At 37.7% G+C, this 144,179-nt stretch overlaps 6 protein-coding genes across 14 annotated transcripts; 2 read left to right on the top strand and 4 right to left on the bottom strand.

Moving 5' to 3' along the window:
* Positions 1-11,345: 11,345 nt before the first annotated feature.
* On the bottom strand, positions 11,346-27,484 carry ddhd2 (DDHD domain containing 2). Its single transcript, XM_083568629.1, has 17 exons — positions 27,208-27,484; positions 24,037-24,187; positions 22,478-22,665; positions 21,919-22,008; positions 20,946-21,060; positions 20,554-20,643; positions 19,662-19,803; positions 19,328-19,536; positions 18,594-18,661; positions 18,285-18,437; positions 17,167-17,253; positions 16,632-16,772; positions 16,349-16,504; positions 15,656-15,761; positions 15,154-15,300; positions 14,010-14,154; positions 11,346-13,863 (listed from the first exon to the last, which is right to left on the bottom strand). The coding sequence occupies exons 2-17, from the start codon at positions 24,167-24,169 to the stop codon at positions 13,788-13,790; spliced, it is 2,046 nt and encodes a 681-aa protein (XP_083424755.1). The 5' UTR covers positions 24,170-24,187; positions 27,208-27,484; the 3' UTR covers positions 11,346-13,787.
* Positions 27,485-33,246: 5,762 nt separating this feature from the next.
* LOC310740715 (STE20-like serine/threonine-protein kinase) lies at positions 33,247-49,665 on the bottom strand. 2 transcript variants are annotated; one of them, XM_083567687.1, is made up of 17 exons: positions 49,300-49,665; positions 45,753-45,917; positions 44,894-44,942; positions 44,548-44,697; positions 44,361-44,433; positions 43,965-44,159; positions 42,524-42,698; positions 40,343-41,938; positions 39,325-39,455; positions 39,006-39,129; positions 38,677-38,844; positions 37,900-38,029; positions 37,449-37,573; positions 37,175-37,360; positions 35,333-35,458; positions 34,804-34,917; positions 33,247-33,589 (listed from the first exon to the last, which is right to left on the bottom strand). In XM_083567687.1, exons 1-17 carry the CDS (start codon positions 49,447-49,449, stop codon positions 33,470-33,472), a joined length of 3,777 nt encoding a protein of 1,258 aa, XP_083423813.1. In that variant the 5' UTR covers positions 49,450-49,665; the 3' UTR covers positions 33,247-33,469. The 2 variants fall into 2 exon arrangements, with proteins under 2 accessions (XP_083423813.1, XP_083423814.1); XM_083567688.1 differs by lacking the exons at positions 33,247-33,589; positions 34,804-34,917; positions 35,333-35,458 and adding an exon at positions 35,716-35,849 and having other exon boundaries at positions 49,300-49,654.
* A 4,548-nt stretch (positions 49,666-54,213) lies between these two features.
* antxr1b (ANTXR cell adhesion molecule 1b) lies at positions 54,214-84,459 on the top strand. Of its 2 annotated transcripts, none has more exons than XM_083568631.1 (18): positions 54,214-54,455; positions 62,236-62,307; positions 63,733-63,804; positions 63,993-64,074; positions 64,173-64,206; positions 65,194-65,273; positions 65,438-65,506; positions 65,749-65,829; positions 66,351-66,411; positions 67,057-67,155; positions 69,633-69,702; positions 72,369-72,543; positions 72,679-72,774; positions 73,457-73,498; positions 75,491-75,589; positions 75,716-75,886; positions 78,714-78,794; positions 81,213-84,459. In XM_083568631.1, the coding sequence occupies exons 1-18, from the start codon at positions 54,337-54,339 to the stop codon at positions 81,675-81,677; spliced, it is 1,968 nt and encodes a 655-aa protein (XP_083424757.1). In that variant the 5' UTR covers positions 54,214-54,336; the 3' UTR covers positions 81,678-84,459. The 2 variants fall into 2 exon arrangements, with proteins under 2 accessions (XP_083424757.1, XP_083424756.1); XM_083568630.1 differs by having other exon boundaries at positions 54,229-54,455; positions 72,369-72,534.
* Positions 82,926-111,831, bottom strand: aak1b (AP2 associated kinase 1b). 7 transcript variants are annotated; one of them, XR_014537848.1, is made up of 22 exons: positions 110,819-111,831; positions 107,395-107,513; positions 107,160-107,268; positions 103,407-103,549; positions 103,142-103,263; positions 102,581-102,662; positions 102,160-102,292; positions 101,405-101,508; positions 100,876-100,964; positions 100,174-100,319; positions 99,936-100,018; positions 99,548-99,835; positions 99,291-99,463; positions 98,736-99,031; positions 97,692-97,772; positions 96,619-96,678; positions 94,890-94,994; positions 94,671-94,757; positions 93,861-93,971; positions 93,609-93,710; positions 84,898-85,899; positions 82,926-83,710 (listed from the first exon to the last, which is right to left on the bottom strand). XR_014537848.1 is itself a non-coding variant. In XM_083568622.1 (21 exons), the coding sequence occupies exons 1-21, from the start codon at positions 110,970-110,972 to the stop codon at positions 85,358-85,360; spliced, it is 3,129 nt and encodes a 1,042-aa protein (XP_083424748.1). In that variant the 5' UTR covers positions 110,973-111,831; the 3' UTR covers positions 82,926-85,357. The 7 variants fall into 7 exon arrangements, 3 of the variants coding, with proteins under 3 accessions (XP_083424748.1, XP_083424749.1, XP_083424750.1); XR_014537849.1 differs by lacking the exons at positions 82,926-83,710; positions 84,898-85,899 and adding exons at positions 88,669-90,305; positions 90,346-93,085; XR_014537850.1 differs by lacking the exons at positions 82,926-83,710; positions 84,898-85,899 and adding exons at positions 88,669-92,603; positions 92,691-93,085.
* A 3,055-nt stretch (positions 111,832-114,886) lies between these two features.
* Positions 114,887-130,414, top strand: anxa4 (annexin A4). The gene is made up of 13 exons (XM_083568648.1): positions 114,887-115,064; positions 119,165-119,213; positions 120,768-120,855; positions 121,825-121,919; positions 125,534-125,647; positions 126,452-126,542; positions 126,968-127,047; positions 128,039-128,095; positions 128,190-128,283; positions 128,688-128,783; positions 129,153-129,211; positions 129,335-129,457; positions 130,151-130,414. Exons 2-13 carry the CDS (start codon positions 119,205-119,207, stop codon positions 130,208-130,210), a joined length of 966 nt encoding a protein of 321 aa, XP_083424774.1. The 5' UTR covers positions 114,887-115,064; positions 119,165-119,204; the 3' UTR covers positions 130,211-130,414.
* Positions 130,415-133,189: 2,775 nt separating this feature from the next.
* On the bottom strand, positions 133,190-142,193 carry trim69 (tripartite motif containing 69). Its single transcript, XM_083568621.1, has 6 exons — positions 140,844-142,193; positions 136,481-136,576; positions 136,107-136,340; positions 134,683-134,705; positions 134,058-134,173; positions 133,190-133,782 (listed from the first exon to the last, which is right to left on the bottom strand). The coding sequence occupies exons 1-6, from the start codon at positions 141,336-141,338 to the stop codon at positions 133,238-133,240; spliced, it is 1,509 nt and encodes a 502-aa protein (XP_083424747.1). The 5' UTR covers positions 141,339-142,193; the 3' UTR covers positions 133,190-133,237.
* Between the last annotated feature and the right edge of the window lie 1,986 nt (positions 142,194-144,179).

The raw sequence follows: 144,179 nt of genomic DNA, 5'->3' as shown, positions 1-144,179 counted from the left end.
TGCTATTCTATATCATGGTCTGTTTGAATAGTGGATTTTAATTGGCTAGAAGGTGTGACTTCAAACCATTAATTGCCAAAAAAATTCCAGTCAGTTTATATATAAATAGCTGTATTTACGGTAGTTCTGTGTATATCGGTAGTTACTATAGTAACATATGGTTATGATTGCATAAATGGCACAAGGGATTAACACCAACAGCAAACACTGCATTCAAAATGTGCATCTCTTACATGTATTATTACCCCCAACCCATTATACGCTTTTTTATTTTTTTATCATACTATACATTTTATATTTACAAAATTTGGCATCTCAAATTAGAAATCCAACATTTTATCCACAGAGCTACCACTACCTCACTGTTCTGCTGTATACAATACTTTATTGCTCTTCTTTTTTTTTTTTTTATTGATTAAAATGCATTCCCTACTCTATTATCCTGCCTAAAAAAGGAAAACTGTTTTCAAATAAGTAAAAAAAAAGAAGAAGAAATATTCATGGTTTGTCTGAGAGCTCAGCTCAACACATAAAAGCACACAGTTTATCTGTGTCCATCTGTATTATGTATAGTCTTGTTGCTTCAGTGACTTCAGATAAGACTTCTCTGGATTAACCTGTCTGATGAGACTTTCTGGGTGTGGATCATAAACTTTGATTATTGTTAATATACCAACACAATTTTCTTTTAACATTCATCTAAGGAATTGGGATGTTTCGCAAAGGGGTTAGGGTTAGGGTTTTTTTGCCTCGATCTAAACGCAGTACCACTTTTCATGTATTTCACAAAAGCCCTTTTAGAATTAAAATCTAAGAGCACAAGAGCAAGAATATTATAATCTTCTAATAACAGGACATGCCTAGGCATCAAACAATAACAAGAAAAGACAACAAAAGGAACAAGACTTGAAATATGCCAAACATTAGCAATCATAACACTCACACTGAATAATTCACTGTTGAATTCTGGCATAATTCACCTATTATGAAATGCTCTATCATCCTAAACTTGTTTTTCCAGAAATAATTGGATTGGTTCCCTAAAAGGCACTCATTTTTCTAACTACTCAGCTCACTCAAAGTTGAGTTTTATATGATAGTGGTAGGGAAGTGGTATCTCAGTGGCTAAGATGTTGGACTTCTGATAAGAAGGTTGTGATTTAAAATCCCACCTCAGTTAAGCTGCCAGTGCTGAGGTCTTGAGCAAGGCCCTTAACCCACGACTGCTCAGTTGTATGAATGAAATAATTGTAAGTCACCTTGGATGAGGTTGTCTGCCATATGCATAATCATGAATGTAAATAAGTTCATCCAGGAAAAAGAGATGTCAGCAACAAAGTAAATCTTTGTCTCTTTGAAGCAGAGAGAAGCCATAAGCCTTATATTCAGTGACCCTAGTGATTTAGCATAAAAAACAAGAATTGGCCAACAACTGATCCCTGAGGGACTCCTGTAGGGAGATTGTGTGACTGTGGCCAAGCATCGGCTGATGGGAGATGAGTCAGGTTAAAGGTGTGATGCTAGTCCTGTGTGAGATCATTCCGGTGTTTACTTAGATGTGTTTTGTTTGTTGGTCAAAGAAAGATGGAATACACTATAGGCTCTGCTTGTGGAAGACAGAATAGGCAAGAAAAATAAAGTAGCATGCCTGCTGGGTCCTTCTACTTTCCATGTCCATGTCTTTATCTAAATCACATGAAATAAACCTAGTTCTGAGATGAATTCAGAGTTTAGTCCTCCATGTCAGTTTGTTCGAATAATTGATTTAATAACAGAACCATAACCTGTCATTCTGAATATGGTTTTAAAGGCAAATCTTAGTCCTAGACAGCCGAAAGTGAGAACAATTAACAGATTGTCCTCTCAACTTTCAAGATGGCTAAGCAAAAATTTCATAAATGAAAGTTAGCCAGCTACCAAACTAGCAATGCCACTGCAGATTTTAGGAGACGGGTCTTTGTGTAAACAGAGGTTCAGCCAATAAGTAAACAAATCACTTCAATGTTGTTTTTTTGCAGTTGACCCTGTAACAACAAGATCCTGTTACACTTTTATAATAAGGCGTAAGGTTTATTTTACACAATCATTCCCTTCCCACTGTCATGACTTTGATTATCATAGAGATTATTACTAAATATTTTTAATGATGTAGTGTATTATTTTTAAATATCAGAACCCAAAGACCCTAAACTTCATTCAGCACAGTATTGAAGGAACATATTCTGCAATGTGACACTGCATTAAAGAAAGACAAGAATGCTGAATAAGAGCTATCTGTATCATAAGAGACAAAAAAAGACATTGGAGAGAGAATGAAAAAGAAAGTGAGAGAAAGAGAGAGAGAAAGACAGAGAGAACTTCTCACATGGTTGTCACATTTTAACCTGCAGCACATGCAATTTGTGTACACTATGTTTTGTCTGATACACTGTACAGTATTCAGAACTGTATTCGCTCCCTCTATTTCTCTCTCTCTCTCTCTCTCTCTCTCTCTCTCTCAGTACTTATATCCTTACACCCTGCACTATGCTCACCATTTTTTTTTTTCATTAAAAATCTATTATAAAAAGTTTAAGATTGATGGTATTTATAGTCTGTGTTCTAATAAATCAGTATTAGAATATATTTATTGATGGAGACTTCAAAGCAGTTTGTAAGTCACTTTGGATAAGGGCGTCTGCCTAAATGCCATAAATGTTTGTGTGTGTGTGTGTGTGTGTGTGTGTGTGTGTGTGTGTGTGTGTGTGTGTGTGTGTGTGTGTGTGTGTAGGCTGACCTCTAGTGCTGAAAGAGTGGATAGTGTATTAAAGCTCTTATACACTAGCCAATACACATTTTTACAGAAATATTCATTTTGACGGAATTCTAAAGCCTCCCTAATTCTGGGATCATAAGAAGTGTTCAGAAAGCAGCTGTGGATAGAAAGAGTGGTTTGAATGGAAGTGTATCATATCAGTAGTCTTTCAGAGTTTGTAACTGTTCACCAGAGGCTTATATTTATTCAATTCAATTTATATAGGAATGATCACTAATCAACTTTTGAAATGATAAATCCTATACATTTAAAATTCACAGATTTTTCTCTACAAGTTTATTCCAACTATTTATTATAGGTTACAGAAATGTTCTGGGAATTTTTGGTTCCTGAAGAAATTGGATTCCCAGGATTTGAATTAGATTCACCTGGTTTTCCACATGCAACATTGAAATTAATTGAACCTCTCAGAAACGTTTCATAGACCTATTTTGATGTATGTATGTATTTATGTAAGTTTGTATGTACAAGGGGTGTTTATTTACACTTATCCCTGCATTAACTAATGTCTGGAAAGATTCAACATAGAAAGATTTGTCAGTATGCCTGAACCATCCTAGAACAGCCTGCTTTTCTTTCTTTGCTGATAATCCAGAATCAGGCGTTCTATGCACTGAATGTTCACAGGAATGACTGCTGTAGTTTGGGAATCACCACGACTGGGATCGTCACTGACTGCTGCCTTTGAAACTTTTACACTATTTAAATATCTTACTACGGCTAAGCATCTCATCACTGTACTGTGCTTAAAGTCTTCTGTGGATATCTGTGAGTTTTACGCCTTCGCTCACAACAAACTTCACTGTTCCATGCACATACTAACACTGTTGTCTGCCATTTTGATAAACGCTCTATGGACTGGCCCACAACATGTGCACCACCTATTAGTGATGGAACACACTAGCTACTTACTACTGTGTGTTTTGCCGCCATGCTAGCATCCATTTTTATACCTCTACAATTAAAAGTCCAGGTTTGACTTCAACATCCCTTGTATATGTATTTATTTTATTAATAATATATTCCAAAACTAGCACCCAGGCAAACAAGCTAAATTATTAATGCACTGTTTTAAGCAATTTACCAAAAAATGCTATAAAATGCAACATGAAATATGTTTATAACTTTGATGTAAATTTCGAAAATCTCCGAGTTAGATTTCTCTTTTTGTTCTTGCATCAAAAACCACAGGGCAGGACTCGAAGTGCACCATATAAAATAATAATAATAATAATAATAAAAATAGAAAATGGAAGGAACACAGTCTCAGAAGTAAAGAGCTTTCAGGAATTCCAAACTTAGCCACCCAGAGAATCACTAATGGCTGTAAAGTGTCCCTGTAGTGTCACATCTACAGAGTAGTATACTAAAATAATTTGATTAAAATAGATATACTAAGGCATTTTAAATGAACTGCACTTTCTTAAATTAGCACCATGATAAGTACACATTTAAAAAAACTCCATAGCCATAGGCCACCTTTAAGTATTTTTATACAAGAGGAAGTCTCGATGTAGGAGGTAGAAGAGACTCAGTGTCTCTCTGCCGTAATAAAAATAAAATTGGGTGTAAGAAAGGCCAAAACCACAAACTCACCACGTCCAACATTGTCAGATTTCAAAGTCCAGCTGTTCAGCTACAAGTTCAGAACTGACTCACGTAGAAAGTTGTTGATAAATGCTGCAAACTAAAGCAAACGCACCAGAGGTTTTTCATTTAGGCCTGAAACTGGACCAACAGTAAATTCTGGTTCTCATCAGGGTGGAGTCACAGCTGTGTTCACTGAGGTCACTACGGTTACTCCAAAGCGGTATGTGGTCCAGATGACAGTGGGAAATGGAGGCTGTCACTTAATGCTAACTGAACTGACTGAAAGTATCCCTGTGCTGTTTCAAGCAACGTCAAATCTATATTCACGCTACCTTGCATGTCCTAATATACAAAACTAATTTAGAAACACAAATAGAGATTATGGACAAATGTGAGTGGACACCTGACTACATAATAACTAGATTTTAAAGTGTGCTGTTAGAGATTGTGGTCATTTAAGGGCATGATTAAAGTCAGGTACTGATGTAGTGTGTAGAGGCCTGGGGTGCAGTCAGCATTCCAATTTATTCCAAAGTTGTTCAATACAGTTGAAATCAGAGATCTATAGTAGGCCACTAAAAATCTTCCACTCCAACCCATGTAAACCATATCTTCATGGCACTGGCTTTGTGCACAAGGGCATTTCCATGCGTGGGTCTCCTATTTCAAGTGAAGGAAAAATGTACTATTAATGCTGGCAAAGACATCCTATAGAATTGTGTGCCTCCAACCTTGTGTAAACAGTTTGGAGAAGAATCACATGTGGATGGAAAAGTCAGCTGTCCTAATAATTTTGTGCAAATTCAACTAATCCAACAGAGCACTAACAAAGAATAAGCAGACATAGAGTAACTTTGGTGTTAGATATCATTGTTTTGACTGGACAACCTGTAGCCTACAACAAATCCGAACAAGCAGTTACAACAGTTTTGTTCACCAATTGCACAAAAAAGAACAACACAACAGACACAGTGATTTCCAATGTATCATCGGCCAGAACACAGAGCTTCTATGAAGGAAAGTGCACAAATATTGTCCATATAATAAATGCTGTATATGTAAACAAAATATAGTGTAATGCCTGATAGTGATAGCCAGTTTGTGATTTCAGATACGTTTTCAAATGCAAATGTCTAATTAACAAGGTTAATGAGAGCAAGAACTAAGGAGAATGACCAGACCGGATAGTCAAGTCAAGAAGTCAAGAAGCTTTTCAACCATATATAGCTGACGCAGTACACAGTGAAATGAAACAACGTTCCTCCAGAACCCTGATGCTACATACAACAATAATCACAGAAACAGAAAACACAGGGCTAAGGACTAGTAAGTGTCTCGCCACATAAAATGCATGTGTGCAACCTGGTGCAAACAGTGCAAAAACAACACAAGAATACACAAGGATAAACACAAGGATAAAGATGATAGGTAGGAAAAATAAATACTCACTATGTACAACCATGTTGAGCAGAAAAGCATCTCAACATGAATACACCATGTGTCAAAACTTCAAGTAAATAAAAAAATACACATCAGGTTTGAATTCTGTTAGAGAGAAACAGGAATCCAAACCTCATAACATGTGATTAAATAGTGTTCCTATTAAAGTGGCCAAGTGAGTGTATATGTTAGAAACAAAATCATAACATATCCTATCCTAAATGCAGTGCACTTACATCATACCCCAGTTCAATAGAACTTTCGATACTGACACATTGAGTATATCTGAATGTGATTTGAAACATGTGGACTGATGATGTACACTGAATTAAGAACAGCCAGATCCCTTGTGCACTCCTACTTATAGAGCAGTTTATAGTAAAAGGGACCTGAATAGAGAGTAGGGAGCCGGTACAAACCTTCTGAACACAATGTCCTAGCAATGGGCAAGTCCTAGCAAACAACAGGGGGAAAAAAAAGAAATGATGCAATGCACATGCAAGATTTTACACTCAGATTTCTAAGGAATTTGTTGGAACTTGGATGAGCGTTCAATAGCTTCTGTGTTTGAGGGTGTTAAGGGAGGAAGCCGTGTCAAAAAGAACGTTCAGAGTGACAACGTACAGCGAAGGCCTTTGAGAAAGCTTAAAGATCAAAAATGGCTCTTAAACTCAGGGGAATTTTGAACAAATACACATGCACAAGAACAGTGTGTGTGTGTGTGTGTGTGTGTGTGTGTGTGTGTGTGTGTGTGTGTGTGTGTGTGTGTGTGTTTGTGTGTGTGTGTGTGTGTGTTGTTTTAATGGGCTTTTTGTTAAGTCAAATCAGCAGTTATGACAAATATTAGGAAATAAATCTGTATCTTTAACACAAATAAAACATAGACAATGACAGGATGCTAGCTAACATTTGAGGCTAATGGTGTTGCTAGCTAGCACACACCCAATAAGACTTTTACTCTTACAAGGTAGAAGGTAGACTTACAGTGAAAACAACACCCAGTGATATGGAATATGAATGTTTTCCTCAGATGTGTTGATAAAATTATAAAGACGCTACAGGATTTGAAAATGACACCCAGCAGAGGCTGCTAACCTGCAATTAGTGGTAGTGGCATTTTAGTGGTTAAGACGCTGAGTTACTGATCTGAAGGTCATCGCCAAGCTGCCACTTGAGCAAGGCCCTAAACCTTTGTGCTTTGAAGCGCTGTATTACAGCTGACCCTGGGTTCTGACCCCAGATTCCAAACCAGCTGGGATATGCCAAGACAATAATAATAAATAATTAACAAATAAAGGCTATTGTATAATAATTAATGCTGAAATATTAAGTCCTGGACCAGGAGTGAACCAGTAAAGTGAAATCTTGTTGTGATTTCATAAACACATTCACACCGCTTAGCACGAAAGAGGAAACTCGTGGTGATGTTTACCTCACCTAGACTTTCTTGAACTCTGAACAGCATGTGGAATAATTATTACAAGAATGTTTCTCACTCCCTCAGGGGAGGATTTAAGAAATTAGCGCAATAAAGCTTGTACGCTCGCAGATGTTTACCTCAGCATAATTAGTATAATCTCTCAATTAGGGAGAAAACACAAGACAAGTGTTTTTCTGAATTTAATTTTTGTCCTCTGCTACATTTAAAAGTACATGAAAATATGTGTCAAGACTTCTCAGTCAATGAAATCCCCAAAACAAGGCAGGACAAAAGGCCTGATAAGGCTATATGATGTGTAACTTGTTGAAAAAATATGTCACAGGTGTGTTTATCATTTAAACAAATCTTCTATGTTGAAATTATGTGTTATCTGTAAGTATGTGAAAATTCCATACGTTATTACACATTCCTCATTTTAGGGTACAGTTTAAAGTTTTAAAATCAAAATCCATGCACATTATTAACTAAGTTACCACACTGCATAAAACACACCACACAATAGAAACCCTTGTGGAATTTGTAATGGTTATTTTTATAAGCTATAATTGGAATTTGTATTGGATTTTAATGGTCCCTGTGGATCTCTACTGGCAATTTGTTATCATTTAGTGGTCGCATTTTATGTCTAATATTATTAAGAAGCAACCGAACACCTTTGTGAAGTTGTAGCTCTCATGTTGGTATCTAGTGGACATCATTAGGGACCATTGGGATGTCATTAAACATCCAGATTTTAATACATTTCTACAATGGTTTGATAATAATGATTCGATGATGTACACAACACACAATATGAACTGAAAACTTTGGTATTGGTGTTATTGGTTAACAAATGATGTTTTGTAATTGCACAATTAGTTATAACTATAACATTTTCTGTGATTGTTTCTATTGTTCTTACTTTCTTTTTTTTTTATCAGAAGGGTAGGCACAAGATGGGTAAATTAAATACACAAGACTCTTTAATTTTTCTATACTACATCTAGTCTGTCACCAAGACAAATGACATTTGTGTGAGTACACCTGGAGGTCAAAACCATCCTGATTCCAATTTATTTTTCATTCACATTCACCCACCATTGAACATAAAAATTCAATCTTCAACTCCTACACACGTACCCAAAATAAAGCATTTTTTGTGTGAGTCGTCCCACGATAAAAGTATTGTAACAATGCTTGTTGAATATTGTTGTGTATGGTATGACCGAATATTGGCACATCAGCCTCTGTACTGGGGTTTTCCTCTCGGCTAAAAAAGAACATGATGTAAACTCCGTGTCTGGGTTACTGTGAGTTTATACAAACTGAACCGTTCCCACACAGATCTCTCTCAGACAAGGACGTGCACATTCATTTTTTCCTCAAAAGGCAAAAGCATTTCATAAATTACAGTGGCTACGTCTCGAGCTTTCTGACAAGAAGAACAGAAGCCATGTCAAACACAGCATACAAACCAGGAAATGAATCAGAGCAGGGAAGAACTGAACTACAATAACCTAGTTTTAATTTAGTAAAGCTAGTTCAATACTAGTTCAGCTCATACAGTACTTTTGTTTCTTGTCACTGCTGCAGGTATTTTATAAGAAATTACAGACTGCCTCATCCCAGAGTCCAACCCTAGCTCTATGTCAGAATGAGCTCATCCAAAAAATGGCTTTAATATCATAGAGGTCGTTATGTGTGTAGAAAATCAGCTAAATAACATTTAATCATTGTAAGTATATGAGCTCCAACAGGACATCAAGGACCATCTCTGACTAAAGGTGTATGCGACCATGATTACCATTTAAACAACCGTATCACCCGACAGTCTGGATGATAACGCTTATAAGAATACTAAGCAAAGGTGTAAGTGATCATGATGACCATTTACAGACCTCTGGCTAGACAACAGTATCCAGCTATTTGGGCCATTACTCCATTCTTACATCACAACATTCTTATACAAAGTACTAACACTTAAGACCATTAGCATGCCATTAAACATCCCAATTTTTTACCGAATTTTAAAATGGTTTAATGGGTAACAGATGATGGTTTGTAATGTACTGGTAGGTTTTAGTCAGCAGGATAGATTTACACCAGGTAAATAAAATAAAGTTGTTAGAATGATAAAAATGTCCCCTGGTGGTCTAGTGGTTAAGATGCAGCGCTCCCACCGCTGCGACCCGGGTTCGATTCCCGGTCAGGGAACCATCCCCAGCCTCTCTCAGTGCCGGTCCCAAGCCCGGATAAATTGGGGAGGGTTGCGTTAGGAAGGGCATCCAGCGTAAAACATGTGCCAAATCAAACGTGCGGAGGATCCGCTGTGGCGACCCCTAACGGGAGAAGCCGAAAGAAACTATATAGAATGATAAAAATTGAAAAATAAGTAGTACATGGGACATTAAAAGGGCATGGGATACGCTGTATCGTGCATTTGGTGTTTACAACTGACATCAAGTTAAACCAGCAGCTAATATCAACTTAGTTCATTGATATTTATTTAAAAAATCACAAAAATCACTTTTTTTAATAATTTTTTTTCTGCAGAAGCTCAGATCATGCTGATTTTAAGTTTATTTTTTATTATCTAATCTGAAAAAACTCTTTTGTAATATTTTTGGACATGATTATATTCAGAGTATCTAATAAAACTTGACATATGAGCATAATTGCTTATCCTATCATTTTACAAAACCTTTTCGAATCACAGGATTAGAAAAAGAAGCATTATCATATCCCCCCCCCCCCCCCCCCCCCCCCCCCCAGATGAACAGGGTTACTCTGTAACGCAGGTGAGCTTTAATCCGTAGAAACATTCACGGACAACAGAAACCGAGTTAATACGTTTTTCAGTCTTATTATATCGGAAATCGTGATATTGGTATCGCGGTTTTCAAGTACCGTTTCAATCATTAAGTCTATTTAAACTGCATTAAGTGGACAAACCAAGAATATAAAGACTGATTAAAAACGATTCCTTTTTTACTAGTTAAATGTCTGAAAGTGTGATTAGATAACAGAGGATGTTCAATGGGAACATCTGGAATAGTTTTATTCACTCACCTCTGATCGGTCACAGCTGTGTTTGTGGATTTATCCCAAAATATAAATAATGTAAAAGACTTTATTCCAGCTGTTTAAATGTCCGGTTTGGGATGGAGTGAGTGAGTGAGAAACTTTTAGGGAGTTCAGGAGGAGGGCAGATGGAGAAAAGGAAAAGGAGGGCTTTAAACCTACACGCTGTAACTGCGCCATCACTCTATATCAAATGAATGAATGAATGAACGAATATCTGATCTCAAAAATCTGATCCGCGCTCCGAAATGTTATCTGATTACCTTCTACGTTTTAATTGCTTGTAAAAAAGTATGTATATATTTTTCCGAAAATGACAGAAATATTATAAATTGCAATTCGTTTGTGAATTTCTAGGCACTGCGCTAGACGTTTCAACCAATCAGATCTCACCGCCTCATCCGGGTATAAAAAAATAAAAATAAAAAAAAGAAATCTGACGTTAAATTCATCTTCAATTAACTAAAAAACTTCATCTATTTTGATTATCCTTTTGTACAAACAGATCTACAGCACACACAGAGCACATGTTAAGCATCCTGTTCTTCTAGAAAGTGCTGCATTGTGCCACTACCTTTTAGTTTGTATTACTGAACAAAAAATTCATTTTTAAGAAAAAAGCAATACAAAGTTTGTAAAGATTTGCATATAATGGATTTAAATTGGTTTGGTTCATACAACTCTCTCAAAACTACTACAGCTACGTACACAATACTAGTGCAATATCATTTTGAGCATTTTTATTTGTACTGTAGTAGGAACATTAGAATGTATTTGTTCAATGAAATACCATTGTGGTTTTGGGTGGTACTGAAAAAAGACAACTCAAAGGCTGAGACTAGTATTGAGTCAAAAAAATTGTTTATGACTAGTTCAAGAGCACTCATTTGACTCAATATTAGCCTCAAGACAGTGTCGAGTTTCACTAGAAAACACAATTCTATAGGTGTGTATCATGTGTAACACAGGTGTGTCAGATTTGGAGACATCGAGACAATGTAGGTGTAAAAAATATTTATTTGAATATGATGACATTAAAATATTTAATAAAACAAAACATTAATATGTAAACATCCTTTATTTGATCAAGTTAAAGAGTTAAAACAGTGGTTTAAATGTAATAATTTATAATTAAATAATGAAATTCTTCACCTTCTTTCTCTAAAACATATATTTTATATAAACTGAGGTGTTAATGAGCTGATGAAGTGAATCATATGTGTTATTTTACAGAAGACCCTTTATGTAACTGAATATGTTTAGACCATAGTGCAATATTTTCTATTTGAGAAGGGGTGGGATATATTAGATATATCAAGTCAACAGTCAGTTCTCAAAGTTGATCTGTTAGAAGCAGGGGAAATGGGCAAGTGTAGGAATCTGAGTGACAGATTGTGATTCCTATATTACTGGGTCAAAGATTTGTGGGATGTTCCCAGTAAGCAGTGATCAGTACCAAATGTGGTCCAAAGAAGGACAACCAGTGAAATAGTGACAGGGTCAAGGAAATGCAAGGCTTATTGATGTGTGTAAGGAACAAAGGCTGGCCTCATTTGGTCTGATTTCACAGAAGAGCTGCTTTAGCAAAAAGGTCCATGCTGGATCTGAAGGAAATTTGCCAGAACACACAGAACATCACAGCTTCCAGTCAGAGGGCTCTCGTAGACACCTTTTTACATTAGACCAGTGTAGATTAAAATTTACTTGCAATAATTTTTATCCAGAGCATTAGCAATTATCTCAGTTATACACAGAGTAGTTAAGGGGTTAAGGATTTAGCCCAACAGTGGTGAAACTGGTTAACTAGAACCTTAAATACTGAGTTACCACATCCCAGATGCTACCAAAAATATTTGAACAAAAATGCTGAAACTGGCAACAGAAAATGTCTATAATTCAAACACTACAAATATTTGTAATGGTAATGATAATTAAAACGTTACTTTAATTTAATCCAGAATACAATCGCTCGCTCTGGTGCCCTGGGTAGTGCACGATATGAAACAATTTATATAATATTATATATGCAATGTATATGCAATTTACTTTTGGTTTAACACATCTCACACACCTCATCAGATAATTAACCCTTCCTTAACTCATACACCTGGTTCCACTCAAACAACAAAATAAGGCCATAATGAAGCTGTAACTTTTTTTTTACACTGAAACAGTCAGTGCACAGTCCCAAAAGAACCAACGTGCGCTAATTTACAATTTAATAATTATAAACTAGTGTACTATTGTAACATGTAGCAGGTGTGTCAGCATGCTTTGGGTCATAGCCACAGCCTCCAAACTTGAAACTGCAATACAGATAAGGTATAAACTGTCTGTGAAACAGGTGGTACACAAGAAAATGAAAAATAAATATTGTTATAACTGTTAACTACATTGTTTGAAATGGAGCCACAGGCAAAATACACTGAATTTGTTGTTTTGTTGGTGAGATTCTGAAATGCCTCAAGACTAGCCACACCAGGTACAATCATTTACATATAGATACCATGACCCTAACATTTAGCATTTAGTTATTTTGTAATACAAAAAAAATTGGGAAAATAATCTTTTAATGTAGAAATATTTAGCACACATTTCACAAGAATTAGTTCTTAGCCAGCTAGCTAAAAATACTCTTTGCCAGCTAGTCAATGTAAAGGTCCTGTCAGGTGACATTAATCACATAATTATCTTTTGTCTTTCTGTGTTAGCCAGGTCATTTCAACTTTCACAGAAAAATGTTTTGCCTAACAACTTGAAAACAAGGAAGGACCAGTTCCAATGAAGGCATATCAAATCCACTTCCTCTCCATTATACTAGTTTTCACATATCACTCCTCTCCCTCTCTACCCTGGACAACATTTTGGGGATGTGAAACTATTATTTATTATTATATATGCTAATAAAACTGAAAAAAATGACTGGCCTTGCTGTGAACGTGGCACAAATCTGAGGCAACCAACATGTAATTAAACTTGGCCTTTAAATGTAAATGCAGTCCTGTATGTTTCTAAATCACTAAATAATTTGTGCGTTTACTCTCACCTGGTACAGGTAGTATGGTACATGGTACCTGGTACATACATGTAGTATGGAAACCATAAAGCACCGGGTCCTTGAGGACTGAAAGTTGTGTATTGCTAGTTTAAAGGTGCAGTTTGTCATTTTTAATGCAGGGCTAATTGAGATTAAAGCACATAAACTTGAGTAATGGCATGGGGGTGGATCCAATTCTGGGCCAGAAAGAAATATGAAACATCTATCTACTGAAGAAACTAGCTTGTGCATAGCCATATAACAAATCACAGGCATTTTTTAAATGTAGTTACTATTATTATAATGGGTCTGTGTAATTACAAACTGCACCTTTAATCGATGACATGTAAACCTGACCATGGAGAACGAGTTTTGCTTAGCTTAGGCAGCCCGGTTCTGGTTCTCTACTGCTGAGGAGATTTACAATTATCATTCCCATAAATCTCATTAAGAACCAGCAAAGCTGTGTCCTCGGACTCCCTGCAACAGAAAAAAGTCATTAATGCAACTCATTTTTAATAGTATTTACAGAAAACAAGTGTTTCAATGTATATCTGAACCCTGATGTACAAATGTGATGGATGTTGTGTGTTGTATGTGCCTGTGTGTGTCTCTGATTCTCTCACCAGTAGCACAGGTGACTCTGAATGGCAAACAGATACTCATTAAAGCTTTCGATCGGTTTCTCTTGAAGGACATAATCGATGCGCCGGCCACCGTTCAGCTTCCCCACCTGGATCATTTTTTTCTCATCCTGTTCCAGTGGTGAGGCTGAAAAATAGAAACATTTCTTATTAAAGCAGCAGTATGTAATAATTAATTTGAACAGCATGATTACGTTCAGTGCTGGTTTGTTGTCTCTTTGCTGTAGTGTGCACTAAAGAAGCCAACTAGACCTCACTTAGTTATTTCACACCATGTGGACAAAAGTTTGTGGACACCTGACCATTAGATTTGTATGTGCTTTTTTCCCGATTGGCTGTTATAATAGACTCCACTCATTTCAAAATGTTCCACTAGATTTTAAAGTGTGCTTGAGGAGATTTGTGGACATCACTCGTCTAGCCACAAGGTTGTTAGTAAAGTCAGGTTCTGATATAGGTGAGGGTACTGCAGTCAGTGCTCCAATTCACCCCAAAGGTGTTCAATAGGGTTAAGGTCAGAGCTTTCACTCTTCTTCTTCTTTTTCTTCTTTCGGCTGCTCCCATTAGGGGTCGCCACAGTGGATCATCCGTCTCCATACCACCCTGTCCTCTACATCTGCCTCTTTCACACCAACTACCTGCATGTCTTCCCTCACCACATTCATGAATCTCCTCCCTGGCCTTCCTCTTTTCCTCCTACCTGGTGGCTCCATCCTCAGCATTCTTCTACCAATATAATTCATGTCCCTCCTCTGCACATTTACACTCTAACCCATGTAAAGCATATCTCATGGAGCTGGCTGTGTTCACAGGGGCATCATCATGCTGGAACAGGATTTAGCACCAGGGTTCTGGAGGAACATCGTTTTACTGTGTACTGTGTACCACTGTGTAGAAATGACAATAAAAGCCTCCAAAATATCTGGCACAAGAACCACATCTGGCTGGAAAAGTCAGGTGTCCCGATACTTTTGATCATATAGTGTATTTTAAATGTAATAATAGTAATAATATATAGTGTATTTTTTTTCATACTAACCCAATGCAAATCCATGACATCCAACACACACACACACACACACACACACACACACACACACACACAGTGTGGAATCTGATGACTCACTTTCCATTTCCTCTGCGGTGTTCACTGCTGTAGGCATGTCATTTCCCTCAGCCAGTGCCGGAACAGGAAATTGGGAGAAAGTTTGCCACACTGTCCTCAAAGACCCCAGCAGGTCTGAGCCGACACGCGTCAGACCTTCCCTCAGCTCTGTACAGAACACAACACATTCTCATTTACACTGTAATCCACAATGTAAATCAAACTCACACTGTACTCAGTCTCTTACTTTATACTCACATTTACACTGTACTCAAATTCACACTTAAACTCATGTTTAAAAGACATTTTTCTATGAAAGTAACTATTAGTAAGAAGGTAAACATTTTAAAAGAAAGAAAACAAGAAAGGGGAGCATGTGAATGAAGTAACCAGAAATTAAGTGGTCTCACATTTCACAGAATTCACAGAAGGTCAGCACAGTTAATGAGTTCAATGGCTGAGCCTCAGTTTGGGCAAACCACCTCCCTGATCATAGTATTTGCCCTGCCAGGTAAGTATTTACCCAGGTGCATCCTCTTCCTGCCCTTGTGATGCTGCATCAGCATGGGTGCTACCTCTACGTCGGGAGGCAAAATCATGGGCTCGATCCTGTATGCTACCGGGTCCAACTGCAAAAAATCATGAGCACATTTTAGCACCTGATTCAGCTAAACAGTGTTCATTAAATAAACAAATTCTAAAATTAAATAAATCCATTAGCCAAACGTTTGCTTGGGGATTACCAGGATTATTAAACAAGTAAAAAAACGCCAATATTATTCAAAATATTACATGCTATTTACATTTTTGGCAGACTCCCTCATCCAGAGCCACTTACATTTATCCCATTCATACAACTGAGCAGCTATGTGGTTAAGGGCCTTGCTCAGGGGCCCAGAACTGGCAGCTTTGTGTCGCTGGAATTTGAACTCACAAAGTCCAATGCCTTAACCACTAACCACTTTTTTATATTATATTTTATATATATATATATATATATATATATATATATATATATATATATATATATATATATATATATATATATATTTTTTTTTATGAATATTATTATTAGTATTTTTAGTGATACAATAAAATTCCTGAATGAACTAGACAAGTCATTGCTTGGTTTTCTTTACACTGTAGTACTTTAAAGTTTTATTAATGAAAAACAACAACAATCTGATGCGAGTAAGTGGTTTTAGTCAAGACGCACAGGATGGAAGACATTGTAGAAGCTGCTGCAGGTGGGGAAGCTGTAGTTTGGATCAATCCTCTTAAGGCCACGGACAGTCAGAAACATGCCAATAGGAGAGCCGAAGGCAAAGAAGGCCTGGGGATGGAAGCTGAGCTGAGGGTAATTAATAGAAACCTGCATGGAGACATCAATGATATAGCATTTTCATTCACTGGTGTACTTTTTCTGAGAATATTATCATTTTCTCTCTGGATTAACCCTTTTCTTTGCTTTACTACCATAACCAATATAATATTAGCACCTGGCCAATCCCCACATCGAAGTGCTGATAGTCAACGGCGCTGGTTTTCGGCCGACTCTCTTGAATGAGACTTTGAATTTCAGAAGAATCTTTCTCTTCTGTACGAGAGGAATGTTTTCCGGTGTGGGCCACAGATCTGTGCTGGATCAGTGAGAGGAAAGTCAGGGTCAGGACAAAAAACACACCTCGCCTCACCTCAAGACAATGGTCCAGTATCAGTGCTAACTTCCAGACAAACACTCTGCAGCGCCACACAGTCTGGCAGGAAGTCGGATATAATTCTTACCAGAACACAACAAATTATTCGGGATGAAATGTGTTATATGAAAAGCAGGCTATGACTTATAGTCTATCATTTACAATATATAGCAGAGATATATATTTATATTTAAAAATATATTTATATATTTTTTAAATATATATATTTTTCTTTATGCTAAAATAATGTGCTACATTTACTTATCTTTCAAAATTTTGTTTGAAATTCACACTTCTATTTTACTTTTATTAATAAAGAACATGCAGCAGTCAATACCTTCCATTTATTCACACAGTTCACAATCTTTTTGCAAGGTCCGAGAGGGATTCCCAGATCTCTCAGGTCTCTCTCAGAGCACAGCATCTGAAAGAATAAGTAATTATTAGGCAGATCCTGTGTTTAGGTATATTAAACCAACTGCTGTTATCACACTGCTTGATCATATTGTATTTAGATAGTAACACGTACAATATATTGCCAAAAGTTTGCGGACACCTCGTCATAAGTATAGTATTTTCTTTTTGTACATCACATCCAACATTTAGTCTTAATTTGCTTTTATAATTCCCTCCACTCTTCTGGGAGGAGGTTATTCTAGTTTTTAAAGTGTGCTTGTAAAGATTTGTTCTCATTTAGACACAAGGGTGTTAGTAAAGTCAGGTACTGATGTATGTGAGGTGAGGAGGCCTGGGGTGCAGTCAGTGTTCACATTTATCACAAAGGTGTTCATTAGGGTTGAGGTCAGAGATCTATGGCAGGATCCAACCCATGCAAAGTATATCTTCATGGAGTTTGCTTTGTACACAGGGGCATAGTCATGCTGGAACAGGTTTGGGTCTCCTAGTTCAAGTGAATGGAAAATCTTTATGTTACCACATCCAAAGACATAATATATAAATGTGTGCTTTCAACTTTGCAATAATAGTTTGGGAAAGAACCACATAGAACCACATATGGCTGGGAAAGTCAGGTGTCCCTATACTTTTATCCATATAGTGTACTGCATACACTATTTTAATTGTAATTTATTTTAATAGTTAAAATTGCTTTTATTATTATGCTAATCTATGTGTTCTCTTTTCTCTCTTTTAAATTTTCTTACATAGATTATCGACAATATATATATAAAAAAAAAATGTGTTAAACCATGACCTTTGCAAAAACTTATTAATTAACTGAATCTAGAAAAATTACTCATGGTCCAGAATGCCTGTTTGGATATGGGTGCACCTTCTGAGACTGATGCTTTATTAACAAGAGTGAAGAGCAGGAATTATTCAAAAGTTGTACCTAAAAAAAATTGATGGTGGCATCTATAAACCAGGAATAAATCAGGAATAATTCACATGGCCTAAGCAAAGTGTGTGGACAGCATTTGAGTTAAAAACACACACCAGAGACTCCATGTCCATATGTTCCCTCTGTAGGATTTTGAGATGTTCCTTCAGGCCGATGCTCGTTAGCACCTCTTCTAGGCTCTCACAGGAATTGCAGTCTGAGACTGACAAAGAGCACAGGGCTTCATACTGCTCCTCATACTTTCCATCCTGGATTGCAAACGAAAATTCAGACAAAGTGGTCACTTTTTTAAACATTTATTGTGTTAATGACTGGTACACAATATAATTTATTATTCCATGCCATGTAGTAAAATGTAAGAAGGGTGAAACAACATAATTATTAAAAGTGAGCTTTGTAACAACCTGTGCTGCATTGTTGCTCTCTGCTGCTGTCTTCTGATTAGTCAGCAGGTCAAATAGGATTAATGAACCTAATGGGAAAAATCATTTTATAAGTTAAAACAATAAAGTGCATATTAAAGCTAAATGCTGGAAACAGTTTACAGTTATCAAGTTACTATATAATTTAAATTTACAGAGCCAAGTTGTGTAAAGTTTTTTTATAAACTTGCTTTAATTAGGTTATGTGTAAAATAGCTTTCTTTACATACCTAGGCATAGTTAAAAAAATGTTTTTGGTAGCTGTGAAAAGTAGCTATGTAAGGTTGCCTAACACATCCAGGCTGTGTAAAGGGCATGCATAAAGTTGCTTACAGTCTTAAGCTATGTAAAATATTTGCATTTTTAGTCTCAAACTGTTTAAAGTATTCTGTAAAATGCCTTTACTGTCACAGGCTGTGTAAAGTTGCTTTACAGTCTCAGGCTAAAGTATTTGCTGATGTACAGTCTCAGGTTGTGTAAAGTATTTGTGTAAAGTTGCTTTTTAGTTTCAAGTTGTGTAAAGTATTTGTGTAAATTGCTTTGCAGTCTCAGGCTGTGTAAAGTATTTGTGTATAGTTGTTTTACAGTCTCAGGCTGTGTAAAATCTTTTTTACGTAAAGTAGCTTTACAGTCTCAGGTTGTGTAAAGTATTTTACATTAAGTAGCTTTACAGTCTCAGGTTGTGTAAAGTATTTGTGTAAAGTTGTTATACAGACCCAGACTGTGTCCTGCCACTGACACGGCTCCAGTGAATTGTGGGTTTCTTTGGAGAAAGATGTAGTATAGGTGGTTAATCTCTGAGGCTACTGTGTCCAAAATGGTCTGACAGTAGGTGGCACTGTTGTAGAAGAACAGGTCCAACACTGTGTCGTTAGCGAACTGGCGCAGGCCCCTGATGCTGGGCAAAGTGATTCGCTCCATATCTCTGCAAACGAGTGTTTTATTCAGTCAAATTAAGATAAAAATGTGCTTTTTTTAATTTATTAGCATTTAATTAATTACTGTTTCCTGTTTGATAACTAATACATTCATCAATATAAACTATTGAACCTGTCAACCCCTGTGCTTTCTCCATGCAGAACTCTGTGCCAGTTAACAGGCAGAAACTCCACTCGACCCACAGCCTTGTTTTCATCACTGGTGCTGAAATGACTTTTGATGAGGGTATGAGCAGCGCTGCGGAACTCGTTGACTGAAAAGCGAAAGAAAGTAATGCGCTCAGTAAACTACCGTATGTCTTTTGCTAATAGAACATTCCACATACCACTTTTATTGTGGTACATAGACCACTATTTAATATACTACATTTTTCCGTTCTTGCATTTCAACACTTTTTACAGTATGATTTCAGGAATTTATGACATTTATTTGAGACTGCACTATACATTAACATATCACCATACTGTTCACTTACATTGTTTCCCCACGATGCCTTTTACTGTTACTGACTCTTACTGTTACTGCCTCTTACTGTTACTGCCTCTTACTGTTGCACAAATTACAACATTCTACCTCATGTTACCTTTTCGCACTGTTATAGTCACTAATATTCTACAGAATAATATACTTCTGTTTAACATTACATTTCACATTTGTAATATATATATATACATACATATATATATATACATACATATATATATACATACACACACACACACACACACACACACACACACACACACACACACACACACACACACACACACACACATTTGCTATCTGCACTTCTGGTTAGATGCTAACTGCATTTGTTTGGCCCTGTACTTGATCTCTAGACAATCACAATAAAGTAAATTTAATCTAATCTAATCTAATCTAATCTAATCTAATCTAATCTATCTTCAGTTGTCTCAATAAACAGACTGACTGAACAGGAAGAGGAATACAGTCCATCATCGTGTGGTGAGTGTGAAGTGTTTGTATCCATGTGTAATCTCACCACACTGCACGATTCCTCTTAAACGTAGATCACATGCTGGCCCAATACCATGAACCATGAACACCAAGTGATCCACAGTGTCTGGTTCTCCTGCACAACACACACATACACAAAAGAAGGGTTTTGTAGTTAAATGCATTTCAGAAAAAAAATAATAATAATTTTTAAATAGTCTGTGCAATCGTGAGACAGACTAACCCAGACTAATTTTTATTCATTCATTTTTATTTTATTTTTTACAAGCAATGATGCATCGAAATATTGTATGCAAATAGTGTAACCCCAAAAGGCTGAGTGTGTACCAAGGCATTTATTATTTGATAGAGAAAAACATTTTGGGTAAAAGACGAGTCACAGATGGATGTATATAGTTATCAAAAGTTTACACATACCCTGTGGGATTTCCACTGGAATATTCTCCACTCCTCTCTTTAGTGTCCTGTGTTGTGTTCGTTCGCTTGGAGACGGTGGACAGTCAAATGAAAAGGATTGGTGCTGAGTCATCAGCTGGTGGAATACACACAGACAGCAGATTAATTAGGGTTTCTGGTTAAATGCTGTCCTGAGTGGAATTAAAGAAGTCCTAAGAGGCCATGCATGATAATTCAGTTTTTTTTTTCTTTCTTTTTTTTCTCATTATCACATCTAAATTTTCTTGTGATCTCAACATAATAAACATGGTTTCCTCATAAACAGTACTTAATATTTCTGTGTATTTAGCATAAGAGCATGTTTCAGAGCAAGGATCACCAGCATGGTGCCCGCGGGCACCAGGTCGCCCGCAAGGACCACACGAGTCGCCCTCAAGCCTTTTCTGAAAATAGCTCACCATAGCGCCACTTACCAGTGAGCTGCATCTAATTTATTTTTATTTTTTTTGCTATTCTTTTTTAAATCACATTTGCATTGGTGTGAATTTGAAAATGACAATATTAAAATATAGATGACTAAATATAGATAAATATAATTAATTATTGATAATAACATATAATTAAAAGTAAATTGAGCAAATTTGTTATTTCAAAAGTGAGTATCAAACTGGTAGTCCTTCATATTAATTGGTACCCAAGAAGTAGCTTTCAGTTTGAAAAAGGTTGGTGACCCCTGTTCTAGAGGCTGGCATCATGGATAATAAGCATAACCATTTGTGGCAGTGGGCACGTGATCACGAGAAAATAACTTTTGTTATGTCCAGATCATAAGAAAATTAAGTCGAAATCACGAGAAAACAGGAAAGAAAGTCCTTTTAGGACTACAATGGTGGAATTGAAACGCTGAAAAACATAATGTCTACAAAATGTAATGTGTAATTCACACTTTTCCCTGTAGGAGGCAGTATGTTACTGCAACAGATTTAAAAAATACCTTAGGATTGTGAAGAATTACTGTTTCCCCTGTAGGCAGATACAAGTTTCTTTTCCATTCATTGAGGGACATCGAGATCATGTAGGAGTCCTGTTGAAACATGATTATTATACATTTAATATACAAGATGTGTGTCATCTAGGTACAGACTGTATAGCATGGTGGAGGTATCACCTTGGTGCAAAATTTATCCTAAATGTTGTGCAAACCTGATCAGAAGGTACAGAAAATGTTTGGCGCAACAATGTACTGTTTTTAATGAAACCAGTTGACACACTTTTATTTGACACTCTTTATTAATGTCTTTAAATAAAATGTAGTCATTAAGTTAAAGGGAATGGGTTTGATCATAAAGATCAGACCATCTTTTCTGAGATTTAATGCAGAAATACAGGTTGCTTCAAAGGGTTATGGGAATTTCCTGAATTAAGAAAGACACTTTTCCCATCTAAAGTCTTGGAGACTGTAGAAGTCTGCTGTTTTATGTTCATATGTTAAATTGAGTGTAATATTGTATAATCGAGTCCCATACACAACTCGATTAAAAAAACAAGCTGACCTCCAGCAGCTCGCTCATCTCCTCGGTGTAGGGTGTGTAGAACACCTCCTTGTTGCCTTTGTGAAACCAGGAGCATCTTCGCACTTCAGATGGGGCTTGATCCCAATAAATGGCATGACGGCGTCGCTCCTTCAACCTGACATCATAGCGCCTGCCCTCCGTGGCCACCACCACCTCATCGTCAGCACCTACACATGCACACACATACACACAAGTCAACAGGTTGGTGTGTGTTAGCTGTAGTTAGTTGTAGTGGTGTTTAATAGAATTACTTAATACTTTTTATTAGGGTGTGTTATAATGTGTTAGGGTATATTAGTGTATATCTACAGTTTACAGTGTGTGTGTGTGTGTGTGTGTGTGTGTGTGTGTGTGTGTGTGTGTGTGTGTGTATGTTTGTTGGTGAGGGTCAGAGTGTACTGCTGTGTGTTGACATATTAGTGTGTGTTACCATGCAGTGTTTGTGCCGTGAGTGTAGTAGAGTGTGTATTATTGTGAATGAGCATGTGTACTAGAGTGCATTGGTATGTGTTATTGTGTAATGGTGTATATTAGAGTGTGTTAGTGTTTAATGGTGTATAGTAGATTGTGTTATTGTGTCATAGTGTATATTAGAGTGTATTGGTGTTTAGTGGTGTATATTAGAATGTGGTATTGTGTAATGGTGTATATTAGAATGTGGTATTGTGTAGTGGTGTATATTAGAATGTGGTATTGTGTAATGGTGTATATTAGAATGTGGTATTGTGTAGTGGTGTATATTAGAATGTGGTATTGTGTAATGGTGTATATTAGAATGTGGTGTTGTGTAATGGTGTATATTAGAGTGTGTTATTGTGTAATGGTGTATATTAGAGTGTGTTAGTGTTTAATGGTGTATAGTAGATTGTGTTATTGTGTCATAGTGTATATTAGAGTGTATTGGTGTTTAGTGGTGTATATTAGAATGTGGTATTGTGTAATGGTGTATATTAGAATGTGGTGTTGTGTAATGGTGTATATTAGAGTGTGTTATTGTGTAATGGTGTATATTAGAGTGTGTTAGTGTTTAAGGGTGTATAGTAGATTGTGTTATTGTGTCATAGTGTATATTAGAGTGTATTGGTGTTTAGTGGTGTATATTAGAATGTGGTATTGTGTAGTGGTGTATATTAGAATGTGGTATTGTGTAATAGTGTATATTAGAGTGTGGTATTGTGTAATAGTGTATATTAGAGTGTGTTATTGTGTAATGGTGTATATTAGAGTGTGTTAGTGTTTAAGGGTGTATGGTAGATTGTGTTATTGTGTCATAGTGTATATTAGAGTGTATTGGTGTTTAGTGGTGTATATTAGAATGTGGTATTGTGTAGTGGTGTATATTAGAATGTGGTATTGTGTAATAGTGTATATTAGAGTGTGGTATTGTGTAATAGTGTATATTAGAATGTGGTATTGTGTAATGGTGTATATTAATGTGTGTATTAATGCGTTCATCTGTACATTATAAATACATTATAAAATCCTATCAAATGAACACACATTGCAACACACCAGACACTATAAATCTGCATGCAGACCGTGTGTGTGAGCCTCTTCCAGCTTCTGCGAATCTTCGCTACTGAATGGTTTCCAAGAGTCTTTGCCGTCCGCCATCTGCTTGTAGAACCAGTGACACCGCACCGGTGTGTACGGCTCATCGTGTGTGTCCATCCTTTGTCCTGTTTGTCCCTGACACCAAATTAGCACACATTATACACACATTATTCTTCATCCTCACTACTGTGCATTCTGCTTTATCTGGTCTGGGTTTCATTAACTAATTCATTCTTATTTTAAATATGAATCCTTCAATTAGTGTTAGAGCACGGAGTTTATAACTAGTCTCTTTGTTTCATATCAACAAAGACATGAGGACAAGAAGGACTACCGTCCCATCTCTCAGGCCTAGAATGTAGGAGGAAGATAGATTTAGCTAAACCAGAAAGCCTTTTTAAGAGAAGGTCATGCAAGAGGCTGATAGGGTGGCCAATCCAACCACATTCCAGTTAGGGGCCCATTAGGAGGCTCCTCGAGTCATGCTCATGCCAAGGTTTTACAAGGGGGCCCCTCAAGGCAAGCTCAGGACTGAGCACAACAAGGTGCCCTCACCAGTCTTGTTTCAGTTAAGTAAAGCTTATGCCAGTGGTCCATGTGGGGGCTTCTCAAGTCAAGCTAATGCAAGAAGGTGGGTGAGTAGAAAGGTTGTCTCAGACAGATAAGAAGACAGACAGAAATATAGATCATCAATGACCGTTCTGACCCCAAAGATAACAAGTTTCCAATTACAGCAAACTCCAAGTTGCTTCATTCCTCTTAAACAACAACAATCTGCTCATGCTGACCTTGTTTTATTGTATCAGGGGATAGCATAGTTTTTATTTGTTTTTTGCTACATTTGACACAATCACTATAGCTACTAAGTATTTTTTGCCCACTGGAATTTTACTCCTCATTGTACTGTTGTATTACTGCATTGTGAAATACTCTAAAGTATTTGTTCAAATTAAAATGTCCATAATATCTTCTACAAAATGATTTTTTTTTTTGTCATTTCAATTATTTATTTCTCAATTAAACATTTTAGTCTGGTTTTCATTTTCTCTTCCTTCTCTTTCCTCTTCTTTATTCTCCTTTTTTAAGCTTTTTCCCTTTTCTGCATCGATTTGTTCCTCTTTTTTTCCATTTTTATGTGAAATTTGATAAAAAAAAAAAATTTCCTCATGTCTCTCTAACCCCCCCCCCCTCCCCCTTTTCCTTTTCTATAATATTTTATTCGAAAGGCAGTAATGGTCTAAAAGCACACAACCTTACAGAGATAACAAGTCCTCTTTGTCCTCCATTTGTCCTTTTCTTATATAATCAAACAAACTTACAAACTAAACCTGGAATTCATTCTAATATTAGAGGGAAAGGCAGGCAATCAATTAAACCATAAAACGCAAACTAATTTGAAATCAGCTTCTGTAGTGATGTTGAATATCTCTGAAAATGTTTATAGATACAGTATAGTACAGAGTTGCCCTTTTTCCTATGAAGGCCCAAAAATCTGACTTGATTGAGGGCTCAATTTAGACCAAATTGTATCATATTACAATGAAAGTTACCATAATTCTCCTGATTTATGATTTATAATCATTAGAAATAAATACAGTGAAAACACAATTCTGTAATCTACACAACTAATGTTTTAATTTTAATGTTTAATGAGACTTACATTGTACATTGAAAAAATTTGTATTACTATAGTTTCATTCCAAACACGGCTCCTGTATTCAAGCTATAAAACTATACAGCTGTTTGTTGTTATATCAGTGACCTCTAATAAGATACAAAACGCTGCTCCTTATTCTTTTAACTGAAAAAAAATATTTAAGTGTATTAGTGTGTAATGGTGTATATTAGTGTTTTTGTGTAATGGTGTATATAAGAGTTTAATAGTGTTTAATGGTGTTGAGTAGATTGTCTATTGTGTAATAATTTATATTAGAGTGTATTAGTGTTTAATGGTGTGTATTAGAGTATGTTTTTGTTTAATGGAGTATATTAGAGTGTAGTGGTGTTTACTAGTGTATATTAGAGTGTGTTATTGTGTAATGGTGTATATCAGAGTGTACTAGTGTGCAATGGTTTGTATTAGAGTGTATTATTGTGTTATGGTGTACATTAGAGTGTGTTATTGTAAAGTAGTTGTATTACTGTGTATTATTGTGTAATGTTTATATTAAAGTGTGTTATTGTTTAATTACATATTAGTGTGTTATTGTGTAGTGGTGTATATTAGAGTGTGTTATTGTTTAATGGTGTATATTAATGTGTGTGCGCATAAGAAATGGTCAGTTTGCGTCTCGGTTTATGCTTGTTCACCAGACTAAAAGTTTGCACACAGAGGTAGATACTGACCAAGTTTTTGCAGATGAAAAAATGTCCCGTTAAATGCATATTTACAGATAAAAATTGGTGTCAATAACACACCCCCTTCTAATATATGCCTTAGCTATCGAAATCAGGTCACCATCATTGGCCTACAAGCCCTAGTTTGGATATTTCTTGTTTGGAGGTTTAAACTTTACTATATACTTAAATACTGTGGTGTAAAATCCCCTTTAAATAATTTCCTACTTTACATCATCACTGCCTTTATCTGATCCACATCAGTGGCAACACATCACATGTTTATTCTGACTCAGGGCACTGATCATGGCATAATAAAGAGATGAGTCAGTTATCAGTCGAGGGTCAAACTCTACTTAAGACTTATATGAAGGCAGGTTATGAGGTCTATGAAAACATTTTCTGATCATGTACAGTATGATCATTTCTGGTTTGCTGTTATTTACATGTAAATTAAAACCACTACCCAAGCTGGAGGCATCTAGAAAGGGGTGTGCCTGGTGGTATTATTATCTTTGATAAGTTGTTTACTTGTAGTTAGATCCCTGACTACAAGATCAGACTTTAACCCAAAGCTCTTTCACAACTACTGGGATATTTAATTCAGAAAGCTTCAGCTGTAGATTAAAGTACATGTATAGGACATGTTTAAATGGTTCCTAGAATACGAAATAATTGCAAATAATCATAAATGTCATAATATAAAAATAGAAATATTGTCAAGAAAACACGATCTGATCTGATTTCAGTGTTAATTCTGTATATAACACAAACCGCATGACATCAACATGAAGATTATAATAAACACCAGATCCTACCGGGGCCGGCGCGCTCCTACGGGTGCACCGCAAGGACAAAAAGAATAGAAGTAAAAAAGGCGAACACTCCTGGTGTTGTGTTCAAATTCAGCTGTCGGATTTAATCAGATTCGGTTCGCGGATTTCTTTCTGGGCTGGAAACACGCCATATAAATGCAGTTTTGTTTTTTAAATACCAAAAAATGAGAAGAGGTCACGACTGAATGCGCTATTTGTAGTCCGTTGCCTGGAGGTCTGGACGAATCAGATGCTGAGGACTCATCCGGGTACTGCGACTGGCAGATAATAATGACATGGCCACCTACATGACTTTACATATGAAGTGCATATAACTCTTACAATGCAGAGTTCCTAAAAAATACTGTTAGTCAATTGTTTTAAAAAAAGAAAAATCATAATATTAATTCTTTAGTTTGGCCAAAAGTTTAGTAAAAACATGATATAAAGAATCAAACATCCTGCACATGCTGTCAGTGTTGGACAAAGTAAACAAACCATGAACTTGTGTTAAAGGAGAGATACACGAGGTAAAATATGAAAAAAATTATTATAATAATAATGACACGAGGTAAAATATTCCTCCAGTAAAAGTAAAAGTGCCCCTGTCTACTACTTAAAAAGAAAATTGTGCAAACAAGGCCATGGGTGTTTTGGCAAGTTCGAGTCAGGAGATTCTTCCATCATTTATTCCTCTCTAAATGTTCTGCTTGCTGTTGAACTGATCCTGAAATGTATGTTCATGCTACGTAGATACCACCAAGAGTCAATCAAAACAACCCTGATTGGTGGCCTGCTGTAGTAAAAGTAAAAAATAGTAAAGTAAAAAGTAATATATTTGACTTTAAAATGTAGTAAAGTTAAAGAGAAAGTCTCCCTAAATGGAAGTTCTTCTGTAAAGTACAAATATTTGGAAAAAGCTACTAAAAAGTACAGTAATGAATTTTAATTTACTTTGTTACTGTCCATTACTGGTTATAGGAAAACAGTGCTGTTTTCCCAGTCAGGGCTTTTCCTGATAGGGTTTATTCCTCTTATTCCACAACAATTTGTGTACAATTACAATTTGTATGGAAGCATATAAGTAGAAATATTGTATTTAAAATATAACATGCAAAATGGCATTGCTATATTTAAAATCTATTTCTGTGTTTAAATGTACATTTTTCATTACCATATATGCAACATTTGGTGCCAATAAATAGGACATTATATAAATTACATTTGCCATTCCAACAGTAGTTTTAATATGTAAATTTACATACTAATTTTAATGCTTTAGTAGTTGCAAAATGAAAACGTATTACCCATATTGATTTAATATGTTTAACATGTCCAAGCAGAAATGGTATCAAAATAAGTATTTAAATTTTATTTGTATTTATTCATTTGTATTTTTTGTATTTACTTTTTGAATTTTATTTTGCTACCTCTATACTTCCATATATTTGTAATTAAGTCAAAGATCTTTTACATTTTATACATCTGATGTTGTAAAAGGTTTATAAACTTATGAAGAATAAATTTATAGGCACTACATTTATAAATTCAAACTTCATAAAATGTTTATACCTGTAAAGCTAGTTTGGGACGATGTCCATTGTTAAAAGTGCTATACAAATAAAACCGAATTGAACTAAATTTCGTGAAACATACATGAGATATATTAGTTCTTGTACTTTAGCTGTGGGTTTTTTGTTTTTTGTTTTAGACTAAAAGTGTGAGAGATGCTGGTGATGGTATACAATAAATACGTATAAAAATGTCTGATTAAAACATAACTTGATGCACAACACAAAACAGGCAGGAAAATAATAGCTCACTAGCTGCATTTCATTACTGTTTATAACATTCTTTTATTAAATTTCTCCATTAGCATTAGTAAATGCTGGGTGTACTAACACAATAAACTGTCTTAGTTAGAATTAGATAAGCTAAAGAGGTACCTAAACACATTGTGTAAATGTTAGCCTGCTAGCTAGTTAGATTTTTGTTGAATAGCTAGCATGACCTGGAACCCAGCCGTTAGGGGGGCACAAGCCAGTGTACTCTTAGTGCCGGTCCCAAGCCCGGGTAAATGGGGAGGGTTGCGTTAGGAAGGGCATCCAGCATAAAAACATGTGCCAAATCAAATATGCGGATCACAAATGAGAATTTCATACCGGATCGGTCGAGGCCCGGGTTAACAACGACCGCCACAGGTATCGTTAGCCGACAGGGTACCGGTGGAAATTGGGCTACTGTTGGCCGAAGGAGGAGAAGGAGAGGAGGAAGGCGTCTACAGAGAAGGAGAGAAGAGGTTCGGGTTGGTACTTTAAATGTTGGTACTATGATGGGTAAAGGGAGAGAGATAGCTGATATGATGGAGAGGAGAAAGGTAGATGTGTTGTGTGTTCAGGAGACCAAGTGGAAAGGGAGTAAGGGAGGTGGAGGTGGGTTTAAACTGTTTTATCATGGTGTGGATGGGAAGAGAAATGGTGTAGGGGTGATTCTGAAGGAAGCGTACAGTAAGAGTGTAGTGGAGGTGAAGAGAGTTTCTGATAGGGTGATGATCGTGAAGGTGGAAGTTGAAGGGATGATGATAAATGTCATCAGTGCCTATGCTCCACAAGTTGGCTGTGAGATGGAGGAGAAAGAAAGATTCTGGAGTGAATTAGATGAAGTGGTAGATGGTGTACCTAGGAAAGAACGATTGGTGATTGGGGCAGACTTTAATGGGCATGTAGGTGAAGGGAACAGAGGTGATGAGGAGGTGATGGGTAGGTATGGTTTTAAGGAGAGGAATGTGGAAGGGCAGATGGTGGTAGATTTTGCTAAAAGAATGGAAATGGCAGTGGTGAACACGTATTTTAAGAAGAAGGAGGATCATAGGGTGACGTATAAGAGTGGAGGAAGGTGCACACAGGTGGATTATCTTCTGTGTAGGAGATGCAACCTGAAGGAGATTGGAGACTGTAAGGTGTTGGCGGGGGACAGTGTAGCTAGACAGCATCGGATAGTGGTCTGTAGGATGGTTTTGGAGGCGAAGAAGAAGAGGAGGAAAGTAAGGTTTGAAAGAAGAATAAGATGGTGGAAACTGAAGGAGGAAGAGTGTAGTGTGAGGTTCAGGGAAGAGGTCAGACAGGGGCTTGGTGGTGGTGAAGAGGTGCCGGATGATTGGGCAACTACTGCAGAAGTGATGAGGGAGGCAGCTAGAAAAGTACTTGGTGTGACATCTGGAAATAGAAAGCAAGACAAGGAGACGTGGTGGTGGAATGAGGAAGTGCAGGAGAGCATTAGGGGAAAGAGGTTGGCAAAACAGAAGTGGGATCGACAGAGTGATAAGAAAAGTAGGCAGGAGTACAAGGAGATGCGGCAGCAGGTTAAAAGGGATGTGGCGAAAGCCAAGGAAAAGGCATATGAGGAACTGTATAAGAGGTTGGACACTAAGGAAGGAGAAAAGGATTTATACCGATTGGCCAAGCAGAGGGACCGAGCTGGGAAGGATGTACTGCAAGTTAGAGCAATAAAGGATGGAGAGGGAAATGTGTTGACTAGTGAGGAGAGTGTGTTGAGAAGATGGAGGGAGTATTTTGAGCAGCTGATGAATGAGGAAAATCAGAGAGAGAGAAGGTTGGAGGATGTGGAGTTGGTGAAGCAGGATGAAGATAGGATTAGTAAGGAGGAAGTGAGAGCAGCGATTAAGAGGATGATAAATGGAAAGTCGGTTGGACCAGATGACATACCGGTAGAAGCGTGGAGATGTTTAGGAGAGATGGCAGTGGAGTTTTTAACCAGATTGTTTAACAGGATTCTGGAAGGGGAGAGGATGCCTGAGGAATGGAGAAGGAGTGTGCTGGTACCGATCTTTAAGCATAAGGGAGATGTGCAGACCTGCAGTAGCTACAGGGGAATTAAGTTGATCAGTCACACCATGAAGTTATGGGAAAGAGTAGTGGAAGCCAGGCTGAGAGAAGAGGTGACCATCTGTGAGCAACAGTATGGTTTCATGCCGAGAAAGAGCACCACAGATGCCTTATTTGCTTTGAGGATGTTGATGGAGAAGTATAGAGAAGGACAGAAGGAGCTGCATTGTGTATTTGTGGATTTAGAGAAAGCGTACGACAGGGTGCCGAGAGAGGAGTTGTGGTATTGTATGAGGAAGTCAGGTGTGTCAGAGAAGTATGTGAGGGTGGTGCAGGACATGTATGAGGACAGTGTGACGGCAGTAAAGTGTGCAGTAGGTACGACAGACTGGTTCAGGGTGAAGGTTGGACTGCATCAAGGATCGGCCCTGAGCCCTTTCCTGTTTGCAGTGGTGATGGACAGGTTGACGGACGAGGTCAGACAGGAGTCTCCCTGGACTATGATGTTTGCAGATGATATTGTGATTTGTGGTGAGAGTAGAGAGCAGGTTGAGAAGAGCCTGGAGAGGTGGAGATATGCGCTGGAGAGAAGGAGAATGAAAGTCAGTAGGAGTAAGACAGAGTACATGTGTGTGAATGAGAGGGAGGGCAGTGGAGTGATGCGGTTGCAGGGAGAAGAGGTGGAGAAGGTGGAGGAGTTCAGGTACCTGGGGTCAACAGTGCAAAGTAATGGAGAGTGTGTTAGGGAAGTAAAGAAAAGAGTGCAGGCAGGGTGGAGTGGGTGGAGAAGAGTGACAGGAGTGATTTGTGATAGAAGAGTATCTGCAAGAATGAAAGGGAAAGTTTATAGGACTGTGGTGAGACCTGCGATGTTGTATGGATTAGAGACAGTGGCATTGAGTAAAAGACAGGAGGTGGAGCTGGAGGTAGCAGAGCTGAAGATGTTGAGGTTTTCGTTGGGAGTGACGAGGATGGACAAGATTAGAAATGAGTTTATTAGAGGGACAGCACATGTAGGATGTTTTGGTGACAAGGTGAGGGAGGCGAGATTAAAATGGTTTGGACATGTGCAGAGAAGGGACATGAATTATATTGGTAGAAAAATGCTGAAGATGGAGCCACCAGGTAGGAGGAAAAGAGGAAGGCCAAGGAGGAGGTTCATGGATGTGGTGAGGGAAGACATGCAGGTAGGTGGTGTAAAAGAGGCAGATATAGAGGACAGGGTGGTATGGAGACAGATGATCCGCTGTGGCGACCCCTAATGGGAGCAGCCGAAAGAAGAAGAAGAAGAAGAAGAAGCTAGCATGACCTGGGTAAACGTACATCGGTACAATTATATTTATTGTGTAATTAAAAGCTAGACTTCAAAACTAGGGTTGCCATGTCATACGCCAACAATGGGAATACCGCAGGACAGGTCAGGACAATGCTAATGAGGTGTGTAAAACATAATGACAAAACACAAGGCACTTGTCAATCTACAAGTGGTTGTTTTAATGTGTCAATTTAACTTCCTGTTATAAAACTAAGCAAGAGAGTTTTGGTATATATACACAGTGCAGCATTACTACACGGATATGTGAATAAACACAAACTAGATACAAAAAACTAAAGGCACACAGGTGGGTTATTTACATACATTGGATCACACACAATTATTTACACATACAGTATATATTTACTACATTTACATTATATAAGGGAAAGTAATCAGTGGTGCACCTGAGCTTACAGTAGAGGCAGATGATAATAGAATGCAGTTTTATATACATATCTGTTCGTCAGTCTCTAATATTATTCTTTTTTATCTGTCTGTTTGTCTGGTTGGCTCTGTATATCGCTCTGTCTTTCTCTATTAGTTTTATTTGCATGTTTGTCTTTCTTTTTTATTTCTTTGTATGCATATACATAGTTTGTATGCATATTTGTCTGTCTGTCTGTCTGTCTGTCTGTCTGTCTGTCTGTCTGTCTGTCTGTCTGTCTGTCTATCTATCTATCTATCTATCTATCTATCTATCTATCTATCTATCTATCTATCTATCTATCTATCTATCTATCTATCTATCTATCTATCTATCTATTTGGGTTAGAAACAGAAATTCTTTCTTTCTTTCTTTCTTTCTTTCTTTCTTTCTTTCTTTCTTTCTTTCTTTCTTTCTTTCTTTCTTTCTGACTGACTGATTGAATGACTGAATGACTCACTCACTCACTTACTCACTCACTCACTCACTCACTCACTTGTCTACCTTGTAATATATGATGTAATATCTCACCCAATCTGTCACCCCCACCTCACACTAGCTATCGAGTCAATAATGCAGTGCTGTGGTCTTATGAGAAGAAGCTGCACTTCCAGATGTTCAGCATTTAAAAACCATAAACATCAACATATAAACACATGTACAATGAGTGTAAGTGGTTCAGTTAAAACTGATGTTTGGGAAGAATCTGGAGCGGCGAGCGTATCGTGTTTCTGGTTCACTTCGTCTCCTTGTTCCTTCATATTCTCTCTTTTTACGTGCCAGGTCTTCTTCCAAGGCCTACACACACACACACACACACACACACACACACACACACACACACACACACACACACACACACACACACACACACACACACACACACATAATGATTAAAGGGGTTTATTATTTTTATAACTCTATTTCTTTTTAAAAGCTGACTAAAGGTGAAAGCTGATTAAAGGTGTTGGACATGCCTATGTTTAAGAGGACATTTGGTCTTCACCTAGAAATTAATACACACACACACACACACAAACACACACACACACACACACACACACACACACACACACACACACACACACACACCCACAGACTTTTCTTTCTCTGTGTATCTCCATGAGAGCAGATAAATATGAAGAACAAAGAGTAATTGTACTCCACATCTCCAAACACAATTTGTCACGTAAAACTGATTGTTAATCATTTTTAATTATTTGTCTGAATGCTAAATTCTGATTGGATGAAAGGTGTGTTTAAGCCGCAGAATGCATAGGGAGTTCCGGTCAGTTTAAATGAATGTGCTGCTTTATGAACAACTGTAAGGATGGTAACATGCAGTCACAGCTGCCTACAGAGTAAAACAGCAATTGAAAGCTTTTTACTGAACTAAATGGATCATTTAATGTCATTTCACAGATATAGTGAATTTTATCTCCAAATTTGGAGAAGATGGCCTAAATGATTTTGCTAATTAAAGAGGATAACATAGGAAATGTTTTTCAATTACAAATAGTTAACACCAGCAGCTTTATTATTAGTGGAAGCGAAGCAGCACAGATGCAGACAATTCAAACACACTTTATTTCAGTATATATATTTCAGTCTAAAACTGAAAGGGAAAATTATGTTTTTTTTAGAAGTGCTAAAAACCTTTTGAAGAAGTAGGTCTTTAGACATTGTTTGAAGAATGCTAGAGTCTCAGCTGGTCAGACATCAGGTGGAGGTACGGTCCACCATCTAGGTCTGAGAACAAGGACGTCTTTCCTGTACCCTAAGACATGGTGGGTCCAGTCAGCAGTGGTTGAGGGTCAGAGGAAGTGTGGTGTAATGTGGGGTGCGATAAATGCTGAGGTAGAACGGTGCTGGTCCATTTATTTGGCTTCGTGTTTTAAATGTGGGCAGCTACAGCAGGAAGCCAGGGGTATGAGTGAGGTGGTGTGCGAAAACCTAGGACCTTGAATCTTACTTAGTATTAGTGATATAATATATTTGCTGCATGTATTTACCTCTTTTCTGCAGGCTAGTTTATCTCTCCATTCATTCAGTTCTAGTGTGTGCTCATCATCCAACCTCTTGATTTTCTTCTTCTCCATCTCCACCAGAACCTGCAGTTTCTCATTCTAAAACACACATAGAAGCACAAAATGAAAAAATTTACCTTATCATTTCCTGCTGTCTTTTAAACTTGACCTAATATCAAATAAATAATTAGCTGTACACATCTAGTTAATCGGGCAAGACATTTTTGTTGTATAAAATCAGCATCTTTGATCAAAGTCTGGAAGCTATGAGGTAACCTTGTTGTCAGTAAGCAGAATCTTATAAGCTCCAGGTTCATCATTCAATTTTGCTTAGCTCAATAATATTTCAAAAATTTAAAAGTATATTTGTTTTTTTTTTCACTTTTCTGTTTAACCCCCTGCAACATGATATGTAGTAGGAACTGGGCACTGTAGAGCATTTAGTCACAGATTTCAGATTGATTAGGGATATCGAGTTTACGCAGGTTGATAGAAGTGTTGTGGTTTACTGTACCTGTAGCTGCTGGAGCTCTGTGATGTTGAAATCACACTGATCTTGCAGTTCCTTTAACTGGATCTCCTGAGTCTCCTGCAGGGTCTTGAACTCCTGCTTCTGCCTGTTCTCCTCCTCCAACATAAACTGAGAGAAAAAAGAGTAAGGAAAAGAATACAAGACAGATAAAGTGATTAGAAAACAGCGGCAGGAGGAGAGATAGACATAGAGAGGCAAAGACAGAGAGATCAGATTTAAATGGAAAAAGAAACTGAGAGCACACAATATTTACTTTAACTAATTCCTTGCAGTTAAAAGGTAGAGTCATATTAAATATGATACATAGCAGGGTGCATACAAGCACAGCGCACCGAAAAATATTACAGTAACAAATTTTCAAATTCTCTCATTCTCAGTGCTGTGCAATTTATACAAATATCCATATTATTCATCCCTGAGATGTCATGCAATCCCTTTTGTAATTTAAGTCGTGTGTTCGGTTCTTGCCCAAAGCTCTTCAGCGCTTCTGGCTTCATCACTGCAAAAATAAATCAGGTCTAAAACACTTAAGATTCAGCTTGAGGTTTGTCCTGCTATGCAACGTTCAGTGGTCTCAAAGGCTGGAAAGAGTTTCGTTCTGAAGTTTTAGACTTCTTTTTTTAGCTAGACGGCAATTAATATTCCATTGGAACATCACCAAACCACCAGCTATCACTCCGTGGATTATGGAGACTACATCTTTCCTCAGAGGATTACATAAAAGCAACTCTGATAAATTCCTCAAAAAAAGGCTTTTTTTCCCCCACTTTCCAACTCTGATTAGCAAAATATGTATACAACAAATAGTTTGAAAAGAGCATTTTTTAAAGCAAAAAAGTACTGATTGGGGAGATATTTGTATTAAAACAGAAAAAAAACAATGTCCAAAGATATCTAGATCTAAATAAGGTATATTATTTTTTAGTAATGCAGTTAGACTAAATATAGTTTGGTAGAAAATGAGTTTGTTGGCTTTGCTGTATCTTTAAAGGCAGAAAAATAAGAAGAAAATGAGAGGAAAAAAAAATATCAAATGCCATAAAGTCTTGCTCTCTCTCAGACTCAGACTTTGCTATCCCCTAGCATATTGTCCTCCATATTTTTGTTTTTCTTGTTCGACCATCAACACATCATCTGATTTGCCAAGAGGTAAAAAGTGCTTGATGTTATTTAAACCAGCGAAACATTTTGAAAACAGTTCCCACATAGCCTTGTGTAAAGGCTATGTGTAAAAATGTAAACCGGATTTTGAAAACACCAGGCGTGAATGAAGTCTTCCGCTATCTTCCACATATACACTATTTTTAATTACAGAACAAACAATCATCATCCTGAACCTTTATTCACCATGTCATGCTCATAGCAGCTGCGTGAACTCTTTTGGACTCAGTCGTCTAGCCAACACAATTTGACCCTTGTCAAACTCGCTCAAATCCTTACACTTGCCCATTTTTCCTGATTTTAACATGTCAACTTTGAGGACAGAATGTTCACTTGCTGCCTAATATATCCCACCCACTAACAGGTGCCATGATGAAAAGATAATCAGTGTTATTCACTTAACTGGTCATAATGCTACAATATTATATTCTTATGCCAGTCTGTGTGTGTCTGTGTGTCTGTATATATATATATATATATATATATATATATATATATATATATATATATATATATATATGAATATATATATATATATATATATATATATATATATATATATATATATATATATATATATATATATATATATATATATATATATCAAAGTAGCTCACAAGCTGAAAAAGTGTGGGCACCTCCTGCTTTACATCATTATGTTACCTGGGTGAGTTTCTGTCTCTGCTCAGCTCCGCTCAACCCCTGCTTCCTCAGATCTTGCCTGAACCGGTTTAGGTGACTTTTGACCTCGGCACGTTGGGCCCTTTGGAGTTGAGCTCTTTCCTGAGCCTGAGAGGACTTCTGTTCATCCATCAGGCTCTGCTGAAATCGGGACACGCGTTCGACATCCTGCGCAAAAGAGCAAGAATACGATGTAAAAAAACAAGACTTTGCAGTATTAATTTAACGTAGGCTGCCCAGATCATCGGAAACTCACCTTGCTGTGTCTCCGACTGAGCTGCTGTCTCTGGAGAGAGTACTGCTCCTTTACCTGTTGCTTAAATAAATGATATTTCTCCTGCAGGTGGCGCTGTTCCAGCTCCCAAATGACAGACTCACGTGCTGAAATAAATAAACATACAAAAGCTTTGGCTTAGTTGTGTCTCTGTTCTGAATCAGTTTTAAACACACACTATAAGATGTAGGTCTGCAGACCACAGGACTAATGAGCTTCAAACATTTGACATTTTTGAATAGTTTATGACTGTACATAGAGTGTTTTTTCTTTGTGATGTTAAAGTTTACTAGAAAGGGTTACATAGGGGTTAAGATGACAAGTAAAACCCTCTAACACATACTTGAATTCCTGTTGCAAAACTAAATAGACCCTTAAAAATGTTATAGCTAATATTTTTATTACTGTATGTTGTATGTTGTGGCCTCCCTACCTCTCTTGAGTTGCTGAGATTTGACAGTGATGTCCCACTCCATAGAAGCCACTTTCCTCTTGTGTTCCTGTACACCTTTCTGTAGTGCCTCATTTAGCTCCTGCTGCTGCTTCTGCAGGAAACGCTGTTCCTGTAACACACAGAGGTTGTTATATATGTATTTTTTCCACATTAAATGAATAAAGCATGAATGAATAAATGCTTATTTTTTAAGTATGTGATATTTTTGCTGATCTCAAACTGGATTACCTGGAATGCAGAGTTATGAAATAAATTAGGTTTTATTATAATAAGAATATTTTTAATAAAGTTACATAATAATCCGTATTTAATGTCAGAACACAGGCAACAATTGAAAACCAAAAATGAATATGAAAACAATGCATAAATAGTAAGACTTGAAGAATATGAAGAATATATAACACTAAACAGGTGTAAACAAGTAGGTAACAGACCAATGAGGAAAAGAGAAAGGATTAGAACAAAAATTAAAGCAAGTATTAGTGGAGTTTGAAGGCATTGGAACTGCAAAGCTTTGGGAGATGGTCCATAATAATAAGAAGTGCAGTTTTCTTATTCATTCCTATCTCTTTTTGTTTGCTAGTGGTTAATGAATTTGTAAAAAAAAAAAAGAAAAAAAAAGATGGACAAAAATGTATACCATGTTACTTGTGGTGCCCCATATACTGTATCATTTTTTAACACTTCAGGAACCATTGTGGGAACAAATGATTGTTTATTCCATAGTCTCTTTATTTGTTTAGGATTATTTTCTACCTCTTTTGGGTCCATTTTATGGGCTCTCAGCTCTTTCTCTTGCTGGGATTTGAGACGCCGGGCTTCCTCTCTGAGACGTAATGTGTGCTCGGCCTCCATTTTCTGGCTCTGCTGTTCATACTGTTTCTCCAGACGCTGCAGTTCACTATCATAGTAGTGCTTCTTACTCTGTACAGGGCGATACAAAGAAATAGATAGATGTATGTATGGATGGATGGATGGATGGATGGATGGAATAAAAATTGCACCCAAACAGCTAGTGTTCTTAGATGTTGTGATCTGGTGTCTCTGTGTGTGTATGGGAGGTATAAATGTACATTTTGACTTACACTCATTTCCTGTTCAATATGCCGGAACATCATTTCTCTCTGTTGCTGCAGTTTTTGTTCCAGCTGTGCGAACTCTCGCTGCTCTTCTCGCTGTAGCAGTTTCAGAGCATGCAACTCCTGACGCCTGCACACACAAACACACGCATTCAAATCTTTTTTTTATTTACACCCATACAAAACACATTTATATTTCCACCCACACACCTGTGCTTTCATGCCACATTTTTCAAGCACATGCACAAACTTACCTATATACACACACAAAAACATGTTATTATCTAATTATTAACTTTATTCATTTATTTCTAAGTGAAAATACCTGACTGAGCGCATCTGCTGTTCTTTATCATTTCTCTCGCTGATCACTTTTGATGTGGTTACGCTCACCTCGCGTCCGTCCACCATGAACTTCCGCGTTTTTTTCACTGTTTTTCGGCCTACAGGTAAATTCTGCAGGTAGACAACAAAAACGTGAGCTAAACTAGCATGTGACGTCCACTTACACTTAAGAACTAACATAAGTGTATGTTTTTTTTTTATCCTAAATTTTACACGTTATGGTACAGTGTCTTGAAAAGCAGAATTATAGCATGGAACAGAAAAAAATTACTGTTCTGATGCTTTGGTTAATGTTAATTTGTTTAATTATTAATCTATTATTTACTTTTGAATACATTTTCCAAAGAAAATATAGGGTGATGCAAAGAAATCATTAATCAGTCATTCTCACTTGTAGGTCATGTGTCATGGCTGCATTTTAATCTTCAGTCCAATCGTTATAACAGCCAAAGAAAATTTCACAGTTGTTACTACACTTGCCAACCAAAATCACATAATCTTTGAATTTGCATCATCTAACCATAATAATAGCAATCATGTGGACCAGTTAAAACATTACGCTGATTGCGGCAGCCAATCAAAATTCTTCAGTCATTATAAGATCAAATTGTTTTACATTTATAGCATTTGGCAGACACCTATATCAAATCACACAGCTAATCAGCTATGGGGTTAAGCATCTTGCTCAGTGGCCCAGAAGTGACAGCTTGGTGTGGCCAGAATTTGAATTTGAAGTTCAACGTCTTAACCACTAAACCCTAACCTCCCCAAATCTTGTATTACATCAGCTTATCAAAAATGCCAGCCAATAAAAACATAATAGTGATTAGACCAGCTAATAGAAACCATTGCAACAAACAAAACAATCTCAAAAACGTTCAAATTCTCACTATTGCAGCCAACAAAGCAGGTGTGTTAGGGTATTCCGATCATTGCTATTACTACAGTAAAATATTTCATTGTGTTGGAAGGAAACACTTTTCACAGCCCTGGCTCACCGTTTCATTTTTCGCTGACTCATCGTTGTGCTGGTTCATGTTATGATGTAGTGAACCATTTGTCTCTGTGTGAGGTTCTTCAGTATTCGAGTTGCCGTTTAAGATGCTTTGTGGCTTTTCAGTCAGTTCCACTTGGGCATTCTCAAGTGCAAAGCTAACCTGCTTGGTGGTTTTGGTGTCCTTTTGTGCTAAAGATAAATCGTTGATATTTCCTGAGCTCACGTCTTCTTTATGTGTCTCATTACACACTGGAGGTTCAGTCTGAAGCTTTGAGATTTCTGCTTTGTCTTTTGTAATTGAATTGTTCTGAGAATCAGGTCTGAGATTCTTAGGTTCATCTGACTGGTCAGTTGTTATGACGTTATTTTTTTTTATTTCCTCAGGACTTGCCTCATGTCCAGATTCCTTCTCTACCCGTGTTTCTTCTTTATTTGGTTTAGCTCCAGATGGTTCCTCTTGCTTAGTTTCTGCCTTCAGGTCAGATTCTTGCTGATTTTTGAATTGTACTGTTTCATCATTGGTTAAATTAGCCATTAGTGCTGGTTTTTTAGCAGTCTCAGAATGTTGCTCCTTCCCTGTGTCTCCTTTCCTAACATCTATGTCCTCTTTGTTTTTTTCTCCATCCTCAGCATTCTTTTGTTCATCCTCATCTTTAACATCAACATGTCCTTCTTCAACCTCTATCAGTTCCACCTGCGTTAAAATCTCTGTTCGTTCCTCACTAGTTTTTTCCACAGCAGCAACAACACACACTTCCACAACTGGCTGTTTAATTGATTCCATAAATGATGAACGTTTTAAAGCTGTTCCATGTCTAGCCAAATCCAAATAATCGTGTATACATCTCTCTTTAGTTTCACGTTTCCTGTTCAACTGCAAGGTTTCCAAACACAACCTGTCAATCAGAACATTTTGCAAATCAGCTTCCCCAAGCTTATCATCTTTTTCCACAGGTCCACTAAGGCATCGCCAAAACATTTGCTCATCTTTAGATTGATCACTGTTTGGACTGTTCTTAACCTCTGTATCGTTTAGTGTTTCCTGTTTAGATAAATCCTCTTCCTGTTGCATTTCTTCATCTTTCTGACTGCTTGCATCAATATCCTTGGTCTCCATGTCATTCTCCAAACCTGGTTTCTCCTCTGTTTCTCCTTCAGGTTTATCCAAGCTCTGATCAGAATCAACTTTTACCTCTTCAGGTTTCTCCTCACTTTCCATCACTTTGTCCGCTGTCCCTTGTGGGCTCGTCTCTGATTCCCCTTCGCTGAGACTCGCAATGACTTCCTGTTGCTCCTGATTCCCCAGGTGTTTCATATCATCAGTCCAGATTCCTGATTTACGGCGACTCAAAAAAGACAGGAGGTTCCCCGGAACAGAAAGACGCCTGACTTTCTTCTGAGCTTTATCTAGGGCAGTAGACGCCCGACGTGCCACTTTGGGGGCTCTGTTTGGCTCGGCATTGGGAGGGATCTCAGGAGGTTCTTCACATGAGGGAGTCAGGGGGATTTCGGGCTCATCTTTTGCTGTATCCTTCTTCTCTGGTGTCTCAGGGTTGGCTGGCGGCTCATCCATGGAGGAATGTAGATCGGAGAGAGACTTACAGAAAGACAAAACAGTTTACGTTCAGTACATGACTTCTACAGTAGCTGTTGATAAGCTGTAACTGATTTAACTAATGTGAATAGTTAGGTAGTTTGAACATTTATCAAGCTTTCCTACAATATCCTAATATTCAAGCTAGAAATCTGTATTCGGTTGTAATTTTTCAATAATGGCATGCTCTGAAGTGTTTAAAACCTCACACAACAATCAGCCCGTTTTAAACCATTTTTTTTTTTTTATATCTGTTTCGAGTTATGTTTACCGATATAGAACATCTGCGAAACAAGTTAGATCTTGCTATCACTTATGATAGCTATAAATAGTATTTCCTTTACCAGCTTCTCTGTTTTCTCTCTTTTAAACTTAACAAGACATCTCGTGTTCCTGAGAAACCATAAAGAGCAGCCCCCTGTGTCTTAAAGACTATCTCATGGAAATTTTCTCATCTTACTGCAACTAATAAATGTCATCTTAAAGAAAAAGATTATATGTTTCGCTGTCGGATCTTCTGTTAAAGAAAATTCAACAAAATCTAAACAACGTTCATCAAAAAAAAAAAAAAATCTTTATTTATTGTACCTCGGCCTCTATGACCTCAGTGACCTCTGCTTTAGCCTCAGCAATAAGCTCCTTGAGGCTTTGCCCGTTCCGGCCTGCATATGAGAATGGGTGAGCTAGTAGTTGCTGTGCTCCCCATCGTGACTCTGGGTTTTTTTGTAACACCCGCTTCAGGAAATCTTGAAAATGGTTTGACCTGGTAAAAAAAAAAAAAAAAAAGCAAGGAGCAGATTAAGGAAAAGGAGCATTTATTATTGAGCTCATATGTACATTCAGCTCAGTCAGCAATATAGAGTCCATTTCAAGCAGCTAATCCAGGTTGTGAGATGGAATGGAGAGTTGATGCATGGAGGGATGGATAGATGGATAGGGAACAAACCTACAGGCACCAAACGTTATACACCATTATAACCTCTTTATCTCTGTAAAGCTGCTTGTTTGTCATTGACACCTGACAAATAATACTAAAAGTGTATTGAAGTTATTATTTTTTTATATTTTATTTTATTATTATTAATTTATATCGAATTAAATTTAATGAATCAATAAACAGATGAATGGTGGACACATATTAAACATTGATTTGTGTTGGACAATGGAACTGGAACAGTTAATGCAACAAGGTGTAAATGTATAGATATGAGGATGAACAGGTTCGCCGTGCGTAAAAAAAACAGAGATAGATTCATAGTTTTAAATGGAGAGATCAAATGGATATGCGGATTCACTATAGATGCATGTTAGCCATTATGAATAAATATAAGGATTATGGATAGACAGATTTAATACATTTGTGTTGGATATTGTGGATGGATGAATAGAAGGATGGATGGATAGATGGTTGAATGGATGATAGATGGATGACAGATAGACAGATTTATTCATTCACTATCATAGTACTGCTTTTTATTCTGTACAGGGTGATACAAAGAAATGGAAATGGATGGATGGATGGATGGATGGATGGATGGATGGATGGATGGATGGATGGATGGATGGATGCATGGAAGGATGGATAGATGGATGACAGATAGGCAGATTTACCAAAGGTGTATGTTGGATATTGTGGAAGGATGGATGGATGGTTGAATAGCTGGATGACAGATAGACAGATTTACCATCGGTGTATGTTGAACATAGTGGGTAAAAAGATGGCACAGTAACTAAATAAATGAAAATGTAAGTAATGGGGTGAATAAATTCATAGACAAATAGATGGATGGAGAGATGAACATGTTCACCATGAGTAAAAACGGAGACAGATCTTTAATTAACCATACAAATTCACCATAATCAGGATTTAGTGTGAATGATTGGATGGATGTACAAATTCACTTTTGACATGTGTTGGACATTGAGGTTGGAAGAATGAATTAAGGATGATCAAAGGCATGGACTGGTGAACAGATCTAACATTACTGTGTGTGCTGATTGGAAAAAACAAATGGATGGACAGATTCACCATATTCGGGTGTTGACCAGTGTGGGTGGAGGAGACTTGGTGATCTTCAGTAGCACTCTCATGGGGTTCAAGGTGTGGTGTGGAGGCTCCATCTCAGCTGCCTCAATCAGTGTGATGCCCAGAGACCAAATGTCAGATTTACATGAGTATGCATTTTCTTTTGATGTCTCACACATAATCACCTCTGGCGCCATCCTGCAAAACACACACAAACACACACACACACTTTATCTTTATTTTATTATATAATGCACTAATAAATATCATGCACTAATTATAATACAAACTTGCAGTACATTTTACACTTCACATGCACTAGCACTGGCTAGTTAGTAAGGTAGTAAAGCATCACAAGGTGAAACTTTTAAAGTATTGAATAACAATGAAATTGCGTACCAGTATGGCGTCCCAATGAAAGTCGATCGTTTCTGGAGAGTGTTGGTGTTTTTTGCTGACACCCCAAAGTCAGCTACAGATACAGAGCATGAAAATAAATGACAGCAACTACAGTTTAGTGTCTCTATTTTGAATGCTCAGTCTAACTGTCAGTTGTTTTCTATGTTTTTGGTGTTTGTGTATGTACCGAGCTTGATGTGGCCCTCCATTGTGAGCAGAATGTTTCCTGCCTTCAGGTCTCGGTGGATGATGTGATGCTGATGCAGGTAACACAGAGCCTGCAATGTCTGGAAACACACCTCACTGATCTGCTGCTCTGAGAGGCCATGCTCCAGCTCTGCATGCATACACACATACAGACACACACACACACACACACACACACACACACACACACACACACACACACACACACACACACATACACACACACACACACACACACACACACACACACACACACACAGATCAGCATATCCATCAGAAAAAAAGAGGGGGCATTTAGAAAATCATTAGTGACAGGCCACGCCTACCCAACATGATGTCATCCAGTGCTCCACCAGGACAAAACTCAATGATTATCTGCACACAGAGAACACACTTAATGTCATAGATAGATACGACCTGAATTCCAAAAAAACAGGGACACTGCAAAATGTAATTAAAACAGAACGCAATCATTTGCAAATTTCATATTTTCATAAACCCATATTGTGTTTACAATAGAACATAGAAAACATATCAACTTGTACGTACGAAACTTTTTAAAAACAAATACGATTTTTTTTTCATTTGATGGCTGCACCAGGTTTTAAAAAAGTTGGGACAGGGCCATGTTTACCACTGTGTAGCATCATGTTCTCTGTTTGTATACATCTGGGAACTGAGAAGACCAGTTGCTGAAGTTTTGGGAGAGGAATGTTGTGCTATATGTGTCTGACACAAGATTCTAGTTGCCCAACAGTTCTGGGTGTCTTTTGTTGTGTTGTTATGATGTGCCGAATGTTTTCAAATGATGAAAGGAATACAGAAAGGCCAGTTCAGCACTCAGATTTTTGTACTTTGAAGTCGTCTTATTTTTTCCTTAAAATGCTGCATTTTTCCTTAGTTTATACATTTTATATATTTTCTATGTTTGATTGTAAAATTATGAGATTTGCAAGTCATTGCATTTTGCTTTTATTTACATTTTACACAGTGTCCTTTCGGAATTGGTGTGATAGCTAGCTACCTTGCTACCTGATAGCTCTAGCTAGCTAGCTAGCTAGCTAGCTAGCTAGATAGATAGATAGATAGATAGATAGATAGATAGATAGATAGATAGATAGATAGATAGATAGATAGATAGATAGATAGATAGATAGATAGATAGATAGATAGATCAGTTTTTACCCATAGCCATCCTTCGTTGTAGATGGCGTCCAGAAGAGAGATGATGTTGCTATGCCGACAAGTCGCCAGGATGTTGATTTCAGTGATGTAGTCCTGCAGCTGATCCTCACTGTAAACAACTATAACTTTGGCTGCTGCTAACACATTGCTTTCATTGTTCTGAACCTAAAACACAGAAACACAACAAAAAAGTAGGAAAATACAGTGGTATACTAAAGTCTGGGCACCCCTTTACCAAATTACATATTTGGTGGATTTTTTGACGTGAAGAGAAGACACCAAAAATCTTAAATTAATAACAGATTGATAGATTGATGATGTATGTTTCCTGCCAAAGTTTTTTTTTTTTTTTTACAAAAACACACACACACACACACACACACACACACACACACACACACACACACACACACACAAACATCATTTCTCTAAAGGGTTTGATAATAAACAGACAAGCTGAATCACATGTGTTTTGATCAAATGACACTTTTTTTTTCTTACTCAGAAACAAAGCAATTCAAACACTCAGAGGGAGGAAATCTCTAACTGAGCGTTCAGACTTTGTTTGAGCAGGAAGTCAATTTTAACCACAGCCTGAAACTGTATACAGAGTTACGAAGTAAAACCCAGAAATAAGACTTTAGTATTGACACAAAAGGAAACTCTTAATTCTAATTAATGTAGTAATGAAGTAATGAAGTATTTTTACTCTGCTAGTGTACTTAAGTACATTTCGAAGTGTCTCCATTTTATTATATTTACTATTTTCATTTTTGGAAACGTTTACTACATTTCAATGTGTAATATTTAAAACGTATTACTTCTACAAATTTTAGACTTTAAAGTGGATACATAATTTGTTTTAAAGATGAGAAGCTGTGGCCAGAGCACAGGCATAACCCCAAGCTTTGGGTGAGAGTGTGTGGATTAAGTGTTCTCTCAGTGTGTGTCTGTACCTACAGAAAACTCTATTTATAAATGTATGATGTGCAGGAGAATGGAACAGTATTTATTACTTATTTAGAGTTGTCATAGATCACTACTTTCCTTACTGATACTTAAGTCTATTTAAAAATATTCATTTCCATGAAGTTTTCATTTTACTTTTACTGGAGAAAGACTTCATTAATGAATTCACCTTTGGATGACAATCCAGTTTAGGGAAGTCTTTTACACGTCAGCATCTTCGAATAATGCTGCAGGTATGATTTGGGGAGGAAACTCAGGGGAAACCCATAGCACAGTCTGGACCCTGGACGAACTCTACTCTGTTGCACTACAGCGCCACCCAATTTGGGAATAACATTTAAAAAATTTGGTTACATTGTATTATTTTATGATTGACTAAAATTAAAACTTTTCCTTACAAATTATTTGTCTATATTCTTCGAATGTGTTATATATGTAACACCGAAAGGTGAAAGAGGAACTACAAAGACTGTGGACAGATAAAAAAAAAAAAAAAAAAAAAGGCAGTCTGTGTGATGTTGACCTCTAAGCTCGAAAAGAGTCACCAAAGAGTTACTTCTGCTACCATCTAGATCTTAATCCTGCCGTCTACACGCCGCTTTCCTTCTTGCATGTGTATTCAACTTGTATCATTTATATGTCTACAAGGTCCTGAAGATTTTACAAACCCCTTCATTTCTTGATTAGAATCATTCTCCAAATGTTTTATAGTCTTCTGCTCTCCTCCAAATCCTTATCTCAGCAACCTAAGGTTTCTTGTTCTTGTTACCATTTTGTACATGCTCCTGTTGCAATCACAAAGTGTATTGTAAAAACCACAGGTAAGATCTGGATCGTATTCCTTTGGTCTTCTATAAAACCATCCTCAGCCCTCATTTCTACAAGATCATGTTTTTGTTTGAAAACCATCCGTAGCTCTATAATTCTGAAGCCTACATTCTGTTCCTATGTTTACTATGTTTATTAAGATCAATGAACACCTACATACTACTTAATTAATATCACAATATCCTACTCTAAAGAACTATCTAGCTCTACACACTCTTTCTTGATAGACTGCTGATACTGACCAATCTTTTCCTTTAATGTTAACAGTAAGTTTTAATGGCAATGCTGCCCAGAAAACCAGGAGATCCTTTATGTATTGGTTCTTCTCAAAATTCTGGCATACCCTTAGATCGTTCTTATCCACTGTCACCTTTGAATATCTCAATCACTATAAAGGCAACGCCGTATGTAACAATCTGGATCACAAGAATGACTAATTTCTTACAAATTCTTTTCATTGACCAGATAAATGTATCCAATTCAATGAGGCACTGAAGCCAGAGGCTATGAAAAGCCCCATGGAAGACAAGACAATCCAGCACAATCCAGGATTCATGCAAGTATTCAGACTAAGAGGTAAACGTACCTATTTGTATATTTTTAGTGGAAACAAAAGCAGATAAAGCAAACCTACAAAGATCATTCAAATCACAAACTCAATTCATAATATTTTATGAACTGTCAGACACCACAAAACAATACTGGCTGCATCATCATGAAACGCTTTCTAAAACAAATACGAGATATAAATATCTGAGCTGCAAACGTCTGTGGGTGCAGCATAAGGTCAGGGTTTAAAACCATAAATGTTTACTCGCTTTCAGAAAACCTTAAACTTTAAAACTAACCCTAAACACAAACAGACGAATGTCTAAGCATTCAAGGTATGTACATACTAAACAGTATTCAAATCAATCTAAACAAATAAATCTAATTACATATTACACATCATAACACATTATGCATGCACTAAGCATGAATATATTTTCCAGGAACTCTTCGAAATAGAAAAGAAAATGGTCACTTTCTTAATATATAAAGTTCTATTTAAAGTCAGAAGTTCTCTAAATGTGTGTCTGAAACAGTTGTATTGCTCTCAGTAACTTAATGTACACCTTTATTCTCAATATAAAGGTTAAAATATCATCAGTGTCTAAGCTACAGGTTTTCCTTTAGAGCACAACCAATTTTGCTTTGATCAATCAAATCTAAATATCACTTGAATGTCCATTTTCCTTCTGATAGTCGCAGGTCAACGTGACCGCTCTTGTGTTATAATATGGTGTGATATTGTGTGTTAAACAGGATTTAAAGCATGTTAAAGTAGGTTGTTAGTTTGTGTTTCTGAGTGTTAGAAATGTTTTTCAGCACTTTAAAAGTCATTTTATTGACTTTAGAGATACTCAGTTCACTGTAAAACTTCAGAAATTACCAACTCAATATGAATATGAAGCTAAATAACAACATTCTATTTATAATTCTCAATTTATTTCTACAGAGTCTGTATGTGCTGATAATCTTATATAGTTTTTTGTCCTAATCACTGGATGGAATTTATGGTGTTCTTCTGATTTATGTAGCATACCTTAAAATATACAAACACACCCACCCACCCACCCACACACACACACACACACACACACACACACACACACACACACACACACACACACACACATATCTAAAACTTCTTCAAATGATTGAAAGCTAAAATGTTCCTAAATCATCCTTCAATCCAGACAGAAGTTACCTTATAGACTTTCCCAAACGCTCCATCCCCAAGTTCTCCCAGTGTGGCCCAGGTCTGACGGGGGTCCACATCCCTGCGCAGGTGCTCATATTGTTGAATCTTCTTCTTCTCTGCGCCTACACGGAACAAACGCATCAGGAGGGACGCCATTGCGTCTTGCTCCTGGACTAATCGTCCGAAACTCTCCGAAAAAAAGGATCGAAAAAGGGTCTCTCAGGTACCCTTTGTCCCCCACAAATAATCTCCTAAATAAACACACAGCTTTGTCCGAGAGCCGGACAGAGAGAGAGAGAAAGAGAAAAGAAACTGTTGTGTGTCAAGCTGTCACACACCTCACAACGTGTCAGGAAACTCTGTAGAAACCACATCCTTCGCAGAAATATAAACGAAAAAAAAAAAGCACACACATTGCAGGGTCTCGGCTCTGATGCTAGAGTACACTCGACTCATCTGTATGACAATGTTCAGGCCATCACTGTATCTGCTCACTTCTAGTTGGCAGAATATTTCAGAACATTCACTATGATTTCTGAAAATGATGCAGACTTTTAGTCAGAGACATCATTCAGTATTATGCTAGAAACTAGTTTCCCTGATCAAGAACACCACCGACACACACACACACACACACACATGTTACAGTAGGTGCATCTCTCCTAGTCAGTGTTATACCTCATGGTCTGCATTATGTGTGTATTAAGTGTGTGTGTTTCCGTTGTGGTTCTCTTTCTCTCGTTCTCCCTTTAATGATTAGCTCACATATGTGATCTACCTCAAGTGCGAGTCAAGTGGGTTTCGTCAATATCAAGTCAAGTCTAACAGCATTTATTCTCATTTCAACCATATACAGTTGATACAGTACATAGTAAAACAATCCACCGTTCATCCACAGCCAAGGTGCTACATATGACAGCATAAATTTACACCAAAATAACTAGAACAGTAGCAAAACTACAGACCAACAATACCCAAAGGCACACTTGTGGTCTTATCGGGGATCCCCTGGGTATACAAAAGGAGGAGGAAGGAGCTCAGAAGTGCTGCCTAGGCACTGTAATATCTTCTCGTACTGTCTGTAGTATATGTGGTATTCAAAAAGAAAATCGTTTACTCACTTATATTAGACATCTATGGAATTTGATCCATAAATCTTTACCTGGGACTGATATTTTTAAAAAATGCTTTCCTGTATTTTTTTTTTGTTTGTTTATTTCTTTTTGAGAAAAAAAGGGACTAAGCAGATGTGTCTTTGAACTGCTACACATACAGACTGGTCACAAAAGTATTGGGACACCTGACATTTTCCAGTCACATGTGGTTCTTCAACAAACTGTTACCAACAAGTGTGATGTCTTCACTAACACCATTGTGGCTGAATGCATCTCCCCAAGTACACTCCGAAATCTAGTAGAACACATTCCCAGAAGAGTGGGAACTTTTCACTTTTCACAACTTTGGTCCATGTTTATTACATGTGGTTTAGGCTGAACATCTGACTTTAATTGGAGTCCAGACGTGTTACTTATCTGAATACTTATTATACTTACTTCTTGAACTTACTTCTTATAACTACATATTATAAGAACACTGTTGTGTGTTTGCTTTTCCAAACACTAATTCAGCCAGAAATAAGAACCGAAAATATGAAGCACTCTAGGGTTTAACCTGAAAGCTTTCCAAACAGCTAATTTTGCTTAGCCAAAGTATACTAAGCCTGCTGATTTTGGGAAAAACCTAGTGCCAAAAATCAATCCGAAACTGCTGAGAAGTCAGGGTTCAGTGAGAGGAAAAGACACAGAACAGATTTAAAAAGCATGTAAACAAAAAAAAATAAAAATCAATATTGGAACATTATGGAGATGCAGACATAGACATATGGAGAAGCAGACATAGCTGTTTATAGATATAAGTATTGCTTTGATTAAAACTTGTCAAGTGTATAACATGGTGTAGCTACACTATTTGGACATAAGTATAAGTATTTTCCAGCCATATGTGGTTCTTCCCAAAATTGTTACTACAAAGTTGGAGGCAGACAGTTGTATAAGATGTCTTTGGATGTAGTTGCATTTAATTTTCCCTTCACTTGAACAACAATTCACTCTATGAACAAAGACAGCTCCATAAAGATATGCTTTACCATGGGTTGTTGTGGAAGATCTTGACTGACCTGCAATAGAGCTCTGAACTCAATCCAACTGAACACCTCTGGGGTGAATTGGAATGCTGACTGCACCCCAAACCTCCTCATCCTACACCAGGAGCTTTCTGAATATACACGCCCTTGTGGATAAATAAAGACCAAGTATTTGTACTTATGCTCAGGTACTGAAAAGTGCTGTAGTGAAAATAATTACATGGTTTTTTAACTGAGGGTACCATGAAAGGATAAACCCAAGAACCATGAAGATGAATTTGGATTGTAACTGATACAAACTGTTTTCTACAATGACTTACAGTAGGACTACAATTACCACAAACAATTTAACATTCCCTATAAGTTTTTTGGTTTATGTGGCAAACGTAATTCCACAATAAACCGGGTTCCAGATTCAAACCGCAGTAAAGCGGGTGATTACTGTATTTGTAATCAATTTATTTCTGTAAATCTGCTTTGGGACAATGTCCACTGTTCATGTGATGGACAAGGCCACAGGTATTTCTGATCCTGAATAAATCCTCAGCCTATAGCAACAAATTCAATATCTCACAATTGACTTTTTAATAGACGTTTAAAAGTTATTTTAAAATGATTTCCAGAACAAAACATTTTTACTACATTACTGTATTTAATAACCTTTTGTATGTGTATTTTTCTTCAATGTATCTTCACAATGGGAAACTTTCACATTACTACATTTTAAATATATCTTATCTACCTTTCAGAAATGACCATCATAAATAAACTATGTTAAATAAGAACCACAGATGTAACTCCACGGTTCTGGTGAGAGTGTGTGTGGAGTAAGAGCTTCTTTATTCTACAGTCTTTAACTACAGAAAACTCCTTTAAAGTTCTGATGCTCAGGAGATTGGAACACTGAACTTTACACACAAAAGCAAACACTTCTGTAGTTTTACTAAAGTAATAATTAAGCTATTTGTACTTTTACATCATTTTTACACTAATAGTGCACTTCATCCAGTCACTCACTCACGCTCGCGTTACTCCGTAAAACAGATTTAAAAAAAAAAATATCTGCACATATTAGAAATGCCTGTTTGTTGTGGTCTCTGTACAAGTGCAGTTACAGGCAGGAGTTATTTTGGAAATCATAAAGATAACAACTAAACCATATGGAACATTTTTGTAGTCTTTTGTGCTATTCATGTATAATAGGTTTTCCAGACATACAGTATAGTATATATGGTGGATGTGACAGACTGTCATGTGAACAGCCATGTCTGTATGTATTACAAGGACTTTGGCAGTGTCTACATACTGTTTATATTGTACAACCCCAATTCCAAAAAAGTTGGGACAATGTGCAAATTGTAAATAAAAACAGAATGCAATTATCTCATAAATACACATTCTATTCACAATAAAACAAAAAAAATCATCAAATGTTTACCTGTTTTTACCTGTTTTACCTGGTTTTGATGGCAAATATTTATTTCAAAATGACCATATTTTTCCTTTAAATAATATATATATTATTTAAAGGAAAAATATGGTCATTTTGAATTTGATGGCTGCAACAGGTTTTAAAAAAGTTGGAACAGGGCCATGTTTACCACTGTGTAGCATCACGTTTTCGTCTCAGTATACATCTGGGAACTGAGGAGAGAAGTTGCTGAAGTTTTGGAAGAGGAATGTTGTAAAACTGTTTAATTTTGATAACACTTAATTTTTTCAGACTTTTTTGCGCTGTTACTTTTGTTTTTTTTGAGACATGTTGCAGCGATCAAATTCGAAATTACCTTTTTTATTTGACTTAAAATTTTACATTTTCTCAGTTTATACAATTTATATGCTTTCTATGTTTTATTGTGAATAAAATATAGGTTTATGAAATTTGCAAATAATTGCATTCAGTTTTTATTTACATATACAGTGTCTCAAATTTTTTTGGAACTGGGGCCTTTATTATAGGGACGGAAGATAACGTTAGCAGCCAGAAAAAAAAAAGAAAAAGAAGAAGAAGAGAAGAAGAAGAAGATTATAGCCACGTTTAAAACGTTGTGGTCCTAAAGTTTCATTTAATAAGTAGCAGGTTTTATTCCAATAACATTATAAACCGTAGACTGCAGCTAAACTACAATTTTTTTAAAAAGTACCCCAAATTATGCTTCACTTCCATACATCATTTTATGCATTGTTCATATTAATTTATTATTATTATTTATTATTTATATATTTATCTTAAAATGATCTAATAGGAGATCATTAAATAAATAAATAAAAACTTTTTCTAGACACATTCATTAACAAGTCACTAGCAAGCCAAGTAACCTAAAAAGCGTGAGCACATTCACCTCACATCTCTAAATCTCCATACTTATGCCCCTTTCTTTCTTTCATATTCATTAGCTTTTATCTCTTAAGTTTTATATTAATTATATTAATAGTATAATACATTTAGAAGATTTTTTTTCACAGGTATTAACATTGTACATATTTCTGTTATTTTTTATAAATAACATTAATGTACACCTCTCTCTCTCTCTCTCTCTCTCTCTCTCTCTCTCTCTCTCTCTCTCTCTTACACACTCTCCTCTAGTTCCACATGCTTTTTGTTTTTCTCTCTCCTCCTTTCTGGTTCAGCTTAACGTGCTCTCTGTTATTCTCTCTCTCTCTCTCTCTCTCTCTCTCTCTCTCTCTCTCTCTCTCTCTCTCTCTCTCTCTCTCTCTCTCTCTCTCTCTCTCTCTCTCTCCTCCCCGTCCTTCATAAACTCTTCAGGCTTTACGAGCAGCTGCAAGAGGAATCAAACACACACACACACACACACACACACACACATGTCCTCTCTCAGAGCTGCACTCATTATTTGTTTCCTCACCGTGCTTATCTCTGTTTTCTCCACTCTGGAATAATGTGTGTGTGTTGTGTGAATGTGTGTGTGTTGATGTTTGCATTGATTGCCAGCAGTTCTGGCCAGAGTTACGGACCCTCGTGTTACGGTGGATTTGACCTCTACTTCGTTCTGGATAAGTGAGTTTCCTCCTGCCACTTCATACTCTCATGATTGATTGCACTCATTTCTGTCATTAATCATTTCATTTTTGAGTTGTTTAGCTCAGGTAAGTGAGAGGGCAGGAAACCAAGAAGAACACTTGTGTTATACTTACTGATCATCTTTTACTCAGTGCATTGCAATATTCCAGATTCTGAAAATAATGCAAAATGTTAGCATAGTTTGATCGAGGTTTTTTTTTTTTTTATTAATAATAATAATTATTTTTTTTTTATTAAAGATATTTGTCTCCTTTTCAGTTAAAGCATAAAAGCCTTAAAGCCATGTGGAGGCTATTGTATTATTTTAAACCATCAGTCAAATGTAAAAAAAAAAAAAAAAAAAAAAAAATCATTAATGAATAAAATAAATTAAAAAAAGAAAGCCATAAAGCTCTAAACAAACAAACAAACAAACAAACAAACAAACAAAACTTTAGAATTGTGTTATCCTGCAAGATAATCGATGATTATTTGCGCTCTCTCTCTCTCTCTCTCTCTCTCTCTCTCTCTCTCTCTCTCTCTCTCTCTCTATATATATATATATATATATATATATATATATATATATATAGATAGATAGATAGATAGATAGATAGATAGATAGATAGATAGATAGATAGATAGATAGATGTAATGCTTAAAAACGATGAGGAGTATAGGAGGGGTAGCAAGAAAGAACATAATTATAATACTTTATTTTATACAAAAATATTTTAATATGTTTTACTAAAATATGTGTCATTTAAATCATTAAATAGACAATAGCCATGATGTGCAAACTAAAATATAAGTATATTGTAAGCACATTTTTTTTGCCTAAAATAAAAGAGATGAAATATGAAATAATTTATATTTAAAATAAAGTTTATAATTCTCAATGATTCAATTATTACAATGCAACAATAGAGCATTTAAAATGGCTTGTGTTTCCAAGTTTCACACAGAGTAATTTCACTGTTGAAGGTATTGATCTTGTTATAATTGTTGTAATGTGTGGTGTGTGACAGGTGGGGCGCTGTTTCCTCTTCTACCACTTACATTTTGTTTATTATGAACTTAAGCAGGAAATGAGCACATACAGTTTGAGCTTGCACATTCACTCAGCTTACATTAATGTCAGTGGAACTGTCTATATGACTAATGAGACTTAGAATTAAATGAGTATATATTTATGTAGTAACATATTTAACTATTAGTTTTATTATTTCATGCAAAACGTTAGGGATACCACTTTCATTATCACTTATTATGAAAAAAAACCTTTTTAATTTGTATTCATTTCATCACCATTAACAAGTACTTTACCTTGGTCAAGGTCATAGTGGATTCACAGCTGATGAGGAAATGCACCCAGTGCACACTCATTCACACTTAGTCATAGACAGTACACCTCCCAGTATGTTTTTTTGGGGAAGGTAGGAGGAAACTGTGTACCCGAAGAGTGTGCAATACTCAGATTTAATCCTGATCTTAGAATTAACCCACAGACCCTGAAGCTGTGAGATGTGGCATCACTAATCTGCCTTTCCTTTCTATAATGCATTTGAAATGGCTATTAAAGGCTCGATGATAGGGTTTGGCATGAAAATATTGTCATGTGGAAATTAAAGGCTGTGAACTTGTTACTTTGTGAATCCTCCAGCATCCTATGACATAAATTCTAAAGGGAGAGAAGAAAAAATACAATAGTGCAAATGCAAGAAGTAGGGAGAAGAGTGGGGAACAAGTATGTACATATACAAGGTGTTCCTAATAGTTTTACAAAAGAAATGAATTGAAAATTTTTATTAAAAAATGAAAATGGAAAACAAGTTGAAGAAAAAGTAATAAACATCTTAATTCGCTTGAAGCTCAATATTAAATAGAACCCTGACTCTGTGAAGAACAGCAGGACTTCAGAAGTAAAAAAGTTAAATAATCCTTTGATCATTCAATAATTAGTCATTAATCAGTACATTAAAGCATTATAAGAGCTTATAACACCCTATAAACATTCAGGTGCTAGATAAACAAGGATCAAGTGCAAGGAACCCAACATTTAATTCCTCATGAAAAGCACAAGATATTCAGTATTTTTTTTATATAGTATTAATAGACATATAATATTTTCCCATAAAACTGCACTTTGATTATGACTGGATTGCATTCGAGGTCAAAGGTCAGACTGAGCTCAGCAGAATTTAACAGAACCTTTTTACCAGCAGCACCAGATGTTCCAGAGCTGCACGGCTGCAGTGTGCACACACACACACACACACACACACACACACACACACACACACACACACACACACACACACACACACACACACACACAGAGAGAGACACAAACATCTAAGAGAAGAAAAGAAAATACGTGAGGAAGCCAGAGAGAGGGAAAAAGAAAGAAAGAATGTGTGTGTGTGTGTGTGTGTGTGTGTGTGTGTGTGCAGTCATTTCATTGTCATGCATGAAAACCAGATTTGAAATGCAGCTGTGATGCAGATGAAAGACAAATGAAAACTGCTGAACTATTAAAAACAAGGCAAGTAAACCTTAAGCTCTCATATTTACAGCATTTAAACTCCTATAGCTCGAAGTTCAAAACAAATTCCTACTGGCACCATATTTGGTGTTTATTCCTGACCTTCTTTTTCCAGATGTTACATCATTATCACAGAAGATAACAAAACTGGCCAAGATGATAAGACTCAGTATGAGACATAGACAGCAAATCTGTTTTACTTGACACTGAGGATTTTATACCTCCAGCTGTTTTATTATTATTATTATTATTTGGCAGATTTGCACTTCTCTTAATGGCCTCCCTAAGCATTGCATTGCCAGTGAAATTTCAGCACTTCTTTCGAAAGTTTGACTTTGCTTGAACTTTGCCTGTCTGACTGTTTTAAATCATTAGCATGTTTTAATCAATTAACTAGTGTGTTAAAGAGGATGCAGACTTTTAAGAGCATCAACCCCCATGACATCTGCTGTAAATTTGTTTTAATTACATATTTTTTCATGACATACAATTTTGTTTTGTAGATAAACCCTGAAAAGGTTTGACTAGATTAAAGATGCCCAGACTAGGGCCTACAAGGCAACTTTGGCTTTGCCCATCATGCCATATATTTGACATTTATGGCATTTGCTGGACACCCTTTTACAGAGTAACAGTACATTTTTTTATCCTATTCATCCAACTGAGCAAGTAGAGGGTTAAAGGCCTTGCTCAGGGGCTTGGTGCAGCTGGGATGTGAAATCACAACCTTCGGATCCAAAGTCAAATTCCCTAACCACTTATCTACCACTTCCCCATAAAACAGTAACATGCCATTGACATTGATTTGAACTTAAATGTAGAGACTATAAAGGTGCATCTCAATAAAATAGAATGTCATGTAAAAGTTCATTTATTTGAGTAAATCAACTCAAATTGTGAAACTCATGTAATAAATAAATTCAATGCACACAGACTGAAGTAGTTTAAGTATTTGTTTTTATTAATTATGATGATTTTGGCTCACATTTAACAAAAACTCATCTAAAAAAAATTTAATACTTAACAAGACCAATACATTTTTTTTTGGTGAATTGTTGGCCTTCTGGAAAGTATGCTCATTTACTCAATACTTGGTAGAGGCTCCTTTTGCTTGAATTACTGCCTCAATTTGGTGTGGCATGAGGGGTGATCAGTCTGTGGCACTGCTGAAGTGGTATGGAAGCCCAGGTTTTTTTGACAGTGGCCTTCAGCTCATCTGAATTTTTGGATCTCTTGTTTCTCATTTTTATCTTGACAATTACCCATAGATTATCTATGGGGTTCAAGTCTGGTGAGTTTGCTGGTCAGTCAAGTACACCAACACCATGGTAATTTAACCAACTTTTGGTGCTTTTGGCAGTGTGGGCAGGTGACAAATCCTGCTGGAAAATGAAATTAGCATCTTTAAAAAGCTGGTCAGCAGGAGGAAGCATGAAGTGCTCTAAAATATCTTGGTAAATGGGTGCAGTGACTTTGGTTTTCAAAAAACACAGTGGACCAACACCAGCAGATGACATTGCACCCCAAATCATCACAGACTGTGGAAACTTAACACTGGACTTCAATCAACTTGGGCTATGAGCTTCTCCACCCTTCCTCCAGACTCTAGGACCTTGGTTTTTAAATAAAATACAAAACTTGCTCTCATCCGAAAAGGGAACTTTGGACCATTTAGCAACAGTCCAGTTCTTCTTCTCTTTAGCCTAGGTAAGATGCCTCTGATGTTGTCTGTGGATCAGGATTGGCTTAACAAGAGAAATACGACAACTGTAGCCAAATTCCTTGATACGTCTGGGTGTGGTGGCTTTAGTTGCCTTGACCCCAGCCTCAGTCCATTCCTTGTGAAGTTCACCCAAATTCTTGAATCGATTTTGCTTGACGAGACTCTCAAGGCTGCGGTTCTCTCAGTTGGTTGTGCATCTTTTTCTTCCACACTTTTTCCTTCCACTCAACTTTCTGTTAACATGCTTGGATACAGTACTCTGTGAACAGCAGCTTCTTTGGCAACGAATGTTTGTGCCAATCAAATTTATTAAGTAAATAAATGTGACCTTTTTATTGTATATGTGATCTGCAAAGGTGCAGGTCCAGCATACATGTGCTTTGTTACACTTGTCAGACATTGAGCATCATCACCAGTCACATGCTTTAATAAAAGAGGTTAGACATGAGGAAAGTCTAACCTTCTGGACAAAGGCGTTGGTCGAAGTAACACATTTGCTTGGATCTAAAAGCTAACTAGAAGTAGTAAATCTTGAAAATTGCATAGTCACGTTGCACAGAGTTTTCACAGTTCTTAAACTTGAATTTTATTGAACTTTTATATGAAACATTTATGATTTTCAATGTAGTCCCAAATTTTTGTACTTACTGTACATGAACTTAGAAGTATTTATGTGTTAAAGAACATACAAGACATATAACATAAAACTCTGTTTTAAAGGGGTGGGTTGTTCTGCATTAATTACTGGAAAAAGTTTTCAACACTTTCAATAGTCAAAATGTGTCGGTCATTCTCGGAGAAAAGCGAGAATGTTGGATGAAGCCACTGATGGATTTTGCATTGATGGTTGATGGCAAGAAACAAAAAATGAAGCATATTTTAAATACTTTACATATTGAGCATATTAACCATAGATATTTTATTAATGTATTTTATATAAAAAAAGAAAAATATATAATTTGTACTATGTCTTAAATGTAAATATTCACAAAATATCTCACCAAAACTGATTGTCTAATTTCACGTCTCAATAACCTTTTGAAATTACAGAACAGTAGAGGTTTAATGTGCTGCAGTTTAATTTACTTCCTGATAAGCTATGGACAACATTTTGTATGGGATACTTTTCTTATCTTTTAACACGGATGATTAAAAACCTCAAAACTCTAAATCCCTCCTCACATCACATCTTAACGTCAGTATCGTTCCAGGTTTACAAGCACTGGGTGAAAGTAAAGCAAAGATTTCCAATACAGCATACAGGGAGGGTTTAATGATATTGTTTAAGCATTTCGAACGAGTTGCGTTTTTATGCAAATATTATATAACCTGCACTGCATTTAGACAGAATAAAAAGATGATGACATCAGAGTGTTAGTAAAAGCCAAAACTGCGTTCCAAAATGACAGAAATCCAAGTGAGCTCAAGAGCAGGATTATTAATAATTCCCTCAGCACTGAGTGTTTTCAGCCTGGAATGTTCATCAATCATTACTTACTGACATGCATTTAGCAAAATGATATACTGTATATGGATGTTTTTCTATTGCTATACTCATTTGATTATAATGCTAATACTACAATACAGTAGTACATGTTTTATTACACTCCATGGCCAAGCATAGAGCAATACCTGGCTGTGAATTTTTCCTACAAAATAAGAGAGAAAAACCTGTAAACAATTATAGAATTGCTTCAGAATTAATTAGGTACCAAACATAAACTGCAACTGCTCAAACACTAGACTAGTGCGCAATGAGTTCGCCGCTGTAATGCTATTTTGCGGTTTGCCTGTTTACTACAGCTCTACTTTGCTTGAGCTGATGTCACACCAAATTTCACAAGAGGGTTTTCAATAGCTGTGTGTTTAATGTGTCTCAGAATGCTGTACGAACATAAAAACCATGACATAAAACATCTCATATTACACTTGAGTGTGTTTACAGCTGCTGAAACTCTCGCTTTAATAACTTCTCTAGTAGAGCAGCCTCACGAATTATATAAAAAAAAAAAAAAAGAGAGAAAGGAATAGAGGTTTTTCGCTGAGGTAAGACAAAAATTCCTGTCTGATCCGACTGCACCGCACACAGACTGAAAACAGTAAAAGTACCAAAACAGACACCGCTTTCTTTTAGCTCTTTATGTCTATTCTTGTCCTCAGGCATGTGAAAATTTGACTTTCTGTCTCACATCAATGCTCTTGCAAAAGTCAAATAAAAAAATATTTAGTACACTTATCTGCCAAAACATCTTTCTCTATAGTGTAGCGAATAAAACCATTTATGTATTAAGATTAGAAATACTTATCCTTTCACTTATTCTGATGTCTTTCTTCCTCTTTCTGATTTTGTTTTTACTTGTTTTTGTAAATATATTTGTGTGGACACCTGACCATAAGAACTGTGATTCCATATCTAGATTTTGGAGTGTGGTTGTATAGATTTGTGCCCATTCAGCCACAAGGGCACTAGTAAAGTCAGGTGTTGATGTAGTGTATGTATAAGGAGGTCTAGAGAGCAGTCAGCCTCAAAATTCATCTCACAGGTGTTCAATAGAATTGAGTTCAGAGCTCTGTAGCAGGCTACTTAAGATCTTGCAACCTAATCCAACCCATTTACAGCATATCTTCATAGAGTTGGCTTTGTGCACAGGAGCATTTTCGTGCTGGAACAGGTTTGAGTCTCCTAATTCAAGTGAGGGGAAAATGTATTGCATCAAAACACATCCACATCCTATTTTGTGTGCCTCAAACTTTGTGGTAACAGTTTGGGGAACAGCCACATATGGCTGGAAAGGTCAGGTCCCAATACTTGTGCAATTTTCAATTTATCAGAAAAGAATGAAAAAACAATCATAATAAACCTTTCTGCCCACAAACACATATATAAATGCCAAAATCCCTTATAACTGCTATTTTAGCACTAGCCAATGTTTCCAATGTATGTTTTTTACAATCTTGTAAAGAACACTATCATTAGTTCCTGTGTTAGTAATATGCTAAATTTCACGTTTCATAAAATGTTAATTTTCACAGTCATTTTTTCCTGATAACCAAGTTCAGTCTGTTTACAATGCTAGTTTAATGCTAGTTTGTGGACTGTTGTGTTGCTAGCATGTTTACTATAACGCTATATTTATTTTATTAGCTAAGTTTCAACACTCCAAATGAGCTAATTGCTAAAAATTTTAACTTTGCTAAATTGTTAGCTTAGTTAGTATCCTGGTAAGACTTTATGCACAGTGTGAAAGACACAGTATATATCGGAGTATCTGAGTAAATATCTGAGGTAAATTTTAAGAAATCACTTCAGACAGATTTTTTTTTTGCTCAAGTTTACACACATCATATAAATAAATAAATAAATAAATAAATAAATAAATATATATATATATATATATATATATATATATATATATATATATATATATATATATATATATATATATAAATGCTATAATTTTACAACATACTGTCTGCTAGAATTGACTCTTTTTCCCTCTTGTTCTCAGGTCTGGAAGTGTTCAGCATCACTGGAATGAGATTTATTACTTTGTGGAACATCTGGCACACAAATTTATCAGGTGAGATTGTTCACAGGGCCGGCTTTTCAACGTGGCCCAGACATTCATTCGTTTCCGGTCTGCCTTTTCATAAATGGTTAATAATTTAGTTAATAAGTTTGTTTACAGACCGGTTTCAGGTGGACATTTTATACCTTCACTTTTCTAGATTTTGAAGTGTGCTTCTAGTGAGATGAGGAGATCTGGGGATCAGTCAGTGATCCAATTTATCCCAAAGGTGTTTAATAGGTTTGGAATCAGAGCTCTTTAGCAGTCCACTCAAGATCTTCCACTCCAACCCATGTGAAACATATCTTCATGGAGCTGGATTTGGAACAGGTCTGGGATACTGGTTCCCAATGAAGTGGAAGTAAAGTGAAGATTAATTGTAATGCTACCATATCCAAAGACTATGAGGTGCTAGGTGAGGCTTAAATACATGTTCTCTTTAAGTGAAACGGGTGCAAAGACAGTCACGTGACATGATCAGTGAATGACTTTTGATCATAAGTTTTTGATCATGACTTAATGTTCTCGTGACCTTGACATAACAAAGATTAATTTCCACGTGCCCGCTGCCACAAATGGCTATGATTATTATCCATGATGCTGCCTCTACAACATGCTCCTATGCCCAATACACTTAGACATGATCATGACAAAACACTCAAGATAATGAGAAAGCAAGAAATCATCATTATAAAAATATTAATATAGTCTCTTAGGACTTCCATATTAATTTTAAAATCGACCACATTTTTTTATAACGCTAGATAAAGGGATTATGAAATATACAGGCAAACTAAACAGCTAAAGGCAAGGCAAGGTGTGTTGAAAGGATGGTTAAAAATGAGAATGTGTAGAAACATATTGTCTTTTACCACTTTAAGGATGTGCACATCTTATGGTGTTCGCATGAGAAATGGAGAATCAAATACAGAAAGCTCCAATCAGTGTATGATTATGAATCAGGTCCTTTTTTAAAAAAGGGGCAAAAGAGTGTCAGGACCTGTCCATTGCATCGTATAATTACTGTGTGTGTTTTCTTCATTTCTGCTTATGTTTTTGCCCTGACCACACCTTTTTTACCACTGTTACCACTTTTTCTGTCTTTACTTTTAGTGTCTTTACTCAGTATGTTAATAATTGGGTTCCAAATTCTCTTGTATTTGTTAGAAGAATTCTTATAATCGAAATTTCATCCTAATAAGGACCAGCTGATGAGCACAGTAAAATGCACATCTGGTTTGTTGTTTTTTTTATCTGTCTATTTATCCCATGCTCTGTTTCAAATAAGCCTCTCTCTATTTTATACAGCTTCATTTTATCAGCAGTTATAAATGACTATATTTAGTACTGATAGTGTAGGGAAAGTAAGTTCTAGTAAACTTTAAAGCAGCTACAATTTATTTTTTTTATATCTACCTTTTTGTCTCTCTGCTTCAGTCCTAAGCTTCGGATGTCCTTCATCGTTTTTTCGACAGAGGGCAGAACCCTGATGAAGCTCACAGAAGACAGGTGAGCTTAGAAAACGAGACGTCCAGGTCAACCTGGCTTCACAAACTTCCAGACTTGTTCTCAATCTCCTCCTCTGTTCTGACCTTATCTGTTCAGACCAAAGTGACCTGTTCATATGTTTCTAAAATTGGTCTTCTAAAGATCACTTTTAAATAGTGTATTCTCATGATGTGATCTGTGTCTGTTAGGGATCAGATACGAGCAGGTTTGGAGGAACTACAGAGAGTTTTACCAGGTGGAGACACTTTCATGCACAAAGGCTTTGAGAGGGTGAGAAAGTCTCCTCTGTGTCTACCACTGTTTCCCCCTGATCCATATCTTTGTTCCAATAAAAAACGTTTTTGTTTTGCTCTTTCACTCTTTCACAGGCGAGTGAGCAGATCTATTACGCGAGTGGTGATGGTGAGTGGTGATGGAAAAGAAATCAACATAAAAGCCCTAAATCTTAGTATTCAGAGGTCACCGTTGATATTTAGGCTTAAATGATTGGGAGATGGAAAAATGAAAGAAAGTAAAGAATGAAGAAAAAGAGAGAAATAAGCCAGCACTCTCTCTATCTATCTCTGTCTATTCCCAAAATCATGTTGTGGGATACACTATATGGACAAAAGTTTGCGGACACATGACCATAATATGTGTACTTGCTTTGAACATCCCTTTCCACATTCAGTCCGTATTTGCTGTTATCATAACCTCCACTCTTCAGGGAGGACATGATGTGAAATAAGAAGGCCTGGGCTACATTTAGCATTCCAATTCATCCGAATATTTTCTAAAGAGTTCAAATAGATCTATAGCAGCCAAATCAAGATCTTCCGCTACAAACCATGTAAACCATATATTTATGGAGCTGGCTTTGTGTGCATGCATTGTCATGCTGGACCAGGGTTGGGTTCTCTAGTTTAAGTGAAGAAAAAATGTCATTTTACTTCATCCAAAGACATCATATACAATTGTGTGCCTTTTACTTTGTTGTAACAGTTTGGTGAAGAGAACTATTTACTTATAGAACTAAATATAAATTTTTTTAATATATTTGGTTAGGAGTCAATGCTAAATGTAAAAAATTCCATTATAAAGTATTTTATTGGTTATTTATTAACGCAACTGAAAGTAAAGGGTATTTTCTGATGGTTATCTTGTGTAAATGATTCGCTATGCATTTTTCATTGTTTGTACAGTATACAAATGTCTATATATTCTGGGTTGCCTGGCATATTAAGCATTTTGTGGTTTGAAAGGAACAAAAGTCATCTTTACTGTAAAAGCTATAATTTGGATGGATTATTATATTATCATCACCATGGTGTTTATACTCAAAAACAGTACAAACGCTAAAACATGTGCATTTAGCACTGCGGTTAGCTGTCACTGATCTTTTCTTTGCAGGTTATCGAATAGCGAGTGTTATCATCGCACTGACGGATGGAGAGTTACGCGAGACTCAGTTTGATTTGGCAGTGAGAGAGGTGGGAGAAAAATGTATTATCTCATTTATTATAGGCTTTGACACATTATACTAGGCCACATTAACACCTCACTATGACGAAAGTTTCTTAACTATACACCCTATACACTATAAAGACCCGAGGTTGACTTTATATTAAATATTGAATTGTATACTGTATAACAGGCTGGACGCTCACGCCAACTCGGAGCCACGGTGTACTGCGTTGGAGTTAAGGACTTCAATGAAACTCAGGTAAGGTATCTAAATTAGATTTACTTAGCTGACTAAGCTTGCTAAGTTCATCTAGCTAACTTGGTTTCTGTGTAGTTAACTTGATAATAGCTGTGTTGAATTTAGCTGATTTACAGTACCTCATGCGAAATACACACATCCGGACCCACACATACCACAAGAATAAAAACAAGGAATATTTATACACAGAAAAATTTTGTCCAATCTGAACTAAAACATGCTTTTCTTTTTGTCCTTTTAAGCTGGCTACAATCACAGGCAGCGATGATCGTGTTTTTCCTGTAAATGATGGATTTGAGGCGCTACAAGACATTATCGACTCAGTAAGGGGCCAAGTGACTTGTTTTCCAGTTCAGAAAATAAGTACTGACCACCTGTTCACTTCCCCATAAAGATGCCATCGTTGTATTTATCTACTGGAAAGTCTAAACCTATTGAAAATCTTTATAGGACACTTTTCAGACTTTACCCTATATCATAGAGTAACAAAGTTTATAACATGCTAAGCCGTTTACAGCTTGTTATGAACTGTAATGTATAAAGATTGAAACAAAGCTCAAAGTCGGATAGAATGGGCAGTTTCCAAAGTCAAAAAGTTGGCCAGAATTCTTCATAAAAACATGGGGTTTAGTGTTGTTTGAAGAGCGCTTATTTGTTAAACGTTACAATAAACAACTCAAAACTATCGGTCTTCAAGTGCAGATCTCAGAGGCTGTCTATGAAAGAATGTGACATGTGACTAGCATGCTTTCTGTACTTTATACTTCAACTATATTTTGTGTAGATTGAGAATTTGGTGTTACACTAATTTATCATCCATATTTCTGAATGCTCTTTTTTTCAGATCCTGAAGAGGTCATGCATAGAAATACTGTCTGTTGAACCATCAACTATATGTGCAGGAGGTAAGTAAAGATGAGCACACAGTAAAAACTTGTGCATGAAATCTAAATCATATTTGTATAATATACCTTTATTACTTAACATTATTATATTGCAGCACTGGGTTTTAGTGACTGGAATTATTTATCCTTTAGTCTCCTAATCCTGCTTCACTATACTCGTGCTTCATTTAGAAGGCATCTGCTTAGGCAAACCAAACCTGGGCAGCGTTTTCATGCAGCATGATGCAGAGGTCTTTTAAGGTTTCTTACTTTGGGTCCATTAATCCTTTCCAACAGAGGAAATCCCATAATTCTATTCACCTTAATGAGCCATCTGAATATTTTACAGCTTAAATATTGGAATTTATTTTTCCAGCTTGGTAGAACTTCCATCCAGCAAACAGAATTATGAGAAAAATTGGATACAAATGATACTGCTTCCAAAATATGTTGAATTATCAAGCATTGGCAAATTAGCTCTGCTTATGCTACTTACAATGGACACAGGATTAATATCCACATTGTAAAACCGCAGTCCAACAAGACATCCTTCTACTGAATAAACTGCATTGTACAGGGCATGAATATAAACCAGATCGGATAAAGTTAAAGAGATACTGCCAAACATACATCACTGTTTTCTCTGCTGGCCATGTTGTATTGCAGAATCGTTTCAGGTGGTGGTGAGAGGGAATGGTTTCCTGCATGCGAGAGATGAGAGAAGAGTGTTGTGCAGTTTTCGCATCAATGACACCTTCACTATCAGTAAGTGCTCTTCCAATAAAGGAACTAATATTAGAAATAATGTATAAGCTACTAAACTTGTAAAGATTCTTACAAATGCACTTCAGATCGAGCCCAGTGTTAATTGTGGCCTCCACAGGGTTTATATACGATACAATACATATTGTTCTAATAACAGTCCGAACATGGACCTGCAGTTTTAGTACATGACAAGAAATAATTATGAATGTGTCCAAACCATCAAGTATAAAAGTATGAAACATACAACAGAGAACTTGGGAAACTGAAAGCCTCAGACTTTAAAGTATGAGGTGGTCTAAAAAAGTTTTGAGACTAGCTCTGTTTACAAGAAAGTACTTTATTTATCTACTGTATGTTTGTGAAATGATCTATGTTTGTGGAATATGTACTGTAAGTCTTCTTTTCGAAGTGTGTCGAGCACCTCTACATCTCCACATTGGTGTCAAAACTGTGACCTTTGAGCTGGATCTTCATCTTTGGAAAAGGGGCAAAATCCGCAGGAGCCAAATCTGGCGAGTAGGGTGGGTGTGGAAGTTAGATCATGTGGATTATTCTCAGACGATCATCATGCACAAGTCGCTGAATGGTTTTGAAATTTTCAGTGGGTTGAGCTCATTGAAAGGTTTTGCATGCCACGCAAAACACTCCAAACGACTTGATGCAGCATCGCAGTATGTCAAACGTATGTCAGACGTGGTAATATGTGTGGTCAGACTAGCACCAGTTACAGTAGCACCATTAGTCTCTATACTTTTTATACCACCTCGTATCAAAGAAAAGTATACGATTCTTCAAAAATGAACACAATACAGCTGAATATACTCATGTAACAAACCAATAACAGGAAAGTAAAGAGATCAACAAAAACAAAGAGAACAAAAGCCAAAACAAAAATGAGCATGTCATTTTTGTCATTATGGGAGCTTTGATGCAATGGAGCAATCCCGGAAGGACAAGCAGAGAAATTTTTCCTAGGTCTATCCCCTTAGTTGCACTGTCAACGAGAAACATTATGAAGTGGAACAGGTTTTCAAAATGTGCCTGATCTGAAAAAATCGTAGATAAACATAACATTTTTTTTAATGTAATCAGCTAGCAAAAAGACCACAAGCTAGACCTAAAGACCTGGTCAAGAAAATCTAATTAATTCTTCACATTTCATCTTGAAAAATCTTTTTCTCATTTTAATTGCTAATTCTAACATATCTAGCCTCACTTGTCCAGTCTCATAACATCACAGTCTTATCTATTGGGTCTATTTACATAAATCTGGACTAACAATTGTAATAAGGCATTAAAACATTAAGGAAAAACTTCCGGATTGAAACGTGCACACTTTTGTCCTGCAATCATCACATTCTTATAAAAAAATATTCCGCCAATGTACATTTTTTTATTTTGAAAACAAGTTTCTGTAATGGTGCTGGCTTTGCTGCTCAGCCCTAATCAGAGACACGATTTTATCAGTGATGAACGATGAACGTAGAGATAAAATCAAGAGTAGGAATGAACGCAGCTCCCAAACTGTCAGACCCGATATGTCCTTCCAGTTTCGAAGAGAAGACATCTAATGTTTGATGCCAACAAAAAGAGAAAGGAAAAAGGAAACAGGAAGCGTATCAAATTTATGGAGGAAGATGCCATTTTTTGCTCTCCGCAATTCCACCCTGGACATCGCCTCACATCTTTTTCGAACCGAAACCGCTAAATTACAGTGTGCGTATAAGGTTAAAGATGCCTGTGTGCTGGTTATAAATTAAGGTATAAAATGTCTGGATGGTTTTTTTTTGCATGCGAAATAAGAGAAAAGGTTTGATTTGTTTTGGAAGTGAACGGGGAAGAAGTGCAGCGTTCAAAAAGCCACTAATCTCTTTTGAATTTGGCGTTCCTCCAGCCATCCAGCTGCTAATGCACTTAAACACCATCGTATTACAGAAAGGAATGTAGGACTATATGTGTGTGTGTGTGTGTGTGTGTGTGTGTCTTCTATCACTTGTGGAATGCTTAAGTGTGAGAATTTGCTCTTGATATTATTTTTTCCCCTTTCTTTTTGTCTCAAGTTTGTTCCTTTAGTTTTGTTCTGGATCTGGTGTGATATAGACAACAATGAAGCATGCAACAATTCATTTATTCATTGTTAGATATTGTAGATTTAAAGCAAAAAATTTAAAGTATATACAGTATATACAGTATATATATATATATATATATATATATATATATATATATATATATATATAAAACAGCTACCATATCTTGGCAGACTCTGGTGATCTGTGGGGCTTTAATTTTTAGCCAAATAAATCAAGCTGCATCAGGTCTGTTTTGTGATTCAGTTCAGGCAGAGTGGGAGGAAGTGCACTTTTACTGTACTGACTATAAATAACCTTTTTGTGTGTGTGTGTGTGTGTGTGTGTGTGTGTGTGTGTGTGTGTGTGTGTGTGTGTGTGTGTGTGTGTGTGTGTGTGTGTGTGCAGTGAAGAGGCCTCTGGCTGTGGAGGACACCTATTTGCTTTGTCCAGCTCCTGTGCTGATGGAGGAGGGGACGTAAGTGTCCTTTTCTAGACCTCCTGCAAATCAGTGTGTGTGTGTGTGTGTGTGTGTGTGTGTGTGTGTGTGTGTGTGTGTGTGTATGTATATATATATATATATATATATATATATATATATATATATATATATATATATATATATATATACAGTGAGGAAAATAAGTATTTGAACACCCTGCTATTTTGCAAGTTCTCCCACTTAGAAATCATGGAGGGGTCTGAAATTGTCATCGTAGGTGCATGTCCACTGTGAGAGACATAATCTAAAAAAAAAAATCCAGAAATCACAATGTATGATTTTTAAACTATTTATTTGTATGATACAGCTGCAAATAAGTATTTGAACACCTGAGAAAGTCAATGTTAATATTTGGTACAGTAGCCTTTGTTTGCAATTACAGAGGTCAAACGTTTCCTGTAGTTTTTCACCAGGTTTACAAACACTGCAGGAGGGATTTTGGCCCACTCCTCCACACAGATCTTCTCTAGATCAGTCAGGTTTCTGGCCTGTCACTAAGAAATACGGACTTTGAGCTCCCTCCAAAGATTCTCTATTGGGTTTAGGTCTGGAGACTGGCTAGGCCATGCCAGAACCTTGATATGCTTCTTACAGAGCCACTCCTTGGTTATCCTGGCTGTGCGCTTTGGGTCATTGTCATGTTGAAAGACCCAGCCTCGAACCATCTTCAATGCTCTAACTGAGAAAAGGAGGTTGTTCCCCAAAATCTCGCAATACATGGCCCCTGTCATCCTTTCCTTAATACAGTGCAGTCTCCTTGTCCCATGTGCAGAAAAACACCTCCAAAGCATAATGCTACCACCCCCATGCTTTACTGTAGGGATGGTGTTCTTGGGATGGTACTCATCATTCTTCTTCCTTCAAACATGTTTAGTGGAATTATGACCCAAAAGTTCTATTTTGGTCTCATCTGATCACATGACTTTCTCCCATGACTCCTCTGGATCATCCAAATGGTCATTGGCAAACTTAAGACGTGCCTGGACAAGTGCTGGTTTAAGCAGGTGAACCTTCCGTGCCATACATTTTTTCAAACCATGACGTCTTAGTGTATTACCAACAGTAACCTTGGAAACGGTGGTCCCAGCTCTTTTCAGGCCGTTGACCAGCTCCTCCCGTGTAGTTTTGGGCTGATTTCTCACCTTCCTTAGGATCATTGAGACCCCACGAGGTGAGATCTTGCATGGAGCCCCAGTCCGAGGGAGATTGACAGTCATGTTTAGCTTCTTCCATTTTCTAATGATTGCTTCAACAGTGGACCTTTTTTCACTATGCTGCTTGGCAATTTCCCCGTAGCCCTTTCCAGCCTTGTGGAGGTGTACAATTTTGTCTCTAGTGTCTTTGGACAGCTCTTTGGTCTTGGCCATGTTAGTAGTTGGATTCTTACTGATTGTATGGGGTGGACAGGTGTCTTTATGCAGCTAACGACCTCAAACAGGTGCATCTAATTTAGGATAATAAATGTAGTGGAGGTGGACATTTTAAAGGCAGACTAACAGGTCTTAAAGGGTCAGAATTCTAGCTGATAGACAGGCGTTCAAATACTTATTTGCAGCTGTATCATACAAATAAATAGTTTTAAAATCATATATTGTGATTTCTGTTTTTTTTTTTTTAGATTATGTCTCTCACAGTGGACATGCACCTACGATGACAATTTCAGACCCCTCCATGATTTCTAAGTGGGAGAACTTGCAAAATAGCAGGGTGTTCAAATACTTATTTTCCTTACTGTATATATATATAGAAACTGTACCTCTCCTAACTTTTATACGGATTTCATAATCAGAAATGATTTGTTGATGTGAATTGGCTTATTTCAAAGTAGACTTTTTAAAGGTTCTATACATTATATATTATATTATTTTATTATATTTATTATGTCTGTGAGGAAAATATTTGATTCAGGTTGTTTTATTCATGTGTCTGTGAGGAGAGATGACAGAGATGGCAGAAAGCACACCCTGTCTGTCTGCTTTATTTTACAAAAGCACAGCGTTTTGCTGTTATTATGAGTGTATACAACACAAGTAGACCCTTTACAGATTCGAATTATGTATTTCTCTTATCTGTACGATAAAAAAAGACAGAGTAATTTAAGTTCGTTTCAGCATTATGAGGAAGAAATGCCACAAAACACGCTGGTGGGTTGATTGCCACATGTGTGCATCATTGACGGATTTTGGTGCTGAGATTTGGCACATAAGTAAATTAAATGTTGAGTGATTAAAAAATTATTTTCAGTACAGTTTAAAAAAAAATAACAGTAAAGATGTCATGAATAAATGTGTGTTGTGTTGAAGCTTTTAAATTCGCCTCTTTTCTATTTAATAATTTATATTTTCAATCCAGAAGGTCAAGCAGAAATGCACGCTACATTAATCACACCTTAATAAAATGAGTGCTGTTAAAATTAATTTGTGTTAACGCGTTAATTTATAACAGCAATAACAGCTCTAATATATACAGTCTCTCTCTGTCTCTCTGTCTCTCTCTCTCTCTCTCTCTCTCTCTCTCTCTCTCTCTATCTATCTATCTATCTATCTATCTATCTATCTATCTATCTATCTATCTATCTATCTATCTATATAAAGGAGCATCACTTTAATGCCTATTTCTTCTTTTTCCATCCTTCATTGTAGATCTGCTTTTCTCTTCGTCAGTCTGAATGACGGGATAAGTTTTATCTCCAGCTCAATCAGTATCTCCGCACGCGGCTGTGTGAATACAGTCCGAACTCACAGCACCTCCATGAGCACAGAGCTCACTACTGCCGTCCTGCTGGACAACCATTCTCCTCCACCTTCGGTCTGTACGGTCAGTACACACACACTGACATAGTAGTACCTATATATCTATAGCACTGATATATAGTCATCAGTGGAAATGACCATGCATTTGTGTGTGTATGTGTGTGTGTGTGTGTGTGTGTGTGTGTGTGTGTGCGCGCAGATGGACGGCACAGTGTTAGCCATTGCTCTACTCATCCTGTTACTGTTGGTGATTCTGAGCCTGATTTGGTGGTTCTGGCCGCTCTGCTGCACCGTGGTTAGTTCATCTCTCTCATCAACCGCATCTCTGAAATCATTTCAATTCACAGTTGCTGTATAAAAGAGAAACAACTGTGAAAACTTTCTGTTTTAATCAGCAAGATCAAACGGTCTCTGTTTCTCCAAATATTCAGTCTTCTTTTTCCAGTAACAGCTGATTTCATAAGAGTGGAAAGCACCTTTATTGCTGTTGCTCTGGCTTCTTGTTGAAATTCCTCATAAGTAATTTAACATCTAAACGAGTTTTCCAAAATCAGGTTGTCAGAGCTAGTAATGTCTGCCATGTCAGGTTAAAGCACATCTAATCTGCTCAATAGTTTTCAAAATTTCACCAACAGTGGTTGTGATAGTAATGGCTTATTTCCAAAACAAAAAGCACATCATGCTTACAATTTCTTTTCAATACCTACAGAGTAGAATGACTATAATGTAAAAACTGTATTATATAACATATACAAGCTGTGTAAACTGGAATTAAAGCTATGGAAACTATAGAAAATCATTAGATTGGATAGGTCAAATAGCCCGAATGGCAAAATGGTAGCAAACTTCACTGCATTGTAATGTGACAAGTGAAAGCTTTTAGGGTTTTAAACTATTTCCTACTCTAATTCTTAAAGCATGATCTCTCAGATGAGACACACTGGTCAAAATAACTACAACACCCTTTGTTCCAACAGGTTATCCATGAACCGCCTCCACCTGTAATAGAGGAAAGCTCGGTAAGATGTCTCACACACACACACACACACACACACACACACACACACACACACACACACACACACACACACACACACACACACACACACATCTGAATCCCCAAACTCCAGAGACAGTCTGCAACAATATCTTAGGTCTACATTTGCCATGAACATTTGCATTTAAGTGTCCATCAGTGAACAACTGATAACCTCAACAATGATCAATAAATCTATAGGAACTGATTGATCTCAAAATGAGAATTGTTAGTGTATTTATGGGACAATTGTAAAAAAAAGGCTATGCAAATAAAATCGAATTGACAAGTCGAAATGAAAAAATTTAAAAACAACCAAACTGGAAAAAGAAAATCGAAAAGCGCTCTTCTGCGTGTCAAGATATGGGTTAATGAAATAAAATCAAAACCATTCCCAACCATTCCAAACAAACCACTAACCATTTGAGTAAAATGTCAGCTCTTATAAAACAACATCCCGAGCACTGAAACTGTGGAAAGGCTGGCAGGTTTAATAGTTTATACATCTGCATATGAAATAAAGAGGAAACACCAAAACTCAAAAGGGCAAAACTAAAGAAAGACACACACACACACACACACACACACTCATATACACACACACACACAGCATGAAAAGAGAAGTTTGGAAAATTCCACAGTTTGCACTTTTCTTTGTCCTCTCTCCATTAATGCCATTTTCAGATGGTTTGCCACTTGTGCCTTGATTTTGTCCGGGGGGGGGTGGATTAGTTTGGGGGGTTTGTTTCTGTTTTGTGAGCTCCCACCACCTCATAATCCTTTGTCATCTGTGCAGCTAAACACACAGCGTGGCCCTATAAATGTTCTTGGATTTTTTTTTTTTTGTGGTTTATTATGCTTTTAAGCTCCACCCTGCTATAAAACAGTTCTAACATCTAATAGATTTACAAATATGTCAAAAGATAGACTTTGTTTTCTGCTTTCGTTATTTTGGCACAGCGAAGATAAAGAATTTAGTGAGAAAAAGTGTTTGAGAAAAGAACTGCATGAGTCCATTTGGAATTTATTGATGTAAAAGCCTCTCTATCCAGATGAGTTACGGCACAAGCCACAGCATCTTTAAAAACAGGAAATGCCAAAGCCAGAGGTAGAAGGACCTAAAAGGACACTCGTACCTTTTTGTCTATAAGTTTATTGCACAGAGCTTTAAATCTGGCTTTCGTTTATCCTCGTCATCTTGCTTGAATTTGTTTAGCTTCCTTATTGCATAACTTTCCATAACATTATTAGTTAAAGTGAGTCAGGAAAGTATTATATCAAAACCGACTTGGCTGAAGGACAAGATCCAACTAAAAGGACAGAGTCCCAGAGGTTGAGTTGTTACACACAGACACTTGTGCTGCACACTTATATAACCTTTAAATTCAATTAAATAATCCATAATTCATTCAATAATTGTCCTACAATAATACAATACACACTTCTAAATCTTGAAACAATTTGATCAAAAAGCCTAGAATATTTGGACTATATGGATAAACGTTTATAGACTCCTGACTGTCAAATTTGGATGTGCTTTTTAAACATCCCATTCCATATTTAGTCCCCATTTGCTGTTATTATAAGCTTCACTCTTCTGGGAAGATGTCCCACTAGATTTTGGAGTGTGCTCATTTATATGCATTCAGTCAAGGGCTTAGTTAAGGCAGGTACTGATGTAGGTGAGGTGAGGAGTCCTTTGGGTACAGTCAGTTCCATTTCATCTCAGAGGTGTTCAATAGGGTTAAGGTCAGAGCTCTATAGCAGGCCACTCAAGCTGTTCCAATCCATCCCATGTAAAGCATATCATCATGGAGCTGCACAGAAGCAAAAAATAAATTAGTAAAGAAGTGAATTAATAATGCATTTAATCACTTCGTTGTTGTGATGTTGGAAAAAAAAAAGGAAATATGTGTAGAGTAAAATATAAAACAGGATCAATACATTTGCCCTTTTGTCTTTCTCCTGTGTGAAGGATGAAGAGGACGATGACGGCTACCTGAAAAAAAAATGGCCGACGGTAGATGCATCCTATTATGGAGGAAGAGGGGTAGGAGGCATAAAACGCATGGAGGTGAGGAAGAAAAATTAGTATTTCTTACATAATATTCAAAATATTGCTCGGTGTATTGAATGATCCTCTACGAATAGATATGAGATCACTGTGTGATTTATTTTGTGTGTATGTGTGTGTGTGTAGGTGCGGTGGGGGGATAAGGGTTCAACAGAAGAGGGGGCAAAGCTGGAGAAAGCAAAAAATGCCAGAGTGACAATGCCTGATGTGGAGTATGAGTTTGAGTTTTCTTCCCGCACTCTCAACAACGGCACCCGCAAACCCATCTCCCCTCCCAAATGGTACACACCTATTAAGGTAAAAAAAAAAAAAAACAACAATAAAAGGGAAAAACAACCAAAACACATATACATACAGTACATACAGTACATACATACATACATACATACATACATATGTGGTTGTTTAAAAAAGTTTCCTCAATAGTTTTGTAACACGTCAACAGATTGCAGCACAAAGCTGCACACACAGTCACAGGGAGCCCCGAGCTTCATCAGTCAGTGTGCCAAAAGTCGTCATCATGTGTACATCAGGAGCCGTGCAACTGGTGCTATTCTGACCCCTATGCGTCACAACGTCTGCTATTTCATAGTGGACAGCAAGTTAGAACAAAGAGCAAATGTGAAATTGGGCAAATCTGCCACAGAATAGTTTGCTTTAAATCTGCACGTTTACAGCAATGCTTTAATGGGTCATATGAGGTGTTTTGAAAAAACACCTCAAGAAAATGTCCAAACTATTTGGCGACTTGTGCTTGATGATTGTCAGAGAACAATCCACAACATTGCTGTTATTGTTGGTGTGTCACAGGGAACAGTCCAGGCAATCCTCACGTGTGATATAAACTTCTTCCTCCAAATTAATAAATTCAGAAAATTGACAACATGCTGCCTCTCCTGGGCCGATGAGCAAGACTTTTAACCCCATAGCTGCTCAGCTGCGCATCTGTCAAATAGCATAAATGTGAATGTGAATAAATATTCACATGACTCGGATCTGGGAAGCTGCGGTCAGAGCGCTGGGACAACCATGTTTCACCACCTCTGGAGCACAGAGGGTAAAGGGCCCTGAGGAAAGCAGCTTGGTAATACCAGGGCTTGAACCCTTCCAATGGTCAGGTGTCCACAAATAAATCTTTCAAACATTGTTAAAAATTTATTATTACATTAATACGTGATCTGAGTCGGTTGAGCAAATTACTATTAGAAATTGTAACGATGTTCTAAGAGAGTCAAATAACGTATTCATAAACCACTAAAACAATTGATTTCAATTAATTCTATAAATTAATAAAATCAGTAAATTGAAATATTCAGAGTTTGATGAGGGGTATGTGGTTTGGGACGTGTCCATCGTTCACTGGGTACAAAAGTCACCTAATAAGTGTGTACAGTATTCCTGTGGGGTGGATTTATCGAGAACAGACTGCAAAATCGATGCTAACAAACATCACATTGGTATAACTCACAGACACACAATCAAAAGAAACATGTTATTAAACATTATGTAAAGAGAGCAGTGTGGCAGAGTGTGTGTGTGTGTGTGTAGAGTGCTGATGTGGCATTCCACAGGAATCAACTAGCCATGTTGTCTCATTATTCGAGATCATCTGAGATCAGCTGCACTGAAGCATGAGATCATTGTCATTCTAGTTTAATCTAAAGCAGACACTGAACTAAGCTCAACTCTGCACAGATGGTGTCGTGGTATTTTGGGGAAATGGATGACTTTCTCTTAAAAATTCATGTTCAGGGGTACAAACTTCAATCCCATTTTTCATCCGTTACTGCCAACGTTGGGGTCTTTTTCTGTAAGTGCACGTCGAGCTGTTTCGGTTCGTATCCGGCTTCCGCCAGAGGACAATTGAATGTGTGTGCAATCTGGAAGTGTTCAGCAGAGCAAAAAGGGGCTGCGCAAAACACATTCCACTCAGATACACAAAAACACCAGACTGCTGTGGTTCTCTGTGTGTTATCATCCCTATAGCCTGCTCTGAAATTCACCATGGTGCAGTAAAGCTCGGCAGGGAATTGAGTTTGATAGGTTTATGATGATGTCAGGGACTATATCGTGTTCAAACATGATACAACGTCAGATTAAATTTTATTAACACATAGCAATTGGCAAAACCTAATCCACATCCAGTCCATTATGTAGTGCATTACATTGTAGTGTATAGAATAACTCCACAATTTACTTCAATAATCCTAACAATGTAAACTGAATACCCTAATGCACCATGACAGCACCCACAGTACAACCCTGTGATAAAAAGTTGAGGCACTATGCCATATTCTGTAAATAAAAACAGAATGGAATAATTTGCAAACCTCATAAATCCATATTTGATTCTGTCCCATTTGTGTCTGATACAGGATTCTAGCTACTCAAAAGTTCGGGATGTTTTTGTTGTATTTTTTATTTCATGATGTGCCAAATGTTTTTAAATGGTGAAAGGTCTAGATTGCAGGCAGGCCAGTTCAGCACCTGGACTCTACTACGAAGTCATGCTGTATTAGATGCAGTATTCATTTAGCAATGTCTTGCTCAAATATCCAAGGCCTTCCCTGGAAAACACGTTTTCTGAAAGGAATTATTTGTTTGTTGTAAAACATGATTTTGATAATTCATGATGATTCAGCATTGATGAAGTCTTTCCAAATGTGCTTTCCACAGGCACTTCAACAAGCCATATGGTCCCTCTCCTCTTTAGTCTGGAGGACGTGGTGTTCATGGTTTCCAAAAAGAAATTTACATTTTTGATTCGTCTGACCACAGAACATTTAACATTCAAAATGAATTTTAACAATTTAAATGAGCTTTGGCCCAGAGAGGATGGTGGCATTTGTGGATCATGCCTGCTTCTTTGCATGTTAGAGATTTAACCTGCATGTGTGGATGACATGGCAAACTGTTTTTACAGACAATGATTTCTGGAGGTGTTAATGAGCCTATTCGTTTCCCATACTTCTGAGAGTCTCTGACTCTCTAAGATACACTGTTTATACCCAATCATCTTACTGACCTTGGGACATGTGCACAATGTGTCCTGATGATAATGTTGTGTTTTTGTAGTAAACAGAATGTGACTGTTTAAAGTGTCTCATCATCGTGTCCATTTCAGGGAAAGCTGGACGCTCTATTTGTGTGGCTACGGAGAGGATACGATCGTGTTTCTTTGATGAGACCTAAACCTGGAGAGAAGGTGAGAATTACAAGACATTTTGCACAGCCTGCAGTGTCCTGTTACAGAAACAAACAAACATGTACATTCTTAGGGCCCTATCTGTCTTTTTTGACTATTTGTTCTGTTCTGATGTCATTTGTAATGTCAGAAGTTTCTGTGTTCCCAGCATTCCGTGTACTCAGCGTCATTTTGCGATCTCCCTTTTCTCCCATTTTTTCTCTCTTTTCCGAGACCACCATAGGTCCCACTGTATGTTGTCAGCTTGTACTGTATGTCCAAGAGCTACTTGTTGATTCTACGTTCTCAGGGTCTTCTTAGGATTCCCACACTGAAACATTTTCAATAGTCAAAAATGCACTATGTGGGGAAAAGTTTTTGAAAACCGGACCATAAGATTCATATTTCCTTTTTGATAATCTCGTTCTATATTTAGTCTCTATTTTCTGTTATAAAAACAGATGTTTCACTATGTTTTGGCGTGTGCTTATGTGGATTTGGGCTCATTCAGCAAAGTTAGGTACGGATGTAGGTTAAGGAGGCCTAGCATGCACGTAGCTTTCCAACACATCCCAGTGGTGTTTAAAAGGGTTCTGTTCAGAGCTCTATAGCAGGAGATCTTCCACTCTAACAAATGTAAACCATATCTTTATAGAGGTGGCTTTGTGTACTGGGGCATTGGCATGCTGGAACTGTATTCGGTCTCCAAGTTCAAGTAAAGGGAAGCTGCAATTCACCCATATACAGAATGTGGGAAGAACTGCATATGGCTGGAGAAGTCATGTGTACTGATACTTTTGTTTATACAGCGTATGTTCCTACAAACATATTCAAAGGGATCCGTGTTTCTAGCATCTTATTCTTCCAGGGGTTGTTGTAAAACAGGTCCAGTGATAGTTCATCAAGAAAAACAGAAGATCAGAACAGAAAATGATAAATGACAGATACATGTCTCTCCCTCTGTCATACTAAGTTATTCTACTAATAGTGCTAGAAGCCTTAATAAAACTTTTTTAATACGTTTTTATTTCCGCTCCACTTCATTCCCAACTGAGCCTCTCAGCACTCACTTATATAAAAGTGTTGCAGAAACAGAGCTGAGGGAAAGCAAGCCGAGTCAGTCCTGTTTAAGTTCTTCAAGATTGAATTAACTGACTGTCTTCCTGACTCTGCATGAGAAGAGTTTGGAGGAGAAACAGAGGAGAAAAAAAGAGTTGCAGATGTTGGCAATAAAAGGGCCAAGGACTGGAGCAAACTAGTAATGATTCTCCTGACTAAAGGAACGCAAGCAATTCACGAAGTTAAATCTGCTGAGGGCATTAGAGCCGAGTGGAGGAAGACAGTGCCTCTACAGGCCGAGACGTGAAATACATTTAACTTTAAATATCAAGAAGATAAAAGAACTGAAAGCATAAAAAAAAAGGACATAATATTAAAGTTGTGTATTACGGTGAGAAGAATCATAGAAGCAGATAATGAATCAAATGAAAACCCTAATGATATTTTTGCACTTGATTGAATTTGACCTTGTGTTCCTTGGATGTTTCTTCTAAAACTGGTAACAAGGCAAATGCACTTTAGCAGCTTTCAGGTCATTCAAGTTTTATTAGTGGTGCATGAAAAAGCATCAGTATTTAAATTTAAATTAGGATTTTTACATAAGTAGCTTTTTTGCGTATCTGTACATTACTGAAGTATTTACATTTGGGAGGAATAAATGATGGAAAAAAACTTCTGACTTTAACTAACCACAACCAACGTGGTCTTATTTGCACCATTATTTTAATTAGTTGAAAAGAAGATTTTAGGCTCATAATTTTCACAGATGTAAATTAGTGTTTGACTCATTAATACCATTATATTAATATATTGTTTTGCTAAAAGTCTTTTTACATAAACCGAATTAATTAAGCAAAGAGTTTGTGATAAAAATGATAATAGGGACATTATAGCCATAATAAATCATAGTACTTTGAATACTTAAGTAAATTTGAGTTTAAAGGGAGCACTTCTACTTGTCATTTTTTATCTAGTGTATCTCTACTTTAACACAAGTACATGGTTTGTGTACTTCATGTGTACAAACAATGTTTGTAAATTCACACCTATGATATGAATAAACGTGTCAGCAAGAAATGGCTACATGTGATGTCTACAGCAATAACAAAAAAGATCAGGTGTAAAGCTGCAAGCTGAATCAAATTACACTAAACAGTTGTGCATCCCTCACCCTCATATTTGAGTCTTCTATTGCTGTTCTAATCGTCTCTACACTCAGCTTTTTACTAGGTCTGAGGGCTTGACATTTTGGATTTGCATTCATTTAGGCACTTCACTGTTAAATTATGCTCAAAATTTTGTTACTTCTTTAAATCTGAGTTTCGCTGGAGAGTGCACTCTGAAAAAAAATAAAAAAAATTGTCTAATTCTTTCTTTCAGGGTCGCTGTATGAACTTCACCAGGGTAAAATCATACCCTCCTCCTCGTTATCCACACAACAATGCCGCCAGGAACAAGGACAGCACAGGACACATCTACAGTTTGCCTCTCAATTCCACCCCGCCAGCCCCAAAATGCCAACTGCCTCCCACCCCAAGCTGTATATACTCTGTTAACTCTTCCTACCCCGACCACTTTTCCTACCCCTCCTACCCTTCTCACTCCCCGACCTCCTCTCTTCCTCCTCTCCCCTCTACTCCACCCCCTACTACCACCACCCCACCTCCATACTCTCCTCCACCCACTAGATCCCCACCATCCCTCTTGGCCCCACCCCCTTCTCCTCCTCCAGGTTTTCAAACTACAGATACAATACCAACTTCCTTTCTGGCTCCACCTCCTTACTCATCTCCATCCATGCGAGTCCCTCCTCCATCCCGCCCACCACCACACCCCTCTATCTAAAAAGGAGCTAATAAAGTGAGGCGGAAAATTGCGACCTGCACTTTTTTACTGTTTCTAACCTGCGATGACGTCATCGCATGAGTGGAGCTTTTTAAACAACTTCATCCACCATTTTGAGAAGAAAACTGCAACAATGCATTCTAGGTGCGTTATGCATAGACATGCAACTCGATCTAATAACCAAACACGGATAAAGCGTACATGGGAAGATTTTTGGAACCTTGAGATTTTTTTTACTCGCTTCCAATCTCGATCTGATCCCTTCTGCATGATCGTCATGTCTCTGGAAGTGTGGAACAGGGTGTGGCTTGGAACAAGGGAATGTAGAACATTTCTAATCAAGCACATTGATGGACCGTTGGATACTGACTGCCAGATAACGATGTCATGGTGTTACAGCAGATGACCAATCAGCAGCTTCGCTTGAACTCATAACGCTTGAACTTCATCCCTTTATTATTTTCCTCAAATTGTTTTTCTCACACTTCTTTTCGTCCATCCTTTCAGCACAGCCTTGTTTTTCCTTCTTTATTCACCCACTTCTCCTAGCGTTTTTCCTTCCCTTCACTTTCCATTGAATCCATGGTTATGCAATATAATCCTTGTATTTTTCTGTACTTTCCATTCCATCATTTCCTCTTTCACCTTTCTTCTTATGGTAGTCTTTACATTTTTTTTTTCTATTTTGCTTTCTGATAAGAGCAACAACACTTTTTCCAAATCCCTTAGACGCTTGAGAAATCACAGCCTCACCTTTTTACCTTTTTTCTACAATTGTTTGCACAAAGAATTGCTTTTAAGTAATGTTCATCGCAGAGAATGAAGTCACGCTGAACAGCTTTGGGTGTTAATTTTGTATATAATGGAGACTTGACGTGTGTATATACAGCAGTATCAGTCTTTTAGACAGAAACGCAATAAACGTTGGCAAGTTTTGCTTTTAATTATTGATCATTTTATATCAAGTAAATGTAATCATTAAACAAAAATGTCATTTCTGATGTTGGTCATGAGAGAAACTGCAGTGGTGGTGATCCTATTGGTGAAATAGGCTCTTTAAAGTTCTTTATTATGAGATACATTTTCTGGATGTAAACTTTATCTTGCTTGTGAAAATACAACTTTTTCGGGCATTAACGTAACAGCATGTTTTGTAAATTCTAACTTAACCTGAGTGCACAGTTCACCATGTAACTTTACACAAGAAGTAAATTTTTTTTAAATAATAATAATAAAAAAAACTTTTGGTGTATTATATTTTTCTTTAATATTCAGCCCACAGTCTTAGTCTGTCCTAGATCACCAGATAGACAGACGTGCTTAGAAAGAGACAGACATGCAGACATGGGTACATACATAACGAGACAGACAGATAAACAGACGGACACATGGGCATACAGATATAAGTGATTATCAGCTCATTTTATGACTGTTTGTAGTTAAATAAGCTTACTCCGTTGTGTCAAAAAGCAAGCGGAGGCAAAGCAAACTCCTCCCTGCTGACACAACAGGTTTCACTCTGAGACACTTGAACGCTAAGTGACGTGCGAGTGGAAATGGAAAATGTCTGAAAGCTAGCGGACGCTGACGGCACATGCTTACACGGCCAACGAACACTGCAGCAGTAGCAAAACCAGGAGCCAAAACTACATCTTTGTACCCTTTCCATCGCAGAACCTTTTAAACAGTACCACAACCTTCATACTTAAATATAATAACATGCACTGATCCGTTCATCTGGCAATCTGTCACCTAAAACGTAAGAAATTTACCAGGATCTAAACAAAGAACAACAAAAAAAAACAAGAGAATGCTTTAAAAAGGTCTACAGAAAAGTGAAAAATATACTGACTGATATAATGCAAAGATTTCAACATTTTACCTTAAATGCTGTTTGTACTGCTTTCTCCACTCATCATGCTCGACCTTTTCTTTCTCTCTTTACATCTGAACTTCTGCTATGTTTCTAGTCTTTATTAGCATCCTCAATTACTCACTGCAGAGGCATAATCAGGCCAGTGATATTACAGCATCTGTGTAGATTAAGTAGTTTGGTTAAAACTTTTTTCCCATTGCATTCAAACAGTGTATATTTTGTGTACATTATGTATGTATATATGTTCTCAATGCTAAGCAATTTTTACAGCTTTGCCTACTAAATGGCTCCTAAGGGGAAGGGCCAGGGGAATGGTACCAGAGAGCTTGGGAGTGAAGCCAGGGGAATTTCAATTAAGAACTGATGGGTGGAGCCATAGGAAAGATGCTAAAAAACCCAAGGATGAGGACAATAAATTGATGCTAAAGAACCGATATGTGGAGCCATAGGAGTGATGCTAAAGACCCGAGGGGTGGGGCCAGAGTAATGATAATTAAATGTGATGGTTCGAGCATGAGGAATGATGCTATAGAACTGATGGATGGGGCCAGAGAAACTGATGTAAAAGAAACAAAAGATGAGACCATAGAAATTATTCTAAAAAACTGAGGGGTGAGGTCATAGAAATGATGCTGAAGAACCAATAGTTCAGTGAGAAATGATCCTAAATAACTGAAGGATGGGGCCAGAAAACCTTTAACACCTGCGTCTCATTTATTTTTAGCATCATTCCCATGGTTCGGCTTAAGAACTGACGGATGAGGCCATAGGAATGATAAAAGAACTGAAGGGTGGAGCCAAAGAAATGATGGTAAAAAAATTTTTGAAGCAGGGCCACATAATAAAGCCAAAGAACTAAGGGTTAGGGTTGGGGCTAGAGGAGCAGATCCATTTAGCTGAGCGGTGTGGGGCCACAAGAATTATGCTAAACACTTGAGGGGTGAGGCCAAGGATATATAGCCCAATAGCTCTAAAGAACCGAGGAGCGGGCCAGTTCAATGACACTTAAAAACTGAAGGGTGGGGTTGAGGGAAAAGCTCCAGAGAGCGAATGGATAGGGCCAATGTCTCCAGGGAGTTGTATTTGCAATAAGAAATAAAAGATTCCTTTTTGGTTATGCATTCAAGTATGATCACAGGCAGATTGTGTATAAAAACAAAAATTATGCTTTAAATTCGAAACCGTTCGATATGCATCCTTCACACATTCTCCTTTATGGGTTGAGTACACATCTAAAATACTGTTATGTTTATACACATAAGCCATCATTTACTAGTGTATACAAGTAGAAAAAGGAATATACTTGAGGTTCTATGTCTAAAAATGCATTTATACTCCCCATACCTTTAATCTGGAGGATTCTAAGAGCACTACAGAGGAGATAAAGTGCTGCAGAGAGGAAACAGGTATTCAACGCCTCCTGAAGTCCCATACATCAGTGGGATGTGCAACATTTTGCCTAAATTATGCGGTTGTATTAGATTTGTCAAGTACTATGTAATAATCACTGCCACATTTACATTGTTTGCATGGAGCTTCCAGTGCAATGATGTCACTTTCTGATGTCAGCGCTAATTTAGAGAGATGGAAAATTTCATATCTAACTAGATATGACTTTACATTGTAATATTTGACCCCGTCGCAAATCCTGATTCACCTAAACAATGTTGAAACTGAACACTCCACCAATGGCATCTGTGGAAAACAAAAGCAGAGATTTTTGCATCATGCTTGCTGTAAATGGACCTTTACTCCTCCAAATTTCTGGATTAAAACCTTTGTGTGTGTGTGCATATGTAGGACATTAAGGCTTCTCTTGGTGGCATTTTGGCTGAAATGATGTTCTGACATCCAAAGTCCAGGAATAAAGTGGCCCAGCAGACACAGAGCCAACAGCAGCCTGCTGTCCCACACTAGACACAACACGGTGCGCAGTGATTGGCTGCTGTCCAACACTGGACAAGCCACGATGGCCTGTCTGTTGTTTGACATTGGACAAGACATGGTGGGCTGTCATTGGCTGCTGTCTGATATTTGATGTGACATTGATTGGTTGCGCCCCGACAACAGAACCAGCATGTTGGCCTGTGATTGGATGCAGACCAACAGGATGCGCTGTGATTGGCTGCTGTCTCACACCGGGAATGGAACAGTTTGCTGTGATTGCCTGGTTTGAAACATTTTTATGAGGCCCAAACGGCGCCTGGAGGAAAACGTCATGCTGCCTTGAAGGGAAAGGAGCGAGGGAGAAAACGTCAAAGGAAAAGGGGCTGGTGGAAGCTTCCTCCTTCTTCTCTTCTTGTTCCTGAGCTCCAGGTATGTAACCGTTCATCCTGATTAGTTCACCTAAACAGAGAAGAAGAAAAAAAAAAAGAAAAGGCAATAATCAGTTAAATAGTACAGTGTAATCAGTCGCAGTTATCAACATATTGAGTTCTACTTGCCACCAAGCTGATCTGCTTGTCCATTGCTATTTAAATTGTTTTTAAATAGCGAATGTAACCTATAATTCTTACAGGATGGGACCTGTAATAGTCTACGCACTGTAAACCTGCTTCTAACTGAATCTGTTGGAAATTTAAAGCTTGTATACAAGGTTGAGGAATGAAATACAATCAGAAACATATTGCTCTGCAGTTACAGGGCCACACAATCACAATGCTGTAGATAATAATTTGCATAGCCTGCATAGAAAGAGCAATAAACTTGTGCATAACTAAAGATGGATGAACTCGTGGTCTGCACCCGCAATTGTGAATAACACGCTGACTGAAAAGTGGGCTAAAATAGCAGCAGAACTCTTCCCAGAGATGTGCATTAGACCATAAAAAATGCCCTGTTGTTAAGAGATCTGGAATCCAGATCCCTCAAGATGCCACTGCCAAACATCCAGAAGTGCATAAGTGTTTTGTCTGGGAGGGAAGGAGTTCATTCAAATCTGCTGTCTATCAAAAGATATTGACCAATCACAAATGGCAGCTAATAAACCTATTACGACACCCGCCATTGCTATAGTTTGAAAAGATGTGGTGACTTCTATTGAAGGCAGTATATATATGTTAGTCCTGCTCTAGAGAAAAGGGGTGAATGGCAGCTCATTTCCATGATTCTTTTCTAAAGTCAAATATTTTTTTGGTGGCAGATTTACAAAACATTATTATACCAAAAATGCTTTTGCTTGTTCTCTCATCAAGAAACAGAAGCACATTTGTACTCTTTTCTTCAATTAATTAAATTTCCCTGTTATGTGTTCAGCTCAGATTTTCCACTCAGATGTTCATCTGTGTCTTAGAAGAATAGACAGAAATAATAAGTCACAAAAACACATCAAATGAACAAATTAGTTAATACAGGATGTTAGGTTGAAATAAATCTTACCTGGAGACGAGGAGGCAGAGGTACAAGAGCGATTTCTTTTTGGAGCACGTTAGTGATTTTTTGTGTCTGCGCTGTAAATATGTGCTTCTATTACCTAGAATATATCCATTATCATGGCTACATACCTTTTTCTTTAATCACTTGAACAGAATTATGAGAGTGCCTCCTAGTTATTCGCACAGCTCTATTGCATTCTCAATTTTGATTGGTTGGAAGCCTGGGAGTCACTTCATTTAATAGTTTATAATTAGATTTAATGTTTTGAAGCCTGAGAGACACGTTAGTTTCTGTTATCATTTACAGAAGTTGTTCCCTAATCAGTTTTTTTTTACTCTTCTTAATTTTATTTGTATTTTAACCAAAAAAATAAAATAAACACAGTCTTTTCTGTCCAGAAGGTTTCCTGTATATTTCCTGAGACTGGCGCTTACAGTGGAGACTGCTTCAACAAAAAGGTCGCAATCATTACGTTTGACCGCTGCACATTCTTATAAAGAAGATTTACATTTATGGCATTCAGCAGACGCCCCCCTGTTCTGAGCGACTTTTATCTCCTTTACACAAGTGAGCAGTGGCATCTTGGTGATGCTGGCAATTATTATTATTAATAATAATAACAATAATAATAACAATAATAATAATAATAATAATAATAGTAATAATAGTAATTATAATAGTTAAGCTTTTTTTTTACACCAAAAATGAATGCTTTTGTTCCAATACATTATCATTTCTATACTAAAAACTTTCACTGGGACTTTTGTATGTTAGATGTTTCACATAAACATAAAAGGTTGTAGCTTCCAGTTTTCTGACACAGCCAGTGCTTTATGAAGGAGGAGATGATGCATTGTGGGTTCTTGGGAACATGACAAACTGCACTGTATGTCCAGTTAACTTCAATACAGAGAGTGAAAAAAGAGTCTATTGATGGAATGACAGTTTAAAGCGAATGCAACATATGCGATAATTAGAACTAACTAGATTAATACACTAACATACACTATATGAACAGAAGCTTGTGGACACCTAACTATAAAATTCTCATTCTATGTTTAGTCCCGACCGCCACTCTTCTGGGAAGATGTTCCACTGGAGTGTGCGCATGTGCATATTTGTGCTCATTCAGCCACAAGAATGTGAGTAAGTATGGTACTGATGAACGTAAGGTGAGAAGGCCTGGGGTGCTCTTCCAATTCATCTCAGAGGTGTTCAATACAATTGAGGTTGGAACTTGATTGCCAGGCCACTCAAGATCTTCCACCCCAACCCATGTCTCTTCATGGAGCTGGCTTTGTGCACAGGAGCATTGTGATTGTGGAACAGGTTTGGATCTCCAAGTTCAAGTGAAGGAATGTAATGCTACCACATCCAAAGGCTGCATGGTAACAGTTTGAAGAAGAATTACATATGGCCTAAAAAATTTAGGTGTCCCAATACTTTTGTGCATATACTAAAACTAAAAAAGGTACATAAAAAAAAAGACTTTGACATGCACAGTAAAATTTTTCCATCTATTCCATTATGTTAGAATACAGTGCCCCTGGAGCAGTGTTAAGGGCCTTGCTCAAGAGCCCAACATTAGCAGCTTGGAGATGCTGTAGCTTAAACCGTAGACTTCGCGATCAGAAATCGAGAGCCTTAACCATCGAGCCACCAAATGAGGATTGAATTACAGGAGAACGCACCGCAGAGTGATGAAGGTGAGACACTTGCGCTAATGAACACCACTAAACATTTATGTTTCACATGTACAGGTTTATTGAACACGCTTTTTTAAATTTGTATTCTCTTTTAGACAAAAATATAGAAGGTGCACAAGGAGTCGTCTCCGCTCTAACACACGAGCTCGGGATTTTGCTACGGTGACGATTTCGACCCCATCCTACCCCCACCCCCACCCAAAAGATAAAGAAAAGGAAAAAACGCAACATAAAAACATCATCTGAACACATAAAAGGGATTGTGGGAAATCTTTGCACAAATACACACGTCTGAACTGCAGCTGCAAGGCGATTGAAGGACAGCGGTAGGTTCTAGGCTGAAACGCTGAGATTGCATAGGGGTTAGCGGCGTTTCCTACACGCGACTGTACAGAGCAGGGAAATGTCAGCTCAGGCTTGATCGGAAAAAAAGTAGAAGGCCAAATCAGGATGGTCTTAAGCCTGAGCTGCGATGGGTTCTGTAATTGTCCGTGTGCACTACAGCAGAGGGAAATAGTTTTTTCTTTTTCTTTTTTTTTTTTTTTAAACAGGCAAACACACAACATGTTCATTCACATTATTCAATTGATAACGCTGATTAGCGACTTGGCCGGTGATCGATATTATTTGAGTACAGTACAGCATCGCTCAGAAAATCGTTCACTGGGGACCAGTAGGAAAGAGGAATGAATCAGTGAAGGAGAAGAGAATATAAGGAGATAAAGAAAAGAAAGGAATAAGAGAAGAGATAGAATGAGGAAGAGTGGATAATGAAAGAAAGAGTGGAAAAAGTTGACAATAGAGCAGAGATACAGAAAGAAATAAGAACCAGTCTAATAAAAAGAGAGAAAATAAAAACGTGGTAATAGGGCAAAGAGAAGGAGGGAATAAAAAGAGGAGAAATTAGAATGGGAGTGAAAGAGAAAAGGACAGAAATAAAAAAAGGAGGAAAATTTCAGAGCCGGCTGGCTGAAAGAGATTGCGAGGCAAAAAAGAAAACAGGATGAAGGGAAGAGAGATTGTGCTTTTCAGCAAACATGTTTACACTGGACCCATCTCTTAGGAATTGGCATCTCAAAGAGAACACACACACACACACCCACACCTGACTGAAATGTTTGTCACAAGCATGTCTTAATGTAAAATAGTAACCTTAAACACGGTCATGCTGAGATATGTGTGTGTTCTAGGCATTAGAATGTCATTGATTGAATACACACATTTGTACAGGTCTAGTTCTTTCTCTCTCACACATACACACACAAGTAATTGCTGCAGAAGTGGACGTCTGACTCCAGGAAACTCGAACAAATATTTTCCACATTCGTATAAACACACACGGCTCAGAAACACCAGGCGTATGCCAATATTCCATTTTCATTTCATGATCATTGCTAAATTTCATATCATGGCTTTGTGAGATCACAATACTGTGTTCTGGGGATAAAAACAGACTCCATTTATACACATATATATATATATATATATCTTTACTGGCAGCATCATGTCCTGTTGACGAAGGACACGTTCAGTGTTGAGAGACAGATCACCATATTTGGCCCTATTGACATATAGACTCCAATTGTTATTTTCTTCAGGTAGTGAGTGAGTGTTAAAGTGAGACTGAATTCATAAATGATCAAATGACTCTATGACTGGCTGAATGAGTGACTGACTAACCGAGTAGTGAGCAAATGGGTGTATGAATGACGCAACACAATCAGTCACTTATTCACCATTTGATCAACATTTTATACCTTATTAATGAGTAAATGGGTGAGTGAATGGGTGACTGACTAATTGACCAAATAAGTGGCTGATTGTGTGATTGATTGAGTGACTCATTTGCTAATTACTCGGTCACTCATTTACTGACTCACTCACTTATTCACTCACTCTGCCAGTCAGTAGATCAGTCAACCACTCAGCCAGTCATGTTTAGTCAATCACACAGTCATTCAGTCACCATTCACTCATTGATATGGAGTGAATGGGTGAGGGAATGAGTGACTGATTGACCAAATGTGTGATATTGTGTGACTGAGTGACCCATTCACTTACCCATTAACTCACTACTCAGTTAGTCAGTTCACTTACTTATTCACAGTCATTCAGTCATTTACTCGGCTAGTTAATCAATCAGTCAATCATGTTTAGTTAATCACTCAATCATTCAGTCGCAGAGTATGTAATTCAGTCACTCATTCACTCATCAGTTAAGATAAGATATCCCTTTTTCCACCTTTAGTTCACTCATTGTTATAGAGTAAATAAGTAAGTAAATAAGTGATTGACTAATTGACCAGTGAGTGAGTGACACACCACACTTCTATTCGCTCACCATTCAGCCACTCATTCATTCATTTAATCAGTCAGTTTACTTATTAACAGTCACTCAGTCATTTACTCTGGCCTGGTATTCAGTAAGTTGTTGTTAGTCAATCACATAATCATTCAGCCACTCAATCCCATAGTAAGTCATCCAGTCACCCACTCACTCATTAACGTTATTTAAATGGTTAAGTGAATGGGTAAGTAAATAAGTAATTGACTGATTGACCAAATGAGTGAGTAACTGGGTGACTGAATGAGTGACAAATTCACACACCAATTCCCTTTTTAGGCAGTCACTTATTTACTTTACTTTTCACTCAATCATTACTGATGGTGTGACTGACTAAACATTTGGCTGACTGAGTGATTGACAGTGACTGTGAATAACTGAAGGTATGAAAGAATGAGTGGCTGAGACTGATAATGACTGAGTCACTAAGAATGACAAAATGAATGAGTGACTGACTGAGTGCATGAATCAGATGGACAGTCACTAAAGGACTTTTCAAAGAGGCAAGACTGATATAGAGAGTTTGGAGTGATAGCTATGCTAATGGTCCAACCACTATGTCTGTGAGGTGTTCCTGCTCTATCTACAAGTTCACAAAATACTTCCATAGATAAATAGAGAATCACTGTTTGGACTAAAAACATGCTAATATTGCTATTAGGGCTATAACATGGAGATCTGAGCACTGAAACTGTCCAAAAGAAGAAGACATTTTTCTTTGCTTGACTTCCTGAATGCTGCCTACCCAGAGAGTCAATATCATGTCCATGATAACAATATTGTCGGACAATATTGCAATATATCATATAATTGGTTATCGCCACATGCCTACTCAACACACATGACATAAAGATATAAAGAATTCTTCTGGATAATCTATGACTCATATACATATGTTTAGATCTCACGCACACTCGGTCACTAACGCTCTATTCATATTCACATAGAATCTTAATTAGGCATACAGGAAAGATCTTATTAAAGTCTATAATAATCTATAATATCACTACAGTAACGACAGTACGACTCTCTTTACACACATCACTGCATACAGCGCAGATACACTGCTCATTTACACTTACACGCTTCACACACACACACGCACACACCACTTATTTACATCAGTTAGGGGAAGAGAGGATGGATCATAGGGAAACGGAAATGAGTGCATGAGCATGTAGGAGGGAAAGAAATAAAAATGTGGAATGAAAGAATGGAAGAAATGAAAAGAGAGAAAAAAAATAAAAGAAATGGTAGAAAGAATGATGAGAGAGACAAAGAATAAAACAAATCAGAAGAAAAGAAAAAAATTATATTAAACAAAAGATAAAAACAAAAGAGAGAAGCAAAGAGTGAGAGGAAAAAAAAGACAAAAAATGAGAGAAAAAACTAAAAAAGAAAAAGAAAGTACAAGAAAGAGACAAAGAAAAACGTAAAAATGAAATCAAAGAAAGCAAAGAAGTAAAAATGAATAGCATAAATACTATTAAATTAATAAAAGATTTAAAAATAAAATAAACTACAAAGTGCAGTGCAAATCTGAGACATGATACGATATAAATGACTTGAATCAATCAATAAGGTGAGACGTGTGTGTCTCTGTCTCTCTCTCTCTCTCTCTCTCTCTCACACACACACACACACACACACACACACACACACACACACACACACACACACACACACACACACACACACACACACACACACACACACACACACACACACACACACACGTACACACATATAAAAGCAAGTTGTTAAAAGAATGAAGACCTGACAAAAAAGATGAACATTAATAAAAAGGACATGAACCCAATAAAGGAAAAAAAAAATGCTAAGATGGAATGACGTGGAGAAAAAGAAGCGGGCACAGAGGGACTAAGGCTGAAAGCGAAGCAGGCATAAGGCAGACAGAAAAACAGATAGATAGATGGATGGATGGTTGGACAGGTAGGTGGATAAATGGATGGATGAAGGGAGAGATTAATTGAGAAATTTAGACAGAGTGTCGAGCTCTACAGGTCGATGAGCTGATCCACCAGCAGCAGTGAACAAGCCAAACTGGGCAAACTGGAGTCAGAGCCAGTAGCGCTGTGGGAGGAGCCTAAAGAAAGGGGCAGGGACAATTTGGGTGGGGTAAAGTAAGAAAAGATACAGGTGGCAGGGAGAAAATAGTAAATAAAAAAAAAGGTGTGGGGGGGCAAAAAAGGAGGAAAAAAGACAAGAGCAACAAAAAATGCAAGAACAAAAGGATTAGCAGGTATTAGCATTAGGAAGGAAGGCGGGGGGGGGGACAACGAGGTAGGACAGAGGAAAGGAGGGCAGAGAGAGGTAATTATTAAACAACAGTTCTATAGTAAACAGCAATTTAATCAACAGCAAGTGAAATCTGAAAACTGTTTAAGAACTATTTTGTAATCAGCTCTAAAAGAATACAAAGTAAAGGAAAGATCTGAAGGGATCTAATAATTACAGGGTTCTTGCACATTCTTGACTGTACAGCAGCTGAACTCTGTTTTCCTTTGGTCTAATTTGATCTCACGCACCGTTTGCTACACTAATGCTCTACACCCCGATGTCAGAAAACAAACAAAAAGGCGTTTGAAACACAGCCATACTCTCTTTACCTTGAGATGTTTTGGAGACGAGAACTGGGATAGGGTCAAACTCGTCATCTGCACTTTTGTCGGAACCCGGCGGCTCGAAGCCAGATATCAAGCAAGTCGAGTCTGGAAAAGGAAACAAAGCAGCAATGTGGGGTTGATAAATAAAGCAAAGACGAAGGAAACAAAATGCAGCGCAGTGTAGGAAAGGTGTAGATAACATAATTCAAGCGTTAACCAACAACTACTTGATCACTGAATAGCGATGAAGTGCACCTGTCCTGCTGTGGGCAGATCCTCCTGACATGGGTGCAAATTCGTCTAGACAGGGTCCGAGGCCAGAGGAAAAAGGACTGCCCAGGAGAGAGTCTTCTCCACTCAGAGTGTCTAATGCATGGACAAAGAGAGAGAAAATGGTCACTTAAAGGACTAATGTATAGCATGCTGCATACATACACAGTATGCAGTAAAAATTTAAGGACAGCTGACTTTTCCAATGTTGTTCTTCACCAAACGGTTACCAAAAAATTTCACAAGATGTCTCTGGGCGCTGTAATAATTTCAGAAATTCACCAGAACTAGGAGACCCAAACCTGTTCCAGCATGACAATACCAATATGGGCTGAAGTGGATGATCTTGTGTGGCCTACTATAGAGCTATGACCTGAAAACCTTTGGGATGACCGGGAAATGCACCCAGGCCTCCTAACCCTACAATTCTAATGGTTTTATGGCTAAATGAAAACAGGCACACTTTAAAATCTAGTGGAAAATCTTCCCAGAAGAGTGGAGGATATTATATCAGCAAATGGGGTTAAATGTGGAATGTGATGTTCAAAACACACAAATGAATCTTGTGGTCTGGTGTCCACAAACTTTTGTCCGTATAGTGTATGTAGGTATTATATAAAATAAAAAATAAATATCCAATATAAATGCTGTAATATAATTGTAAGGAGGAGCTCCAACGCCCTCTCTAATAGAGTTATTTTTCTCCTAGCAAACTAAGCCAAATACACCAAGTCCTACTGTTAAAGAAGTATATTTCCTACTTCTATTAAAGAATCTTAGACTAAGGAGTCTTACCAGTCCTCACTGCGTCTTTCTGCACAGGATGAACCTGAGGAGCCTCCAGTCCAGGGATCAGAGAATCCACACACAACTCAGCACTTCCTGTGTGAGAGAGAGAAAGAGAAAAGGAGAGAGGGTGGATAGGTTTTACTATTTATTATGTAAAAATTGTATTTAGACAAATTAAAACTTATGAAGTGTTAAAGGAAGCACAGATTTGAGTGTGCAGTTTACCATCTCTCATGTCCTCTACGGAATTGCCGAAGGGGTCGGACATAGACAGGAGGTCAGGCAGCATGAGAGATGCGTCTGGAGACTTCAGGCCCTCTATTAGCTTCTCTGTTCAAAAAAGGAGACAAGCACAGATTTCCACTCTGATTTGCCACTATAAGGTTATCATCTATTCCCTATCAATTCCCTTATCAACAACCACCTTATTCCTCACCAACAACCGGCTAACCATAATCCAAACAACCATCTACCAACACCTACCAACTATCCAACCCTCAGCCACATCTTAATTTTGCTTTTTTAAAAATCCAAATATTTACATACACCAAAACACTGTATTTTCAAACAATCGAAAAGGTTCCAGAAATTGATGTAATGACTTTTAGATGTTTTTGACCAACTGAATAAACAAACGATTGTGCCAGCAAATTATTGAGAGAAGCACACAAACATGTATTTGAATTCAAGCAATTAACTTAAACGCATCATATACATTACCTATTAAAATACAGTGACAGTTGTTTTTATCGTTATTGGGATACATGCAGGAGAGATGATGTTAGCAGACTGCCAAACCCCCACAGTCAATCATGGAGGGGTCTGCAACCTTGATGTCTCAGAATAGCTGCTCTGATATTTAATAAATTATTCTTCTCTATTGTCTCCATCTGTAAATATTTACCAATAGTTCAAAACTTCTCGCGCTGTATTATCTCCTAATAGCAACTGTTGTTGACTGTGGAGATATTATTCACCGAATGAGGTTCCATTTGCTCTGCTCAGCTTTCTGGTTCTTTTTCATGAAATGGTTCACCTTCAGCTGAGACCTAAATGCTGTGTGCTTCGTTTGGAAATGTCATTCGACATTAATTTTTAGTTGTTTACCAATTTCTTACCACATATCAAACATGTCAGCAGGACAGCATTATGGCACTCAAAGAGAATAAATCTGTCCAAATATATTTAAACAGTTTATATATGAGATTTTTGTATTTATTTTATTTTTAATTTATCCATAGTTCGCTTACGAGAGCCGGGTTCTGGACCTCAATATCAAAACGGAATAAATATAAAACTTTTTTTTAATTAGTATTATTTTGTCAAGGCTTCAGGGAGCCACAGCAATATATATGAACTCACCTGGTTTGTTTATTGTTTTTAATGACATGCCAGCATCGGTGTCTATTTCTATGGGAAGTTCAAGGTGAGGATGATGATATGCTTTAGCAATTTATTTTTGTATTTAGTTTAAATATGGCAGTGTTAGAGTTCAGTGGTTATATTGAGTCCTTCAGTAAGTATTCTAGTATTTTTTTTTAATAAAGAAAAGAAAAAAAAAATTTGTTGATACATTTTAGAATATTCATACATCTGTGCTTTGAGTAAAAAAAGCTGTCTTGTTTTTAAGTCTATTGCAGTCCATTAATTACGTGTTTTATGGTCATGTGTGTTTCACAGTGATGACATGCTGGTAGTTCTTCTCTGTTTAACAGGAAAGTGTGTGAGAGTCTGGAGTGTACAATACTATAGTGTGTATATAAGTATATATAAGGGTCCCATTCTGTTTCCACTTTTTCGATATGTATGACTTTGTTATTGTTTTGATGTCTGATGGTGGAACTTTACCGTCTGTGTTCTAAGCTTTCTTAGCAGCAATGTCTGCCTGCTTAATGCCATACAGTTCTATGTGGGTTTGTATCAAGCAAAAAAGTATGTTGTAATTTTAACTCACCTGGTACTCCGAGTAAATCAGCAGCTGAATCCAGTCCCAGAATATCAGCAGGTCTTTCAGCTGAAAATAAAGAACAAGAGAGAACAAAAATCCACTTCAAATATTTTTCCTTTATCCTAACACCACATACAGAGGTTTAATACAGATTGTGATATTAAATAATGCTGGCACATTATTAGGCTGAATGTAACCACATCAAGAGCCACATGAAGATTATTTGAGGTCAAAATTGAAAGTGCAGTGACGTAAACGCTTTGAACCAAAGCACATCCGTTTACAGTGTGAGATTCTCTAATGTACGTATGCAGGCCTTATGAATCAAGCGCTATCGAATGTCTGTTCTCCAGGCCAGTGCTATCACAAATGTACATTCACATCCTTCCCTGCTGGCAAGCACACACACACACACACACACACACACACACACACACACACACACACACACACACACACACACACACACGCGCACTGCAGCTGTGATAAAAAACCTGAATGAAGGGATGAAAGAAAGCCAGCTTCAAGTCAATCTCTCGCTATAAAAGGATGTATAAGTGCGAGTTCAGCTGTATTTAAAAATGTGTAAATTAACTACAGATCAGTGTATTGCTGACACCTTTTATTTTCCAAAAAATCTGCTGAAGGAAAGTAGTCCAGATTCAGTCTAATACTTGGCAAGCAGACGATCTGCGTCACTGACCAATTGCTCAGTAAAGTGTGTGTGTATGTGTGTGTCAGCTGACAGTATACAGAGTTTCATGTGGGAAACGCATCTATACACTTTCTAAAGCATGCGACGTCTTAGTCATAACTCCATGTGCTATACAACATCTGGAGCAAAACACTGTGATGTAACATCAAAAAAGGTCCAAATGAAATCCAGATCTATCCCTTTACAGCCCTTCCCTGACTGAGATGAAAGATATACAGTACACATGCACAACAAAGTGCTGTTTTTATTTAGTGCACGGTGTGTGAACAGGATATGAAGATAGATTTATTTTTAATAGGAACCATGCGGAACCCAAAGCTGTGTGTGTGTGTGTGTGTGTGTGTGTGTGTGTGTGTGTGTGTACCTGAAGGCTGAGTAATGGGTTCAACAGAGTCCAGTCCAGGGAGAAGTTCCTCTGTGCAAATGCTCGGAGGCTCTGCAGTTTCTATGACATACACACACATCATTTTCAGCTACTTGCACATACAATATAGATGTTCTTTTTAACATCCCATTCCAGTCACCATTTGCTGTTATAATAACCTCCACGCTCCTGAGAAGATGTTCGACTAGATTTTGTAGTGTTGTGGAGATTTGTTTGATCATTTAGACACAATGGTGTTAGTAAAGTCAAATACTGATGTAGGGTGAGGAGCCCTGGGGTGCAGCATTTCATCCTGAAGATGTTTAATAAGGTTGATGTCATAGCTCCATAGGAGGCCATTTAAGATCTTACACGCCAGCCCATGTAAGCTTAAAGGAGCCGCTTTGTGCACAGAGGTTATCTCATGCTGAAACAGGTCTGGGTCTTCAAATTTAAGAGAAGGGAAAATTGAAAGCTACCACATCCAAAGACATCAAAGCCCAAGCTGCATGAAAGCTTGTTGCAGATTTAAAGCTTTGGTTATTAGCATTGTATGTAGCGTAAATAGTATGTCATAAAATGTAGAATAGAATATGTGTCTTTATGTGTCACATATACATTATTTTCTTCGCATATCCGGACTTGTTCGGAAGCTGGGGTCAGAGCACAGGGTCGGCCATGATACAGAACCCCTGGAGCAAAGAGGGTTAAGAGCCTTGCTCAAGGGCCCAAGAATGGCAGCTTGTGTATCTTGGCTGATCCTGAATGTATGTGACACATCTTCGAAAAGGATCCAGTAATATTATTGACTCACTTCATGGAAAATCACAGAATTGTTTTAAAGCCATTTAATTTGGAGCTACAAAATACATTTGGCAGCTCTTTGAATAAATAATGCTGAGATTTATTACAATGAAAACTTGAAAGAAACTCAGAAAAGACAGAGAGCTGCAGTTTATTCTTTAAATTTTTTTACTGAATAACAAGAGAGCAGGGTTTTATTTTTGAGACAGTCGTGATTTTGCACAAAATGGAAGTCGTTACCTTTGGAGAGTTTGGTGAAGTTTTTGTTCAGCAGTTCCTCGGCTGTCAGTTTAGAGAAGTTGTCATCTCCAAAAGGGTTCCAGGATGGCTGCTCCAGGGCATTAAGACTTAAAGCAGCAGTAGTGCTAAGACTTGGAGCAGAAGGTGCGCTTAAGCTCGGGGCAGAAGTGGCAAGACTTTGGGCAGAGGTGGTGACTATACTTGGGACAGAAGTGGCGGCTGCGCACTGCAAGCCAGATTCATACACACTCTGCTGGGAAGACTGTGGAGAGTTGGATGGAGTGGCACTGGCTGACCTGAGAGAGAGATGGATCTCAATCAGCTACGCAAACAGGTACATGAGACTTCGTATTTTTCCAGAAATGGTCCCCGTGGTTACATCTAGCAAACGAAATTTCACAGAGAGTGCACAAGAAACTCGTTTTCTAGCATTAGTTACTGAGCAAGATAGCTATATTTACTACAAGACTTAATTCCGAGTCAACAAAGTGAAAGTAAAAAAGTAACAAACTTGTATGTAAGTAACCATTGTGCTACGTATGAGGGCAGATTTACTTGGATTTGTTGAGGTTTGCCTCAGCGGTAGCAGCCTGTAGCTGTTGCGTTGACTGGCTTGCACACACTCCGACCATCGCGCTGTGTGTGACGTCACTCTGGATGCGTCTATGCCCTGCCTTCTGGGTTTTTGGGGAAGAGGGCGGGGTTTGGGAGAGGCCCATAGTGGAAGGCTAAAGGGGAAATTTGAAAAAGTTGAAGGAATAAGGAAGAGATTCATGAAATGAAACTATTTAAACAAAGATGAAGACAATTACCATTTCCCCAGAAGTGGGTGGGGCAAGGGGTGTGGTAGTGGGCATGGCTTCATGTGGCTGTGCTGCAAGAGGGGGCTGTTTTTGTTGTGGTGGTGGCTGTTGATTTTGTTGTTGTTGCTGTTGTTTACGCTTGGCACTCCGAGCTGGAGCGGTGGGTGGAACCGGACTTGACGGAGGGGGTGTGGCTTTCTGAGAAGCAGGACTTGTTACCCCTAGAGGGGCAGGGCTCGTCACTGGTGGAGTTACACTTCCAGACACTGGTGCTAAGACTGGAATTGGCTGCATGGGCTGTAACACACATCACAGACAAATAACTTGAGTAATGAACTAATTTTGACATAAATGCTGTATAAAGCACACCCCGACTGACACACACACGCACACTGACCTGTTTGTGCTGAGGCTGGTTAGAGGAGTGTGTGATCTGTGACTGAAGTGCTGCAGCGGGCTGCGCTAAATTCACGCTCACAGCTATTGAAAGAGAGAAAAGGTTGGAAACTATAGTTGTGTAAGGCTTCCTATGAGAGATGTTAGTGGTGTGTGTCTGAGATTTGCCTGAAGGCATGCTTGTTGCCTGTGGTTTATGTCTGGTGTGTATTAGAACCGTGTGTTGTGTGTAAATGTACCTGAGTGTATAGGTGTACCTCTCTTGCGTGGAGTCAGTGCAGCAGGTTGGATCTGCAGGACGCCCCCTATTGGCTGAGCCTGAGCAGCTTTGGGCCTCTGACGTGGCGTGATGGACGTCTCAGTGGGGGGAACGGGATCTGTGAGCCTAAGACACAGCAAAGGCTGTTTGCTCAAAATTAAAGGAACATCATCTCAATAAGTCAAATATTTAAAATATTCTTACTGTAGAAACCAAGTCAAGTGCAAATCCTCTTTTCACTCATTTAATAACAATATAAAAAAAAAAAACATCACCATAAGTCAATCAACACACTAATAAAGAAATACAGATTAGTCTATGAAACTAAACTTTCTTTTCGGCTTCTCCCGTTAGGGGTCGCCACAGCGGATCCTCCGCACGTTTGATTTGGCACATGTTTTACGCTGGATGCCCTTCCTAACGCAACCCTCCCCAATTTATCCGGGCTTGGGACCGGCACTAAGAGTGGCTGGGGATGGTTCCCTGACCGGGAATCGAACCCGGGTCGCAGCGGTGGGAGCGCTGCATCTTAACCACTAGACCACCAGGGGACCTAGATTAGTCTATGAAACTGAAAGTCATTAAAAGAGCGTCCTCTAGAGGCTAATCCATGACACCATTTGCTATTTGTTTTTATATGTGAGACTTTTTGCGCAGCACGTGTGTGTAAAAGTGTGTGTACCTGGCCTTCATCTGTGTTTGGCTCTTCTTTGCTGCTGCTGCTTCGCTTGCTCTTATTGGCTCAGGAAGCTTAGTGGGGATTGGTGAATTCTGAGAAAGGACATAAACAGCATAGATATAAGTTCTTTGCACATTTGCAGTCCTTTAAGGACAGATACAAATCCGAGAAGAGAGTAACAACAGAGCACCAGCCACAAGCTGATTCTAACGCATTTCTCCATTCACTCCTCATTTCTGCAGGTTGCTTTTACTTTTTGTTTTGTTTTTTAATGCAACTTGTATTTTTTTAACATTCCAGATTAAAGTATTAAACTTCCCTAATATCTTGTATACCAATTGAATACTAGGAAAATCAAATTCCAACTGCTGATAAACTGGGTACAACTGGAGAGAGGCACTCCTTTATACTTTCTCCATCTTCTTTCTTTCTTTATCTTTGAAATGTTAATTATTTATAATTAATAAAATATTAACAGTACAGAAGAAAGACAGACAGAGAGAGAGAGGATGAGAGAGACAGACAGACTGACCTGTGTGTTTTGGACAGGACATTCGCGCCGAGCAAGTCGGAAAGCAAAATGAGACACCTGATAAATATCGGGACGTTTATCCGGATCCGGCTCCAGCATGTAGCCTGATCCAGACCCATACACCAGCAGATAGTGGAGGGAAAAAAGGAAGCCCATCAGGTGGTATAGAAAGAAGTAGTGGCACCCACAACCATAGCAGAGACACTGTGTTAGCACTTTTATCACCTTGTTATTATAGAAAAAGTGTGTTAAAGGGAATGTGTGCATCATTAAGAATGAAATTTACACCTATATCACGACACCAAAAACACGAATAGCAACTGACCTTAACCAAGCCCTAAATTTATTGTTTTCAAGCCAAGTATCATTAAAATTGTACTTCCCCAAAGCTGAAAAATTGGTACAATCTAAGAGAGATTCGTGCTAATAACAAAAAGCTGATTGGCTGTTGTATGTTGGTCTCATTTGTATTCATAATACAGCAAATTATATTTGGATTAGCGAAAGAAAGAACTACAACACCAAGGAAACAACAACAACAAAAAGGGAGCATTTCAGTGAGCATTAGCGGTAGCACCACATACACATCGGAAAATTAAGACCTGTTTAAAAAATGTTAAGACCTAGAACAGCGAATATAAGGCTATTTAAAGCCTAAAATTATTTTTTTAAAAACCCTGCATTAACCGAGCAAAAATATAAAGGGTACATTCCCGCATCCCTGTGGACCTCGCAGTGTGAATGGAGACACTCACGGATCAGACAGTGCATCTCGTACGAGTAACGGGAGTTATCCGGAATGGTAAAGCTCCCGTCACATATGGCCACCTGACTCTCTCCGAAGGGCAGTGAGAAAAAACACAGTTTATACAGCAAGCAGCCCAGAGCCTGCATCACACACACACACACACACACACACACACACACACACACACACACACACACACACACACACAAAAAAACAGAAAAACACATCATCAATCGCAGATAAATTAACATATAAGTTTATATTTATGCTGGAATGAATATATGTAATCTGGTGTGTGTGTGTGTGTGAGAGAGAGAGTGTGTTTGTGTGTGTGAGAGAGAGAGAGAGAGAGAGAGAGAGAGAGAGAGAGAGAGAGAGAGAGAGAGAGAGAGAGAGAGAGAGAGAGAGAGAGAGAAAGATATACTGACCCAGATGTCTGCTTTGGTGGTGATAAGTTTACCGTTATACATGTTTACCATCTCAGGGGCTCGGTATGAGAGAGTGGTGTACCTACACACACACACACACACACACACACACACACACACACACACACACACACACACACACACACACACCTACTTAGTTCACAGCTTAGCATTACACTTTTCTGTGTAAGGTTTTCCAGGCATCGAATGGAGAAAGAGGAAGATGGAAGACATGACAGAACTAACATTGAAGAAAAGAGAAGTGGAGGAAGTGATATTCAAAAAAAGACAAAAGTATGGAGAGGATTTGGAAGAAAAAGGGGGGAGAAAGACATGGAAGAAATTTAGAGGCATGTTAAAACAGACCGGGAAAGATGGTGAGGAAGAAATAAGGAATAAAAAAAAAAAAAAAGTTTAAGAAGACTTGAGAATAAAGAGAGAAATGCAAAAGGGAAGAAGAGGAGGGCCAGGTGGAGGAAGAGAGGTGAGAAAGCGGAGGAAAAATATGAAAGGATCATTTGCGATGATGATAAGAGAGGTAAAAAGGAGAGATGATCATACTTTTTGATCTCTTCTTCTACAACAGTCACTCCATCACTCTGTGGGTTTTGGAACTTTTTGGTGGCGCTGCCGAAGTCACACAGTACATAATGACCATGATCATGTAACAGGATATTCTCCACCTGAAACACACACACACACACAAACACACACACACACGTGTCTTTGTTGGAATATAGTGTTTCGTAGTGACGTAATTGTATGGGCATGTGTGTGTGTGTGTGTGTGTGTGTGTGTGTGTGGGGTGGGGTGGCTTTGTATGTACCTTCAGGTCCCGGTGGATGATGGGAGTTTTACATTGGTGCAGTTGAGCTACAGCCTCACAGGTATCACAGAAAATCTGCAGCACTTCGGTCTCTGTGAATCCTGTCTGTAGACGCTGGTTCATTAGATTCACCACCTGACCTCCTAAACACACACACACACACACACACACACACACACACACACACACACACACACGTTTGCCACGGTGTGCCACGGTTGCTGTTCTAGTCTGGTTATAAATACATTTTAAAAAAGGGAGACACTGACAAGATGCAGACGAGTTCAAAAGCCCACATGGCCTCAGGAATTCTACTGATGGAAAAATCGTCAGACACGTTTCTAAACCCAGACAAAATAAAAACATAGAATTGCTTTCATCTACATCTTTTTTTCTGTAACGTCTGTTGATTTTTAAATTAAAGGAAAGCTTCTGGAAGGTCAGACAATCAGACAAACATGAGCGAGCAAAAATGCATCAGAAATGCCAGAGTTGATACCATTGGCACAACATTTTATACCCAAAACATGTACATAAACACACTATATGGACAAAAGTGTTGGGACACCTAATTTGGTTGTTCCCCAAATGGCTTCCACAAAGTAACAGGATGTTTCTGGATGCGCAGACATTAAACTTTCCCTTTACTTGAACTAGGAGACCCAAACCTGTTCCAGCATGACAATGCCCCTGTGCACAAATCCAGCTCCGTGAAGATATGTTTGACATGGGTTGGAGTGAAAGGTCTGCTGCTATAGAGCTCTGACCTCAATCCTATTAAACTCCTTATAGATAAATTGGAACCCTGACTGCACCCCAGGGCTCCTCACCTCACCTACATCAGTACCTGACTTTACTAACACCCTTATGGCTAAATGAATCTCCACAAGCACACTCTTAAATCTAGTGAAACATCTTTCTGGAAGAGTAGAGATTATAATAACAGCAAATGAGGACTACAATTGGAATGGAATGCTCTTCAGGTCAGGTGTCCACAAATTTTTGTCCATGTAGCGTAGAGGTAGACTGATAGTGAATTTACCGAGAACGATAACTAGGTTATTTAAAAAACAGTACTGAATCATAGAAATGTGCTATAGAAAATAAATATGAATTTTAAATTATAATTATATTATATATATATATATATATATATATATATATATATATATATATATATATATATATATATATATATATATATATATATATATATAAATAATTTAATAAATGATAAATAATTTATATAATATAGCACGCTTTATGCAGCCACAGTCTCATGTGCAAAAACAAACAGCGCGTGGCACCAAGGATCCGCCTCTAGAGGCCGCTCTTGCGGACCGCAAAGTGGAAAAACTATCGTTATGGAGTTTTGTCAATAGCTGATATTTCTAGAAATCAACTAACGGTCCTGAATAATCGGTTTTGCCGGATTTGTCGAGCTCTAGTGTACATAGCCACATTAAAAGGAACACCTGTACACTTTTCTACTTTTGCAATTATTCAATGAGACACTGATGTGTCAGGAGCAAACGCATAAAAAAAAGTGAATTTGACCGTGGCGTGTTTTTCTGTACCAGTTGCACTAGTTTGAGCACCTCAGAAGCTACAGAAAAGTCTTTCACGTTTATACAGAATGAAATAAAAAAAACAAAAAACAACCAATAAGTGGGAGTTCTATGGTTAGAAATGCCATGTTGATGAGAGAGAAGAGAAAAAAAAGTATTGCCTGATTGTTTCAAGCTGGCAGGAAAGCTACGGAGACTCAAATAAACCGACCCTAGTAGGCAGAAAAGCATCTCAGAATGCACTAGCACATTAATACAACAGCATTAGAACACACTAATTTCCACTCCTTTCAGCCAAACATAGGAATCAGACGCTCACTCTAACAGGACAGCTAAATATCACATGCTCTTTGGATGTGTGTGCAGAAGTTTACATTTTAAAAGCAAGTCAATAGAAAGACATGGGAGAAACAATACAGTGTCTGAGGAATGACTGCCTCCATGTGGCTTATTTGTAAAACTACAAAACATAAAATATAAATACATATACAAATATTATTATTATTATTATTATTATTATTATTATTATTATTATTATGTGCCAGCGGACACATGCCGATTCGCAAATGGATGACAGAGCCAGACGCTCTCTGTTTCAGTGTCTGGCGACGAGGATAAAAAGGAGAGAGACAAAGGCTAAAATTGGGTTTTAAATCACCAAACTCCGACATGGAGACAACTGAAATCTGTCTGACCGCTGAGTAAGTAAAGCATCTCAGAAGGCAGGACATGCATACATCTTGGCAGCATCCCAACATATTATGTTATTTTAAATATAAACATATTAGATCAATGAAAATTAAATTACCACGCAAAAAATTTTAACATTTTAAAAATTTTTTGTATCACTATTGTCACCATAACATTGAAAAATCTAAAGTCGAATCATCGAATCTTGGGGACTACCTGTAATATTATACCTTATTATAAAATACCTGTATTATTACACATATACACACACACACACACACACACACACACACACACACACACACACACACACACACACACACACACACACACACACACATATATATATATAAAAATCTCAAAAACCACTGAATGGATTGCAATGAAATTTGGAACATACCTTCCTCTTGGGTCTTAGGTGCTCACTAAGAAAAAAATTCGCCCTGGATCGCGAATTTCTCTGAAACGCAATTTCTCACGCATTGTAAATTCTTTGAAATAACATTACGGATCCTAATGAAACTTAGTACATTGTTTCTTATTACATGTTAGATGTTTATTTTCAAAGTAGTTTGCCCTGTATCGGTATTACAAAGGGGTAGTACGTTATTTGTTGACGTTAGGTTCTGATCTCTGATCATCCAGTCCTGCTCAGTGCTTACTGCTTATTGCCATATTGTTTAGCGTTCTGCCTTCCGTAGCGAAGCACGGGTACTTTCAGCTAGTATATATATATATATATATATATATATATATATATATATATATATATATACACACACACACACATATACACACACACACACTATATTAATGTGCAAAGTGTCACTTTTTTCGGACTAAGTATTACTCCACTGGAAGAGCATAAGGCATCTCACAGAGGTGGGAATGCCAATGAATCAGTGAAGTAAACAATCAGCACAAAAAAGCCCCACACAAAATTAACCTTCCGAAAACAACCAGCACAAAAAACACACAGCTGCTGAGTGTGAATGCCTTCCAGTCGAGTCTGCTACACTGACATCATGTCACCTCCTACACTCAGCCCCCGGCATTAGCATATCGTGCAAAAGAAATAAGATCCGATTACAATTTGCACTGATTTGCAGACGTCCCAGAGTTGTAGCACAGCAGAAATGCAGCGTTCTGGATTAAAAGGAACAGCAGCACTGTGAATCTAATAATGATTCAGAAAATGTGTGGAATTAGTAAATCCTCTATCTAATCCTCTCCTTGCTCTCTCTATCCTCATGTGGTTTCTCTAAACACTTTGTGATGGTCTGTTTTTTTATTTTTCGTTTTTTTCCCCACTGTGGTTAATGAATGAACGATATTTATGAGCAATTTTTGACCAAAATATTTAGACAAATTAACAGACTTTGTGCTGATTTTGGCTCAAACTGAAGTAAAAGTATCCTAATTGCCTCAGAAATCTCTGAGATCAGGACGTAAAACTGGGTTGGACTGAAACCATTCTTTGCCTGAGCTTGCTTACCTTTACACACGTCCATGAGGATAAGAACCTCCCACACGTCACCGCCTCCTACAGCCGTCACGCTCGAGTCCACATAGCCAACGATGTTCTTATGGCCTGAGAGATCCCTCTGAATGAGCGTGCAAACACACACACACACATACACCCACACACACACACCTTGTAGTCACCTGAATCTTTTAAGTTAACATTACCACATATGCTAAGACCTGCAACGTTAAGAAAATACACTCACCATAATCTGAATTTCTCGGCGACACACCTGAAGGTCGTGTTCGTTGTTCACATACATTCTCTTCAGAGCACATCGTACACCCTGATTGGTCCGTACCAAAAACACGATGGCAAAACCACCTTTAAAGTACAAAAAAACAATAAATATGTCTCACACTTCTTTCTTCACAAAGTGTACTGGTAGCGCTCCATTCCATCAGAGTCACATGTCTTCAGTAAGGCAGTGAGACTGTGGAATCAGAAACCCACATGTCGATGAGACCACTTTTACATTAATGACATCTGGTAGATACCCATACACAGGGCGACTTACAATTATCTTATTTATACAAGGGATAAAGGCGTTGCTCTCCCACCCAGGAGTGGCACCTAGAATTTAACCACCTCGCTACAACTTCCCAAACTGCTAATTATTGTGTAGGTTGTCATGAAGTGCAGCTTTTCTGCAGGAAACCCATGTTGTGGAACTGTATCAAAGCCCTGCATTTGAGCTTGCAGTCTTCAGGCCACTGTCACAAAACCATCATCAAGCTTCCATGGCCTGTTATTTAAACAATGTTATGTAGTTGAACAGCACCACCATGTGGATGACCAGAAAAGCTCAGGTGACAGATAAGTGAATACACAATCACAAATACATCATAACCTGAAAGACAAACACCACAAAAATGGCATGTTGAGGTTTGAGTCCCATCCAATCAATCACATTAATAATTTTTGTGCTTTTGCATCCCCCCCCCAAAATATTTACCCCTATTTTCACCCTAATTTGGTCTTCCACCAACCAGCTAATCCTCATCAAATGTTGACTACCAACCTGCAAAACACAAAGACCTGACTTTAGGCCAAACGATGCTCAGTTTTACTTCTTTGACATCCTGCAATGGATGACTGTGGTGTCATCTGGATCCAAACTTTCCATTCTTCCATTCACCAGTTCCAGGGCAAACATCTGCAGCGCTACGTCTGCACATTTCTATTAAAACACCCCCAGGTTTTATATAAATATTCTTTGTTAGATGACATGCTGGCTTCAAGATGTGAAACCAAAAAAAGCTAAAAACACAGAACATAAAAATAGATATAAAATATAGGCAAGAACCAGTGGATCCAGGGATTTTGAGGAGGCTCTTAGGACAGGTAAAGAAAACGAATATGTTCTGCTCATGTGACTTTCTGATGTTAAAAAAACACGAACTGCAATGTACATCATATAAATGGGGTTATGATGATTACACATACATTGAGAACACACTGTAATGTACACTCAACCTGAAGAGTGATCGAGTTGGAAATGTATATTTCAATACAGTCAGGTGACCTTAAATAACCTTTCATCATATAGGACCTAAACTCCATCTACTAGTATAATGCACAATACCTCCATACGTTGCATATTTTATACAACGATAATAACGTTGACTATTAAAGAGCCCGTGTGTGAAATCTGCTCAGGTGTATATAATGTTCTAATCAATAATAAGAAGAAGAATTACCTGTCCAGACTCCCACATTGAATGAATTCGTATTGTAATCATGATCAAACAATAAGCGGGTGAGAATTGGGTGAATTGTGGATCACCACAAACCACAATTAAACAATTCAATTTCATTGAAGAATGGGAGAGTGCAAGGAAAATACAACCAACCGAAATTATCTATAGAAACAGTGCTCTGACTCTCTTATTCTCCAGACCTACAATATATATAACATAATAAGAGCTAGCATAATAGTGCGCATCTGACGTCAGAATGAAGACTGTTCCGAGACCATTTTAAAGTGTATTTCATGTCACATGACAATCGCTAGGAGATTAGTATCATGGACAATGAAAGCTGAAATGGTTATTATGGTTCTAGCAGCTGTATGACTAATAAACTGCACACGTAGAAAAAAAAAAAGAGTTTGATTTTGATCTTAATAAATAAAAGACTAAATCTATAACTATCATTTTCAATTTACACAGACTGTGATGTTAATATGAGACCCTGAGTTATAACTACAACCATGAGAAACAGATTTTGTAAACATGTAAAAAGATGTCATCATGCTGTGATTATTTATGGCATCCTTTAAGCAAAAGATTTGCCTTGATTTCAAAGAGTTCAATGTTTCTTGCATGCATAAGAAACTGAAACGATCATCAACTATTTATGTTGTTATTTTTTGTTTTGTTTTTTTTTTTACATTGAGGAGACGCACTTGAATGTATTTCAAAGATCAAGATTTCTACAATGAACAGCATCAGTTAAGGTTGCAAAGAGGCAGCACATATTCGTTACAGATCCAGAAAGTTTCCATGGGAATTCTTTTTAATATTCCAAGTTGGAAACTTACTAGGAAATTATGGGAATTCATTAAGAAATATGGGGACATGTATATAAACTGTATCATATACAAACATAAATATAAACATGGGTCATAAGCTGGCATGCCACAAACTATTACAGATTGTACAAATTGTCAGTATAATTTTGTTGCACAATCGCTTATACACAGCACAAGGAAGTTTTAAGCGTAAATGTATGTAAAATTTATGTAATTTACGTGAATATACCCCAAGATGGACATTTTTTGACATCATTTTGTGTGCAGGATTCCAAAAAAACATCCGTGTTATGGGATCTGCCGAGAAGAAATTCAGCTGAAATTGTATTAAATCTGTATTAAAGTCTTAATCAGGATCATTTTTTTTCAACGACATTCAAGTTCTCTGTTATAGGCTAACCTGCAATTTATAAATTCCCAGTTTATTCCAATATCATTCCCATTAATTTCTATGAAAACTTTCCAGCCTTGAAATTTTCCTGGAATTTTGCAACCCTAGTGTTAAACAGCAGTAAACCCCCGTTACTCAGTAAACCCTGACTCCAGTGTACTGAATGTCTTTCACAACAAACTGCTGTGGATGAATTTTCTATAACAGCAGCTCTGACTGTAGTGGCAGCTCCATATTACAGGTTTGCATCAATGACTCATTGTCATATGGTATCATTTCCCAAGTAACAGCAAATTCCCTGGGATTTTTTTTTAAAGCACGATGCCTCATCACTATGATGAAATATTCTGTAAGGAGGTTATACGAGTATAAAATTATATTTATACGGTGTTTCGGGTGACACTGATTCACATCGGTGTCAGAAGTCATCAGTCATGGGAACTTCTTCAGGACTGAGGAGTTTGCACTTTGCGATTTGTCTATAATTTGCAAAAGAGTAAAGAGCTTTTACAGCTGCTGTAATGTAATCGCAATATTAATGTTCAGTCAAAAACATCACTTTCATTGTTCAAGTCACTGCTGCTTAAAAACAATAAAAACCTTCTGTGTTCTTGATCCATTTACATTTTGTGTAGATTTTGCTCCTAAACTGAAACCTGCTATGTGAGGTCATAAATCAGACATTAGATGATAGATGATCCTGACCTTCAGCGAGGGTTTCCTCCACAGTGACCTGGTGATGTCCAATGGTGAAGGTCCGGCCGATAAAGTTCCCACCGACTCCGCTTGATCCTCCTCCACCTCCAGAGCCGGGCCCAACACTAACCAGCTCCCTTCGAGAGTCAAAGAACTTCTTCATGATGAGGTCCTTGACTTGCCTCTTCACAGATTAACAAAAATTAAAAATAAAGGGTTCCAGTAGAACAGAATCAGAGATGTGTCAGGAATCAGAAGCCTCTTAGTGTGACTCAGACGCTGCCTCAGATGCACAGGAAGACATTGTGTTTCCAGTGTGATATAATCTTATAGAAGATCCTGCACTAGACACCATTTACGGTTCTTCAACATCTGTTTCCAGTTTGCTCTCGTGCTAGCTAGGTCTAGCTTTACAAAGCAGACATAAGAATTGTCCCCTGACACTCAGAAAAAACTCAATGGGAAACAAGAACACATCTTTTCCTAACTTAAAACCATTGCTGTTAGATGGAGCCAGAGACCTGGACGTGTTTTCGTGCCTATTTCAGCTCGACACCGATGTCGGTCATTCAGCAAGCTAATGCTAACGCTGCTGGATGTCTGACGGATGACAGGCTGCACTTAGCCAGTTAGCAAGGCGACAGGAGACACAGCGTGCACCATATCACGGCGCAATACCACCACGCATCACTAACAATATTTCATTCACGACATGCAACAATATTCACACTGGCTAATCCCAAATCCTGCTATGCTAAACCGCTATATATACACACACACGGAACTACACGTTTTAGCTTAGCCTGCAAAAACATAGCAAAAACAATATATATGTGCGGCGCCGACAATTTCCATCGACAGACGCGATATTTTTACGCTACACTTTCATTTTTCCTCCTCTATACGATAAAGGCATTTCATTTCATTTCTGTTGGAGGAGAGAAGCACTAATGTCGCAAACCTAGCGACAAAATCTCAACTGTCAGTACGCAATCCTCGTACGCATGCGCAGTGGCAATCGGGTCGCCGGGACGCCGTAGTCGACGTGGGGTATGTGGGGGGCGGGTGAGTAAAGGGGAGGACTTGTACACATGCGCAGTATCACCGCGCGCCCTCAATCTGCTAACCGGAAGTTTTCGTACATTTAAATGTATATTTTGGGACATTTATATACACTTTTAAAAAACAAACGGCAAAAGAATGATGGTTTTATTTTCGTGTGTGCTTATATTTAGCAAGCACAATAAAGGTTTTGGATGTTTTTTGGAGGTTAAAGGTTAAACATCTTTACCAGATGTTGGTAACAACTCATGCAATCCACACATGTCTATAAATTAAGTCGTGTAATAATGTGAAATGACACTGGAAAAAAAGGATTGAACATGCTTACTGAAATTTATTTAATACTTCGTACAAAAGCCTTTGTTGGTAATGACAGCTTCAAGACGCCTCAGGATTCACACAAACATTCTTTAAATCTTGAAGGTTCCATAGGCCTCTTCTATGAACTCTGATCTTCAGTTCTTTCCATAGATTTTTAATTGGCTGGGCTATTCTAGCAGCTTGATTTTATTTCTCTGAAAACAATTGAGTTTTCTTGGCTGTGTGTTTGGGATCATTGTTTATGGTGAATTAATGTTCTTTTTACTTCTGGAGTATAGCTCCAACAGTGCTCACTGGGACATTCTGAAGTTTAGAAATCCTTCTTTAACTAATCAGTATGTTTTGCAACATTAAGGTTGCGAAGGTCTTGAGAGAGCTGTTTGCTTTCACCCATCATAATATGCTTCACATGTGAAGCATTATATATGCTTACACCTTGGTAATGGGACACCTTTATATAGTTGTTATTGAACCAGCGAATATTAATTTGCACTGACAAGAGGCAGGATTGCGTTCTAATTACTGATTGATTTCAGCTGGTGTCTTGTCTTTCCGTTTTTTCACCTCCCTTTCTTCTTGTTCATTACTTTTTTCCTGTCATTTCACATTATATCTTCAACTATGAAGAAAACAGCCAAAAGTAGCTTTACCTAATGACAAAATAGATAGTAATTCTCACCTTTTTTTTTCTTCAAAGGACAGCACTGAATTCATTCAGCACAGATTCTTTCTTGTGATAATGACTATAATAAAGTGCTTTCTTTTTCAGATTACCTGATATAGACTATATATGTTGTTTTCATCATCATTTCATCTTCTCCCGCTTATCCATAATTCGGGTCGCGGGGGATTCCCCAGACACTTCTCCGTGTCCAGGAATTGGGCTGTCAAGACCCCCGCCTTCTACTGCTGCCCAATCCTCTCAGCACCGGTCCCTTACGGTCCCTCCTGCAGGTGGTGAGCTCACAGGAAGGCGGCCCCACGTCGCTCCTACGTCACGGTCCTTGGTTTATTTTTCTCGTAAGGGTCCCCTGGAGCATAGAGGGTTAAGGGCCTTGCTCAAGGGCGGCAGCTTGGCGATACCAGGGCTTGAACCCCCGACCTTCCGATCAGTAACCCAGCACCTTAACCGCTGGAGCCACCACTCCCATTCATATATATGTTGTATGAATGACAATTATGTTTGGTTAAATTTCTGGGCTATTGATTGCCAAAAGAGATTAAACGAAGTAAACAACCAAGTTTCCGTTTATATTCGCAGTAGTCCTGTTCTGACCCTGGGCTCTGATCCCAACTTTTACCCAAACTGCAACAAAAGCTTTGCATGGGTTTGCAAGAACAGCCGTTTCTAAAATGGCATGTACATAGTTTGTACATAGGCATGTAAATAGGTTTTATTAAATTGCAAAGCAGGATTTTTTTTTATTATTTATCCACTACCTTATTTTAATATAATCATTAATTTTCAATCTTTATCCAAGTAGCTGTTTAAAATGTAGAAAATACCTGAAGTCTGTCTGGCAGATGATTCCTGAAACTCTACTGATATTATAGATAAATCTGATTTTTTAAATCCCCTTCCCCTTTTTTTTTTGACCACCTCGCTGTCTCCTTCCTTTATGAATATCTCATACAGTACAGAAAGGCCTGGCTGTCTAACATAAATCATAAGCCACTGAGAACTTTTGCTCAAACTCTGAGTTCTTACAGTTCGACAATCAATTCAAACCCATGCTGTTATCAGGTGTGATTTATTCCCAGACACAAGTCTCTCAGGACACAGAAGGTTTAAGAGCACAGCTTGCACAAATGATTGTCCACACCACATGTGTATTTAGACTATTTTTATGTTAGAGGTATAGAATCAAAACTTTATTAAATTTAGCCTGCGTTTTAAGGCAGGTTATAACACAGATACCATTCACTGAAGCTTGGCCGGAAGTAATAATAATGTTAGCAAAACAAAATAATAAGCAAACACAATAATAATGTGAACCTTTAAACCATTAACCCTTTAATAACAAGAAACACAATCTAAAAAAAAAGATGTTTATTACTAACAAAAAAGGAAGCCATAGAAATCCAGTGGCCACAACTTTATAGCTATTGATAGCTCTTATTATGCATCATTCACAGAGGCCTGTATGGCTGGTAAGTGGAAATATTTTCGCAAAAGAAAACATTCAATTATCAATGTTTTTTGTCTGTCAGGAAACATGTTCATAACATTGGTCTTAAGGACACCGCTCTTTGTAGGTTTCTGTTTTCTCACTAATATGATAAGCTTTTTTTGTCTTGTGACAAAGCCGAGTGAGGTAAGGGCTGTTTGTCGCTCTAGTAAGGTGATTGAGTGGAGTGAAAGTTAGTACAACAGCAATGAGAAACTGACTACTGAAATGAGTGTCACAGGTGTCCACATACTTTTGACCAAATAAATGTTGAACTTACAGAGTGAAAGGGACATGCTAAAGGGGTATACCCATGACGGGGGGGGCTGTCACTCCATATATAGAAAACTTATAGCCACTCATTAACAGCCAGACTTTATCTATACCTGTCTCTTATCCATTAACTCATCTTGAAGCCAAAATAAACACATCATGTGAAAAAAAACTACAGCCAATGATATTACAACACGGAAATGAAATTCGACCTCGCACACCACACCACACCCCAAACTCATTTACTTACACACACACACACACACACACACACACGTATATAAAAACCGAGTCAACTCCCATTTCCACATCACACACACACACACACACACACACACACACACACACACTACATCCAGCCGTTCAGACAAAAGAATCAGCACTGCTTCTCTGTCTTCTCCCTGAAGTTCTGAGGAGCACAGTTTCTGCAGGTAGGACGCTCCTGAGCTCTTTTGTTTGCAAACACTATGCACACTTGTAACACACTGTTTCAGAAACTGTAACACTGCTAAATATAATCATATCATGTAACATTATGAACTCGAATGGGTCAATGACCTGTAAAGGACATCACGGGGTTTAGTCTAAATCTAAACTATATTACTCTGTATACATGTGCATGTGTGTGTATATGTGAAGTGTATGCAAGTTTATGTGTGTGTGTATGTAATCTGTATGCATGTTCATGTGTGTGTTAAATCGTTTGGAAGCGAAACAGGAAGTTTCTGTAAATTTGCAAAACTCTTCAAGTGTCTTGTGATCCGCTTTTTCCATTTTCCGTGTATATTTTCCACCTGTAGGCGGCGTAACTGATGAAATGCCGGTTTTGTCTTTTGAAACTAATCTAGGACACAATAAATGAACTGACTGAGAGACTAGAGAGAGAGAGAGAGAGAGAGAGAGAGAGAGAGAGAGGTAAACAAAGAGAGATAGAGAGACAGACAGAGAGGGGGAGAGAGAGTGTATAGGGGTCATGTTAAAACAAATGCAAAGACACTGACGGGGTGGGTCACGTGACACTCGGCCGCTCGTTGCATTTCGTTGCATTCGCGCTCGTGCGTTCCGGTTCGGCGCGTGACTGATAATGAAATCATAAATGATAATAGAGACCAGACCGAGCACATTTGCAAACCTCAACCATCATGAGGAAGAGACATATATAGTGCACAACACAGTGTATCATGCGACTGTATTGTGCTCACACATACAATACAAACACAACACACACACACACACACACACACACACACACACACACACACACACACACACACACACACAATACTGCCTTACTCACACACACAAATCAAACACAATACCACATTACCACCTATACATTACGTACACTACTACATTGACACTTGCAGTGCTGCCCAAACCTTTTCCTATAAAGAGCCAAAATCAAACTTAACTGAAGGACTTGGGACAAAAATAATGTTGCATTACATCAATATATTATATAAAAAAAAAAATTATTGTCCCCTCATTTATAATTTCATAATTATTTAGAAATTAATAGAAACATAACTCTATAAACTGCTTAACTATTGCTGTTTTATTTCTAACAACATTTGCCAATTGTTTTATAGCCAGATGGAACTAAACATAACTCAAAACTAATAACATAAAGTGCCGTGCAACATTAGTGCAAAAAAACATTATATTCTCAACATTTAAAAAAATAAAGGTATTAAATATTATGTTAGCGATGTTCACTAATGGCTTTTTTCCTACACGAAAAAAATCACTACACGATATATATATATATATATATATATATATATATATATATATATATATATATATATATATATATATATATACTGTATATACTTATATATGCATTCTGATCAGGCAGTGTGTGTATAACATTATTATAAAATTGTAACATTATGATCGGTGAAGTGAATAACAGTAAATAAAACAAAACCCCATTAGGGCTGCTGCTATTGACTATTTTATAAATCGCATATTCTAACGTATTATTATCGATTAATTAATTAATTCAATAAGAAACTGAAAATAAAATTAACATTAACAAGTTATTAGCAAGTGAACATTAAAATTAACAAGTAATTGGTTTCTCTTTTTAGAAAAAACTTTTTTTTCTGAAATTGCATACAGGAATATCGGTCAAAACTAAACCCATTTATCAGAATCAGAATCAGAATCAGGTTTATTGGCCAAGTGTGTTGACACACACAAGGAATTTGGTTCCAGCTGTTAGTGACTTTCAAAAGTACAGACATAAATTAAACCTATACATGACAAAACAGACAAGACAAGACAAAAACAGAATATACAAGACAATACAGACAATGTGAGACAGTATAGACAGTGTGGGTATTAAATAGGGATACAGATCAGTAATGTACATAAAGTGTGAGAGTGCAGGGTAGTGCAAATGACAGTATTGTGTGTCAGGTATGATTAGAGAGTTTACTATAAAACTTTGTACAGTATATAGCAGCCATAGTGTGTGCAACATATACAGATGATGTGATGACTGACAGTTCTGTGCAGTACTTATAGATATGAGCAGGGAATATAATTATGGTCAGTTGTTAGTGAGGCTGATTGCATGGGGAAAGAAACTGTTCCTGTGTCTGGCAGTTTTGGTGAACAAAGTTCTGTAGCGCCTGCCAGAAGGGAGGAGCTGGAAGATGTTGTGACCAGGGTGTGAAGGGTCATTAATGATTTTTTCTTCCCGGTTTCTGGTTCTTGTTTGGTACAAGTCCTGGAGAGTGGGCAGAGGAACACCAATGATTTTTTCTGCTGTTTTAACAGTTTTCTGCAGTCTGTTTCTGTCCTGTTTTTTTGCTGCTCCAAACCAGATGGTGATTGATGAGCACAGGACAGATTCAATGACTGCAGTGTAGAACTGCATCAACAGCTCCTGTGGCAGACTATACTCCTTAACTGGCGTAGAAAGTACATCCTCTGCTGGGCCTTTTTCAGAATCGAGTTTATGTTGCATTCCCATTTCAGGTCTTGGGAAATGGTAGTGCCCAGAAACTTGAAGTTCTCCACAGATGACACAGGGAATTTGGATATTGTGAGGGGAAGTGGTGTTGAAGGGTGTTTCCTAAAGTCCACTATCATATCCACAGTTTTGAGTGTGTTTAGCTCAAGGTTGTTCTGACTGCACCATAACACCAACTGCTTCACCTCCTGCTCATATGCAGACTCGTCACCATCTTGGATGAGTCCGATGAGCGTGGTGTCATCTGCAAATTTCAGGAGTTTGACAGTTGGGTCACTTGATATGCAGTCATTTGTATAAAGGGAGAATAGCAGTGGGGAAGGACACATCCCTGAGGAGCACCAGTGCTGACTGTCCGAATACTAGAGGTAACATCTCCCAGTCTCACCTGTTGTTTTCTGCCTGTCAGGAAGCTGGTGATCCATTGACAGGTGGCAGGGTGTATAGTGAGGTTTAGGAGTTTGGACTGGAGAATTCCTGAAATTATTTAATTAAAAGCCGAACTAAAGTTTTCAAATGATTTTGAAAACAGTAACTGCACTGTACAGTGTTTTCCTTATGTTTTAGTTTCAAATTATCCTAAACTTTGGAAACTTTCTGCCATTTTCTTCGGCCTGAATCTTCTCCTCGCCCTCACTGTTTTCGCCCTGTTCCTCCATTTTTTCATTCTGCAGCGTCTCCTGTGTTACTGTCCAGAGCTCTCCAGAGTTTAGCAGGCGGTGCACCAGTAATAATAATCCGTGGGAAACACAGTGTTCCGTGTTTAGTTAAATAGACTAAAAGAATCATAAAGGAAAAGATGAATTTTTGTAATTGAATACTTGAGGAATTGTTACAGCCCAAACCTCCACAGTACTGAATTCATAGTTAAAGCTCTTTTTTTAACAGAAGTTCTGAAAGTAGTTTCAGCTTTAATTCTAATCAATGCTTTATTTTAATGTACTTATTCCAGCACTTTGTGTTTTCTGTCGTAGCAGTTCATTTATAGAGGTCTGTATACCCGTTACATATCACAATAGTGTGTGTGCGCATGTGTGTATTAAGGCTGCACTTTCCCAGTAACTCACACCAGTTCTCATTACCTAAACATCAGTCATTAACCCATCATTAATCTCAACAGCGAGGACGTTCCTCAGGCAGATGGTGAGCAGTATTTAGTGTAACACGCTACCTTAATGGTGCTTCCCTCCCTTTAGTCGTGTTTCTGTTTGAACCCTGTTCATATAACCCGGCTGTGATGAATGATTCACGTAGGTTAAACAGTGAGTGTATGTGTGTATGTGTGTGTGGGCACTATGACTGTGTTTAGGGAAAAGCTTTTGTTTTTGTGTGTGTGTCAGTGGAGACAGGCGGTAATTACAGGTGTGTTTGTGTGTGTCCTCCTTAATGAGAGGAAAGCCGAGCCAGCCAGGTTGATTAGTGTTATTCATTTATGTTGACATTAGAAAAATAGTGGGTGATTCCTAACATCATCACCTTTAACATATTATCGATTGGTTAGGGAAAATAGACTCAGGGTGTTAATTAGATTTTACCTTTCTTTTGCAGTTTGTGTATCCTCGTGGTTCCTGACTGAACGTGTATCACCATGGCAGCGGTAAGGTTCAGTTATTTATCTAACGTTCCAAAAATATTTTATACTTTCACTTAGCTGAACATGTGATTTAGGCATAACAGAATTAAACTGGATATTGTATTGTATTGTACAGTTTTGTGTTGTATTTATAAATGTACTTGATTCTGTTAACACACTATTCCTCACCCTGACACTTTTATCTGATGTTAAACTGACTTTCACAAATCTCTTGTTTGGATCGAATTTTCTTCTCACTTAAATTTGCCCAACTTATAAGACGTTAGAAATGTTCTAAAGTTTTGTTCACTGAAATTCGCCTTGATCTTTGCTGTGTGACAGCACACTTTGTTGGTGTGAGTTAAATCTTATCAGCCAGTCATGGATTTAATCAGATGACATCACCCAATGTTTGAAATGTAAGAAAGCTAGTTAGCTTGGTTATATGTTTAACACTAATAAAATAAGTGTGAACTGCCGAACAACCTTGCAGTACAGTGTTTAAAGAGCAGATTAGCCTAAATAATGCTGCACAACTATTACACATTTACTTTAGTCAGGTAAATAGATTATCACTGTGTCATCATCCAAATGAGTCATGCTAACTTTCGCAATCCAAATACAATGTTTGCAAACCCTAAAAATGACATACTGATTAGCTTGTTACAAGTAAGTATGTGCACATTGTCAGTACGCAATATATTTACATGCTGAACATGTGCAATTCTATATTCCTGAATGGCGTGTGTTTTGCTTTCATCCATTTATGTAGCTGTAGACAATGCCATCAGTCACTGCAATTATCTTCAGCAGCCTTTCAAATACTTCTATGGAAAACCTGTTTTTAACCTCTAAAATGTGTATTTTAGTTTCGTGTGTGTGTTTGTGTGTGTGTGTGTGAGGTAGTGTATTATGGATGAGTTATTTTGCAAAGCAAATGATTTTAATGAAACAATGATACAAAACAATGATGTATGGTTGTTGTGAATTGCTGATTTGGGATAATTGTTTAATTGTATTATATAAAATCTATGGTACTTCGTTTGCTGGAACGTAAAATAAGATTTTGTTCATTAGTCGCTAATGAAATTGTTTTTAAGACTATTAGGTAATTGATTCACCCAAGAGTCAAAACAATCGAATCATCTTGGTGAGCCAAGCCAAATGACCTGACTCTAAAAGAATCTGAATTTCCCATCCCCCGAAGTGGACAATTCTGGCTTCCATTATCTTAAATATATCCCAGCTGGAGGAAGGCTGCCTAGGCCTTTGGTAATTTTGTCAGCGAGAGATAAAGCGTGTGATGATTTGGACATGGCGTTTACACAATGAGGCCTCCATGACTACTTATTCAGCTTCAATGTAAAAAGAAAAGCAGCAAAGCTCACACACCAGCTGACTGACTACATTTAGAGTAATTGTGTGCATGTAATGTTTGTAATGCCATTTTAATGCTTCTAGATAAGGATATTCCAAAATAGAAATATTTTGTTAAAAAGACAGGCAGTTATGATGTGTAAGAATGTGATATGGACACATGGTCGAGTTGCACTAATCGGTTTTGTTTTTTTGTTTTAGATTGGAAAACGTGGCACGGTCTCACAGGCATCTGATTTCGATGCTGAAATCGACGCAGAGAAGCTGAGAGCCGCCATGAAGGGAGCAGGTGAGGAGATCGGGGATCAGTAGGGAGAACAAATAACTTCTGTTTGTACAATTCTTCAGGACATTTTTTTTTTAATATTGAAAATCTCTTTTTAAAAATGTTTTTTAAATATTTAACGCCGAACTAAATTAGACATCATAACAATCAAATACTTGCAGTGGATTGACTGTTGAATTTATAGCTTATATAACATAATTGATGGCATGATCTAACTTGTTTCAGAGACATTAAACATAAATATAAGTGAATAAAATGTATGACGTGTTCTTTGTGGCAACCTCGCAGCCAGTGATGCAACCAAGTGTATGAACTGCTGGACTTGTTTTCAGACAGACATGCGCTTTAACTTATTTATAAATAAATTGAATTCCACATATCTTTGAATTGCAAGCAATTTTTTCGTTTCTCATTTCTCTGGGGAAACAGAAAGAGAGAGGTTGTCTATGTCGCAACTCTCTGAGAAGCTCCAGGGAGAAGTGAGAAACAAAACATAGCTTGTAATGTAAATGACACGAGGAATTATACAATTGTTAAGACCCTTATTGGATTATTTGTGAAGCATGAACTCGCACAATGTGAAATGTTGTTAGCAGTTAATTGTGTTAGAGAGAGGAGCAGCATATTATTTAGACTTGTGTAAATGGCATCAGCTGAATCCATTGTGAGGTGTGTTAACAAAGCTCAACACACACAAACACACAGGAGTTACATTTGAATTTGCATCACTGCCTGTAGTGTTGTCAGAGCCACTGCTATAGAGATTTAATCAATAGCCTTTGACCATTTAGAAGACTCAGAAGGGACCTTCCTGGATCTTTGTGTGACCGTCCTGTCAGAACTTATATTAGTGTTACTGTGAACTTTGAATAATTTTTTTGAAAAACGGAATAATGAGCGAACACGTACATTTTCTATGAGTTATCAAATAATGTTTATTATTATTATACTTCTGTTGTATTCTTATTTTAGGCACTGATGAGGCAGCCATCATCTCCATTCTGGCTCATCGTACGATTGCACAGAGACAGAAGATTAAGGAGGCGTATAAGGTGTCTGTAGGAAAGGTCAGATTTTTTTTTACTTTCATTCAGTCTGTTTTTAGATGATTTTTTTCTCCTATTCTACACAGTAGAAACATAATTTGGACAAATGTACATGCTTATTGAATATCCCATTTAATGTTATAATAACTCTTCTCTTATGGGAAGATGTTCCACTACATTTTTTTGTGTGTTTTTGGAGATTTGTTCTCATTCAGTTCAGCCACTATGGTGTTAGTAAAGTCAGGGACTAATGGAGGTGAGGTGAGGAGGCCTGGGGTCTGTGTTCCAATTCATTCCAAAGGTGTTCAGGTCTGAGCTCTATAGCAGGAGATCTTCCACTCCAACCAGTAGAGCTTGCTTTGTGCACAGGAGCATTGTCATGCTGGAATGGGTTTTTGGGTCTTCTATTTCAAGGGAAGGAAAAATGTACCTCATTAAAAAACATCCTTCAGCTTTGTGGTGAAAGTTTGAGGAAGAACCACATATGGCTGGAAAAGTCAGGTGTCCCAAAACCTTTTTGGTGAATGTAAGTAAACAAATAAATGAATGGATAAATAAATGGACAGATGGAAATTCCCAACAGTGAAATTATTCATTAACCATGACTATTCAAAATCTAACACACTTTGTCAGTTTTATGATTTCGAAGATGCTCATTTATGCTCCGTTCACGAGGCAACAAGATAACAAAAGCGAGGGTGATTTCCATTTATAGTTCTGTATATGAATTAAAGCAGAAGTAAGAGCAAACCAATGGGGAGTCTTGTTGATCTCCTGGGTGATGTATCCATGATCTCGAACAGCTTAAACAGTAAATCATATGATGGAGAAAGAGTGTTGGGAGGGTCATGCAGTTTGTAGAAGCATCTGGAAAGAACAGATTTCCCTGATGGTGTGTGGAGAGAAAGTGTGAGTCACTCGGGTGGAAATGTCCAATGACCCGTCTCTCAGAAACACACACACATGCAAACGCCCACAGGCACGTTCTTTCCCTCCGCTTCACTCTTTCTTTTAGCTGTATTTGCATTTTCTTGCTGGTGAAGCTAATCTTTTTTTGCATTTTTCCCTCTTTGACTTTGTCTCTTTCTTTCCTTGTTTGTCTTTGTGTCTCTCACTAGATATTTTTTTTTACAATAGTGCAAACATAAAACACAGTCAACAGTACACCACTGTGTGTTGCATAATGATTAACTCATAGTAAATGTTTCTTCTGATTAGCTAGGTTGCTATTAAGTGAAGATGATGAGCACTGACCTGAATTACCTTCTTTCCTGTTTTAAAGCAAATAACTTCTCAATGTCGTGTAGAAACATAAAGAGATTAACTGTAGAATGAGTGTGTGTGTTAGGTACACAGCTAGCTACCTAACTGTCGGCCATGAACAGTGCTATTCATTACTTCAGGATGTTTGGATTTGGCGGTGTAAAGAGACTAAGAGCCCATTGTCTTCATGTGACTAATAGTGTCTCTCTTTTAGTGTCTCTCTTTAGTGTGCTCGCGTTTGATTAAGTTTCAGCAAACACCTGAATACTCTGTCTCTCTCTCAGTCTCTTTTTCTGTCTTTCTTTTTCTTTTATTACTATCTCTATATTTCTGTCTTTTTCTTTCTTATCACTCTCTTTCTGTCTCTCTGTCACCCATTTTTCTTTTTGCACTTTCTCACTCTCCCTATCACTCTCTCTTTCAGTCTTTCACTGTCTCACTCTCTTTTCTGTCACTCTCTTTTTACATTTTATTTTACTTTTTACATTAATCTTTTCTTCCCTATCTCTCTCTCTCTCTCTCTCTCTCTCTCTCTCTCTCTCTCTCTCTCTCTCTCTCTCTCTCTCTCTCCTATCACTCTCTTTCTGTCTGTCTCTCGCTCTGCCTATCACTCTCTCTTTCTCTCCCCCATCTTTTTCTGTCTATGTCTCTCTCTTCCTATCACTCTTTCTTTCTATGTCTCTTTCTGTCTTTCTTTGTCACTCTTTTTTTTTTGTCTTTGTCTCTCTCAGTCACTTACTTTGTCTATCTCTGTCTCTCACTCTCCCATTCACTCTCACTTTCTATCTTTCTCTGTCACTAACTCTTTCTGTCTAAGTCTCTCTCTTCCTAACACTCTCTTTCTTTCTCTGTCACTTTCTCTCTCTCCCCACATCTTCCTCTCTCTGTCATTCTCTCTCTTTTTCTGCACTACTTTCTCTTTCTGTCTATCGTCTCAATTTCTCTTCTTGACATTTCGATACAAAGCAGCTGTATTATAACAGCTGTATTCAGTTACAGTGTTGCTAAAACATTTAAATCCATCTGTATCGTATATCAGGGTATCAGTGCATGTGTGTGTCTCTGTGTGTGTCTGTGTGTTTATTCATTTCTGTGTTTTGTATATATTGAATACATTTGCATCTTTCTTGCCTATGAATATAAATTCCACCACACATATCCAAATGAATGCATAAAGATTAGGCCTGTAAGCAGTGTGACGATGTGTATCTGTTGTTTTCTGATTTTGTCCCCCAAATATTTATATCTAAGTGGGTGTGGTCTAGCCCAGAACAAATAACAACAAAAGTTTTAGAATGAGAGACATTTTCTGCAATTTTCAGAATGTACATTTATTCCCCTGAACTAGTTTATTATGGGAAGTTTCCGGCATTAGCTTTTTTCTTTTTTTTTAATTCCAATTCAGAAAACACTTGTTTGTAACAGTCTGGGCCAGTAATATTCTTTAAAATCTCTATTTCTAGAAAACATTCACATATTTCACCAAATGTTTTTACTGAATTCAGTGTGAAATCAGGTACCTGGTGAATATAAAATGACCATGATTCACCTGCTAGATCACACAATCAGCAAATCAGAGAAGAGCAGAAGTTAAAAAGGTGGTAGCTTAGTGGTAAAGGCATTGAATTTTGGATTTGAAAATTGTGAGTTCAAATCCCAGCCACACCAAGCTGACACTTCTGGGGCCCCTAAGCAAGGCCCCTTAACCCCATAGCTGCTTAGTAGTATGAACAGCTGGATAAGAGCGCCTGATAAATGCCATAAATGTAAAGCACTTACTCACAATAACAAGATTCTACAATCACAATAATATTTAGATCAGATAAATAAATCAGATTTACTTGCTACTACTGGCTACATTCCAGAAAGATCTGCAAGCCATGAGACTGGTCTTTTCAATATAACACCTGTATAAATACTGTATTCCCTTTAAAAAAAAATTCAAAGTGAATTAAAATATGAGTTTTTCGATTGGAAACCCCAAAGCAGAGCTGTACCTTTCTGCACCACTTGTTTCCCTTGCAAACACTGAGGAAAGAAAGGGGGGTGGAAATATCTCCTTTGGACTACAGCCAGACTTTTTGCCCTCGCTTCAGGTTATTTGTGTCTTTTGATATGCAGATCGAATGGGAATATTGCTGATATGCAGATATGCCTGTTGTTACACCCGTTGTAATTGTGACAGATGCACAGCTCTATTTTCTATGTGAAACTTTCTGGTTTCTAAAAAAATACAGCTGCATCTTTGTATTTGTATTCATTTAAAGCATATTTTCTGTGAAATCCAATTAAAAAAACAAAAGAAATGTACATACACAAGTATGCAGACACACTTATTGTTAAAATCTACTTTCTGGTTTGATGCGTCTTAGAATTTGGAGGATGACATCAAATCTGAGCTGACCGGTAATTTCGAGAAGGTCGTGTGTGGGTTGCTGATGACGGCCCCTGTTTACGATGCCTACGAGCTGAGAAACGCCATCAAGGTGAGCGACTCCTTTTTAACATCATCATGTAGTTTTTTTAGTGTGACTTTATAATGGTGCTTAAAAGTTTGTGAGCCCTTTAGAATTTACTGTATAGATGTTTAAATGTAATCAAAAACATCTTTCACACAAATAGACAAGAAGAACCAAATTAAATGAGGGTGACAAAAATATTTACTCTGTCCTGTAGTTCTTGAGGAAAACACCCCAATTTCTGAGTGCTAAAAATATGTAAACATTTGCTATCAGTGTCTACTGTGACCGTCTTGTGTATCAATTACTGGAACATATAAATAAAAAAATTCCTTAATAAACGAATTACTAATGTAGTACTTTCATGTTTGTTTTATTGGGTTCTTGTTGTCTACTTTAGGGACATTATGTCAAAATCTGAAGACATTTCAGCTCATATTTATGGAGGCAATTCTGTTGGGTTCACAAGGGAACCATTGCACAAAGCATTGCTCGATCAGATGATCAGAACTTGAACATGGTAGAACAAACCATCACTCTGCACAGAATTATTATTACTGATAGGTTCATACTTTATATGTGTTTTTTCATTTGTGGTTTACCTTTCGTTACACATAAATATATGTTAACGAGCCAAAATTCATTACAAAGGCTTTTCATAAACACTAGCTATGTTTAATAGCTGATAAACATAAGCTGGGGGAAAATAAGTAAGAACAACCAATAAAAAATAAAAGAAGAAATGGCATGAGGTAAAAGTTATCCCAAAGGATGCAGCCAAGACAGTTGTGTTTAAATTATAATGCTAGTGTGTGGCTGTGTTTATTTCAGGGCGCTGGAACTGATGAAGCATGCCTGATTGAGATCCTGGCTTCAAGGAACAACTCTGAAATTAAGGCTCTTGCTGCCACCTACAAGAAAGGTAGGCATCCTTCATATACACATCCAACATGTTCCAGCTATTTTGAAGGATTTTTGAATTAGACAAATAGTCCAATAGAGGTGTCCCTGAGGTTCTTGATTTATGGTATGGCAGGCCAAGATTTGGTGCATTACGAAACGTTATACTTTACTTTACATGATGAAATGCTTTAACACAGATTCATTGTGTAAGAAGTTCATATTTAACTTCAATACACTTCACCGCAATTCTTTTTTTGGACTGACACTCCCAGAGTCCACGTCTCCTTCGGTAAAACTTAGACACCTGCCCTGAGGAAAAATGGTGTGTTGGCTTGACACTGTTCCTATAACATGTGTTTATTGCGAATGCTTTTTGCATGAAGATATGCATTTTGATATGCAAATGACCGCATTGTGTTCTTGCCTGATCTGTGACGACGACAGAACACGGCCGCGATCTGGAGGATGATATCACCGGAGACACGTCTGGCATGTTTAAGAGAGTCCTGGTGTCCCTGGCCACGGTAATGCACCATGCAGCAGACACACAAACACACACACCCTGCCGGTGTGTTTTGCCTTGCAGATGCAGAGTTGAGGCCACAGTGCACCTGTACAGGTGTGTTCAGTCCTCCTGAACGAATGAGTGCAAATGTGCATACATTTACATGGAAATGCAGTGTTGTGCAACGCACTTTTAAGCTTTAGGGCTCTTCAAGGAGGAATACTGCTATCACTGCCTCAACTACTACTACTACTACTACTACTACTCCTGCTTTACCTACAACTCTTCCTCCCAATCCGCTCTGATTACGTGTACTACTTTTACTACTACTACTACTACTACCTCTTCCTCCTCCTCCTTCTCCTTTCCTACTACTTGTATTAACATGACTTTAAGTCAAGTCAAGACAAGTAGGCTTTACTGTCATTTTGACCATATACCGTGCAGCACACATTGAAACGAAACGTTTTCCCAGGACCAAGGTGCTACATCAAACAACATAAATTAACAAAAGAAATATAGAACTACACAGAACTCAAAACCCAAAGTGCACACGACATAGTGCCGTTACTACCATTCTTCTTACCACTCTACCAACTATTCATCCTCCTCCTCCTCCTCTCCTACTACTATTACCATGACTACAACTGCCATTACTACCATTCATCCTCCTCCTTCTGCTCTTCTACTACTGATACTATTACTACTACCACTACTATTCCATTTCTAACTCCTTGTACTACTTTTCATACTTCTACTACTACTACTACTACTACTACTACTACTACAGAGAGTCCAAAGTGACTGTAAACATGCCCTACATATTTACCCAACATACATTTTCTTAGCCACTGTATCATCTTTTTGCAGATGTAGTGTTCCTACTACTACTGTAAACTAATTTGAAACTGTGGTGAAATGTGGTTCTGTTATTTAGGGATCTAAACCCACGGGAAAGTTATTTAAAATCAATTACAGTGTGAACTTTTCTCTCTTTTTAAAAAAACCAGGCTGGGAGAGATGAGGGCACTACCATGGATGAGGCACTCGCTAAACAGGATGCCAAGGTGACCATGGAGAATCAATCATGCCAAAAGGTGCATTATTAAACACAGTGTTTTGTCCGTATGTAACACACTGTCGGTGTGTGTTGTTCTGTAGGATATCTTCGAGGCTGGTGAGGCACGCTGGGGAACAGACGAGGTCAAGTTTCTCACCATCTTGTGTGTGAGGAACAGGAACCACCTACTTAGAAGTACGTTCAACCCGGCCAGGTTTATCAGCGTTATCTACTGACCTTTTTTCAGCTCTATAAATTATGATCACTTGGAGCTATCTTCAGATTTTCTTATTCATATTTGCTAAGGGTAAAAGCTGTAACGACCAGTTGATCTGAATTCATCAAATGTGGCTAATATGTGAATAGCTGTTTTATAATTATTTTGGGGATTTACACTTTAAGATTATCGATATAATGCCACGCCCTGTGTAGTGCTCTATTCCAGGAAGTACAATACCAAAGGGGTTTCAAACTAATAGACTCGACACTGACACCTTGTGGTAGAAAGTTGCACGTGTTTTTGCCTTTTTTTAAATTTATTTATTTTATTACAGATTACTGTACATTTATATGTATTTTATCCCTTTTTCCTGACACAGTGTTCCAGGAGTACCATCAGATTTCGGGCCGGGACATCGAGGAGAGCATTAAGAGGGAAATGTCGGGCTGTCTGGAGGATGTTTTTCTCGCCATAGGTCCGGGCTTTTATGTCTTTTGTTATTCACCAGTCATTCTCCTTAGAAGTTCTTGAATCCTTATTACTTATTAGTATTCCAGCGGAAAACTATAATTCACTTTGTATTTATCACATCATCACAAATCTATGACATTTTTATATTCATTGTTTGTTTTTACCTCCATCAACAAGAACAAATAAATCAACGCCAAATACAAATCAGATCTCGGCCTTCTAAAAAAATGTTGTCGCAACGCCAAGATATGATGTCAGGAGACAGGATTTTGGCTCGATTGCCTTTTTAGCACTAGATCCATACTGTAGCTGTGTGAGAAATCTTTTATTTAGACCGTATAATGAGTGTGTGTTGTGTCTCTTTGTTCTGCAGTGAAATGCATCAGGTGCAAGCCGGCTTACTTCGCCGAGAGGCTCTACAAATCTATGAAGGTAAAATAATCGGAGCAAAATTAATAGGATTTTTGCTAAACAGGCTGTTATAAAAAGATATGTTTAAAAAGAGGAACATATTGAAATGTGTGTGTGTCTGTGTGTGTCTGTGTGTGTGTATAGGGTTTAGGCACCACTGACAGCATCCTCATCAGAGTGATGGTTTCTCGGGCTGAGATTGACATGATAGACATCAAAGCTGAGTTCTTGAAGATGTATGGAAAGACTCTGAACTCCTTCATCAAGGTAGTGTAACACAGACACACATATACATGCACACACTGTTTTTCCATTATATACAGTTTGCAAATTGTAGTAATTTGTAATTTGTGCAGTAAGGTGTGTCCTGCTTGACTGAGAGCCTCTGATGTTCTGATTGGCCGAGAGTAGTGTACAGACAGTTGTATGGATGCTGGTGATACTTATTATAGAGTAAATCTAAATGCTTTATTTTGATTCCCAGTGTAGCACTTAAATAATATCAGATGTTTTCATAATTCACGTAAACTGCACTAGTTTTGCACTACTTAATGCACTTTCTACTTAGGGAAGGTAAAAATGTGAAATTTCGCCCTTTATAGAGGATTTACATTTGGAATAGAGACTTCTGAAAACGTATGAAAAACCTAAAGGTTTGTGTTTTCTTATGGAAAATACCCTAATTTGTCAGTCAAACAGATGGAAGAAGTATAAACAGCAAGTGATGGACCAGGAAAAGCACAGAACATGTTTCAAACTAAAAAAAAAATGTTTACTCATGTTTCCTGAGTAAATAAAATACACAGCATTAACAACAGAAGAAACAAACAGAAGTTTTAAACACATTTTAGATCTCAGGATTCCTCCTGTGACAAGAAGGACTGATAAAAATTCCCAAAATCCTGCAGAAGTTCCTGTTGTTAAATGCACTTTTTTCTTTTTTGTGCGTTTTTTCTGCAGGGGGACACATCAGGGGATTACCGAAAGATCCTTTTGGAGCTTTGTGGAGCAGAAATCTAAGGCACAAGTCCACTCCGATTGCTATAATATGACATTAGGATGGAGTGTGTGATGTGTTTACTTAGTTAACGGAATCTTGATCAATAACATGTAGCTAACGTGTGTTCGTGTGTTTTTGGTCCAAACATTTAGCAAAATGATGTCCAATATTTCAAACTGTGTAATGCCAAATAAACTGGGAGGTGCTTTAATTTCCAAATTATATTTGTATCTACTCATGGTCTCTTTTTTCCAAACCAAGCGGAGAGGCAAAAGTTTGCTGTTTCTTGTTTTAGCTACAGCATTTGAAAATTGCAAATTCACTTTCACGGTTGACGGTTTTCGATATTAGGGGGGAGTTCAGCAGTGTAATGTGATGGAAAACAAACAAGATGTTCTTAATTTTTCTGAGAATATCAGTAACTGCACAAAGAAGAAAATCATAGTAGTGTTGCAGTACAGAAAGCTTTTGCTGTAGAGCCAGACACACACAGGTCTACAAAGACCATTAAGTGAGTGTGTAGCAAACAGCATATAAACAGATTTGCAAATTATTGCTGGCCATGATTGAGGTGTTCCAGTGGTTCTGCTTGTGCAATTCCACTTGCAAATTACATATACCTTAAGCTAAGAAATACCATTAGGGCCCAGTACTATGTATATGTCTACATACATACATACATTTCTATGTGCAGTTACACTCATACATATTCAGTAGTTCTTGCAAATAGGAAATACTTTTTTTTTTTTTATATTCATAATTTTATATAACTTGCACTGTAGGAATATTTTGGTCCTGAGTTAACTTGGAGCTTGTGGATCTGGCTGTTATTTCATAATCCCCAAATCAATCACATCCAACCGACATGTCCCTAATGGGTTTGGTCTCTCCTAGAATAAATACATTCCAGAGGTAACAAAGGTTCACTGGATTTTTTAAGGATGAGACTTATACAAATTATTTATGACCTTCATACTTACCAAATCCCAACTCATCTGAACACTTAGTGGAGATTTGAGACTGAAGTGTCGGCCAGAGCTCCCCAATACCACCCCTAAAATAAGACTTTGAAAAGAACTGTGTTCATTACTACAATATAGGTTTAGAGATTTTAAATAATCCAGGGAGTATTGAAGACTTTATGCCACCTCGTGGTCGTTCAACATCTTGCCAACTTGATGTTTGTTTGAGTAAAGGTGGACCATGTTTGTCTTCGGCCTCTCTTGAACTTTTTTCCGCCCCCTAGTGGTGGTACTTCACATGTGCCCTTCTCATGAAATACATTAATATTTAACAAAAAAAACATTAAAATCTTCTCTCCTTCAAATTGACATTAACTAATGTTCAATCTAAATAACAAACATTATAAATAACACAACAATTCTCGTTAAGATGTGCTGGTCAAATAATTTTTTATTAGTTATTAGACACTGTGATGTTTTTTATAGCTCTTAATGGTGAGGTGAGATTATTATATGAGCTCTTAGCCCATTAGAATACATCTCTTGGTATAATCAAATATATAGCATCTGCAGGCTTTAACATATTATAGCCTTTTGAAAATAATCTCAATACTGTTGAACAGATTTACTGGCTTGTCATTTAAAACATTAAAAAACATTTTACAGGACAAAATAAAATATTACTGGATTGCCATTATATATTTTGGTATACCAGTATACCTTGATGCAATAATGTGTATAATGAATATGACAATATGTATGCAATACATAAACTATACAGGTCTGGATGACAAACAAACAATAACAAGCCGTTTTTGTGAACACCAAATCATCACACCCATATATTGCATTCCCGAACCACAAATGTTAGAAGCTCACAATTAAATTAAATATCTTTCTATACTGTATCATTACACTTTCCCTTCACTGGAACTAAGGGGTCCAAACCTGTTCCAGCATGACAATGCCCCAGTGCACAAAGCAAGCTTCTTGAAGACATGGTGTGTTAAAGCTGGAGTGAAACATCTTAAGTGTCCTGCACAGAGTTCAACCCCACTGAACACTTTTGGGATAATTTGGAATGCCAGCTGCACCCCAGACCTCCTCAGTGAACATCAGTGTCTCACCTCACTAATGCTCTTTTGACTGAAATTCCCAAAGCCATAATATAAAATCTACTGGAAAAGTGTAAGCTGTACCAGCAGCATTCAACTGGAATCTAAAATACAGATTTTAATCTAATGGTCTGGTATCCACAAACTTTTGCCCATATTGTGTATTTGGTTTCCTTCTCTATTTACACAAAAGTATAAAAACAACATAAAACAAAAACAAAAATAATAGCCAGAACAGAATATCCATATCTACACCAGGTCCAGCCTGGTCTACAATGAGGTCTAAAGGTCTGAGAGAACTACGGTTTTAGATGTAATGATCATTTCCTGTCACATTTGAATAGAATTTTCTCAATATAATGGAAATTAGATACGAGGAAATAAAGAAATTATCAACAAAAAGAAATTTCATAGATCAATGCTCTATTCTGTACTTTCACAACTTCCACCTCTCCCTAATGTTTATTCTCTATCCACCTTCTGTGTTTCCCTACAGTTAAACAAGGAGGAATTGATTACAGAGGTAGAGAAATCAGTAACCCGGTTGTCAAAGCATATTTCATGTCTGCTCCCGGCATGACTTTTATAATCATCGTATTCATAACAAAAAAACCCCAAAAAACTAATCCTATAAATATTTCCTTTCTTTTTTTTTGACCCAATTCTTTTACATAATTTATGTATTGAACAAGGCTAATTTAACTCTCTAGGTCTCCCATCATGACTCTTGGGATTCTCATTATGATTTGGACTCACAATCGCTAGACAACAGTGTGAATGGTGTGAATTTTTGAAGAGGATGCTTCATCATAAATAAGGATTTATCGCACCACTAAACAAAGGATTCCAGAACACTAAAACACTGGGAAGAATAAATGATTTGATAAATGATGCAGTAAAACATGGACGTGCCCTCAAGGTCTTGGACCCTACAATGTCCTCTTTATTGCATTAGCACCAGAATTCCCGCTCATATTTTGGGCATGAAAACTTTAAGTGGCTCATTCTCATGCACTTTATCTAGGAAACCGAGATTGAAGTAAGGATAGAGGGTCTCGTTGAAGGTGTCGCAGAACGTGTAGAGGTGCGTCATGCTCTCAGCGTTGTAGAACGACACGAGGCCTCTCTTATAGTCCAGGTACACACCGATACGCTCCAACTGCTCATGCAAGGACAGGACGGTGGGGGGCCACGTCCCTGCCATGTACTGCACACCATAGGAGAGCGAGACGGTCCAGAAACCGTTGGCCGGCAATGCTTTGATCACACCCTTTCTGGCAACAGATTCTCGTGCCACGCCCACCGTCCACACAGCACTGCTTGACACCTCGATTTCCCAGTAGTGGCATCCGTGGGTGAACCCTTGACTGCCGAGCAAAGACAGAGCAGCGTCAAAGCGCTGCGGGTTGTCACGGGCAGAGCTGTTGAAGGTCTGGTACCGTACACAGGTGAGGGATGGGGTCACGCTCAGCCACGGGTTCGCTGTGCTTGAGTTGAACGTGATGGCTGAAGGCACTGCACACAAGTAAATAATATTCTTTATAAGATTCCATTTGAACTGTAAACGTTTCATTTAGGACCCTGCAAAAAAAGGTTTCACATGGAACTGCTTTTCTGAGTTTTCAGGTTTTCGGTTGTTACACTCAGAAAGCTGTTATATTCTTGAAAAATAATCAATATGAGTGTCTAAATTATATTTAATAATCGATTAAAAATGCTAACTATGCAAGCTAACTCGACAGACTGATACAGTGAGACAGAACAATGGGATGTACATATTAGAAGAGAACCTGGATAAAGGCTGCCTTTGAGAGATTTCCAGACACGGTATTGCAGCGGCCCAGCAAATCGACCCTCACACAGCTGTGGCGGTGTCAAACATGGTTTCTCAAACTTCATTGGCTGCCTGTGACAAAGCAAATAATACAACAGACCACGTAAATAAAAGATATATCAAGGCAGACAAATATAAATAAAACTGAGACAAAAAATACACTGGAATATATACTATGGTGCCCAGTAAGTAAAAAGTGGTTTACTCAGACATGCTGCCAAAAGGCAATGGGAAACATGATGCTATGATGCTATAGTTGAAGAAGAACATGAAGTACAATCTTAGGGAAAAGTGTTGAAAAAGTTAAGGGTTCTTAGCTTCATTTAAAAGATCTACTTGGAACCCATTTTGATAGCTAACCACTAAGGGTTCAATACACTAGACCATGAAACTGTTTCATTTTCTGAACGTGTTCCAATGCCTGAAGAACCTAAGTGTCCTTGGTTTATGCATTTTCCCCCAAGAGTCTACATGCTTGAATACATTTTAAAATATAATTTTATCAATGGGACTGATAAAAATCCAAAACAAATTAAACAATGCAAAATTATTTTTAAAATGTTCCTGTATTTTTCTCTTACCTTTGAAGCAGAGTCCTTATGTTCTAAAAGAAAAAGGGAAGTAAAATCACTGATTAGTTTGGCACAGATTAACGTCTTTCCACATGAAATCAGCCCACTCCAGCTTTCCACCCCTTCTCTGTCCCTCTCTGGAAATCCCCCTGCCGTGCCGCACTCGGCTACAATGTTTTATCTCCTCCATCAGGATAGACAGTGACATCACTCAATTAATTCCTGCATTTTCCTCACAAAGCGTTTTTTCCGTTCTGTCCCCCAGGTCTCTAAAGCATGCATTAAACTCCAGTCTCGGTGCACTACAAAGAAGTATTCTTGTAACATGGATGACTCAGGACTGCAATGTGGCCAAATGTCAGAGATCCACTTGGGCGTTTACCAAATTCACAGTCTAAAGTGGGCTTTAGGGGGAGCCATGAACAAAACCAAAGAGAGGGCTATACTAACAAACCAAGAATTAGAACATACTCGGGAAAAACCATGGACCTAACCTCAGGAAAACCAACATTTTAAAATTACTGCATAAACACAAAGACTTGGCAAGAATTATACAAGAAAGGGAAGATAAAGTTTGGTGGGATCAGGTGGAATCATGAGAACATGATCTAACGACCTAAAATGACTTCTTATTATCTACTTATTCATCTTGAATCATTAAAGGCCATTAAAATCTTTAAGTTGTAAAAATTACCACATTATTTAATAACTGCTATGATTTACACCATAACTAGTATGCGTTAGTATAACAGAATATGGAAAGCCATAGAAGTCAGATTAAGAGCTTGATAAGACTATTTTTCCATTTCTTTTTTGATTAAATTATATTCAATCCACTCGATATACAAATTATTGTCAAATTAAAGGACATTGTATTGCTTGCCAGTGACAAACTGGCCTTTTAACCTATTTTGAAGCATAGTGTCTACTTCATCATAGCCCTGCTCTTATCCACAGGGCATGAGGCTTTATTGAATAGTTTGATGAGGATGACAATTATGTATATCATATGATGTGGTTTTGAGACTCACCAGATCTCAGATTTGGAGATACTAAAGTCACATGTTACTTTGTCACCATCAGAAACACCACCGAGCATCTTGTAGAAAAGATGGTGTTCTTTTTTCCAGTACAGCCACAAATATCTGGAGATTGTATTAAAAAGCTGTTCTGGTGACTGATGGTGGCCCAACTCACAGTTTATGCTTTTTTTTATGATCTGGCACCTATCTAAAAGTTCAAAGTAATGCTTATCTGATTAACTGACAGTTATGTGACCAGTGTGAATCGTTAAGTGACAGTAATAATTAATCCAGTATTTTTCCGAGCACTAAGTTTAATCTTTACTTTAAGCACTGGATAAAAAATCATGGTTCTCATTACTCATTACTGTTACTAGCACCACAAAACAAACACTTGTCATGCAGACTGACCCGCAGAAGTATGTGGGGATCATGCTCCCTCAGTTTTTCTTCGATCTCTGAGACTGCACGGCGCAGTCGTGATATCTCCACACAAAGCAGGGCTTTGTGCTCGTCCAGGCGGATCAGCTCCCGCCGCTCTTCCGTCTTTAGCTTCACCTGCAGCATTTTCTCCTCCTGATACAAGAACTGGTGGAGGTCACTAAACTGGGCCTCGATACGCTGCTTGAGGTCCGCGGTGTGTTCCTGCAGCACAACAACACGATCAAGAAATAAGGAAAGTTAACAATCAGAATAATGATTCACAATAAATCCCAGAAATTCAACATCAACATCACAAGTATGTTTTGAAGAAATAAATTTATTCTTAAACAATTTTCCCTTACCTTCAGTTTCTTCACCTCATCCTCGGTCTCTCTTTCGCACTCCAGTGCTGTGTTTAGCTCTGCCTGAATTGCCATGGCTGAGCTGCTTAGCGAATTCTGATCAAATGCAAAGAGACTGATATTAAAAATCTCTATATAGCCAGCAACTTTACTTGTATTTGCCATTATATACCTTACTGCAGTTTGACTAGCATCCGTTGTCTAGCAAAATCTTTCAGAAAATGTGATAAAAGTTTTTAGGCACAACAAAAACTAATGAGGAACTAACCCAAAAGAGGTGGACACCATCATATAACACACCACCAAACATCAACAAAAACAAGTCTTGGCATGGGACAAGCAGCTTTTTATTATTTTTTTTTTATAGTTATAGCTTTTATAATTATATTTAAGAGATAAATGTTTCCTTAAGTGTAATTTATTAAGTTTTAAGCATCCTAAAGGGGTTCTAGAGTGAAACTCCTTTCTAGCAGAGAGTTTACTGTCGTAGGTGCCTACAAGAACAAGTATTTCCAAAGAGAGACAGAGTTGGTTTTGACCTCTTTGTTTTGACTGCCCAAGTCTGGTTTTCCTAAGCTCTCTTTTCTTTCACGATCAAGCCTGTCTATTTAGATTTTCACATGGATTCATCTGTCACAACTTGCAAGCAAGTGTTTGAACACCTACAATGGATTTTTACATGACAGCCCAAACAAAATTGCTTTGAGAAAATTTCTTACCAACTCTATTTGCTCCTCCAGAACAAGGGTTATTGACACCAAAACCCATGACTGGGCATAATCTATTCAGTCATTCACCTTTATCTGTGTATGGTTAAAACGACTTTACCATTTATGAAATTCATGTGCTGCCAAGGGAGTCAGTGTATATTTGACCCCCATGTTAACAGTGTTGTATGTTTTAAAAGACAGGAGGTGGAGCTGGAGGTAGCAGAGCTGAAGATGTTGAGATTTTCATTGGGAGTGACGACGATGGACAGGATCAGAAACTAGTTTATTAGAGGGACCGCACATGTAGGACGTTTTGGGGACAAAGTGAGAAATTAAGATTTGTGCAGAGGAGGGACATGGGGTATATCAGTAGGAGAATGCTGAGGATGGAGCAACCAGGAGGGAGGAAAAGAGGAAGACCAAGGAGGAGGTTTATGGATGTGGTGAGGGAAGACATGCAGGTAGTTGGTTTGAGTAGTTTGTAGATGGATGATGCACTGTGGTGACCCCTAATGGAAGCAGCCAAAAGAAGAAGAAGAAGAAAAAGTTAACAGTGACAGTGTTGCACTATATTTTACTTTTTGTTCCTTAATCATTAAGGCTTAATGAGATGCTTTATCAAGGGTTTTGGATGTTTCTACTATATTTACAATTGTCTAATTTTTTCAGTTGAGCAGTTATCGGTTAGGGCCTTGCCCAAAGGCCCAGTAGTGGGTTCTTGGTGGTGTTTGGATTTGAACTCCGAACCAGACTTGCTTTTCAGTGGTACTATGATCTCAGCCATGCACACAAGTCACTGCTTCCTAGAGATCCTCCTGACCCACTTTCACCTTCAAAACCTGGTGGTCCCAGCCTTGGCTTTTAGTAATTGTGCAGTGTAAGCAACAATGTTAGTGGGAAGTCGACTGTTTCCATGATTTAATTTATTTTAGTCAGATATAAGATAAACACATTTTTTCTATGCATGGTATATGTATATTTCTGTGAAATTTGTAAAACATGGTCTGGGTTAATGGGGCCAAAATGTAACTTTGAACAGACCACACTGAGAATAGATCATGCTGTAGAGCAGCTGAACAAAAAAAAAAAAAAAAAGGGGAAATTTGGCTTCTCTGGGGAGGATTACAATAACCACCCACACTCTCTAAACTCTATAAACATTCAGATGTAAACTAAGATATAGTTCTGCTTGAAAAGTGTTTAGTTTGTCCACAACTGTCTAAATGTAGTCAGTGTTGTTTTGAAGTTTTAAGGGTTTCAAGCAAAAACCCTCTTTGTGCCCCTTACCAAAGGATCACCACTTACTAACCACACCAAAAAAAAATCTAGATACAACCCTCTGTCCTAATTTCACTCTGATTCATTCCTTATAGTAGATGTCACAATCATCCACTTGACTTGTCTCTGACATGGCACACTTGGCACCTGACTTGACTAATTGCACTTGCATCAGCTCTGACTTGTTCGGGCAAGTCCGCTCAAACTTCTTCGCTTTGACATACTGAACCTATAGGCCTGTAGACATTAGAAGTTTGGTTGGAACAAAGACCATGAACTGGGGTACAGGAATTGTTTAGAGTCATTGCATCTCACTAGTGATGTTACTCTTGGTAAACTAGATTTTTACTCACTGCTTTGCTTTTACTCACTACTCACTGCTTTTTACTCACTGCTTTGCACTGCCACTTGACTTGTGATAAGCATCTATTTCTCATGTTTCTCACCTGAGCAATATTTGTTTTATGCTGCTGGTTATCAATCAGTATGCAGCACTAGAACACTAATAACTTCCCCTCTGCATGGATTGCCATATCATGGAAACCATGAGTTTCTGTATGATGCACAGTTTCAGCCTGCTTTAAGACAAGTTACATCTTGTGTTTCTGTGCATGAATAGCATCTATCAACATAGTGTGTTTAAGGCTAAATATACATCATTAGACCCAGTGGCGGGTCCTGAATTTTACACCTAGGCCTCCGGTGGTGTCCTGGCTAAATCAATCCACCTCTTAAAACCACCATTATGATGCCAAACTATCAATACAATGAAGTAATTCAGTTTAACAAAGCGCCATTACTAAAGCAAGAAACCCAATTAACATAATTCAACAAGTCTCCTTTCACTGGAGCCACAGCTGCACCACCTGCATACATCATCTCTAGAAGAAGCATCAATATTAACCTTATAAAATGATTCCAGGTTTTCCGTAAATTAGTGTTTTCATGGTGATTTGAAATAAAAGCAAATTGTGTGTTTTTGTGCAAATTCTACAGGAAAGAGAACACAAAAGTATACATGGATAATGAAAAAAGCTTAACAACTGTTTTGGCTGACCTTCAATACAATGTCCAGGTTTTCTTAAAAAAAAAAAAAAGTCCATCTTGAATATAGCCTTGTAAATATATCTTGGACCAAATAATAACACTTCTCCTCTGTCAGCCCTTGTGGAATAAAAAAACAGCTATTAAATGCACTTGAGTATATTTGAGTTTTTGCAGAGATGCTGTTTGCGATCACTGACATGTGGGCTCTCTGAGCATCCGCTCAAAGGACGTGAAAATGTTGACGTTATTGTCTGCCTGCTAGATGGCCTCGAAATCTGATTGGTTTAAGCGTCAGCTTCCAACACCATGTATTTTAAACTATAGGCGCCCATAGAATGTGATATACAACACTCCTAGAAGCAGCACATCTGAGACATATTTATAGCTAAAAATCGATCAAAACGCAAAGTCATTGATTCTGGTAGATATTAGACCCACTATCAATCAGACCAGACTAAATACCAGCATTTCAGGCTGAATTTAGTTCAATGCTGATACTTATCAGTTGCCCAGGAAATCTTTAATAACATACAGGTTGTAAGGAAATGGCGCAAAACCAAGCAATGCGTTGTCTGGCCTGCCATCAAGCTTTGTTTCTGAGTATAATCAGTTCCTTAAATCTACCAGTTATCATTCATTCATATTCACTAAGCATTTTATCCTGGTCAGAGTCACTATGAATTCGCCACATATCCCAAGATCAGTGTGTGCAAAGCAGGAATCTACTGGGTTGCCAGTCTATCACAGATCCAAATTAACACACATATTCATACATGGGCACAATTTAGTGTTGCTACTTCTGCAACTGTTGCTCGAATGTATTGGAGGTGGGAGGAAGCTGGACATGTGGACACAGACAGAACATGATCTTAAGATTGACCCAAGAAGAAGTGGTTGCTGGAAGCAATGTAATAACACAGCCAATTTGTTGTGAAACAGAACAAACCCCACTTCCAGCTTGCTGTACTAGAAAATGTGCCAGATATTAAAAAGCAATTTAAACACTTAAATTGTAACCAAAGACATTGGGGCGATATCAGCTGATACACTTCTCACACAGCTCTATGGAGCTTGTTCAGAATTATGCATATTCTCCCTGTGTCCATGTGAATTTCCTCTTCTCCTGTTTGCTCCAACTGATGGAAATTATACTGGTAATGATTATTGCCTTTATCTGTGAGCATCTGCCTGATGCCATAAATGAACGTGTATGTGGAGATCCGAAGTGAATGATCACCCAGGCACCCAAAGTTCTAATGCTCACTGAAGTGTGTTGGTGTCAACAAGAACATAAAACCATAGGGATACTTCTTGGTGCTTCACCTCACCCTGTATTTCTGCTCGGCCTCGTCCACGCAGACCAGCGCGTGAGACCGGTGTTCCTGAGAGACGGCGCAGACGAGACACACGAGCTCGTGCTCCTCCTCGCAGTAGAGCTTCAGCTCCTCGCGGTGGCGCGCGCAACGCGGCGCGAGGCTCGGCGCGCTGCTAAGGGCGCTCGCGCTCTCCTCCTCGATCTCCCGGCTGTAGCTCTCCACGATGTTGGCCACTATGCGGTTGGGCCGGTAACTCTGACCGGGGAAAACTTTCCGGCACTGAGGGCACGAGACGGAGGAACCGGTACCGGGTTGGCCGTGTGCGCGCGTGCCTCCACCGCCGCTCCAGTAGTTTGTAATGCACGACTGGCAGAAAGTGTGATCGCAAGGCAGCGACACGGGCTGCTTGAATAAATCCAGGCAGATTGAGCAGGTCAGATCGCGGCTCAGACGCTGCGCCATCTTTGGCTTTTCTGGTTTTTCCGGTTTGGGACGTTTGTTAGACATCAGTTCGGTCTGGAGGAGATGAAGGAGGTTCTTGTTTCTTGCGTGCAGAATCTTTGGAGATGTTAGTCTTACTCTCACCTGCAGCAGGTCTCCTCGTGACTTTTTGTACTTTCTGAGGGAATCAACCTGGAGCTTGGTTTCTTTCTTCTTCTCGTTCTCTCTCACGTCTTTTTGGCTCGGCACAGTCTTCCTGTTGACTGTCAGAAAGGAAAAGGGGGAGACTGGAATATAGTGGGCTGGTGGGCGTTTCGTGTCTCCTACTCGTTTCAGGAGCAAATGGGCGTGTGTGTGTGTGTGTGTGTGTGTGTGTTTTACTGATGTGGACTTTTGGAGTTCTCAATACTTGACGTCATCTTTACAATACAATGTTTTAATTATAAGGCACGTATGGAAATCCATGTTAACTAATTAAATAAAAAAAAAAATGACCATCACAATTAAATGCATGCATCAAGATTACAGCAAAACAAAAAAAATGACAGAAAAGAAAAAGTTGGTGAGAACTTCCAGGGTTCCTCCAGTGCAAAGGCAGGTGGCTGAGATCCTGTGTCAGAAAGCAACAAATAGACGATCCCTGAACTATAGTTGATAAGACTGAATCAGAGGCTGCATGGTGTACAATTGCTTAAAGACATGTTGAGTAAGCACAGGTTTATAATTGACTGACTACTGAATGGCTCCAGGAGTCCAAAGTGCTGCAGAGAACATTTATTCCTGCTGTTATTCGACAGAAAATTCTCATAAAACCCCTGGAGTGACTCTGCATGTGTCAGCACTACAGTCCAGTAAATCAAGCCACATGTGTCCTACTTTCACCCACGCCATCTTTCTAACCATCTACAAAACTACTTCGGAGAAAGTGATTAGTACTCGGTTTGAATCTAAACACGTGTCCCAGTATGTGTCCATTATAAACAATAATTGAGATATAAATTATTTTTGTTGGCTCTGTCTCAAATTCCTCCTTTACATGCTCATTGGATTGTCTAATTTTCCATTTGCGAAGTTGTTCATGTAAAATCCTTGACTTCAAGTGAACAGCTAATTTCAATGGGTATCTTGCATTTTGTTTCCCAACAATTTCCCATTTATAAATTAACATAATCCTAATTTTGACTAATCCCCTAATTAGCAACACACAATTACTGGTACTGATATTCATCTCAGACTTCATTGTAACATTATATAAATCTTACACCTGCTACAAAAAAGGCCAAAAAAACCCTTTCATCCTTATGAGATACTCAGTTCATCTCATACATGAAACTTTATGTATATAACACAAACAAGAACACAATCAAAATGCAAATTGCACAGTATACAAAGTTATTCAATACAGTTGTTTGCTTATGCCTGTTTGTTCGGGGAAGACCCACATGCAGTACAATATAGGTGTGCTGGTCCGTCTGATGTCCACATACATTTGGTCATAAAGTGTATAATTCCTAAGACTGCTATTTGAGACTGAACTTCCAAATTTAAAGCTGAATATAAAAACAGATATGAATATTTGCAGTACTAATTAGATACAGATACGGATACTGCCATTGTTTTAATCCCAGACTAAAGACACCAATTGCGATCATTGAGAGTGAAGAAAAAAGCTCAGCAATTCAGCCATCAACTTTCCCCCAATGCACCCATTTGTAATTACAACTTGAAAGGATCTTTCTGTGGGATGTTTAAACCTGAAGTACATACAGTATGTACACTCATTTTGATTGCATGTGAGTTTAGAATTAGTGTTTCATCTTTTCAGAGTTTGTGCGTGACCCATAACGCAATACACGCATATGTTGGAGGAATAGCATTGCAATGATTATGTAGTTAAAGCGCTTTGTTTTTGCAGACACAACCTTTTTGAACACTACTGTGACTAATTCCATAATGACTGATGGTGAGGAATCACTTGAAACCACAACAAAACTATAGCAACAAGGAGCGCTTTACAAACTACGCTCTGCTCAAAACCAGTCATGGAGTGATCATTTCTTTTCTGGACCGCACATAAAGGGTTTTTTCTAACTGGCACCCAGAATGTTTTAAATTATAGATTTTGTTTTCCTGACAGTAGGAAAATACAACAACATCTGAATCACGATATTACAAGGTATATGTGGAATTTCTTTGTGCATTGTCTCAATATAAATAGCAAAAATTAGAAAAATAATTATTATGCCCAATGGTGTTCTTGGAAATGTTTAATAAGGATATATGATTTGATATGAAGCTGAACTACTGGTACTGGTTACTGGTTTTATCTTTAAAATACCACAGTAATTAAACAGCAATTTTTAGATCAAATGCAAATGATACACCTTGAAATAAAAAAGATTATAGCCAATATTTATCCTCTAAATTCACACCACAACACAGGTGGAAAAATTACATTGTTTGATGGTTATAAAGCACTCACTGGGGACTCCTTCCTTAAATACAAAATAAATAATGTAGCAGTACCATAAGGCAATAACCCACGCAAATTAAGGTCAAGAGCTTTAGATCATGCTGACTGAAAATTTGATCTCTGTGCCTTTGCCCTCGGTATGGCTGATGGTGCCAAATGGTTTTCTATGTGTATTTCCATTCTCCTGGGATTTTTCTACACAGTTTTAAGGTGCAAAAGAAAAACAAAGACATCCAGTTAGCTAAAAGTCTGCAAGTTGTCAGTTAGAGGAGAGCAACCTAACTGGTTCCAGCTGAAAGGAAATCTAGAGTTTCTCAAAAAAACACTCTTTACGACCATGGTGAGAAGAAACGTATCTCCTAATACATTGAAAATTGAGGCTACTCAAGGCTACATCACCATTCGTTTCCTGTGTTAAAACAAGGGCATTAACA

Source organism: Silurus aristotelis (genome assembly GCF_946808225.1).
Source record: "Silurus aristotelis genome assembly, chromosome: 18".
Taxonomy (NCBI): domain Eukaryota; kingdom Metazoa; phylum Chordata; class Actinopteri; order Siluriformes; family Siluridae; genus Silurus; species Silurus aristotelis.
This window is presented reverse-complemented; position numbering and strand designations above follow the sequence as displayed.

Excerpts from the sequence above, each read along its gene's own strand:
- LOC310740715 (XM_083567687.1), bottom strand. The coding sequence starts at position 49,449 with ATGGCGTCCCTCCTGATGCGTTTGTTCCGTGTAGGCGCAGAGAAGAAG. Across the intron at positions 39,130-39,324 it reads CAGCAGATGCGCTCAGTCAG|GCGTCAGGAGTTGCATGCTC; the intron begins GTATTTTCACTT and ends TTGTGTGTGCAG. Across the intron at positions 38,030-38,676 it reads ATAAAATGGACCCAAAAGAG|GAACAGCGTTTCCTGCAGAA; the intron begins GTAGAAAATAAT and ends TGTGTGTTACAG.
- aak1b (XM_083568622.1), bottom strand. The coding sequence starts at position 110,972 with ATGAAGAAGTTCTTTGACTCTCGAAGGGAGCTGGTTAGTGTTGGGCCC. Across the intron at positions 107,514-110,818 it reads GGAGGAAACCCTCGCTGAAG|GTGGTTTTGCCATCGTGTTT; the intron begins GTCAGGATCATC and ends TGTACTTTAAAG. Across the intron at positions 94,995-96,618 it reads TGATTTACTCGGAGTACCAG|AGAAGCTAATAGAGGGCCTG; the intron begins GTGAGTTAAAAT and ends TTTTTTGAACAG.
- trim69 (XM_083568621.1), bottom strand. The coding sequence starts at position 141,338 with ATGTCTAACAAACGTCCCAAACCGGAAAAACCAGAAAAGCCAAAGATG. Across the intron at positions 136,577-140,843 it reads AGGCCGAGCAGAAATACAGG|AATTCGCTAAGCAGCTCAGC; the intron begins GTGAGGTGAAGC and ends GCATTTGATCAG. Across the intron at positions 134,174-134,682 it reads ATAAGGACTCTGCTTCAAAG|GCAGCCAATGAAGTTTGAGA; the intron begins GTAAGAGAAAAA and ends GCTTTGTCACAG.
- ddhd2 (XM_083568629.1), bottom strand. The coding sequence starts at position 24,169 with ATGGACACACACGATGAGCCGTACACACCGGTGCGGTGTCACTGGTTC. Across the intron at positions 18,438-18,593 it reads AGAGCAACAATGCAGCACAG|GATGGAAAGTATGAGGAGCA; the intron begins GTTGTTACAAAG and ends TTTGCAATCCAG. Across the intron at positions 13,864-14,009 it reads CAGAGTCACCTGTGCTACTG|GGAGTCCGAGGACACAGCTT; the intron begins GTGAGAGAATCA and ends TTTCTGTTGCAG.
- anxa4 (XM_083568648.1), top strand. Across the intron at positions 127,048-128,038 it reads TCCTGGTGTCCCTGGCCACG|GCTGGGAGAGATGAGGGCAC; the intron begins GTAATGCACCAT and ends TAAAAAAACCAG. Across the intron at positions 128,096-128,189 it reads TCGCTAAACAGGATGCCAAG|GATATCTTCGAGGCTGGTGA; the intron begins GTGACCATGGAG and ends GTTGTTCTGTAG.
- antxr1b (XM_083568631.1), top strand. The coding sequence starts at position 54,337 with ATGTGTGTGTGTTGTGTGAATGTGTGTGTGTTGATGTTTGCATTGATT. Across the intron at positions 65,830-66,350 it reads TACAAGACATTATCGACTCA|ATCCTGAAGAGGTCATGCAT; the intron begins GTAAGGGGCCAA and ends TCTTTTTTTCAG. Across the intron at positions 73,499-75,490 it reads CTGTAATAGAGGAAAGCTCG|GATGAAGAGGACGATGACGG; the intron begins GTAAGATGTCTC and ends TCCTGTGTGAAG.